The 118,580-nt window shown below is 47.0% G+C and overlaps 7 protein-coding genes across 11 annotated transcripts; 4 read left to right on the top strand and 3 right to left on the bottom strand.

Annotated features, from left to right (window-relative positions):
- The first annotated feature begins 6,845 nt into the window (after nt 1-6,845).
- On the top strand, nt 6,846-31,572 carry Rad51 (RAD51 recombinase). 2 transcript variants are annotated; one of them, XM_060371845.1, is made up of 11 exons: nt 6,846-7,660; nt 8,890-8,951; nt 10,781-10,869; nt 15,065-15,202; nt 19,755-19,872; nt 22,423-22,514; nt 25,827-25,921; nt 27,908-28,021; nt 29,387-29,516; nt 29,698-29,819; nt 30,627-31,572. In XM_060371845.1, exons 3-11 carry the CDS (start codon nt 10,783-10,785, stop codon nt 30,748-30,750), a joined length of 1,020 nt encoding a protein of 339 aa, XP_060227828.1. In that variant the 5' UTR covers nt 6,846-7,660; nt 8,890-8,951; nt 10,781-10,782; the 3' UTR covers nt 30,751-31,572. The 2 variants fall into 2 exon arrangements, with proteins under 2 accessions (XP_060227828.1, XP_021496266.1); XM_021640591.2 differs by lacking the exon at nt 8,890-8,951 and having other exon boundaries at nt 6,847-7,660.
- On the bottom strand, nt 22,063-50,074 carry Rmdn3 (regulator of microtubule dynamics 3). Of its 2 annotated transcripts, none has more exons than XM_060371844.1 (13): nt 49,950-50,074; nt 49,551-49,744; nt 47,325-47,517; nt 46,823-46,966; nt 40,813-41,098; nt 39,829-39,931; nt 37,588-37,648; nt 35,588-35,663; nt 35,362-35,439; nt 34,665-34,763; nt 34,391-34,444; nt 34,028-34,108; nt 22,063-22,262 (listed from the first exon to the last, which is right to left on the bottom strand). In XM_060371844.1, the coding sequence occupies exons 2-13, from the start codon at nt 49,735-49,737 to the stop codon at nt 22,254-22,256; spliced, it is 1,371 nt and encodes a 456-aa protein (XP_060227827.1). In that variant the 5' UTR covers nt 49,738-49,744; nt 49,950-50,074; the 3' UTR covers nt 22,063-22,253. The 2 variants fall into 2 exon arrangements, with proteins under 2 accessions (XP_060227827.1, XP_021496257.1); XM_021640582.2 differs by lacking the exon at nt 22,063-22,262 and adding an exon at nt 32,680-33,418.
- Nucleotides 50,075-59,317: 9,243 nt separating this feature from the next.
- Gchfr (GTP cyclohydrolase I feedback regulator) lies at nt 59,318-63,294 on the top strand. The gene is made up of 3 exons (XM_021640566.2): nt 59,318-59,447; nt 60,899-60,993; nt 62,860-63,294. Exons 1-3 carry the CDS (start codon nt 59,412-59,414, stop codon nt 62,981-62,983), a joined length of 255 nt encoding a protein of 84 aa, XP_021496241.1. The 5' UTR covers nt 59,318-59,411; the 3' UTR covers nt 62,984-63,294.
- A 131-nt stretch (nt 63,295-63,425) lies between these two features.
- Nucleotides 63,426-93,529, bottom strand: Dnajc17 (DnaJ heat shock protein family (Hsp40) member C17). 2 transcript variants are annotated; one of them, XM_021640569.2, is made up of 11 exons: nt 93,317-93,529; nt 75,191-75,260; nt 74,884-74,942; nt 74,536-74,623; nt 72,993-73,078; nt 72,663-72,759; nt 72,114-72,157; nt 71,160-71,237; nt 70,588-70,668; nt 69,725-69,835; nt 63,426-63,611 (listed from the first exon to the last, which is right to left on the bottom strand). In XM_021640569.2, exons 1-11 carry the CDS (start codon nt 93,392-93,394, stop codon nt 63,492-63,494), a joined length of 912 nt encoding a protein of 303 aa, XP_021496244.2. In that variant the 5' UTR covers nt 93,395-93,529; the 3' UTR covers nt 63,426-63,491. The 2 variants fall into 2 exon arrangements, with proteins under 2 accessions (XP_021496244.2, XP_060227490.1); XM_060371507.1 differs by lacking the exons at nt 63,426-63,611; nt 69,725-69,835 and adding an exon at nt 69,836-69,973.
- C18H15orf62 (chromosome 18 C15orf62 homolog) lies at nt 63,609-68,393 on the top strand. Its single transcript, XM_021640570.2, has 2 exons — nt 63,609-65,621; nt 65,690-68,393. Exon 2 carries the CDS (start codon nt 65,915-65,917, stop codon nt 66,440-66,442), a length of 528 nt encoding a protein of 175 aa, XP_021496245.1. The 5' UTR covers nt 63,609-65,621; nt 65,690-65,914; the 3' UTR covers nt 66,443-68,393.
- A 99-nt stretch (nt 93,530-93,628) lies between the features above and the next one.
- Zfyve19 (zinc finger FYVE-type containing 19) lies at nt 93,629-100,386 on the top strand. 2 transcript variants are annotated; one of them, XM_021640568.2, is made up of 11 exons: nt 93,629-93,826; nt 95,351-95,472; nt 95,635-95,685; nt 95,975-96,093; nt 96,193-96,338; nt 96,704-96,812; nt 98,552-98,761; nt 99,181-99,260; nt 99,557-99,655; nt 99,793-99,893; nt 99,978-100,386. In XM_021640568.2, the coding sequence occupies exons 1-11, from the start codon at nt 93,773-93,775 to the stop codon at nt 100,054-100,056; spliced, it is 1,170 nt and encodes a 389-aa protein (XP_021496243.1). In that variant the 5' UTR covers nt 93,629-93,772; the 3' UTR covers nt 100,057-100,386. The 2 variants fall into 2 exon arrangements, with proteins under 2 accessions (XP_021496243.1, XP_021496242.1); XM_021640567.2 differs by having other exon boundaries at nt 99,787-99,893.
- Nucleotides 100,387-101,797: 1,411 nt separating this feature from the next.
- Ppp1r14d (protein phosphatase 1 regulatory inhibitor subunit 14D) lies at nt 101,798-111,013 on the bottom strand. The gene is made up of 4 exons (XM_021640602.2): nt 110,436-111,013; nt 102,767-102,850; nt 102,528-102,560; nt 101,798-102,158 (listed from the first exon to the last, which is right to left on the bottom strand). The coding sequence occupies exons 1-4, from the start codon at nt 110,691-110,693 to the stop codon at nt 102,093-102,095; spliced, it is 441 nt and encodes a 146-aa protein (XP_021496277.1). The 5' UTR covers nt 110,694-111,013; the 3' UTR covers nt 101,798-102,092.
- Nucleotides 111,014-118,580: the final 7,567 nt, after the last annotated feature.

Below are 118,580 nucleotides of genomic sequence, written 5' to 3'. Positions count from 1 at the left end.
ATACTTGTACACGTGAGATCGAAATACATCTTTTTTTTTAAAGGTATTTTTTTTCTGGTGTAGTGGTGCATGCCGTTAACCCTAGCACTCAGAAGGCAGAGGCAGGTGTGGATCTCTGTGCAGAGGAATTTTAATATGACTGCTCTGGCAAGGGATCATATTCAGAGACCCTCTACGTCTTTACAATCTGTCCAGGATGCGGAGACATGCCCTGTGTCACAGTATGATCTGACTGGAATACAGATACACCCTTGGTGCACACCTTTAATTCCTAACAATGAAGGTAAGGGTAGTTTGTAAAAGGACACAGCTATGTTTGAAAGTGACATCTAATTGAGGGGCAGACAATGTAACATATAAGAGAATGATTTGACAGAATGAGTCAGAGATAGGATATGCCCAACTCTTCTGAGAACAGATAGGAAAGAAAGGCTATATAAGAGCAGCGAGAGAGCAGGAGAGTTTGTGGAGACAGTACAGCAGAGTTCAGGAGTACAGTTCAGCTGAGTGGTTTTTGTGCAGTTCAGTTCCTGGAGTTCAGAGGCAATTTTTCCATGTAGAGCAATGCAGTGAGAAGCCAACAGAAGCCAATTTGGATCAGTCAGCTTGGAGAAGAATTTGAGCCAGACAGCTGAGTTGAACCCAGTCAGAGTTCAGAAAGAACTAGAAAGGGTCAACTGCTAGCTTCCATACAATCTAACCTACACCTAGGACATTTTTCAGTCTCTAAGATTTAATGCTTAATAAACTCACCCTTTCTTGCCCTTTCTATGGTTCAACTCAACTGTTCTGGCTCAGAGTCTTCTCCAAGCTAACTTACTCAATCTGACTTTTTTCTCAGCCTCTGAATTTCTCTGTTTAGCATCAAACTAACTCCAGTAATCTTTTCTAATGTTCTGGCATTCGCTCCCAAGTCTGATGACTTAAGTTTGGTCTCTGAAATCAAGAGTGAAATCGAAATTAAGAGTAACAGAACCTCTGTAAGAGCAGGCTTATCTGTTGAAAGCCGCGTGATCGTCTCGCCAACAAGAACGCACGCGGACACAAGGATCCTGCAACAGGCTTTTTATTACAGTCAAGCGATGACAGGAGAGAGCCGAGGGCCCGGCCCCACGATGCTCGGGGCGGCAGCGCGGCCACGGCACGGGCCCGGCCACCTCGCAGGCGCGGGCGGCGCTCGCATCGGCCGACGGATGCCGCGGCGTCCTGCGGGCCGGGGCCGGGGCGGGCAGCCCCTGGGCGGGGAGAGACGGAGGAGAGCGTGAGGGCCCCCGAAGTGGTGCTTTTTATATAAGCCCTGGTCGCACCTAAGTGACGTGTCATACCCTGATTGGCTGCTCACTCTTTACCCCTGGGCAGTGGCTTGGCGTGCTTACGCAACCCGCACATGTGCTCTGGAGGTTCTTTACAGTTTTGAGGGCGGATGTCAGCGCCAGTAGATGGCGTCTGAGTCTCAGCTCTCCACACTTACCCACTGAGCCTTCTCTCCAGCAAACCCCTCTCCTCCCCCCTTCCCTCCCCATTCCCATTTTTCTTTAGAGACAGGATTTCACTGTGTCACTTTGGCTAGCCCAGAACACACAGATATTTTCTATTTCTGCCTCCAGGAGTGCTGAGATTAAAGGTGTGTACCACTACACCCAGCTTTTTTCATGAATCTTCGTTTTCATTAAATCTGTTTTGTTCATTTTGTTTTGTATGTTTTGTTCATTTGTGTGTGTGTGTGATTGAGAGAGATGCACACAAGTGCCATGTATGCACCATGGCATACATATGGATATCAAAAAGCAACCTCAGGTGTTGGTGGTCCTTGCCTTCTACCTTTTTTATGACAGAGAGTTTCTTTTTGTTTGTTTGTTTGTTTGTTTTGTTTTTTTTCTGCTGAGTATGACCTGAGAGGTTCTAGGAGTGGTGTCTCTGCCTCTCATCTACTTCTAGGAATGCTTACAACCTCTGTTTAGTATTAATGTGGGTTCTGCGGGTAACTTTATAACCCACTGAGTCAAATTTCTAGCTTATGCTGATTTGCTCTTTGTTTGTTAGGTGGTTTTGAGATAGGTTTTTACTTTGTATTCCTTGCTTCCTGAAACTTTATATGTAGACCAAGCTGGCCTCAAACTCAGAGAAACACCTGCCTCTGCATTCTGAATGCTTCCTGCCTATAATCCCAGTACTTGAAATGTGGAGAGGTGGTTAGGAGTTCAAGATCAATATCCATTACCTACCAAGTTGGAGGCCAGCCTGGGCTACTTGAGAGCCTATCTCAAAAATAGAGGCTAGGGATTTAGTTTAGTTGGAGAGTGCTCATCTAGCATGCACAAAACCCTGGGTTTGATTCCAAGCATTTGCCTAAATTGTGGTGGTAGACACCTGTAATCCCAGAACTCATGAAGTAGAGGTGAGACTATCAAAAGTTCAGGTTCTTTTTTGGCAATATAGTGAGTTGGGCTACATGAGACTAAAAACAAAAACAATACCCTTAAACCTGTAACCACAGTGGTCGTAGTTTTTATTGTATTCATCTGCCATGTCAAGTTCTTCTGGGACATAGACAGATGTGATATGTGATATTGCTATGTGATATGTGAGCAATACATGGATGTTGCCAACCAAATTAGAGAAAAATGTGGCAAGCTTTCTGTTGACCGAACATTCCTGTGAAAAAATTGAAAGGCCAAGCATAATGATGCACATCTTTAATCCCAACACTCTAGACCCAGAGGGTCTCAAACCCTTTGGGGGTGTCAGATGACTCTTTCACAGGATCGTTTATCAGGGTCACATATCAGATATTCTGCATATCAGGTATTTACAATTAATAGCAGTAACAAAATTATAATTATGAAGTAGCAATGAAATAGCTTTATGGTTGGGAGTCATCACACTATGAGGGACTGTATTAAAGGGTCACAGCATTAGGAAGATTGAGAACCACTGCTTTTGAGGCCACTGAATGCGAGGCCAGCCTGGTATACACAGTGCGTTCCAGGCATTTGAGGCTGTATAGTGAGAGCCTAACTAAAAAAAAAAAATCAAATACTACAGTTTTGGGATGCAGCTCAGTGGTAGTGCCTAACATGTACAAGGCTCTGGGCTCTATCCCCAGTACCACAAGAAAACTAGTGTTTTAAAACTAGTGATATAAAATTTTCCTCTTAAAATATATTTTTGCTGGGCATAGTGGTACATACTAATTCCAGCATTCAGGAGGCAGAAACAGGAGGAACTCTGAGTTTTAGGTCAGCCTCGTTTACATACCAAGTTATAGACCAGCCAGGGCTACATAATGAGACCCTGCCTTAAAAAAAAAGAAAGAAAGAAAACCAATACTGTGCTTCTGAGCATCTTTTGGAAGTTTGAGAGCTGGAATGGCAATTTACTAAAAGGAAGGGTAACAGGGATAAATTATAATTCCCACTGTCCTAGTTCCTGAGGAGGATGGAGATCTTGTGAAATGGGAACATCAGCAGTTGCTTCTCTGCTGGCAGAAGTTATGACATCTGGTCACTATCCGTGGTCCTCATTGGACTGCAGATTTATTTGCCCCCTACTTACATATACTTGGGCTTTGGTAGATGATGGGGCCAGTTGTAGTTGATTCTTGGCTGCCCAAGGAGCATCAGGGACAATAGGCATCCAAGGATGGAAATGGCAGTTTAGTGATACAGGTATAAAGATTGCTCTAAATAATATGGAGTGCACATTTCTCCCCTAGGAGTTAATTGTCTCTCCAGCCGTTACAGTGACCAGATGTAGCATGTGAAGATACAGTAGCTGCAAGCCTGGCCTGAGTAGCTGGCTAGAACCCAGCAGATAGACAAACGAGCACAAACATGGCCACTCTCCCCAACCCCAGGGGAGACCTAGCAGTGTCAGTCCTGGAGAGGGTGCCACTGCTGCCTTAGCACAACTGATAGAAAATGATTGTGATTTACCAAGAGCTCAATGAAGGTCTGCCTCCCATCAATTTCTTTGAACCTGGCATCCCCCTTGTAAGGAAACTGGCTAGAAGCAATGGAATCTTTCCATGCTGTATTGGGCCTTGCTAATATTTCTTTCATACTACCTCAGTTGCTATGTAGCTGAGGTTACCCTCAAATTCAAGCTCTTCCTAATCAGTATTGGGACAGCAAGCAGAAGCAAGCACATCCCATTCAATATTTCATCCAACTTTTGTTATCTATTTAGATATTCTGTGCTTTAAGATCTATATTTTCTCTTAGAGCATTGATTTTTTAATGTTTTATATCTTTGTTACATTTGGAATTTTTTTAACCATAAAATATAAGCTAGATCCCAAAATTATTTTTCCATGTTATAACTGTATTGACAGAAATGAAGTGATCTGTGCCCCTTCTATTGGGTATCAGACTATTGAGTCAATGAGCCCATCAAAATTGAAATTTCCCTAAGAGTCTCATGCTGGTAAAAGGAAAGGCCAACTAGAGAGGCTGGTTGGGTTTTGGGGTGGGATGTAAGGAGTTTTTACTCAATTTTGACAGCTTGTCAGACCACCTTACCAGGAAGAATACTGGATTCTAGACAAGCATGACTCAGTGATGGGTGGGACCACACCCTGATCAAGGCTTCTTAGTTATGCATCTCTTTTGCCTTCTAATTAAATAAAAACTTTATGTCAGCACCCCAAAGTTGGATTTGGGAGCTCACTGGATGTCTTTGTTCGTGTTTCTTATGTGATCACATTAAATAAATCTCCCTTTTCTGCTTTTCACAGTTACATCTTTAATTGGCCCACGGAGGTCATAGCCAAGCCTAGACCTGAAAAGCCACGTCTAGACTCTGACTTTCATAACACCAATAACAAACTGGCCAGCTATTCAAGCCAGCAAGATGGCTGAGCAGGTCAAGGTGCTTGCCCCCAAGCCTGTTGACCTGAGTTCAGTCTCTGGGACCCACATGATAAAAGGAGGGAACCAACTTTGATACCGTTTTAACCTGTCCTGCACAGTTGCACCACAATGTGCACACTGGAGGGAGAATACTGAGAGTCAAGCCCGAAGAAAGTAAGCCAGCTGGCAACTACAATTGGAGCTCAGGACAAACTTTCTCTCACCTGAAGTATTTTAAAGAGTTTCATTGAGGAGATGGCACCTGCCACCAATCCTGATAACATGAGTTTAATCTTGAACACACATGGTGGAAGGAGAAAACAGACTTTCAAGTTGTCTTCTGCTCTTCTCTCTGTTACAGTCTATCGACACTCAAACCACTCAAGACTCCAATCTCGGTAAGATAATGATTGTTGCACTTGTTTTTAACTTTGAGGTATTTAAGCCTCTACCTCTCTTCTACCAACCCTTTAACCCTGGGTAAGAGAGAGAAGGTTATTGGGGATAGGGGCACAGACTCCTTTACTTCTCCCAGTTGTTTAGGGTCAATGGGTTCTTTTGGGGCTATACCAATCTTCATCAAATGCAGCAAGCAGTTTCCTCCAAGCCACCACACTGTCCATCTCTGGTCTCTCCAAACTGCCCCACTTTCCCTTTCTGGGCCCTTGTATTTATATCCTCGGAAGTCCTAGACCACGACACTCTCCATGGTGCAAAGACCAACTAGCAAAGACCATGTCCTGCAGGAGTCAACTATCAGCTGTGGACAAACACTTTGGGATTAAAACAAGAACATATTTACATAATTTAACTTTTTTTTTTTAAAGAAACCAAAATTCCATCATTACAATGATTTATTGAACACACACCCAAAGACTTATAATCAGGGACATAGAATGAACTTGGGAGCCAAACTGTGACTTTGTGAGTCGTTCTCAGAGTGTGCTTTTAAAGGGAAAAAACAAAACACAGAAAGAATCAATTCTATTCCAGGTACATTGTGCCTAGGTAGCCAGACAAAGTAGCTATCCTTTAAGCTGATTGGCTGGGATACTGGGCAGGGGAATTTAAGGACTTTCCAGTTCCCTTTCATTCTTGCATGAAAGGAATATAGCAGAATGCTGTGATTTTAACTAAAGCAGAACATACATTATTATCTGTGTTGTTATTCTAAAGTACTGAATTGTGCACTAGGGAAGACAAATAGCAAATGGCTACAGTCAAGCTAAAGGCTAAAGTAGGTAGGTCTTCAATAAAATGCCTATAGTTACGTTAGGCAGTGAGGCCTGGACATGTCTGGACATCTCAATGTTGGTGGGCCTCTACACTCTGCAAATGAGTGTACATTCAAACACTATTACCTACACAAATGCTTTTGTTGTTGCCATCTCCTGAAATCTACCCTTTGATGCAACACTACTGTAAGGATTAAGTAAACTTTTGTCAACTTTAAAGCACCCACAACCAGCCCTGGCGGCACATGCCTGTTTACATGCCTGTAGCTGTGTGTGGAGGCAGGAAGATTCAAAGTTCAAGGTCACAGTGGGAAATTTATCCAGAGCGTCTCTCAAAAAGTAAATAGACATCAAGCATGATGGCTTATTCCTGTAACCCCAGACCTTGGGAAGCTGAGTCCAGAGGCTACAGAGAACCTGTTTCCAAAAAATTAACTAGCTGGGCATGCAGGTAAATTGTTGAAGTTCTCATCTAGCCTGTATGCAGTCCTGCGTTCAGTCTCCAACACAACGTAGCGATGGAGCATTCCTACAATCTCAGCACAGAAAACCTAAGGATTAAGGTCATTCTTGGCTACAAAGAGTTTGAGGAGTATGAGATCCTGTCTAGAAACACACATAGATATGTGTATATATACGCGCACACTTTTTTTTTTTAAAGCTGAAGTTACCGGTCAAAGTTCCTGGCAAACTACGCAAACGTTTATTCAATTACGAGCCTTCTTTTCTGGAGTCCAATAAACAATACAAAGAGAAAAAAAACTAGAGTGAGTAATTTAACTTTAATTTTTGGTAGTTTTATAAATGTCTGTAATGTATTTGGGTTATATTAACCCGTCTCGACGAGGCCCCCGCCTCCGCCCAACAAAAAGTCCTTTTTTTTTTTTTTCTTTGTTTCACACCTCGCTGAGTCCCACACTGATTTGCTAGCCTCTGGCTCCGTTCTCAGGCTTTATCTTTACTCCAGCTCCTTCACCTCTTCGTCCTACAGAGACCCGAAGAGGCCCGGGCTCCGGAAACAGCCCAACTGCCAAACCGTAGGCAGAGGCGACCTTTCGGACCCGAACCCACACCCACCGCTCAAAGAAAAGTACAGAGCGGCTTCCGCAGCAGTGCATTCTGGGTGACGTAGTCCCGGCCGGCCACACCGCCTCTGGAGACTTGCAGTCATCAGCCTGGCATCAGGAAAGGCCTGGTCAGGACAGTTATCGAAGGCGGGAAGCCTGACCTACGGAAGCCGTCGGCTCCCAGTCGTCCGGTTTGTCCGCCAGGCTCTCGGCAGAAGCGGAAGTAGCCGGGAGGCGGGTCGGAGCAAGGCGTGATGACGTAGCGGGGCGCGGGCGTGCCTGGCCGCGAGGCTTTGGCGGGATTTCTGAAAGTGGCGGTAACAGTTCGCAGTCGGTGCCCGGGCAAAGCCGAGGCGACCCCCGAGTCGCCGCTGCGAGGACCGAAACTCGCTCCCGTTCTTCCTACACTGCCTAACGGAGGAGCTGCGAAGAGGGTTCGAGTCCGGGTGACGGGGCGAGCGTGGTGTTTGCTGCCGGACGGGGCGCGCGGCCCGCGGCTGCGGGACCGGTGAGTGCGAGGCCGCTCGGGCTTCTCCTGCCGACGCTAACCCACTGAGTTCGTTGTGGAGGAAAACCGAACCCTACTTCAGGCTTTGGTTTTGGGTCCCGGGCAGGGTACGAACTCCCGCCCTTAGTCTCCCAAATGCTAGGTTTGCAGACTTTCATGTTCGTTTCTGTGGCCCCAACGCAGGAAGCCGAGAGCCAGAGAGACGCGCTCACAGCTGCTAAATGTTAGGGCCAGGGCCAGCAGAGTCGTGGTTAAAGCGGAGCGTGCTGGCTGGTGTCTCCGGAAAGTGAAGTCGGAGTTCACCTCCTGAGTTCAAGGACTGCATAAGCAGAGTAAAGACTGGGAAATGCAACACGGATTTCTGAAGGGAAGCCTGGCTAGATTTGCCACATCTATCCTGTAATCCTAGCACTCGGGCGAGGTAGGAGGATGGCAGTTTCAAGGCCAACCTGAGCTACGTATGGAGGAGCATGTCTCAGAAAAAAAAAGTGAAGTAGAGGGCCTGGACAGATAGATGGCTCAAATTCCGTTCCCAACAGCCACAGGATGGGTTACTACCATCCGTAACTCCAGTTCCCGGGGATCCAGTGCTGCCTTCTGACCATAGAAGCCAGGCGGGTCTGTGATACACACATGTATGCCGGCAAAACACTCACGCAACAAAAACCATCTAAGAGGAACTTTCAAAACTTAGTAATAAAGTGAAGTATTAAAAAGCCACAAGCTGTATACATAAATTATTATAAAATGAATCAATCTGTGTAATCACCACCTTAAAGAGAGGTGGCTCGGTGGTTAAGAGCATTGATTACTTTTCCGAAGGACCTGGGTTCAATTCCCAGCACCCATGTGCTGTAACTCCAGAGGAGCTGACACCCTCACACAGACGTACAGGCAGGAAAACCACAAAGGCACATGAGATAAAAATGTTGAAAATGTTGCCCCTCTTTAAAAAAACAAAAAACCCTCCATTATCCTTCTTGTCTTAATATTTCCCCCTCACCTTGATGGCTAAAGAGTGATATCAAATACTCTTCACTCACTTGGCCCACTTTTACAAAATGTTTAGGCAGGGTCTGTCTATAACCCAGAAGCTGGTCCGGAACTCCAGGTTCTACTATCTCTGCTTCCTAGGTGCTAGGACTACAGGAAAGTGTCACCATGCAGACCATTTTTTTGTTGTTGTTTTTATTTATTGTTTTGATTGAGGGTTTTGCTGTTTGGCCTAGGCTGGCATTGAACTCACTCTCCTGATTTCTCCAGTGCATCGTTGCCTGTTTTTAAATTTCAGGTAAATGTACTAGTAGTATTGAATGTTTAATTGTTTCACGTGCTTGCCAACACTTGATTATTTTTTTAAATAATTTACTTTATATGTAATGTTATTTTGTCTGCATGTACGTCTGTGTGAGGGTGTCAGTTATGGACAGTTGGGAGCTGCCATACGCATGCTGGGAATTGAACCCAGGTCCTCTGGAAGATCAGTGCTCAACCACTGAGCCATCTCTCCAACCCCAACAATTGATGTGTATATAGTAATATGAACTTTGGAGTGGGTGTGGGGACTGCTTTTAGAAATAGTATTACTATACAGTTCAGCCTGTCCTTGAACTTGTGATAGTCATTTGTTCATGTTTTGGGTTATAGAGATACCTTCCTCTTAAATGTGATTTCTGTTCTTTTTTTTTCTTCTTTCTGATTTGAATGACTTCTATATGTTTGTATTCTGATTATCCACCTCTAATTGTATATGTGGCAGATATTTTCTCTACTGTTACGATTTGACTTCCCATGTTTTTGTTTTTCGAGACAGGGGTTCTTTTTGTGGCCATGGCTGTAGACCAGGCTGGCCTCAAATTCACAAAGATTCACCTGACTCTGCCTCGCTGAGTGCTGGGATTATAGGTGTATGCCACTGCACCCAGTTGACTTTTCATGTTCTTCATGTCTTTAATGGATAGAAGTTTTTCTTTTTTTGTTGTTGTTTTCTTTTTTTGTTTTGAGATAGCATCTTAGGTGATCCAGGCTAGTCTCAAACTTGCTACATAACAGAGGATGGCCTTGAATTTCTAATCTCCTTACAAACCTCCTAACTGCTGAGATTACAGACATGAATACCATGCCTGGCTTTATGCAGTGCATAGCATCAGACCAGGGCTTCATGCTTGGTAGGCAAACACTGTATCAATTAATTTACAATACCAGAGCCCTAAGTTATAACTTCAAATGTAGTCAGAGCTACAGGTTTATTTTAATTATTATTTAACCTGTTCTGGGATCTGAATTCCATCTTTGGTGCTGAAAGTCAACTAAATATAGTCAGTTTCTTGTTTGTTTTGCCGTGCTGAGGATTCAACCCAGTGCCTCGTTTTTGTGTGCTAGACAGGGCCTGTACCATAGGCTGCTATGTTTCCAGCCCATGTTTTCCTATTAGACTGTTGCTGCTTTGTGTATCTACCTCAAGAATTCCCTTATTCCAAAACCATGAAATTATTCTGTATTTTGAAATTTTACTCACTATGTACTATAGGAAGGCTTGGAACTTGATGTCTTATAAAAGTATGTCTTAGCTGGGCATGGAGGTGCACACCTGTAATCCCAGCACTCAGCAGAGGCAGGTGGATCTCTGTGAGCTCAAGACTAGCCTGGTCTACAAAGTGAGTCAGGACAGCCACGGATACACAGAGAAATTCTATCTCAAAAGAAGAAAGTAAAAAAATATTTTTTAAAAAATCTCTTTTGAATAAGCTATCCTTGGCTGCATACAACCTACAGCTCTAGGTTAGACACATCTGTTTTGTTTATTCTTTAAGCTTATTTTTATTTTATGTGGACGATTGTTTTCTCTGTAAGCATGGCATTCATGTCCGGTGCCTGCGTGGTCAGAGGAGGGTGCTGGATCTCTTAGAACTGGAGTTATAGGCAGGAAGTTCCATGACTGTGCTGAGAACGGAGCCTGGATCCTATTCAAGAGCAGCAGTTGCGCTTAAACAGTGGCTAGGTGGGGCCAGCTGCAATTCTTCAGTGGTGTGTCCGAAAACTAATCTTGCCATTTTTGTTGCCCCAGACAGAGTATTTTTATAGTGTTCACTCATACTGATGCCTCTTTGTATCTTTTAGAAATGGCCATGCAGATGCAGCTTGAAGCAAACGCAGACACTTCCGTTGAAGAAGAAAGCTTCGGGCCACAACCTGTTTCACGGTTAGAGGTATGTTCGCAGTTGCTAAGTCTTTGCTTACAATGCTCTAGTACATTTATCTGCCTAATGGAACAAATGAACCTTTACAGAAATTAAATTGGGGTTCCAGGAGGTTGTCCGTTTCTACAGAACAGCACAGGATTGTTGCTAAACATGTCTGGTCAAGTCTCTCTTGTCAGTTCTCTTTCTACTCTTATTTTCTCCCTCAGAACTGAACTTTAGACACTAAGATCCCATGATGGAATCTTCTGCACTACACTAACTATGAAAATGCTGATCGGTGGCACACACCTGTAATCCCAGTGCAGTGGCAGGCAGATCTCATGAGTTCAAGGCCAGTCTGGTTTACAAAGTGAGTCTAGGACAGCCATGACTACACGGAGAAACCCTGTCTTGGAAAAAAAAAAAAAAAAAAACAGAATGCTGATGGGAGAATTAGTGATATAACTCAGCAATGCATGTAGGACACTCTCTGGCTGTTGTTAAGCAGGCTGAAAGGTATGGGGTTGTTGAGACAAAAGACCCCGTTCTATTTTAGGAGTTAACATTAAGAATACTGAACATTAGCTGGTATGGTGACTCGTAGCTGTAATTATAGCAGTTGGAAGGCTGAGGCTGGAGAATTCTGTTGGAGGCCAGCCTGGTCTGCAATAGCAAGGTCCAGGATCTATCTAAAAAACTAAACAAACTGCAAAAAAAAGCAGTAGTGGCAGAACAAACAAGAGGGTTGGAAATACGGCTCTGTATAACAAGAGGGTTGGAAATACGGCTCTGTGGGTAAAGTTCACACTGTGCAAACAATGAAGACCTAGCACCCATAAAAGCCAGGCAGAGTGGTATATGCCTGTATTCTTAGCACGGAGGAGGTAGAGATAGGACACTGGGGCTTTTTGGCCAGCCAGTCTAGGCAATCAGAGTCAGGTATAATAAGAGACTCTGTCCCCCAAAATAATGTTAAAAATGACTGAGGCAGACGTCTGGCCTCTATACGTGTACATACAAACTAACACACACATGAGTACATGCACATATACCACACACAAAGGGAAACAATAGCAGGTACTAATTTTGTACAATATTTCTGCCTGTTACACAAAGGGCCTTGTGGGAGGGAACACCTTGATTTTCTGCGTCAATTTGTATAATTTTCCAATCTACCCAAACTTCAAGACTCTGGAAACTACTTAAATGAGCTGAGCTTGGTGACACTTGCTTCCGAGATGGAGCAAAAATCATCAGGAGTTCCAGGTTATCCTTTTACAGGTTTGGGCTGCATGAGACCCTCTCTCAAACTCTGTGACACTGCTTTTCTTCTTCCACCTTCATGGAAAGTTCACGGCCATAACTTTTTTAAAGATTATTTCTATGTATTTGTATAAGCCCATGTGGGTGGGTGCTCATACCCAAGGAGGCCCAAGAGGATGTCAGATCTATTGTAACCAGGAATTAGAGGGGTCTGGGAACTGAATTCCAGTTCACTACAAAAGCAACAAGCATTCTTAACCACTGAGTCATCTCTCCAGCTCCCATAATGATAAGACTTTTAAAGACAATGGGGCTACTTCTATACAGCCAAAGTTTAATAGATTTGTTTAAATATATTGAAATGAAAGATTCTTGGAGGAAATGGTGCTAGGTAAATAATTTTAGTTTCCAGCTCTTCATTTTAAATGTGCAAAAATGATTATTATCTCTAACAGGTTGTATTGTCTTTAGATTATTTGATTCATCTGTTGGTTTTTTTGTTTGTTCTTTTATTTTTTATTTTTCCTTTTTCTTTTTAGACAGGGCCCTGACTGTCCTGGAACTCACTATAAAGGGCAGGGTTGTCTAGTCCTCCTTTTTTTTTTTCTTTGAGACAGATTCTCACTATGTGCTCCTGGCTAGCCTGGAACTTACTATGTAGAGCAGGCTAGTCTCATACAGATCCACTGCCTCTCTGCCAAAAGTTTAACGTGTATGCTGGCTAGTTTTATGTCATCTTGATACAAGCTATAATCATAGAGAAGAGAGAACCTTAACTGAGATAATACCTCCATTAGGTCAGGCTTCAGGCAAACCTGTAGGGCATGTTCTTAACTAGTGATTGATGGGAGGGCCCAGACCACTGTGTGTGGGGCCACCCCTTTTAGCTGGTGACCCTGAGTCTTACAGGAAAGCAGGCTGAGCAAGTCATAGAGAAATAGGTATTCCTCCATGGCCTATGCATCAGCGCCTGTCCCCAAGTTCTTGTCCCTGTGTGAGTTCCTGTCCTGATTTTCTTCCGTGATCAACAGTGATGTGGAAATGTAAGCCAAATAAACCTTTCCCTCCCCAAATCGCTTTGGTCATAGTGTTTATCATAGTAATAACCCTAAGACTATGAGTGTTTTGCCTGCATCTGTGTATATCCACCATGTGAATGCCCGGTAGTTGTGGAGGTCAGAGAGGACGTGGGAATCCCCTGGAACTGGAGTTAACAGGTGGTTGTGAGCTGCAGTTCGTGTTCTGGATACTAAACTTGGGTCCTCCTCAAGAACAACAAATTCTCTTAACTGCTGAACTACCTCTATATGCTGAACATCCCCCATAGTGTTTTAATGCTTTTGGTTTTGCTTTTTAGTAGTGCTAGGCTTTGAACCTGGGGCCTTCCTGTATTCACAGCAAGTGTGCTGGTTTTTAATCAGCATGACACAGCCTAGAGTCAGCAGAGAAAATGCCTTCATCAGATTCACCTGTAGTCAAGTCTGTAGGGACAGTTTCTTAATGACTGATGTGGAGGGCCCAGCACTGTGGGTAGTACCTCCCCTAGTGGTGTTGTCCTGGGTTGCATACAAAAGCAAACGGAGGACGCCATTAGGCACAGCCATTAAGCAGTGTTCCTCCATGGTCTTTACTTCTTCCCTTCAGGACAGACTGCTGTCTAGTGAGAAGAACGCTTTCTCCTCAAGTTACTTCTGTTGCTATTATCACAGCAGTTGAAAGCAAGCTGGTACAGCAATTGTACCAATGAGCTTCACTCTTTGGCCTAGTTATCTGTTTATTTTAGGACAAGGTCTCATGTAGCCTAGCATGGCCTTGAATTTTTGTGTAGCTGAGGATAACCTTGATTCCTAATCCTAGTTTCACCTCCCAAGTGTTGGGATTATAGGCATATACCAGCATTCCTGTTTTTTGTGTTGTGTTTTTTTTTTTAATGTTTTGATATATATGTGTGTGTGTGTGTGTGTGTGTGTGTGTGTGTGTGTGTGTGCTTAGATTTCATGAATGTGCACCACCTTTGTATGTGCCTAGTGCCCACAGAGGTCAGAAGTGAGCTTCGGATCCCCCTGGAACTGGAGTTACAGGCAGTTCTGAGAACCCAGCTGGCCTGAAAGACATTGTGTAGCTGAAATATATGCTGCTATGCCTATTTCCCATATACCCCTTTTGGGGTGACTTTTTTTTTTATAATTAGCATTAAGTGTGTATAATAATGTGTTATGTTTTCTACATGTATATAATGCATTTTTGGTCATAATCACCCCTGTTACTTTCTCTTGTCCTCCTCCTACTGATCCCCTTTCTCTTCCCAGCCAGTTCCCCATCTTCCATGTTTTTGCTTGTTTGTTGGCCCCGTGAATTTAGTTAGGGTTGCTTACATGAGCTTAGGTGTATGTGTGTGGGGGGAGGTATTTACAGTAATAATGGCAATTATCAGTGGTTATATTGCTGAAGAAAATGCTCCCCCTTTCTCTAGGAACTGTTACCTATGAACAGCTCCAGGGAGTTGGGGGCAGAGGCCAATGAGCTCCTATCTACCATTTTCCCATCTAAAAAATTTATTTATTGTTTTGAAGAAATGATTGAAAAACACTGGGTTAAAGCTGTTCAAGGTCACAAAGGTCATTTCTGAGTCATAGTACAAAAGGTTAGGATTTACTCATTTTTTAAATTTTACTTATATTTTTCAAGACAGGGTTTTTGTGTGAATCCTGGCTGTTGTAGAGCTCAGTCTGCATACCAGGCTGGCCTTGACCTCAGAGATCTGCCTGCCTCTGTCTCTCCCTAGAGCTAGGGTTAAAGGCCTGTGCCGCCACTGCCCAGTTGATGGTTTGTTATTTAGTAATTTATGTGTAATGAAACTTTACGGGGGTTTTACAGATCTAAGTTATCTTCAAATATCTCTGAAGTGTGATATACATGTCAGACAGGAGGCCTGAGTTTATTTGTTGTTTTCTTACAGCAATGTGGCATAAATGCCAATGACGTGAAGAAATTAGAAGAAGCTGGTTACCATACAGTGGAGGCTGTTGCTTATGCACCAAAGAAGGAACTAATAAATATTAAGGGAATTAGTGAAGCCAAAGCCGACAAGATTCTGGTAAGTGAATAATTAGTATGAAATGATATATCCTTAAAGGTTGTTAGCCTTCTTTCATTCTCTTGTCATCTTGCTTCAGTTTTTATCTTAACTCCCAATTTCCTGTAGGAAACTGCAGTCTTGTAGGGTTTGAAATAAATACTGCCAAAAACACATTCCCAGCAGTGGTTGTTGTGCGCCTTATCGTCTTGAATGTGATTCCACCTCAGAGATATTTTTAAAATTATTTTGTTTTATGTTTATTAGATGTTTTGTTTGCATGCGTACCTGTACACCACATGCTTCTTCAGACGGTAGAAGAAGGTATTCGGTCCCCTGGAACTGGACTTACAGATGTGTGTGAGCCACCATGTGGGTGCTGGGTATTAAACCTTAGTCCTCTGGTAGAGCAAGTACTCTTGAGCCATTTCTCCAGCCCAAAAAATATGTTTACTATATATGCAGCCAATAAAACAATTTTGAAGAATATTGATGTCACACTAAGGTGCAAGCCTGTAGTTCAAGTGACTATGAGGTCGGTGACAGGAAGTTGGAGGCTAGTCTCTGCTTTAGAGTCTAGCCAACTTGAGCACCATAGGCCAATATGGGTAACTTAATTGAGACCCTGCCTCAGAAATAAAAAGTAAAGAGAGGCTATATACATGGCTCAGTGGAAAGTACTTGCCTACCATGTGTTAGGCCCTGATTAATTATCAGTACCACCAGAAAGTGAGAGAATGATATTGGTAAAATGATATTAAAAGGCAGATGAGAATTGGGATTGTAGCTAATAGCCTATAATAATATGTAATATTTCATCATTACATTTTCATAATGCGTATATAATGCATCTTAATCATACTTCATCACCCTCAGTTTTCTCCTTACTCTGATCTCATTCCTCCCCACTAGACAAGCTTCTACTTCTAATGGCCTTTAGGGCTTGGGGTGGTGCGTGAATTTCACAAAGGTTGCTTTCAGGGATGCAGTACAGGTTTGTTCATAGTAGCTTCACTATAAAGAAAACTTTTCTTTCCCCGTTAACCATTAACTTCATACATCTAGGAGTGGAGCTGGGGCCACATTAAAATGTGTGTATTTTGTATGTGTGTATAGAGCACGCACTAGGGATAGATACACTAAAATATTAATGTCGTTATTTCTGGATGGTAGGAATATGAGCTGGATATTGTTTTATTTTTGTTTTGGGGCTGGGAATTGAACCCAGGACTTCATATATGCTTCAGTGTGTGCTCTGCTATTGATCTGTGCTTCGGCCTTTATTTTCTTTCATTTTAAAATGTTATTTATTTTATGTTTATGAGTGTTTTCGCCTGCATATGTATATATGCACCACATGTGTGTTTGCTGTTCATAGCAGCCTGAATAAATTGGCTCCCCAGACTGGAATTACAGACATTTGTGAGCCAACTTGTAGGTACTGGGAGCCAAACCCAGTCCTCTGCAAGAACAGCAAGTACTCTTAACCACTTCGCCATCGCTCCAGTTCCTGTCATTTTCCCCCCCTTACAGTATTCTAACATGTCTACATTTTGCATAATAAACATCTTTTGCTTTCAAAGCACAAAACTATTTTATTTTTTAATTATTAAAGTCCCATAATCAAATTCCAGTATGCATACTCAATCACTTAATTTATCACTTAATTCCTATCATGTGCTTAGATTTTTTTTTTTTTTTTTTTTTTTTACTACAACAAATGACATGATTTTACTGATCTGGGAATAGTGGAACATACCAACACTTAGAAGGCTGAGGCAGGAGGATTGCCTGGTTCAAGTTCATCCTAGGCAAGCCTGGGCTACAGATCTTAACTTTAAAAAACAATAGAAAATTACAACTAGGTGTGGTGATACGCATCTAAAACCTCAGCCCAGGACAACAGAGTTTTATATTGAAGAAAGTTTAGGATGTATAAGGTCCTGTTTCAGAAATACATGAAAACAAATTACTGGTATAACCGTCTCAGTTGTATATGGGACAGTAATCCAATAGCCCTTTTTAAGGATTTGGTGCTGCTACAATTGTTTAGACAGGGTTTTATGTACTTCAGTGGCCTCAAAGAAGCTATAAACAGCTTTAAACTGGTCATCTTCCTGTTTTTACCTCCCTGCTTCTGAGAGTACAGGGGTATACCATCAGACCTGTTTTATGTAATGCTAAAAGTGAGCTCAGGGCCTTAGGAATGCTAGGTGTGAGCCACAACCACATCCCATCTCTCATATATCCTTATTTTGCCTCTTAAGGCACCATGAAATAATACAGAGTCAGTATTTTTTGTCTTACATATAAGGAAATCAGTCAAATGATAATACAAAAAGTGATTTGAAATATGCAAAATACTGTAGGCTTAGATGCTATTTTCTGTCACCTTTGCTTTTAGACATACTATGAGTTGAAGTCTGGTAATGACCATGGTTTCACTTGATATTGGCAATAGAAACCCTTGAGGATGTCTGATTGACTATATTTGAGCCTGAGAGAAGCATAGCATTTAGTTTTACAGTAACTTATGTTTATAAAATAGAACGTACACAGTGTAGGAAATTTTTGACTGAAGTATTAATCATATCTATATGTTTAGAAAATAATATAAATTAAATGGGAGTGCGTGAGAGAAGTTTTAAATTTACAAGTTCAGTTTTAGGGAGATACCTTTATTTTTAAAATGCTGTCACGCAAGCATGAGAGCCTGAGTTCAATCTTTAATACATAAAAAGCTATGAAGGGTGGTATGAATTTATAATCCCAGTCGCACTGGAGAAGAGACAAGTAACCCCAAAGCTCAAATGGTCAGCCAACATATCCTACTTGGTAAATTCCAGGCCCCAGTCAGAGACCCTCTCTTAAAAAAACAATGTGGATAGCTGGGTGTTGGGGGAGCGAGCCTTTAATCCCAGTACTCAGGAGGCAGAGGCAAGTGGAACTCTGTGTTCCAGGACAGCCAGAGCTACATAGTGAGATCCTGTCCCAAAAATTAAAAAAAAAAGGAATTGAAGGCAAGCATGGTGATGCATACCTGAAATTTCAGTGGTCTAGATTTTTGTGGATTATGGTATTAGTAGGGGCCTTTTCCAGCAGGTGTCTTAGCCAAATAATTGACACAGAGACCTATTAGATTTATTCAATAAGTTTAAAGCTCTATACCTGGGCAGATATTCATACATTCTAACCCAAATCTGCTAGTCTGGTTACCTCTCAGCCACATGCCCTTTTACTTGCCATCTGAGTCTTACCTTAGCCTTCCGCTGTCACTCTCTCCTCATGGAGAACTTTTCCTTCCTCATGGTGATTTCTCCTCCCCTCTCTGGTCTCTACCTGAGACCTCCTGACTGGCCACAGTCCGGTCTTCTGACTCCTCTGCACAGTTATTGGCTAATCCTCTTCTTTATTAACCCATCAGAGATAATTAGGGAGCAATTTTTACATAACATTGAGACAGGAGATTCTTCATAGAAATGACAATGCCCACGTCCAGACTGCAGTCAGGGCACAGGAATCAGCACCTGAATACACAGCACACAAGACCATCCCTCAACAGGGTTTCTGTAAGTTAATGTGTTTGATTGTTTTGTTTTTAAGTTTTGAAAGATTTTTTTAATATTATGTGTGTTTTGCTTGCCTGTATGTATGTGCACCATGTCCAAGCCTGGTGCCTGCAGAGGTCAGAAGGCGGCTGTGGGTCCCCTGGCACTGGAGTTTTTGGGTGATTGTGAGTTACATGTGGGTGCTGGGGACTGAATCTGGGTTTTCTGCAAGAACAAGTGCTCTTAACCGTTGTGCCAGCTCTCTAGCCTCTGGATGTATGGTTAGTTGTTGTAAAGATTTATTCATTTTTAAATGTATGAGTGTTTTGCCTGCATGTATTTAAGTGCACTTTGTGTATGCCTGGTGCCCATGGAAGCCAGAAAATGGTGCTGGGTCTCCTAAAACTGAAGTTATGGACAGTTAAAAGCCGCCATGTGGGTCCTCTGCAAGAACAGCAAGTACTTTTTACCACTGAGCCATCTCTCTAGACTCCTTAGTTTTATTGTCCTATTATATTAATGATTTTTTTCAACCTAAAGTATAGATTTTGTTGCTAAGGTAAGGTATAATGTTATTTGGATGTACTTGGAAAATAAGTAATAAAGAAAAAGATCTGGACTGGCATCCCTGTTTTACAAGGCAGGATGTCAAGGGATGACAGAACAGGAAATAAGGTATAAAGACATGCATGGTACACGTCCTCTTTAGGCTCCTGTGGTGTTGCAGCCCTGTCATCTCAGCACAAAAAATGTTTTCCTGTGGTGTTCCTGGGCCTGTCTTACAATACATGTAGGTTGAGCATCTCCAATGCAAGAATAAGAGATGAAATGTGCAGAATTTTTTAACAGAAATCTGATACTCAAGGTTCATATTTTGGTATATTTAATGAAGGATGTTCAGTTGGTAGTCTAACCAAGTACTCCAAAATCTACAAAAATCATAGTCTGAAGCATTTTGGGTCCAAAATTTTCCAGATTCTTTACCTGTGTTACCTTACTAGTTTAACTTTTTTTATTTTTTCTAGACTGAGGCAGCTAAATTAGTTCCAATGGGTTTCACCACTGCAACTGAATTTCACCAACGGCGGTCAGAAATCATACAGATTACTACTGGCTCCAAAGAGCTTGACAAACTGCTTCAAGGTAGAGTAATCCCTTGTGCGCCTATTTAAATCCTAATGAACACATCTTGTAGGTCAGAAAAGAACCGGAATATTAGTGTAAAAGTCATGGTAGGTGAATATGGTGAATTGGCATAAAAAGTGAGAATAGTAGGTTTCTTCAGAGCTTGACTGGCTGATTCTGTGAGTTTGCTTTTATAACGTTTTTTTTTCGGTGTTTTGGTTTGGTTTGGTTTTGGTTTTGATTTTTTTTCTTGTGTTGGCAGATCTCACATTCAGGCTCATTTGCATGTATTTGGATTATAGGAATGCCAGCTTTCTCATTCTCATAGATACTGTATTACAGTTGGGAAAGGTGATAACATTGGAGAAGGTTAGGTAAAGAGTTCCTAGAACTTTCCTGTATTTTTCTTTGTAACATCTACAAATCTAACATTTTAAAAAATAAATAATTTTTATTTTTTAATAATTTTTTTGGTGGTTTTAGGAAATGAATCAGGAGCTGAAGGTATCATTAAATTCCTGATCTTCCTGCTCCTATCTCCCAAGCATTTTTAGATTATAGGCATTAGTTAGTCATGCTGGCTCTGTTGTTTTGGTTTTGTTTGTTTGTTTTCAAGACAGGATTTCTCTGTGTAATAGCCCTAGCTGTCCTGAACTCAATTAGTAGACCTGCCTGGCCTCCAACACACAGAGATTTGCCTGCTTCTGCCTCCCCAAGTGCTGGAATTACAGGCATGCACCACCGCACCAGGCTTCTGATTTATAAAATACAAAAATTACCTGTAAATTAGATCAATTTTGGTTTGGTTTGGTTGAAACAGTGTCTTGCTTTGTAGCTCTGAGTATAAATTAAATAGTTTAATCTTTATTGTATTTAAAGAATAAGTTTCCTGTGTTTAAGGAATAAGTGTGATTATATATAATATAAATATGTATGCAAGTACAAAATATATATTTGTTTTAGTCTTAACACAAGATTGAAAATTTGACCGGTTGGATACAGTGGAGGAAGGCAGAGAGATAGCTCAGCAAGTGGTTGCCTTACAACCCTGATGACCTGAGTTCGATCCCTGGAACCCACAGTACATGGAGATTACCCATTTTTCAGAGTTATCCTCTGGCCTCCATGTGTGAGCTGTGACACATGCCTGCCCACACTCAGACATCATAGATACAGTGCTAATAGTAACAATTTAAAAACCAAAGACATATGGGAAAGGATTGTGCTGAGAGACTCATGTCCTTTACCACTGAGCTATACTTCCTGCTACAAAGCACTCTTTGTTAAATACTACTCAGTATAGCATATACTAGCATGCATTCATTCATTCATTCATTTGCTGTATGACGTCAACTAGCCTGGAACTGACTATAGACTGGGGTGGCCTGGAACTCACAGAGATACTCCTGCCTCTGTTTCTTGAGTGCTGAGATTAAAGGCATGTACCACCTTCTCTGACTGGTTTTGAACTTTTGAAAACCTAGTTGTCCTCATTGTTGAAAAGTGAAAGTTTGAACTGGATGGTGGTGTCACACACTTTTAATCCTAGAACTCAGGAGGCAGAGACAGGTGGATCTCTGAGTTCTACAGGGCAAGCTCCTGGCCAGCCAAGGCTAAATAGAGAAACCCTGTCTCAAAAAAAAAAAAAACAAAAAGGAAAGAAGAGAGGCTAGAGAGATGGCTCAGCAGTTAAAAGCACTGGTTACTCTTTGAGAAGACTGGAGTTTGATTCCCAGCATCCACATGGTTGCTCGAAACCACCTATAACTCCAGTTCCAGAAGATCTGACAAACGCATAGTAGACTAAATGCCCAAACACTCAAAGCGAGGCTGTGGTGGTTCACGCCTTTGATCCCAGCACTCTGGAGGCAGACGCAGGTGGATCTCTTGAGTTCAAGGACAGCCTGTTCTACAAAGTCCAGTACAGCCAAGCCTACACAGAGAAACCCTGCCTAAGGGGGGGGGGGCGAACGGGACGGGACTGCAGAAGCTGCTTGTCAGCTTTTCATGGTTGAGTTCTATAATTTGATTATGATAGCAATTACGTGAAGCTATACATGGAGTAAAATTGCCGACAAATGAACATATAAAACTGGAGAGATGTGAACATACTGAGGATTGAATGTCAGATTTTATTGTAAAATTAACACTGGGGAGACCAGAAGATGAGAACCTCTTATGTACAAAACAAATTTATTATTCTTATTGTTTGTGATATTGGGAATTTAATCTAGGGCTTTTTCTTTTAAGCAAGCATTCTACCATTGAGCTACATGTCCAGACCCAGGGTCTTAATATATTGTGAGGGCTGGTCTTGATCTTTCAATGTTGTCCAGACAGGCCTTGAACTTTTTATCCTCCTGCGTCATCTTCCCACAAAGCTGGCTTAGAGCTGTATACTAGTGGGGCTAGCCAAAAAAGAGAGAAAGAAAGAATAGAAATTAACAAATTGCTGATTACTGAAAATGATAGTTTTAAATTATGGAAACATTTATGTGCTCCAAGAACATTTCTGTGATTAGAGTTTTTAAACAGTTATTTTATGTGAGATATTGTTTGCTTTCATAGGTGGAATTGAGACTGGATCTATCACAGAGATGTTTGGAGAATTCCGAACTGGGAAGACACAGATCTGTCATACATTGGCTGTAACATGCCAGGTGAGTTGTTGGGTTCAGTCTAATCAGATCAGAAAGTGTTGTTTGACTCATGATATCTTCAAAGATCTGTTAGGATGGGCACAAAAGGTACTTTCTCTAGAATTCCAGAGCTAGTTAGAAGATATTTCCTACTGAAAATCATTTCACATCATAAAAACTTTCAAATGACTGATTAAAAATATTTTCTACCATTTCTTCTTCTAGATTTACCTGCTCTTTTTCATTCTCTAATTTATATTTATTTATATATGGATGAGTGTTCTGCTTGCATGCGTTTGTGTGCGCCATGTTCATTCCTGCTGTCCCACCACTATTACCCTGAGCAGTAGTTGTGAGCTGACATGTGGGTGCTGGGAATCAAACCCCAGTTCTCTAGAAGAGCAGCCTATGGTCCTTAACTGATAAGCCATTTCTCCAGCCCTGCAGTCTACACTTTATGTCTCAAAAAGTATATATAACAATAATAACCTGACATGATTCATTAAACCCTGTATCTGGTCTTTTTAAATAGAAATGTTTTTTGGTTTTTTGTTTGTTTATTTGTTTTTCTAAATTATTTGTTTGTTTCTGAGACAGGCTTTCTCTGTGAAGCCTTGGCTGTCCTGGTTTCACTTTGTAGACCAGGCTGGCCTCAAACTCACAGAGATTCTCCTGCCTCTGAGTCCTGGACTTACAGGCGTGTGCCACCTCTCCCTGCTTTCTCTATAATTTTTTACTTTGTGTGTGTGGTGCACATACGTATGTCTGGAGGGGCATATGCATATGCACTCTCAGATACCAGAAAGTACCCGATATCTTCCTCTGTTACTCTCCACCTCATTCCTTTAAGGCAGGGTCTCTCCCTGGACTTAAAGCTTTTGGTTTTTGGCTAGACTGGCAGTCAGCAAGCCTGGATTATAATTCATCTTTGTTTTTTATAGCACTGGGATTACAGGTTTCTTTGAGACCACACCTCAGTTGTAAAATTGGTTCTGAAATCCAAGTTCAGGTCTTCAAGATTGTAAATAAGCACTCTTGACCATTTCTCTAGTCCCCTTCCTCTTGTTTTGATAAGACATTCATGAAGACCATCTATTGTTGCTATGGAAACCCTGTATGCCATACTAATTCTTTAAAATACAAACAGGCTGGGCAGTAGTGGTGCACACTTTAATCCCAGTAGAGGGAAGGGAAAGGCAGTCTAGATCTCTGAGTTCCAGGACAGCCTGGTCTACAGAGCAAGTTCTAGAACAGCCCTGGCTACACAGAAAAACCATGTCTCAAAAAAAAACTAATTAGATTGATAAACAGACAGACAGATAGATTACAAACAGAATCCTAGCCTGGGAATGTTTATTAAGTAGTAAGATTAACACTGAAAAGTCCTAAATAACATTCTGAGTGCTCAACAGCTATAGATCTTTGTTATTTTTTTTTCCAGAGAATGCTAATTCATTAATAGAACAGTTTCATGTTCGTCTGTTGTAGTAAATAAAAGTGTGTTGGGCTATATATTGTTTATTATTCTCCTAAGATTATTACAGTGGTATTATCTAACCCACTATCACAAATAATAAGACACAGACATCTGTTAGATTTTATAATTGCCTTATGTATCTTGGCCCAGACATATTTCTGCCTACTGTGCCATAGTAACTTCACCATTCATTCACCTCCCAGCTCCTATCCAATACCATCTGCCTTAAACATCTTCATCTGGTCTACCTTCCACCCATAATTCCAAGGTATTTGCTTATATTTTTCATCTTGGTGTTTTCTTCATCCATGCCATCCTTGGAGTCCTTCGTCTTAGCCCACATGGTTCCTTCTCCATGCTAACTAATCATGGCATTGCTCCTACCTCCTCTTTTCCTGTCTCCTTCCTGAGATTCTTCTGTCCTCCAAAAGCCCAGTAACCTTAGCCATGCTTACTCCATTCTGACCTGCCCAGGTATAGGCCATTTAATCAACCAATCAGATATGTCTTAGGCAGGTTTACACAACAAAGATAGGTATATCCCAGGGAGTAACCACATGTTGAGGGTCAGCATCAAAATAACTCCTAACATTAATCTAAGAGCTGGGACCAGAAATATGAGAGAACATTAAGAGTATTACTTAAATTCCAACATTATCTGTTATCATTGTTAAGATTTTCTCAACCTAATGAAATGAAACTTCACTGTATTATCTATAACTTAAATTCTAGAACATTTCACATCTGTCCAAGAATAAATAAATGTGTGAAGAATTTATATCACAGCATTATAAAAATAGCAAAAGTGAAAACCAACATGTATCTCTATAATATAGAGAGGAATTACAGTACTAAATATTCATGGAAAACTTTTAACTTAGCTAAGCGTGAGGATGCTAATCCTAGCGCTCAGGAGATCATTTGAGGCCAGCATAGGCTACTCGGGGGAACTCTGAGCATCAACCACTGAAACAACAACCGCCTACTAACTTAATAATGTCTGCATCTCTACCTTCTTCCTTTGAGACAGAGTCTCTCCTTAAACCTGGAACTCACTGGGTTTGTTGTTGTTGCTAAACTGGTAGTCAGCAAGCTCACGTGATAGCTTCTCTCTCTGCTTCTTGCCACACTGCATTACAAGTGCCTTAGCCACCATACTCAGGATGGATGGGTTTATTTTGAGGCAGGGTCTCATGCTGCCAGAGCTGGCCTCAAAGTTCCTAGGTAGCTGACCTTGAACTCCTGATACTCTTCATGTGTGACATTAGAGATAGGGGCCATCATAGCTGACCTTTGATCAGTCTTAACACTCAGTTTTATCTTGTACTTTGGACTGTTTCAAAGCAGTCCAACGCAGACAAAACACTGACTTTATGTGCTTTATGTCTGTTTTAACTGCTATTTCTATCAAAAGAGTACACCTTGTTACCTCTGGTTGTCATCTTTTTTTGTTTTAATGTGCATGTATGTTTGCCTGTGCATGAAAGCCAGAATATCATGCTGGACCCTGGGATTAGAGTTACAGGGTTTTGAGTCACCAGATAGGTTCTGGGAATGAAACACGTGTTCTCTGGAAGTACAGGCAGTGCTCTCAACCACTGAGCCATCATTACAGGCCCTGCGCTGTTTTCTCTTCTCTTTTAAATTGCTTGTTTGTTTGTTGTTGTTTTATGTGTTTTGCATGCACGTATATCTGTATGAAGATCTCAGATCCCCTGGAATTTTATAATACAGCATCTGTGTATGTTTTAACCCTTATTTGGCGTGATGGAAATTAGATTTATCATAGGGAGCTTAGCAACTGTGTCAGAAGAGTAGTTGTTTCCACTGTTCCTTTTTTTTTTTTCCCCCTCTAGCTTCCCATTGATCGTGGTGGAGGTGAAGGAAAGGCCATGTACATTGACACTGAGGGTACCTTTCGCCCAGAAAGGCTGCTAGCAGTGGCTGAGAGGTAGGTCACTAAATTAAAATATGTTTAACCTTTTAGCAGATCATTTTAGCAAGGTTAATTTTCCTGGAAAGTATCTCATTACTCTACACCCCAGCTGTGTGATTTGAAAGAAAACCTCAATAACGGAAAATATTCTTCCCTCAGCGGTCTGAAGTTCTTAGGCTTAATAAAAAGCAAGATCCAGCTGTGTTGCAGGATACGTGAAACCAGAGATTGTGTTGTTATTGGAAAAACCTGTCTTCAGTTGTGTTGTGGGTCAGCCCTAGCACACACCTTTAATCCAAAAACAGGATTAAATGAAGTCAACCCTAGGCCAAGGGCAGCGCAAGCAAACAGTTGACAGGGAGTGAACATGGGGGGGGGGACAGTAACAGGAAGTCAGGAAGATAGACGCATAGGAAGTGGGAGGGAGGGACATTTAGTTTGAGGGTTTTTGAGGTGTGGGGAAGGAGTGTGCTTTCTTTTGGGACCTTGGATGAGGAGGAACGTCAGCTGGGTGCTTTCTCTGCTTCTCTGAGCTAGCAGGCTTTCACCCCAGCATCTGGTTCCTGAGTTTATTGGTAACATTGAATATTTGAGATTTTGTTAGAAACAACACAACTATATATTGTCTTCCAGAGAAACACTTTAAAGACAGGTTGAAAACAAAAGGCTTGAAAAGATAACATGATCAGGAACCTTAAGAGAAATTAAAAGACTACAGCAGCTCCCCCCAAAAAATACTACCAAAGATGAGAAAACACTTGTTCTATAGACCAGGCTGTTGTCAGATTCACAGAGATCTGCCTACCAAATGCTGGGATTAAAGGCTGTGCTACTGTGCCACCTGGCTACCAGTATCTTTTAATATCCAAGAGTACATCACTAAATTGATATTATTTGGACTCTATAAATCATATCAAAATTCTAGCAAGCTGTTTTGCAAATTGACAAATTTATGTGTAAAAATCTAGAGATTTATTTATTTATTTAGCTTATTTTATTGTTGGTGTGCATGTTGTGGGGTGTTGCCTGCATGTGTCTGTGTACCATCAGGGGCCAGAAGAGAGTACTGGATATCTGAAACTAGAATTTTGATGAATATTAATAATTGTGAGTTGCCATATGAGTGCTGAGAATTGAGCATAGGCGCTCTACAAGAGTAGCCACTCTTCTTAAACCCCTGAGCTATCTCTTTAGCACAAGTCCTCAACTTAAAATTCATAAAACTACAGTAGACATTCAGATGATTATGACTCAAAAAAAAGTTGTGCAGTTAAGGATATAGTGGTAAAGTATTTTATCTATCATGCATGAGACCCTAAGTTCGATTTTTCTGTACTGAATAAAAAAGGTATGTGTGGGGAGATTCACTCAGTAGGCATACTAACAACAGACAGGCAGACATACCTCTGTGAGCTGAAGGCTACCTTAGTGTGAAGGCTATAAAATGAGACCCTGTCTCAAAAAAAACAACAAATAAGTCAATAACTAAGAGCGTTTATATATAGTTATTTATATATTTATATTTAGGTAGTGGTAACAAAGTTGAAAAATACAGATCATTCTATAAAAATGGAAGATATATGATTTGCTCTTTTTAAGTGCAAAAGAAAATAATCATTGAGGCATAAGAAGTATTAGGTGTCATTCTTTTAACATAATGAATCTTTAAGTGGTTTGTTATCTTTGTTTATCCTAATTCTGACTGTAATTCTTGGCTTTTCAGGGTGAATGTTGTTACCTCAGACTTGGAAATTTCTTGTAGTTAGGAGGCCTCAGAGAGTAAATTTGATTTATCCTTAGGTTTCACTTCTAGCTTAAAATAATTGGTGCTATCATCTCTGTATATGGCTTGCCTTATTATACTGTAATAGAAAGGGAATTATATTTATGGGTCTTAAAGCCACTAGGGATGCTACTTACGTATTTGGGTCATAGAAATATTAGGTATTAATTTTTCTCCTGCCTGAGTTCTGTCTGCAGCCTAAAAATCTCTTTTTCTAGATATGGTCTCTCTGGCAGTGATGTCCTAGATAATGTAGCATATGCTCGAGGGTTCAACACAGACCACCAGACCCAACTCCTTTATCAAGCGTCAGCCATGATGGTAGAATCCAGGTATGTGTTCATGAAGACATTAACTTTGTCCCCACAGCCCTTTCCCTGAACCTAGGTAGTCGTTTGAATAGAAATAGAGAGATTTAAATTTTAGGGTTTGTTTTCTGTTTGTTTTTTACATAGGCTCTCTCTGTGTAGTCTTGGCTGTCTTGGAACTCATATAGACAAAGCTGGCCTCGAACACACAGAGATCCTCCTGCCTGTCTCCCCAAGTGCTAGGATTAAAGGCATGCACTACCATGGGAGGGGCATTGTTGTTGTTTTGTTGGGGTTTTTTTGTTTGTTTGTTTTTTAACAAATAGTGGTAATTTGTTTTTGTCTTTGTTTTAATTAAAGATTTGTTTTTACTCATGAGTGTGTTTCTGTGAATGTATGTTGGGATAACTATATAGGTCAGAAGAGGGTATCAGATCTCCTGAGCTGTGGTTACAGCTACCCAATAAGGATGCTGGGAAACAAACTTGGATCTTCTGAAAGAGCAGAGAGTACTCTTAGCAGCTGAGCCATCTCTCCGGCCCCAAGTTCTTTTCTTTAAAAAATACTTTTTATGTGTATTTTGTGTGTTATACGTGTTCATGTTATGCGTACAGACACATTTATATGTGAGTGCACATTATGGAGTGGCTCACATGTGCAGGTAGAAGACCACTTTGATCATCAGTTAATCACTTTCCACTTTTGTTGGCACAGCATCTCTTCATCGTTCACTGCTGTGAATGTCAGGCTAGCTGGTCCACAGGCTTCTAGACACCCTTCCCATCTCGCTGTGGAAGCACTGAGGTTGCAACCATATTCTACCTCGGCTGGTTTTACATGGCTCTAGGATTCACACTCAGATCCTCCCACTTACATAAGTACTTTACCCACTGTATCACCTCCTCTGCCTTTAGTTCTCATTTTGACACTTATGCTTTATGATTTCAGTCACATGGCTAATAAAAAAAAAATGAAGCTATGGCTGGAGACCCTGTGTTTAGTCTCAATATTGTAAAAAATAAACAAACAAACAAAAAAAAAACACCAGAGCTTCTTTTGGTCAAATCTGCCAAAACCAAAACAGACGATACTCACCAAAAGGGTAGCTTGGATTAGACATTTTATAAACATTTAGTGTGTGTGTGTGTGTGTGTGTGTGTGTGTGTGTGTGTGTGTGTGTTTGTGTTTGAATTAGGAGGTCGGTGTCTGTGACTCATGCTTTATCTTAGGGGGACTAAGGCAGGAGGATCATAAAGGTCAGGACAACTTGAGCTGCATAAGCAACAAGTCCCAGTCTCAGAAAGAAGAAAAGTGGAAAACACAATACATGTAACATTTCAGGTGGGGAGTAAGGGAGAAGAATTTGACGGAGATTTGTGTTTCTTGTAGGTATGCACTGCTTATTGTGGATAGCGCTACTGCCCTCTACAGAACCGACTACTCAGGTCGAGGGGAGCTTTCAGCCAGGCAAATGCATTTGGCCAGATTTCTGAGGATGCTGCTGAGACTTGCCGATGAGGTAAGCAATAGAAAAGAAACCAAGAAGGCTTACTTTCATCGGCTGTAAATTCCAGGAGTCTTTTGACAGTATCGGTGCCTTATATTATCCAAGATGAACATTAGTTAGCCATGGCTTTGTTGTGTGCATTAAGGTTTTTGGATGTTTGTGGTCACAAAACTGACATTCTTTCCCTCATCAGTTTGGTGTAGCAGTGGTAATCACCAACCAGGTAGTAGCCCAGGTGGATGGAGCAGCCATGTTCGCTGCAGATCCTAAAAAACCCATTGGAGGAAACATCATCGCCCATGCATCAACAACAAGGTGAGGTGACAACAAGGTTTGTTTCCTGAAGTGGATGTCAGTACACTGTGATCCAGACATAAAGAGAACACAGTTCCACTTAAACCCTATTAAAACTCTGCAGTATTGACACTTGGGAAGCCTCACTAACTTTGTCCTCCTTTGGTTGATACAAGTGTTTGCTTGCTGCTGGAGAGATGGCGTCGTGGTTACGAGCATGTACCGCCACTCCTGTAGAGAACCTGAGTTCAGTTCCCAGCAACCCCATCATGTAGCTCACAACCTCTCCAGCTCCAAGAGATCCAACAAGTCTGGGTTCATGTGCACAGACCCTCCTACAGACACAAATACCTACATGTAATTAAAAATCTCTCAGTTATGAAAAAGGATACATGAATAGTTGATATGGCTCCCTAATTATAAAATGTTTCATTTGTAGAGCTTTTTTTTTTTTTTTTTTTTTTTTGGCGGGTAGGGGGGAATGATATTTTGTTGTGTTTTGTTTCCAGACAGGGTTTCTCTGTGAAGCCTTGGCTGTCCTGTATTCACTTTGTAGACCAAGCTGACCTTGAACTCACAGATCTGCCTGCCTCTGCCTCCCAGAGTGCTGGGATTACAGTAGTGCACCACCATGCCTGCTCATAGAACTTTTCAATAAGAAAGTCATGGCAGAAATAGATTCCTCCAAGTTGGAGGCAGACTAAAGACACTAAAATGTAAAGATTCTAAAAATCCTTTTAGGAAAATATCTTATGTCTGAAATAATTAGTTCTGTCATAGGAGTAGAATTGCTTATAACTTCATGTTTTGTCTGTGTCTTTGGGTCAGGCTATACCTGAGGAAAGGAAGAGGGGAAACCAGAATCTGCAAAATCTACGACTCTCCCTGTCTTCCTGAAGCTGAAGCTATGTTTGCCATTAATGCAGATGGAGTGGGAGATGCCAAAGACTGAATCATTAGGGCTTCTTTCCTGGGATAAGGTTTTAAATGCTGTCTAGCCTAATGAACAGGACTGCTCCCTGGGCTTCTTCATCCTGTTGCGACTGCCAGGACATGGCTTCTGGGAAAACAACTATTGTATCAGCTTTCTGGTGTCAAACAGGTCAGTATTCAAACTGATCTGAAATGTTTATTTCTTCTATAGTATATTAATAACTGATTTTTTTTTTTTTTTTTTTTTTTTTTTTTTTTTTTTTTTTTTTTTTTTTTTTTTGGTGTTTGGAGTAGAGTCTTGTGTCTCCAAGGGAAGTAAAGCTGGAAAGATCTAAGACTTTTGTAACAGTGAGAATGGGTGCTTTTACACATTCTTTTTCTCTAAGTAAGATGCAAACTTTAAAATTATATGCCTGAACTGTCATGTAATTTTTTTTTTAAATTATTTTTTGGTTAAGCAGTCTTCTTGCATGTGGCATGCTAGTCTCTATCAGCCCTTCAGGACATGCTTGTTATTCAATTACTAAGACTTCACTTAAGCCAGTTCGTTCCACAGCTGCTAATAAAGTAGTTGTGTGCAGTGACTGTGTTATTTATTGGAGATATCCTAGTGAAGACTGAATATTGCAAAATAGGGTTTCTGTAACATCTTTTGGTACTGAGTAGTTATGATCAGATGCTATAATTTAAAGATGTGAACACTAAAGAAAGCCCTACTACATAAGTCTTGTGATTCAGAGGTCTAACATTGCCGAAATGATTCTACTTTAAGAGTATTTCCAAAAACCGTGGTCTCCTTTTTTAGTTCTTAAGCCTTATTAATAAAAGAATTTCAAAAACAGATTTAGAAGGAAGCTCAAAATCAATTTTATACAAGTTTGAGACAAAAGCAATGGACTAGGTAAGCTGAAAATGCTGGCAGCTGTCGGGAGCTGAAGAGATGGAGAAGTCATCATATATTTTAAGTTAGTTATGGGGATAACAGAAACAGGAGGCCCTGAAGGCATTGGGAGCTCCATGGATATGGCTTAGCAGGTAAGAGTTGCTTGCTTTGTCAGAGGTCTGAAAATCAATTCCCTGCACCTCTATCAGGTAACTCACAAACAACTTCAACTTGAGCTCTAGGAATCTAACATTTTCTGGCCTCTGGGAGCATACCCATAATTTTTTTTTTTTAAATGTGTATAAGCATTTTCTTGCATGTTTGTATGTACACACCACGTGTGCCTGCCTGCTACATGAAGAAGTCATCAAATGTCCTGGGACTGGAGTTACAGATGATTATGAGTCACTGTTTGGGTGCTGAGAACTGGGCCTGGGTCCCCTGTGAGAGAGCAAGTGCCTATAGCCACTGAGCCATTTCTCCAGCCTCTGAGAAATAATAAATGTTTTTGGAGGGGGCCTGTGTATGCTGGGACTTGTTTTTAACTTAGCACTCAGATGGCAGGTAGATTCTTGAGTTTAGGGCAGCTTAGTCTACAAAGCAAGGAAAAGGGGTTGCTGCTCTAACTATCCTGTAACAAAGTGGGGGGCCTTTGTGTAAACAAAGGTTTTACTGGGTGGAGGGATAAAACATTTGCATAGAAAACTTACAAAGTGGTAAGTTTGACACAGATTAGAATTTTTTTTGTCCTAAACCCAAGTTTTATAGTGTTTGGTAGGAAAAAAAAACCCTCCTATTTCTTACTCCTGAAGAAATAGCTCAGCTGTTAAGAACACTTGCTGCTCTTCCAGAGAACCTGAGTCTGATTCCCAATACCCATGTCTTGATTTCCTCTTCTAGCCTCCCTCATGCACACACACGTGACACACACAAATAAGCCTAATTTTTTTTCTGAAAAGATTATAAACAAAGAACTCAAAGTATTTATACTGTTTTTGTCTTTAATTTCTCCTGTGGAAGGGAAGAACTCTGAAGTCAAAAATAATAGAAACAGACAACATATCCTTCTAATCAAATTTAGTTTAGTTTATTTCAAATTTGTACCAAAAAAATATTCCAGGCACCTCTTCAGATCACTTTCAAAATACTTTTATAAACCCTTTGCCAGTGCTGTCATCCCCAAAAGCTGCCAGAACTCTGGAAGTCATGTGGTCCAGCCTCTCACCCCAGGAATACAGGCAGCGTTTACATGATGGGTGGTATGAGGGCTGTACTGGCAGCTCCTTTTGTCCTCATAGGTAGGGCATGACTTTATAGGACGATAAATAGGTGTTGAATATTAGCAAAGAATATTCTGAGTCCTATGCTTTGTTGCTGGGGCTCTTTGACGTTCATCTCCCTCACTGGCAGTTGGAAGACAGTTCTACTCCTTTGTTCTCTCAGCTCTTAGCCTTCTGTGCTGTGTCCATCCTAAATCCTATGGCTATACTGTCTTGATTGTTCAAGGATTCACTTAAGAGGAAGAAAGCAGAAACCTTAGCTGCAAGTACATCCCCAATTTTAGATTAAGTAGGAGATTAGAATAAATTAACTGATAACATAGAAAGTTGAGGATGATGGTAGTAGCAGTCAGACATCCCCTAAGCCAATCTTGGTTGGATTCCTGAACACAGTAGGATCACAGGGGGGAAAAGCAACTTGATTTTCTTTTCCACATTTAAGTAGTAGCCCCCAAGTAACTGAAATGTGGTTATTTTCCTAAAATTACTTCCAATTCTTCCAGGTCTTTTTGGAAAGCTGAATCCTGGGAGGCAAAGAAAACAAATCAAGTATAGAATCAGAATTGAGCTTTTCCCAAGTCACAAGAACCTGACAAGGGACTGGGACCCTTTGCTTCTCTACTGAGCTGTTACCATTCTTCCTCTGAACTTTCCCCAAGATAGCTTAGAGCCCATGCAGTCTGTCTTTTCCGTTAGGTGAGGTGTACGTGGGAGACTCTGGGGCGGAATCAGTATGTAAAGGCTCTTTTAAAAATTTTATTAGAGCCTGGGGAGCATTTGCCATCTTAGTATTAGGGTGTGAGTGCACAGACCTCAGAACCCTCATCAAACCAAGTACAGTAACACAGTGCTCCTAAGGGACATAGGAAAAGATGGAGAGTCCCCTGAAGCTCTCTGGCCTGCTAGCTCAGTATGCACAGTGTCAAATAACAAAAGAAACTGTGTCTCAAATAAGGGGGAAGGGGAGGATAGACACTGAGGCCATCCTGACCATATGATTCAGAGCATACACATGACTTCCCCATATAACTTAGTACCAAGGTAGGATGTAGTATAATATAATTCTACTTGGGAGGCTCAGACAAAATGATCACATGGAGGCCAGCCTAAACTACATTTTGAAGTGCTCTTACCTCATTGGTGACATCTGGCAGCTCCTGGGCCAATTTCATCCACTTTCTAGCTTCAGAGTTTTTTCCTAATTCTCTATAGCACTGAGAAGAAAGAACAGTGAAACATAAAGATCAGAAAGATCCATGTGTTTGTGTGCCCAGAAGGTCAGAATGGTGGTGCACACCTTTAATTCTAGCACTCAAGAAGCATAAACAGGTGGGTCTCTTAGATTTCAAGACCTTGTCTCAAAAAAAGCATCTCAGTAAAGCTTTCAACTTGACAGATAGCTCAGTGGCAGAGCATAGACTGTTTAATCCCCAGCACTAAAAGATCCCAGAAATACAACATAAGTATTCACTTTCTTTGTTAAAAGGTGAATTTACCTTAGAAATATATACCCGTCCAGCTTTTGAAAATCCTGGCTGTAGTTCTTCAACCTGGAGAAAGAAGAAAGTAATTTTATTAACAGGTTCATAAATTCATGCTGAAGTTTAGGTATGAGAAAGCTCTATATAATAATCACAAGACTGATAAGACTCCAAGTATTCTTGATTTTCCCTCAAAATAAGGCAAATGCAAAATTGTCCCCAACCAGGAAACACATCTATCCCAGGAGCAAGCCATTGTGGCTTCCACCCACCCCTCCCTTCTTGATACCTTTAGGAAACTCTGGAGTGCATCCTGCACAGTGGCACTCACAGGGCTTTCAAACAAGGCTGTAGCCGTTTTTTTTTCCAGCCAGCTCAAGTGAGAGACCTGCCATCAAAAATGCAAATTGTTATGTGCCTGTATTCCCACTCTAGATACAAGAGAATCAGTTCAAGTGGGCTACATGAAATCCCATCTCCAAAAAACCAGTTTCAGGCTACCAGGATGGTTCAGCAATGTAAGGCCATTGGCTGCCAACCCTAGACCTGAGCAGTGCTCACATGGTTGAAGGAGAGAACCAAGTTCCTCAGGTGGTTCCCTGACCTCCACACACTACCATGGCATGTGTACAGCCACATGCACACAAGCACATACATAAAGTTTCCTGGGTCGGGACACAGAGCTTTAGAGTGTATAGTTCATGGGACTCCCTAGACTCAGTCGGCAGCACTGTCCAAGGTTTCTTTGGGAATGGTACCCATTAAAAGCAGTATCTAGACATGATGTCCTATACCTGTAATCCCAGCACTTGGGCTAAGGCAGAAAGATCATGAGTTGAAGGCCGGACTGGGCTACATACAACAGGGTCATCTACCAATACCATGAACAATTCAGAGGAATAAGAGCCAGACCAGGAAGCATGTGAGGACCTTGCTGGAGATGGCGTGGCAGGAACATGTCAGGCCTCGCCTGGTGTGTAGCTCACCTGGTAGCACCACCTGCCAAGAAGGAAGTGACCCCTGGGGTCAGCAGGCTGAAGTGCAATAGCTTTGTCCACGTGTTCCTGAGGAGAAAATACAAATCAACATCGAGCTTGGAGCTGCTCAGAAGAGAGCAACAAAGCACTGATGCTGTGAGAAAGCCAGTCTAAGGGAGCAGGGAGCAGGGAGCTTGGACTGGCCAGCACAAGGGAAAGAGAAGCCTGTCCTCACCTTGAAGCTAAAGCCACTCTGGATACGCTTCGAGATGCCCTCATGCTCAGCCAGCTGACCACAAAGCACTGCATACCTAAGGGGGGAAGCAGCAAGCTCAGGGACAAGGACTGGACTGTCTGCAGGGAATGTGTGTCTCACCCACAATGTAGTTAGTATACTTCTCTGCTTACATATAACTGAAAATGGATTTTTTTTTGTAAGTAATTCTTAGACTTATGATCCCAGTTAATAATTAGTGGTAGGCTTACAAGTCTCCTAAATAATTCTAGGTTGTTTTTTCTTTTTAAGGCCCTTTCTATTCCTGCCTGGGCACTCTACACACCCACACAGAGTAAATCTCTCCTTTATGCTTTAGAACACTTAGCCAGGTGTGATGGCACATTTCAGTAATCACTTCACTCAGAACACTGAGGCAGAAGGAGTTTGAAGCCAGCCTAAGCTATATTTAAGTACCAGAGTAGCAAGGGCTACTATAGCAAACCCCTGTGTTGAACAAAAACACAGACAAGGTCTCAACCTGGATCTTTACATTACCTTATTTTCATACAGTATGGTCACAAGTATCAGAAAAACATGAAAAAAGTAGTTAGATTACAAGCTTAGTGGTTTTAATATGTGTCTCTGTGTAGCTATACGCATATAAACACAGAGTCCACGAAGTCCAGGAAGGGCATCAGACTGAACTGGAGTTAGTTGCAAGCCATCTAACCTGGGAACTGAGCTTGAATCTTCTGGATGAGCAGTATGTGCTTCTAACCACTGAACTATATCTCTCCAGCCCTTTAAAAATTTTTTAATTTAATGTGTTTTTATAGACACATTCAATGATACACAATGTGGAGGTCAGAATACAACTTTATAGACTCAGTTCTCTCCTTATAACTTTCAGGCTTGCCCTAACAGTGCCTTTATCTACTTGAGCCACCTCTCCACCCTCACCCCCAATCTAAACTGTTAAGGACAGTTCAGTGGTAAAATACATAGTACAAGACCCTGACTTCAATCCCCAGCACCACACACCATAGAAACCAGAAGACATTACTACCTGAACTTTGCCCCGAAACACCCAGTACTAGAAGCAAAGTTGACAACAGATATCTTCCCATGCCCAAGTTTCTTTTTCATATATTCCCCAAATATTGGGGGCATGGGCGATTTGTATCAGACACCTGAAAAGGATTTCCATGTATAATCCAAAGGACTGGGTTTTCATCCTTGAGAGCTGAGAGCCCAAGGAAAAGTAATGGCACCTAGATACAGCTACCTGGCTTTTGTGCAAAATCTTTGCATGGAAAGTTTCAGCCTTAGATGGCAAAACACAGTCTCTAATCTTATAATCTGAGGGTAGAGATTTTAAAAGCAGAGGACAGTGAAAGAACAAACCTCTTTTTAAAAACTAAAACACATGTTGGAATCAGGGCCCAGGACATGAATTGGCCTTGGCATGTGTCAGTTGGCAGAACTTGTCTCCCAAGAGATTACAAAAGGACTCACTGGGGGAGTCTTGGGTTTATTTTTGTGTGGTGCTGAGTTTGGAACTCAGGGCCTATGCGTGCTAGACAGGAACTGTCTATACTGTCAGCCCAATAAGGTAATAAGTTAATCACTGAACTTCCTGGGTGTAAGCTCACATCTTTTTCTCATGCAAACCAAGCAAAAGAAGCCAATGTGTACCACCAGCCAGGGATCACAGCTGGGGAAAGAGCTCTTGCAGGACAGGAATTGCAAGTTGTTCCAGCTTCCCTGAAGAGCTAAGAAGGAAGTTTGTGGCCAGAGTGACTCTTGGAAAGATACCTAGTTCTCCTGGCCCAGCAGAATAAAGCTTGTATGTTCCCTTGCCTTACTCTCCAAAGCAAAAGTTACCTCCCTGATCCCTGAAATTCTGCAGAAATTCATGCTAGTGGTCCCCCTCCTGGTTCTTGAAGTAAACACCTCTGACCAGGGTAAAGCCTAGGGTCTCCTCTGGCTCTCCCTAAAAGTCTGTGGGACAGCATTACCACTGGTGACTTTCAGCACTCTCATCTCCTTTCTTCAGAGCAGCCTCTGCCTCTTCTTTTCCTACAAGACAGATAGACCCAGAGTTAACACAGGCTCCTGTCCACCAGCAGCAGTGCAGGAAGAACAGCCACTTCAGCTGCATGCTCCCCATCCCTACCAGTGTGAGCCTGAGCTATCTCTGTGTTTTTATTTTGAGGTATGTGTTCCCTGTGCAGCTCAGACTGGCCCTGAACCTGAGATTCTGCTCCCACCTCCCAAGTACTGAGATAACAGCTTGTGTTGTGCCTGGCTCCAACCTACCATCTTTTTATACCTACTTAATGTTCTTGAAGTCAATTTTAACATTTCAGATGTGAAAGAAAAACCAACAGAAACTGTCTTCAACAAACCTTATTCTGGAAAGTGTACACAGGCTTAGGATGTTTATGTATCACTAAGATTGCATAGAAAGTTAGGTATGTTTATATTTTATTCAGAAAAGTGTTCGTGATTTGATAATCTTCAGTTTTGTCGTTTTGTTTTGTTTCAAGACAGGGTTTCTCTGTTGACCAGGTTGGTCTTGAGCTCAGATCTACTTGCCTCTGCCTCCCAAGTTCTAGGATTAAAGAGCTGTGCCACTACCACAAAGCCAATAAAATTCTTAAAAAGAAAGCCAGTTGTTCCAAAAAAGGAGTGGGGCTTGTAATCCATCCTCTTACCACTATCTTCATGGAAGACTAAAGGATTAGGGGCGGGGGTGGAGGGAAACCACTATCTCACTAAATGGCTAGCTGGCCTGAAACTCACTATGCCTATCAAGCCACAGGCCTCTCCAGTGCTGAGATTATGGCCATGTGTTACTATATCCCCCTCAGACTTTTAAGAAGAATAGAGTTCTATGGGGAAATGGAGAAATGGTCAGAGAAAATCCTTTTGGTACCAAGAGATCAAAGGAGCACAGATGCTGATCAGAGTGATCACCTGTCTTGGTTAAGAAGTAAACAAACTTTAATATCTAGGCGTGTTTTGCCTACAGATATGTCTTTGCAACACATGTATATCAAAGAGGCAAAAAGAGGGCATCTGATCCCCTACCTAGAACTGGAGTTACAATTGTGAGCCACCATGTGGGTGCTGGGAACTAATCCCACGTCCTCTGGAGGAGCAGCCAGTGATCTTAACTGCTGAACCATCTGTTTAACACCCACAAACCTTTGTTTTCCCTGAGTGTAGTGGTGCAACCCTAGGGGCTAAAGACAGAGGTGAAGGATTGCTGGAATTTAGAGGCCAGCCCAGTCTATGTAGCCAGTTCCAGAAGAGATAAACCTGCCTCCAAAAATTTATTTTTAAGGCAGGGTCTCATTATAGAGCTCAAGCTAGTCTCAAATTCATGATCCTCCTAAATGTTGGGTCCTCGTATATGCCACTAACACCTAGCTGAAATCAGAAACCTTTGAAGAGAAAAAGTAACTGAACCTGAACTCACAGCAGCCTTCTTGCCCCAACCCCCATGGACTGAGATAGCAGGTGTGAGTTGCCACACCCAGGTCATTCTTCTTTTAATTCTGGGTTTCTCTCACTTGATAATTGACAGGTCAAGTCCTAAGACAGGCGCAGTTCAGCTGGCATTCTTCCTTTCAAAGTAGGGACTCAGGAAACAGACTTACTGAATGGCTCTTAGAGACTTACATAAGCCAGCAATAGTCTCCCAAACTGCTTCTCTTAGGTGCACAAATACATACTACACTCAGTTTCAGAATCTCTTTTCCAATGACTCCAGATTCCTAAGCAGTAGGCATAAACTTCCTCTAGTTAAGATAGAGCACGCCTGTAATCCCAGCACTCAGGGAGGAAGGGGTGGGTGCATCTCTTGAGTTCGAGGCCAGCCTCATCTACAAAGTGAGTCCAGGGCAGTCAAGGCTACACAGAGAAAGCCTGTCTTGAACTGCCCCCCTCCTCCCCACCAAGAAAAGGGTACCCCTTCTTTCTGGTTGGGAAGTCAAAGCAGAGAATAGTGTGACCATGGCATAGACATTTAAAACAAGAACCTATGCTACTCGGTCACTGTGAAGAGCAGAAAAGCAGACTATGCTATCTTCAGAGGAAGTAAGGGGCCTTGGAAGCCAGTCTGTCCCTGCTGAATAACTATACTATTCCTGTCCTGGCAGCGTCTGGGTGGTTCCCCGGGACCTCGAGCAAATGGGCTTAGCTGGGCCTACATCAGCTCATTGCATTCCCGTCAGACACCTGTCGGCATTTACCATTTAGGGCATATGACTTCTTCTCACTCTCCTCCTCAGCAAGCTCTGACATGTCACTGTAGGCCCGGGCCAGGCGCCACAAAAAGTCTTGTCGGCTTCCATACTACAGATCAAAAAGGAATAAATGAGTTTTCTCAGCCATAAAGAACAGGGTCCCTGGTTTTCTCCCCATGCCGTAGGTTTGTTTCCAATTCAGTGGTACAATCACTGACATCTGGCACCCTCTGTGCATAGCCTTCCCCCTACACAACTGGCCACGCAGTTCACTGACAATACCATCTCTGGTTGATAGCTTGCACAATCGCAGAATAAGAACATTTTGGTCTCCTAATATTGCCAGGAAGAAAGGTCAGCTCCAACACAGCAAAAGAAGTCTTGGGCTGAAATACGAAACTGCTCATAAGAAGACAGAATTCTGCTGGGCATGATGGCGTGCACCTTTAATCACAGCACTCAGGAGGCAGAGAAAGGTGGATCTGTAGGAGTTTGAGGCCAGCCAGCGCTGCTTAGTGAGACGTGCCTCAAGGGGTGGAGGGTGGTATCTAATTTCAGGGAGGAATTTACAGAATAAATTTGGTTTGTGAACCTGTGGGAATTGTTGATTGACCTACACAATGTCATTTGTAATAGAAATTTCAAGTAGGGCAGGCAGATTCAACTCTGTCTCAAGAAAAACTGATGAAATTATGTAGGCAGAGTGGGGGTAGGTATTCTGGTTGTTTGCACATTTTACCCCTGCAGAAAGGTAGTGTTCCTTAGAGTTCTACAGGAGCCCCCTCCTCTAAAAGCCCTTTTCTCAGGGGCAGGAAGCAGTGGCTAGGCAGTATGCTAGCTTCAGGGCCTCTGGGAAAGGATAAGCAACCTGGGAGATATGTAGAAGCAGCTGTCTCACCCTGTCTGCTTTCCCATATTGTTTTGTTGGGATAGAAACCACATGGGTCTTCTCAGTCCCTGGGAGTGCCAGATTCAAGGGAGGAGTCTCACCGCCAGCTTATTGTTCAGCAGCAGCTGGAAGCCTTCCCGCTTGTTCTGCTCGCTGCCCTGGTGCAGCTCATCTGCCTGTTGCAGGAGCGGCAGCACATCCTCAAGGCCTGAAGAGCCATCATCCTCCAAGGTACCAGACACTGGACTTGAAGCTACTTCCATGTCAAGGTCCAGAGAATCCTTTCTCCCCATCTTCACAGTCTCGCAGCTCACTTCATCTTCACCATCCTCGCTCTCCTTGTCAGAGTCCCGCTCATAGTCAGATTCAGCATTGGCTGTTGTGTAACTGGCAGAGAATTAAGTGACAGGGTTAAACTGGCAGAGAATTAAGTGACAGGGTTAAAGACGGGGATTGTTCAGCTCACTACTAGGGCTTATTCTCCAACCACAGAAGAGGGGCTGTTCAGCATTGTCCACTGAGCCAGGCCATTTCTTATGGAAGGGCAGAAACTAGTCTTCAAGAGAAAGCATGAATTATAAGCTAGGGAAATGATCTGGGAAGAAAGCAGTATCGAGCCAACTGTGGACTGGTGGTCAGGGTCGAATATAAGATCCCTCTGTTTAGCTACTACTCAAACTGCAGAAAACAAGAATGGGAAGAAAAAGTTTAAAAAGTAGGCTGCAGTTTGGGTATGTTGACAGCATCTATAATCCCAGCACTTGGGAAATAGAGGCAAGAAGATGAATTCAAGGTAACCTTTGGCTGCATGGCACATTCGAAGCCAGCCTGGGCACTTGGGAGGCAGGGGCAGGTGAATCTCTGAGTTTGAGGCCATCTGGTCTACACTGTCTTGGAAAAACACAAACACACCACCAACAACAGAAATATTGGGGAGGTGGGTTAGAAATGGCCTTAAAAATACAGGTAGAGCTGATGAGCTAAGAATTTGTTAATCATCCTTATCAGCCAAAGACATCTGCCAGAAGCTATGACCTGTGTGAGTGCCAGCCTGGGTCATGAGTAGCAGCCTCACACCGCTCCAGTCTTTCTCACACGTGTACCTGTGACCAAGTCAACAACCAAACCTCAATGACTGGAGAGGGGCCTTGGGAATGTGGAGTGAAGAATAAAGGCAGATTTCCTGTGGCCAACAGAAATCAACCAAACAAGAAAGTGTGCCCATATGAGACAGCCTGCCATCTGACTGAATGTTGAAAGCAAAAGCATTATCATCTAGAAAGCCTCATGGGTGAGGCTTCAGAAGGTACCAAGTGAGTACACAGAGTTGGAGCTCCAGTCTATAAACAGTTGACTGCTGCTGGTTAAGAGTATCAACTATAAGAACCTGCATGAGCCAGGCAGTGGTACACGCCTTTAATCCCAGTTTAAGGCCAACCTGGTATACAGAGGGAATTACAGGACAGCCAGTGCTACACAAAGAAACCCTGTCTCAAAACAAAACAACAAAAAAAAAACCCTGCATGATATTTAAAGATCATTCTAGTATCTTTTAGCAGTTTGCAGTAAGAGCTTAGAGATTAAAGAACCAAGGAAAAGTACCAGACCTCATCTCCAATCTGAGTACTGATGAACAAGACTGTACAAGGGCAAGATAGAGACATTCCAACTGAGCCTGGACAATAACCTCCCCAGATGAGAAAATCAAACCAGGGCCTACTCTGCCCAGCCAGGGCCAAAGTAAAATAGGTAGTGAGTAGTTTAACTGGTGTGGAGAGCTTGATATCCTAGTGGGTCTTTGCTAGAAAAAGAGCACATGCTGAGAAAGTTCAAGTGGGAGATTGTACCTCCAGCACTCCCAGGGTGTACTGCTCTGGCTCTGTTGCCTTTTCTCTGGGCTTAAAGGCCAGAACTTACATAGTCAGGGAGCTGTAGAGGTAAGAAGGGGCCTTGATGCCATCAGCACGAAAGCTAATAGAGCTCCATGAAACAGGGAATGCTCTGCATTCAGCTCCACCTCAAGTTCTGTCTCACCAAGCTGAAGCCCCCACATGGCAACAATCCATAGGCTTCTAAGGTCTTGAAAAGAGATTTGCTATGTGCCAGAGTTACTCCATTTGCAACATTCCCTTACCTTCTATCTCCAACCCTTGTGGAAGTCTACCAGAGAGGATTTCACTTGGTTGTCATGCCCCAAGGCTGTTAATTGCAGCACTCAAGAGAAACAAAATTCCCACAGTGGACAGGAGACTGAGCTACCTTGCTGTGTTCCTCACAGAGATGATGAGTTAGAAGTTAAAGACTCAGTTTCCCATATGTCTGTTCATGCTGCTGACTACTTTCTTTGACCTAATTCTCATTAGAGAGCCAAGCCTGGAACATTCAGACATGACCAGGCATAGGTCCTAAGCAAAAAGGCTGTCAGTAATGGAGATAAGTGTTCAAGGAGTGAAGATGCAAATGCTTAGCTGGGATGCCTGGGAAGCTGGTACAATTCCCAGGGAGTAAGTTCATAAGCCTGCACGGTGATTCTCTGCCACTGACAGTCAACATCTGGAAGCTCAGATTTGTTATTTAGAAGAATGAATACAGGGTAAGTGAGAGAGTTTGGCAAGTAGAGGCACATGGTACTAAGCACGATGACCTGAGTCTGAGTCCCAGGACCCACATGATGAAAGTGTAAAATAATATGTAAATAATTTTTAAAGAGACTGCAGCTGCCAGCAGCACAGCACAGCACAGCACACCTTTAATCTCAGTACTTGGGAGGCAGAGGCAGGCAGATCCCTGAGTCTGAGGACAGCCAGGGCTACACAGAGAAAAATCTGTCCCAGAAGAGAGAACAGAAGATTGTAGCTCTCAATAGAATACCCTCAAAGAAACTCTCTCCTTCCCTAAAAGTACACCTGCTTAAAGTCATTTCAGAGTCTGTGACCTCCTCTCAGAATTTCCCTTGACCTGTATGGCACCTACCATGACAAAAACTTATTCACTATGGCCGCTGCCCCAGACAGCTAAGCCACAGAGTCTTGCACCAGCTTTCACATGCCACAGGGTCAGTCACGGGGCCAAGCGCAGTGATGCTGTAATTAAGAAAGCTGTCTATTCCTTAGCTGACCTACTCTGCTCCTTGTGGCCATGGGTGCTCCAGTAAGCACCCCACTCAGTAAGGCACCCACTCTGGCCCACTGATCCTTGGAGATTAACCTGTTTATGTCACTTGTTTAAGTCTTACTAAGTAGTCTGAGCTAGCCTCAAGCTTACTATTGAAATTCTAGACTGGCCTTGAACTTCTGATCCTCCTGCCTCAGATTCCTGCATGCTGAATTACTAGTCTGTACTACCATACTTGACTGACCCCACAAGTCTACATAGTTTCTTTAAATCATCAGTTAAGAGGACTGTTGGTGGTGTTCTTGTTACTGCCCAGCCTTTCTTCTGTACTAAAATTTTCTTTAATAAAAATAAAAGCAAACAAAAAATCATGAATGGTTTGAGTTTTACATTTTGAGTTGAGAAAAGCTCTCCTTCAGTTCTTCCCTCTTAAAAAGGTCAATCAGGGGCTGGAGAGATGGCTCAGTGGTTAAGAGCACTTGTTGTTCTTGCAGAAAACCTAGGTTTGGTTCCCAGCACCCACAAGATGGCTCACAACCAACAACCATCAGTTAACTCCAGTTAATTGGTGCACAATCATGAGGACCTCAGTTCAAATCCCCAGAACCCAGATGATGTTTTGTGTTCCTATAACTTGTGCTATGGGAGGCAGAGACAGGAAGGGCTAGGGCTTGGCCGCCAGCTAACCCCAGTTCAGGGAGAGACCCTGTCTGGAGGAAATAAGGCAAAGAGTGATAAACAGAATACCCTTAGTCCTCTAACCTCCAGGCGCACACATACACAGATCATACAAATGAAAAATGAGGCTCAGCCACCGGTCTGCATCCAGGTGACCTGGTTTGTCAGGCTTCAGAAGGCTGATTCTTAGTCCCAGGGTATCAGTTCTTTCTTTGCAACCCAAATGTGTCATTTTTGCTCCTTCTCTAACATGGTCTAAGGAAGCACCTCTTGGCAGAGCACTGTGGGGTAAACGAAAAGACTAGTTCTATCTCAGGAGGCAGAGGCAAGAGGATCTCTGAGTTTGAGGCCAGCCTGTTCTAGAGTAAGTTCCAGGACAGCCAAGGCTACACGGAGAAACCCTGTCTCAAACACACAAAAAAGACTAGCTCTACCAGCCCTTTAGAGCACAATTAGAAATCAGACACCCAGACGGCAAAAACAGTGAACAAAGGCTAGGCAGAGTTCTGCAGCAAGACTGCGCTTGTTCGGGCGGGGCAGTCAGGGTGCTGTGCAGTAGCCCACATGAAGCCCTGAGTTCAATCCTTGGCACCAAAAAAATGCTTCACTTGTTTCAAGAAGCATCGGAGCAGATGTCACATCTGAGACTAAACCACGCAGACACCTTTAATCCCAGCACATGGGAGGCAGAGGCAATTGGATCTCTGAATTCAAGGCCAGTCTGGTGTACAGATCCAGTTCCAGGATAGCCAGGGCTACACAGAGAAACCCTGGCTGAGGGGTGGGGATGGGGATCTGCCATTAAAGACTAATAGCAGGAACATGAAAATTTATCTTATTTTTTTTAGGAAAAGCAAATGAGGGGGTGGGCACATGGGAGGTCCTGGGGTTGATCCCCAGTATGAAAAGAGAAATAAAAGACGCAGGAGAAAATAACAACCCCAAAACAAGACAAAGTAAGAGAAAATGCTACTGCACCTCAGGCCTTTCCAGGGCAGTGAGCTGTGGCATCTGAGTCAATGGCAAGAACTCCCAAGGGCTACGTGCCAAATATGTGCCTGTGGAAGTCCTATGTGCCCTGAAGACCAAGCCACTCCTCAGATCATAGCCTCAAACATGGCTGCAGACCAATCAGCTCTTTAGGATGAATTAGCAGCAGACAGGCTAAATCGAAGCTTGGGAGTTGTATAATCCTGGTCTGAGTGTCAAATCTGAATAAGCTCAAGTTTTCCCTTTGGAAAACAGAAGAGCAGAACCTGGGCCATAGGATTATCTTGAGGATTAAGTAAGAAAATACTGCTAAAGTGCTTAACAGAGTATGTGAGGAAGTAAAAAACAAATGGTAGCTAGTGTTACAAGGTGTGCCCGATAAAGAGATGAATCTGCTCACGAGAATTCTGAGTGGCTGATTTTAACTTGTAGTTGCCATGGGCAGGTTCTAGTTAACTCAGCCACTCTGACGTAACAGAAGCTTGGCTGTTCTCTGACCTGGGCCACCTAGTATTCAAATCAGCCTGTAACTCTCAGACCAGCTGGATGACTGGCACTATCTGCATATATGGGTAGATGCTGCTACCAACAGCATCAGACTGTCCTTATGACCAAAGTTTCACAATGGAGCTGTGGTTCAAACTTAAAAAGCCCTTCCCCTGAGCAAGCTTGACAAAGCTTGTCCTGCCTGCTACTGTCCTACTTCATGGCGCATCCCACCATCAGATCTGCTGAGCACTTAAGACGGTCACCTCCCCACTGTCCAAACGCAAGGGAATGTGGGCCATGCACCCGGAGAGGAGAGTGACACCTAGGGAAAGGAAGCACATAACAGGCTCACAGGTTGGGCACACACTGCTCAACCACCCAAGGAAAGACATGAAGTTATAAAACAACACAAGTCCTTGTGATGACACCAAAAATGCCCATAAAAATGATGTAAAAAGAAAAGAAAAATAAAAAGCCCTAGGCTGAGGAGGTGGTTTACAAAGGATTCAAGTTCACTTCCCAGAACCCACATGGCTGCTTATAACCATTTGTAACTCTGGTTCTAGGGGGATCTGCTACTCTTCTGGGCTATGCAGGCAAAATATATACATAAAATGTGTTTTTAAAAAAATCAATTAAAAAAAAACGGATATACAGCATAACCCGCACTGACACTCCCATTTGTCTGAACAGCGTAACCTGGGAAGTTGTTTCCATCCAGTCATACTCCTACTCTTCTTCAAAATTATTTACAGGGCCTTGGTCTGGACTGCGATAAACAGTATTTTGACAAGTACAATGGAGCTGCAGCCATAACTGCCTCCAGGAGAGACCACTCACCCTCCTTCGCTCTCCGCATCTGTGAGCGCAGCCCCCGAGGAGGCAGTAAAGTAGACAGAGCTGGAGCCAGTAGAGTCACTCCTCTCCCTGGCAAAAGGGAACCGGCGCCGCCGAGCCACTCTCTGGTTCTCCTCTATATGAGATCTGAAAAGCAGGTACCATCCCAGAGGGCACATTAGGACCCAAGCCTGTCTTTCCCTCACTCCTCCCTCATTAAAGGACCACGACAGGAGAAAATTCTGGGACTTTACTTTTACTTTTAAGGCAGGTCCTCAGGCCACCTTTTGGCAGACTGAACTGGGAAGAGCAGAGGCTGAGCTGCTGTGACAGATACAGGGGCAGCAGCATACTGGGAAAGGGGAGGGACCAGATGTGCAGCCTCCCCCACATCAGGTTAACAACCATAAAGCGGGCTTGTTCCTTAGAGACCACACAGAGCAGAAAACACTCTGGCTGAAAAAGCTATAGGAGCCAGGAAAAGTTGAAGGACCAGGTCACTCACCGGACCTCCCCAGCAATCTCCCCAGCCAGCCCTTGCAGGCTGCTCCGAAGCTCCTCCACCTCCCGACGCAGTGCCACAAGACTGCTCAGCACGAAGTCCAGGCGGTCCAGCACCTTCTCCTGCCCTTCCTGTGGGAGGCTGGGCAGCATTGAAGCATCTCCAGCTTCACCTGGGATAGGCCGCAGCTGTGTCACTGAAGCAAGGGGAACAGGAGACAGACACCCATGGGATATAGCAAGAAAACAAAACAAACAACCAGAATTCTAGAGCATTTGCTTCTCTTGTTCTGTTTTTTGAGACAGCGTCTATGTAGCTCCAGCTGTCCTGGAACTAAGTAGGGTTTAAAGACATGAGACACTACACTGGGCCATTTACTTCTCTTAGAGTTCAGTTTACAGAGAAGAATTTGAGCCTCTGGGAGCCTGCATTTCACAGCAAAGTCATAATACAAGTTCCAAGTCACTATCCAGAGAAAAAGTCTGGACCGACGAAATGACTCACTCAATGTAGAAGTACATGCTCCTAAGGCTGATGACCTAAGTTCATGCCCAAAATCCACATGGTGGAGGGAGGGAACCAAGCTGTCCTCTGACCTCCACACAGAAGTGCTGTGGCATGTGCCTCCCGCAACCTACACACATACACATACACACACACACCCTAAAGGTCTGAAGAACCTTTAGAACGCAGCCGATAATGGAAAGTACCTATAAGAGTGTGGTTCTTAAAAGGCAGGGCAGCTGCTATGCTAGAGTCAAAGAACCTTTGGTCAGGAGTGGTAGCACCTCAGATGTGGAGGCAGGAGGATCAAGAGTTTAAGACCAGCTTCAGCTACACAGTGTCTGAGGCCAGCCTGACCTGTCTTAAAAATACAAAAAGAAAAGTCTCTGGCCTTATAGTGCCAAATACCAGGCAGTCAATAATACCAACTATACAGTACAACAAAAACTGGATTTGTTCAAATCCTGACCTCTCAATGAATAGTAACTGCCTCTCTTGAGGCCCTAATTAGTATTATCAGAGAAGAGCAGAAAGAAGATGGGCAGTCCCCAAGAAACGGTCCATAGAAAAAACTGGCCAAACTCCATGAAGAAAAACGAAAACCAACAAAAACTGTTACCACGATCAATCTGCTCACCCTGAACGGAGTTCAGTGAAATATTAGGGGCCTGGTAGCTGTGAAAGCAACTGAACATGCAGGAGGGAAGAACTCAAGAAGGGGCCACAGAGCAGGCATGCACATGTCTATCCCCCGTTAAAGGAAATCTAGGAGCAGTCTAGGCCAGCAGTGTTCAAGGTACTGCAAGGAAGATCCTAGAGTATGTAGGCCTTCTCCCAACCTCGGGGGACAAACTATTACTAAGAAATTACAAATGAACTAAGCACTGGGGAAGGGGAAAAAGACAGGACCTTGGACATTGGCCATGCCACGTTACCACCATGTTATCAAACTCTGACAGCTGCAATCCGGGGTTTGATAAGCGTGAAAAAACACTCTTGCAGAACTAACATTCCCAGTTAACACGGAATAAGAGGATTTCTGACTACAATGGTCAGAGAAAACATTTCCAGTCAGCATGGAATGTGAGTATCTAAACGATCTTCTGTTACCCAAATAACGGGAATGATTCGAGGCCTCAGATACTTTGCTTAAACAAGTTAACCCGAAGGTTTTTTTACAAAACGGTACCCATTTCATCTGTTAGAGTTGGCTTTCAACCAGTTGGCTTCCGGCGCATGACTGCTCACAGCCCATGTTATGGAAAGTACACTGGCCCAGATGACCAGGTCCAGCTTTGCCACTTGCTCTGTTAACGACCTTGAGGAAGTTACATCATCCCTCTGAAATCTCCTTCATAAAAAGGATTTTAAAAACTTGGGTTACTTTCCAAAAGCCCTTCAGAACTGGATACATAATATATTCAAGGCTCCAGCGCTTTTAATTCCTACAAGATTGCTCCTTTTCCTTCTCTCAGGTTCTCCCTCTGTCTCTCGTACCCCTCAACCAACAACTTCTCAAATGCCCTCAGTACACACTCGTGAACGTGACCAGAACTAAAAGTGAAAGCTACACAGTCTTCTTCCGGCGCTGTTTTTCTGGAATCAGAGAAAAAGAGTGCAGCTTTCCTTCTCGATACATTTTCCTAAAAGAATGAAACTGAACCCTTCCACCACCCCGGAGCCAGCCCGAGCCCCAGGGCTATCAGTAATGATCTGTGCTCCTACCCTGGCGTCCGCGCTCCGAAGGCTGCACGTAGTCCAGGGAGTTGGGCAGACTGTGGCTCCGGCCGTGGCGCTGGGTTCGCTTCCATCGCTGGCTGTAAAGGACGCACAGGAATCCAAGGCCGGCGGCAGTACCAAGTAACAGTCCCAGCCCGGCGCGGCTGCCGCCCAGGGGCCCCAGTCTAGACATAGTGCACCTGCAGGCAGCGTAAGAAACGGGAGCGAACCGAGAGGGAGGGAGAGAGAGTCATGAGCCCCCACGGTTTACCCACAGCCTCCCCCAATCGGGCCCCTCGGGTGCCGCAGCCCCCGGAGCAGACGGACGCCCCCGCGGTCCGGCTTCGCGCCTCCCGGCTCCCCCGAAGTCACTCCAGCCCGCAGGAGAGCAGCTCAGACCCTTACCCAGCCGCCAGCCACCATGGCAGCAGCAGCCACCACAACCTCACGCTGTCAATGATCGTGACGTCCTCAGTCCGCGCCGCCTACTCAGAGCGCGGGGAGAGGCGCGGGGAAGTGACGCACAGGGCCCCGCCTCCCAGCCGGACTCTGGAGGCGGGGCCACAGCTGCGGCTACCGGCCCGGGGCTGGCGGAGACGCATCGGGCACCCCACCAGGGGTGTCCCCCGGTGCTGCGCCCAGATCTCCCTCAGCCCGTACCTGCAGGACGCCACCCCCACCCCTTCCTGACGCTGTATTCCCTTACGGATCTTTCCCTTCAAACTGCTTACTGCACCCTAAACGACAGCGCCGTCGCCAGATGAAATTACAGCGGGTCAGTTGTCGGTTCCCCACAAGTTGTCCCTCCATCTCTGGGACCCGACGTCTGCCAGCTGACGAAAACCCGCGTCCAGCCCGGGAGGCTGGAGCGGGAGGATTGACCTCCAAAACCTCCTTCCCCACCTCTGGCTTTAGAGACGGAATCGCAGCTCTCACAGATGCTAGGCGAATGCTGTACCGCGAAACCACATCACCAATCTTTTTTTTTCTTTCTTTCTTTTTCTTCTTTTCTCTTTTCTTTCTTTTTCTGCTGTGGGTTATTTTTTAATCTTGAGAGCAGATTTTTTTTTTCCCCAAGTTAGTTTTGAACTCACTCTGTAGCACAGGCAGGCCTCGAACTTGTGCTGGTTCTGAATCGCTACTCTGCCAGCAGCTGACATTATGGGTCTTTGCCATAAAGCCAACCTCTGGCCTCCCCAAATTCTTAAGTTACATGATTCGTCTGGCTCCGAATGTATTTGGATATGTGGAAAGTATCTCACAATTTAAAGATAGACACAGAGTTAAGGATCGATAGATAACTAGAGTTAAGGGGTTTTGGAGGGCTGACTTAGATACTTCCACTGTCTTCTTTTTTGTTTGTTTGTTTGTATTTTGTTTTTATTTGTTTGTTGAGATGGGGTTTTGCAATGTAGCCTTGGCTGTCCTGGAACTCTCTCTGTAGATCAGGAGAAACTCACAAAGATCCACCTACCTCTGCCTCTCACCTTTAAAATGTCACTAAACTTTTTTGAGTTAGGGGAGTGGCATCACACACCTTTAATCCAGGCCTTAGGAGACAAAGGCAGGAAGCTCTCTGAGTTTGCAGCCAGCCTGGTCTACAGAGTTCCAGGACAGCCAGGGAGGGCTACACAGAGAAATCTTGTGTCAATGTCTCCCCACACACCCCCCCCAAAAAAAACCAACACTGTAGCCGCATGGACAGTAGACAGACATGGCAAAGTTGGTAAAGTGCTTGCTATACAAGCATAACAATGCATGTTAAACACCAGAAGCCATGCAAACACCGGACACAGTAGCTTGTGCTTGTAATCCCAGCTCTCCTACAGGCAGAAGGGCGGTGATGACAGGACGATCTCCAGAGAAGCCTGCCTCCAACAAAACAGAAGACAAGGACATACACTCGTGTCCTTGGACCTCCACATTCAAAAGAAGTTTTGGGCACAGAAAAGAACTAGTATTTTAGCATAGCCGCTTTCATTTTGTTTTGTTTTGGTTTTGGTTTTCAAGACAGGATTATCTCTGTGTATCCTTGGCTGTCCTGCACTTACTTTGTAGACCAGGCTGGCCTTGAACTCAAAGATCCACCTGCCTCCGCCTCCCCGAGTGCTGGGATCCCTGGCGTGCACCCCCGAGCCAGGCTTTCATTATGACATTTTTGTACATGTGTACAATGTATTTTATTTGTATTCTACCCTTTATTGTCCTCTTGCAGTCACTTTCTCCTAACTTGGGGATCCTTAAACATGGAGACCTATCAGTTTTGTTTGGTAATGTAATCACCCAGGTGTGGAGTGAACCATTCTGGTCTCCAGGTCACCCAAAGAGCTGCTTTCCTGAGCTTGGAGCAGCTCCAAGGAGTTCTGGGCTAACAGAGCTGATCCGGTGGGAGCCTGCCAGTCGCCCTGGTCTCCTGGTCTCCCATATTCCCTTAGGTCAAAAGAGCCAGTGCTGTAATCTGGCCCCAGTCTCCTGTCAAAGATTTGACCTCGGTAACTGACCTCGGATGTTGCTGAAGAGTGGAGATAAGGAGCCTGGAGCTGTGGAGCTGAATCTCATATTCTGTGGGCCATAGCTTCCCTCTTCATTTGCTCTCTGCTGGACTTACAGACATCTCCCACAGGGTGCCGAGATGGACCGTGGGAACACCGTCTTGGGTGGATTTTTCCTGGGAGGAGCGATGACTGTTGAACCTAGCATAGGATGGCTGTATAGAGAATGGTGATGGAGAAGACTCCCTTCCTGTGGCCCTCGGATAGATCAACACGTTAATCCGATAGCATCCTCAAGCCAGAACAAGCACAAGTGTGGATGTTGCAAACCCAACAGGGCCTTTCAGATAAAGTGTGGGAAACTGATGATCCAGTGAAATAGCCTCAGAAAACCAAAGCAAACTGAAAACGGGGCAAAAAGCGGCGCTGTGCACTGTTTGGAAAACAGTGTCTTAGAACTAACTGTGCTCAAGACAAAATCTTCCTAACTGTGGTATAAGTGGGAGAGATTTCACAAGTAATTTTGATGGAAGAAATCCTAGTGGTTTTTATGTGATGGGCCATCATTCCTTCCTTCTAAATATAAGAAACTTATTGGAATAGGATACTGTGAAAGCAATGAATCTGGAAGAAAAATTACCATGCATTAAAGAATAAAAAGAAAACAGGAAACAGGACAGGAGCCTCTTACAGAGGGCCTCTGAAAGACTCTACCCAGCAGTATATCAAAGCAGCTGCTAAGGCTCATAGCAAATTTTGGGCAGAGTGCAGGGAATCTTAGGAAAAAAGGGAGCGATAGTAAGACCTGGACAGGAGCTCCACAAGGAGGGCAACAGAACCAAAAAATCTGGGCACAAGGATCTTTTCTGAGAATGATACTCCAACGAAGGAACATGCATGGAGATAACTTAGAACCCCTGCTCAGATGTCACCTCTGGCAGTTCAGTATCCAATGGGTTCTCTAGTGGGGAACTGGGGTTGTCTCTGACAAGAACTCAGTGGCTGGCTCTTTGATCACCTCCCCCTGAGGGGGGAGCAGCCTGACCAGGCCACAGGGAAAGACAATGCAGCCAGTACTGGTGAGACCTGGTAAGCTAGGGTCAGATGGAATTTAGAGAGGGGTATGGGGGAAGATGAGGAAGGAAGGGTGGGATTGGGAGGGAATGTGGGAGGGGGCTACAGCTGGGATACAAAAATGAATAAACTAATTGTTAGTATTTAGGAACCTGCTTCTGGGTTGCCTAGCAACCTATGATGTCACATGTGTCACCGGCCAGGTGGCCACACCTGGAAGGCATGGTTACCTTGCCTCTTAAAGAGAGCATCTCTTGCCCTCTTGCTCTCTTGTCTGTCTTGCTCTTGGCCTCTTGCCCCTCTCCCCTTTCTCTGTCAGGGCTCCCCTCTCTCTTTCCCCCATCATGTCCTGCTCTCCCTTCTCCCTCTCTTCATCTACATCTAATAAACCTCTTTCATATAAAATCTGTTGTGCCCCTCATCATTCATTAATTGTCTCCATCACTAATATAAAAAAATAAAAATTTAATAAGAAAAAGAAAAGAAAATGAACAAAAATTGACACATAGTAATTATGCATATTTGTGGAACTTAATGTACCATAAGACCCTATTTTTAAAAAGGGGGGGCAGTGAGATGGTTCAGTAGGTAAGTGTGCTTGCTGCCGAGGACGACCCCCTCAGTTCACCCGAGTCTGATTCCTGGAAACCACCAGTGGAAAGAAAGGACTGAAAGCAGCTGTCTCAAAACTCAGAGAGCCCTAGCTTTGGGCCAGGGCTGTGGGGATGGTGGCACTCTAATCCCAGGCAAAGGCAGGAAAACCAACCCAAGTTCAAGGCCAGACTGGCCTACAGAACAAGACTGTCTCAAAAAGACAAAGGAAGGGAACAGGGAGGAGAGGGGGAGGAGAGTGGGTTCATATGCTATGTTCAGCTCCAGCACCCCTGTGCCCTGCTGCAGAAGCAATCTATAAAAGCTGACAGGAAGAAGGGGACATGGTAGGGGGCAGGCAGGCAGCTCAGGCAGGGAATTAATTTCCTCCTGGATATTAAAGATGTTATCTGGCAGGAGTAAGACTGCCTGGGAAGCTGGCACTGTGGGCACTGTGGTGGGCCATTCAGACGGTGCATCCACGGGAGGCCAGTTTTGTGCATGCTGTAAAACAAGCCCTGGCATCCTCCTCGGTCTCCTTCCCGCCCCGACACAGCCCAGCTGGGAGAGGTAAACAGACCCCAGACTCCTGCACAGGACACCAGCCTCATCCAGCTGGCTCTGCCCAGAGAGGTTACACTATAGTGCCCTGCGATCTCTCTATCTCTTTCTTTCACACACACACAGGGAAAAAAAAATCCTTGGGGCTGGGGAGGTGATTTAGTTAAGTGTCTTTCATGCAAGCATGAGGACCTGAGTTTGGGTCCTCTGCAGCAGAGTAAAACCTGGCCATGGTGACCTAGAGCTGGTGGGGAGGATGGGCCTGAAGGCCCATCCCTGGATTCGCTGGCCAGTCGGCCTGCTTGAATGGATGAGCTGCAGGTTCGGGTAGAGACTGAGTCTCACCAAATAAGGCAGGGGAGGGACTGGTAAAGAACACTGGCAGTGCGATCAATTGTCAGGGGAGGTTGGATGCCAGACATCTCCCCGGACAAACCAGATCCCCAACACACCTATAACCGAATCTCCGCGTGGATAGCTGAGAAATCAAGAGGAGGTTCCGGAAGAGACCCTGACTCAATGCGATAAACAGAGAGCGACAGAGGAGACCAGTCCTTTCTGGCCTCCGCACATGCACACAGCTCACACATCAGCACACGTATGTGCACACACACGCGCACACACACACACACACACACACATTCGTATTTTTAGCGCTCAGCTGTCACTCCTTGATGGAGGGATTGCCTAGAAGGCATAAAGCCCCAAGTTTGATCCCGGGCATTACATAAGCCATCTGCGGTGACTCGCTCAGGTTGTCCCAGGATTTGGAAGCCTGAGGCAGAGGGATTGCTCAGAATTCAAAGCCAGCCCCCGACTACATAATGAGCTCCGGGCCACCATGCGCTATATGAAGAGACCGTGCTTAAAAAAAAAAAAATTAGCATTCATAAGCCGCCCCTCCCCCCCCGCCGTACACCCTTCTACCCTGCCCATTTCCTGTCTGTCTCAGAGGTAATGGCTCCTTGGATAGTATATTATCCATCCATTTTTTTTAACTTGACCACACAGTTTGTGAAGATAAAAGGAACACCACTATGGGAACAGTGAAGGATCCTTTCCAGCCAGACTATACAGACATGTAACTATAATCTTCTGTACTAGGGACTGAGGCAGGAGGATAGCAAACTCTAGGGTATCTTGGGCTACCAAGGGGACCTCCAGTATGGAGAAACAGAAGGGAGGAGAGGGGGAAGAAGAGGGATGGAGGGGGGAGGACTGGAGAGGGGAAGGAAGGGGGAAAGGAGGAAGGGGGGAAAGATGAGAAAAGAAGGGTAAAGGCAGGGGAGAGGCTTTTAAAATGAAGTCAGGATGCCATAAGGGGCTCAGGCTTCTGCTGGGAGCTTGAGCCCCGCCCTCCATCTGCGCCTCTGGAACAGCAGATAATTACAGTGCCCAGAGATTCAAGATGCCTATCAGGCTGCTACTGGACTCTCAGAGACATTTCCGCTGGTCCACACAGTCGGCATTTCTGTGGGTCACACGGACCAAGTCAAACAACTTCTACATTCTTATTGTTTCACAAGCAGCTTCTCTTTAAATAATTGTTTATTTACCCGTTTATTTATCTTGTTGCTGGTTTTTTTTCGAGACAAAGTTTCTTGGCTGTTCTGGATTCTCTTTGTAGACCAGGCTGGCTTCCAACTCAGAGATCCGCCTGCCTCTGCCTCCCTGAGTGCTGGGGTTAAAAGCATGTGCCACTGCGCCCGACTTTGTTTTTAAAATATTTTTAATTACTATTTGTTTACACGAACATGTGTATGTCTGTAGAAGGGCATGTGCCTGAGGTTAGGGAATCTCTTGGAGGCTGGAGTTACAAGCAGTTTTTAGCTGCTTGGCATGGGCGTTGGAAGTTGAACTCAGGTCCTCTTCGAGAACAGTACCACAGAGCCATTTCTCCAGCCCTTCTGTTCTTATTTTAACAGGACTCCACTTTGTAGACGAGGCTGGCCTTGAACTCAAGCTGCTCTTGCCGCCGCCTCCTAAGTGCTTAGCCGAACAATTTTAGTTATGGCTACAGTTTGGTCGCGCATCCCTCAAATGTCTAGGCATCAGTGACTAGATCTGGAGGGTGGCATTCCTGGGAAATGGTGAAGCTCTAGGATGTGGGGCCTAGGGAAGGTCTTCGTCACAGCGGCAAGCCCCTGTGGAGAGCTGGAGGCCCCAGCCTCAGTCTAGACCCCACTGCCTGGATTCTGAGCGCCTCATCCCACCCTCACGTCCCACCGCGGCGCACAGTCCTCCCCGGAAGCTCATATTGATGGGGATACCTGCTCTTGAGATGGGACTCTACCACGCCAGTCAAAGTGATCTCTCTCTCTCTAGTTAGCAGTGGGTGTGTCTGTGGGCGCGTGTGCGGCACGATGGGGGCAGAGGAGGGCATTGAGCGTCCTCTGGTGTGCGTTACCTGTTTCTTTGAAGCAGTCTCTCCCTGAACCTGGGAGAGCTTACACTGCCTCATCTAGGCTGGAAGCCAGAGGTCCCCCTGCCTGTGCCTTCCTTGAAGGTGGGCTGCAGGCTTTTGTGGAGACATCTATCTTGTCACATAGACTCTGGTTTCCAAACTAGAGTTCTCACCATTGTACAACAATCAGTCACGCCCTTCACTTGTTTTGGGTTTTTTTGTTGTTGTTTTGTTTTGTTTGAGACAATCTTTCTATGTAGCCCAAGTCGGCCTAAATTCCCAGTCCTTCATCCTTCCACCTTTCAGATGCGGGACCTTTTTCCCTTTATAGGTTAAGTGTCCCAGGTGTTTCATTACAGTAACATGAAGCTGACTAATATAAGGATCTTGTAATGAGTTCAGAGGTTTTCCTCACTATGAGCTTCACCCTCCCTACCTGCTTTGCCACACTGGCTCAGAGCCTACCCAAACCTATCTCTCCCAAGCTGCAGTTCCCAAGACCCCAAAATAAGGCTCCTTTACGTTTCTAAGCTTAAACTGACACTTTTGTTTTCAAGCCACACAACAAAACATTTGGCTTTACCCATCTCGGAACTTTGTGTAACGTTTGTTTGGTTTTCATTTTTGGATAAGTCCTCACTGTGTAGCCCAGACTGTCCTCCGGGGCGATCATCCAAGCTTGGAGCAGAGCTGCTTAGCTTCTGAGATGAGACGGAGCGTGTTCAAGGTGAAGGGACCTAGACTGCCCTCAGACTCCATGTTCCTGACTCAGCCCGCTGGGCCGCTGGGGTTACAGGTGTCCATCACCCCCGGCCTGGTTTATCTGGGAGAGGTTTGGTTTTGTCAGGAGGGGGGTGAAATTTGACTGGGTCAGTCACAGTCTGTGATCTCAGCAGAAGTGTTCTCAGCTGGCAGGCAGTCCTAACCCCCAGCGCCTCACCTACACCTGGGTTTTACAGTCTTTTCTTCCCTTTTTTTTTGTGAGAAGGAAATATTTTCTTTTAAGACTTATTTTTATTTATGTGTATGTGAGTGAGCAGGTGCCTGTGGAGGCAGAAGAGGGCAATGGCTCCCTCAGAATTACAGGCAGTTGTGAAGCACCTAACGTGGGTGCTGGGAACTGAAAGAGCAGGGGTCCCTCCTAAAGACAGATTTCACACTGCAACACAGCCTGGCCTTGAACTTGAAGCATCCGTGTCTCCTGATTTACTGGGATCAGCGCTGTGAAGATGTGACCCACCATGACCCCCACCATGGAATCTTGGTCTTTAACTTCCAAGTTCACGTGATCCTCCTGCCTCAGTCTCCGAAGCAGCTGGAACCACAGCTGTGCACCACACACCTGACAAGCTTAACACATCTTAAGTTTCTTCCTTTCTCTCTTAACTGTAAGGCAGTGGTTTACAGATGAAGTTCATGGAGAAGGCTCAGTGGGTAAGACGCTTGCTGCCAATCCTGACAACCTTCTTGTGGCTGAGATTAAATACTCTGACCAAAGCCACTTAAAGGAGAAAGGGTTTCTTTTATTCTAGCTCCCACTTCCGGCTTACCTTTCACCTTACCTGCCTTGTGTGGTGCTGAAGATGAAACTCACTGTACCACTGAGCTGACTGAGCTACATCTCAGGCCGTGTAGGAGTTCTTTACAGGTCCTTTGACGAGGATGGATCTGTTGATTGATTGATTGATTGATTTTATATCCCAATCGCAGCCCCTGCCTCCCCTCCTCCCAGTCCCACCCTTCCTCTCTCTTCCCCCTCTCCTCCCTTCCCTACTCCTCAGAAAAGGGGAGCCCCATCCCCCACCCCCCACTCTCCCCAGCACATCAAGTCGCATCAAGACCGAGCGCATCCTTTTCTCTCCTGTGGCCTGGCGAGGCGCCAGGGAGAAGTGATCAAAGAGCAGGCAACAGAGTCCGTGTCAGACCACGATGAGGTTTTTATTCCCCCTTCTCAGCACTGGGAGTTCAACCTCGAGCCTCAGCCTCTGCCTTCCCGGTTAAAGAGCTTTTTGTTCAACAGTATTGTGCTTTACCCCTCTAGCCAAACTGTGGGGGTGCCAGAGCTGTCCCGGGCCGGAAGGGGACGATATAAATAAATCAGACCAGTTGGGTGAGAAGCGCAGGTTTCCAGGACGGGCGTGGGGGGGTGTTCCACGACGTTCTGGCCCTCTCTGCTTTTCAGGGAGCCAATCACACAGCGTGTGCGTTGAGGAATGCCGAACCGGCAGCTTCTAGACGAGGGCGTGGACCGGCTGCCCGTGACCTCGCCGCCCTCCCTCGGGGAGCAGGTTCAGCGAGAGGACGAGTCTGCGCCCCGGGTGTCACCCCGTGATCTACGCGCGGGGCAGGAGGAGCGGCTCCCGCGTGTTTACAGCCAGCGGGCTGGCACCCCGCCGGGCGCGCAGGTGCTGGGCCCCAGGCTCGCAGGGAGCCGCAGCCGAGGGACCGCAGAGGAGCCCGACGCGTCCAGGCGCACGGAAGTTCTCGGCCGGGGCCGGGCGCCCCGCGCCGTCGGAGGAACGGGCGGGAACCGGACTTTGGAGCCTGAGCGCGGAGGTGCTGCAGGGAGAGGGCGGAGGGGCGACCCCGCGCCGGGACACGCCCGCCTCCCGGTCTCCGGGGCGGCGGGGCCGCGGCGCGAGCTCCCGATTGGCCCGCGCGGGGTCCGCCCCGCCGCCGAGCGCCGCCCGCGGGCCGAGCGCGGGGTAACGGGACCGCGGCCGCGGGCAGCCCGAGCCACGCAGCATGCCCTATCTGCTCATCAGCACCCAGATCCGTATGGTGAGTACCGGGCGCGGGGCCCGGGGAGCTCCGGGAGGACCCCCCCCCCTCCGAGGGCTGGAGCCCGGGGTCCAGGCCACGCTGAGCCGCGAGCACTGACGCCCCGAACACCTGTCGCCCCTTCCAGGAAGGGCTGGGTCTGCTGCACCGAACTCGGGGCTAGAGGCGAGGGACGGGGCTGCGGGCGGCCCGGGGAGAGGTTCAGCTTCCTCGGCTGCGGGTGGGGGAAGGTCCCGGCTGCCCCCCGAAGCCCCCTTGTAACTTCCAAAGGCTGCGTGACGCCTCTTCCCCGGGCTGGACAGCAGGGCGCGCCATGGTCCTCTTCCAACGCCCAGCGGAGGGCACACCCCTCGCTCCCGGCAACGGGAGAGGTTTCGGCTAGTGCCACAGAGGGCAGTGGTTTGAAAACGGGTGCGGTCGAGCCGGGCGTGGTGGCCCACACCTGGAATTCCAGCACTCTAGGAGGCAGGGGCAGGCGGGTCTCTGTGAGTTCGAGGCGAGCCTGGTCTGCAAAGTCAGTCGAGGACAGTCAAGGCTACACGGAGAAACTCCCGTCTCAAAACAAAACAAAACAAAATAAAAGGGGGCGGGGAGAAAAACGTGTGCAGCTGTTAAGATCTGGATTGTTGGGCGCTTTCCCAAGACCTTCAGAAACTCTGGAGAGCTTGGAAATATCCTCCTCATATAATAATTAAGCTTTTTTGCTTTTTTTTTTTTTTTTCTGAGACAGGGTCTCATGTAGCACAGGCTGGCCTCAAATTTGTTATATATTGGAGGCTGGTCTTGCTTCCCAAGTGCTGGGATTACAGGCGTGTTCCACCAGGGTTGGCTCTTAAATAATAGGGTTGTTTGGTGTTTGGTTGGCTTTGTGTTTTTTGTTTTTTTTTAAGACAGGGTTTCTCTGTGTAGCCCTGGCTGTCCTGGAACACAGTCTGTAGACCAGGCTGGCCTCAAACTCACAGAGATCCACCTGTATCAACCTTCTCAGTCCTGGGAATCAAAGACATGGGCCCCCACCGCCTGACTAAGGCTGGCCACGTTTTACTTCTCATCAAGGACGAGCCCCGGGCTGCTCCTGCCTTTAGCTTGTTGTGAGCAGTCCTGCTAGGAAGGTGCGATGGGGCTTTCTGTTGTTTTCCGTTTTGGTGTCAGCGCACCTGCTCGTGCACACATTTTTGTGTGGACGCATGTGTGCGTGGCTTTCCTTCTCCAGGTGATGCCAATCTACATGAAACATAGCTGGTGACACCTGGCCTGCAGGGGCCAATAGGCGGGCGCTGTTTGGAGGCAGCTGTGTAGGAAGTCGGGAGGGCTCCCCCCTGCTCCCCTCTTACCTCGCACTCCGCCTCAGGGGACCCTCAGTACTGCTTCCCCTTCACCTATAGCTTCCTCAGGGCGGGGGGGAGGGAGCCTGGCAGCCGGCTGAGCCCCTGCTGTGCCTTACCTTGCAGGAGGTGGGCCCCACCATGGTGGGTGATGAGGATTCGGATCCGGAGCTGATGAGGTACCTCGGGGCCTCAAAGAGAAGCGTCCTGGGGAACAACTTGTAAGTAGAGGCGACCTTCGGGTCCCTTTCTCCCCCGCAGCGCCTCGTCCTGCCTCTCCCTTTACACAACCGCCAAGCCCTGAGGCAAAAGCCACTGTAGGGCCCAGAGTTTCCCACAAACCCCCAGCCTTCTATCACACAGCAGCTCATCCTTGGTGGAAGTCTGGAACAGCCTGTTCTGAGTTTGGAAATGAACTGTCTTGCCTCGTCCTCTCCGCTGCAGCCCATCAGTGAAGACCAGCTTCACCTTGGAAGGGCTGCCTGAGTGACGGCAGGACACCTGCGGCCTCTTCCCAGGCTGCCCGGCAATTGGCGCAGCCCTCAGAATCCTTCAGATCGTCCCTGTGTCTGAACACCACTTCCCTTTCTACTTCCTCACCCACTGTCCTAGTGTTTTGTGGTTGTGAAGGGGACACCATGACCAAGGAGTTAATTGGGAGTTTGCTTGCAGTTTTGGCCGATTAGTCCATGATGAGCATGGTGGGGAGAATGGCGGCAACAGGCAGGTGATGGAGCAGGAGCTGAGAGCTTTACATCCTGATCTGCAGGCCGCAGGCAGAGAGAGACCCTGGGCTTGGCTTGTGCTTTTGAAACCTCAGCACCCACACCCAGTGACTTCCTTCTGACAAGGCCACACACCCCAATCCTTCTAATCCGGTGGTTCTCGACCTTCCTACTCTGACCTTGTGATACAGTTCCTCATGTTGTGGTGACCCCCCAACCATAAAATTGTTCTGTTGCTACTTCGAAATTGTGTAATTTTACTACTGTTATGAATGTCATAATGTAAACATCTGATATGCAGGATATCTGATATGTGACCCTGTGAAAGGGTCATTTGACAACCCCAAAGGGGTCATGATCTACAGTTTGAGGACCACAGCTCTAATCCTTCTCAAACAGTTTCTAGTAACTGAGCATTAAAATATATCAGTCTTTGGGGGCTATTTTCATTTGAGCCACCAAAGCAACGTGTAAAAGAAAGCATTTAGTTGGGGGCTTGCATTGAGCAAGCCCATAACCAAAATGGCAGAGAGCATGGCAGCAGCAGGCAGGCATAGTGCCAGGGCAGCAGCTGAGAGGCTTACATCTTATCCACTGGGCCTGGAGCAGCCTTTTAGAAAGCTGAAAGCCCAGTGACGCCTCCTCCAGTAAGGCCACACCTTCTAATCCTTCCCAAAACAGTTCCACCATCTGGGGACCAAGCATTCAAATCCATGAGCCTGTGGGGGCCGTTCTCACTAAAACCATCCCACCTACTGGGATGGGGAGAAGCACCAAGCGAGTTCAGAGATCCTGAGAAGAACTGAGGAGAGCCCCAAGTGCAGGAAGGGAAGAGAAGACAAACAGATCGCAGCACCTTGGTCAAGGCAGGGAGAAGCCAACCCCGTGTCTTGCCATGAGACATTTGTTTCAAAATGCCAAGCTTGGCGTTTGGACCCCTTATCTGCTTCGTGGGCTTTACAACTCAAGGGAAAATTTTTTTCTCCGTGCCAGCCAATGGCACATGGATCCAGGTGCTATCAGGTGCCAACTTGCTGCTCCAGGCTTGCAGGGCAGCCAGAGAGGGGCCAAGACTACTCAGTGGGTACTTGGACTTACACACGGCAGTGGCAAGGCCACCATGGGCCTGCTACTCACGGCAGGCAGGGCCTGCTTTCTCATGTATGGGCAGGGATAGCAACGGTACTTCATCGCAGTGTTGAGGGTAAAACAGGTCTGTAGCAAAGAGCAGAGCAGGGGGTGTGCGCTGCCCCTGTCCCCGGGCAGGTGCCCAGCAGACAAGCCTGGCACCGACCGAGCGGACACCAGCTTTGTACGGGTACCTGACCGCTGCCTCACGCCGCTCTCCTGCTCTCTTCACAGTTACGAATACTACGTCAATGACCCCCCTCGCATAGTCCTGGACAAGCTGGAACTAGTGGGCTTCCGTGTGTTGAGCATGACAGGGGTGGGCCAGACGCTGGTGTGGTGTCTGCACAAGGGCTGACCTGCCTGCGCTGACTCGCGGACGGAGTGTAGATTGTCTGGAGACCGCCATGTGCCCCGACCGTGTCCTTGCATCACCGTCTGCCATGCCCATCTCTGCGTATTGTCAACTTCCTTGCCCACACCGACGGACCGCGAGCAGCCTCGGCAGCCTCGCTCCAGTTGGGTGGGTACAGCAGGCCCTTGCCCCGGTGCTTTCAGCTGCCCCCGGTTGAGGCCTTGCCCTGGGCCATGAGCTGAGGGCAGGCTAGCCAGAGGACAGTCCCTGGCTCCTACACAGCCGGTCCAAGCCAATAAAGGGCTCTCACAGTTGGTCGTTCTCCGTTTCGCTGTGCCGTGACTTGAGATGCAGCATTCTCTACTGGTCTGTCCCCATCCGCGAATAAAGCCCTTGGCCTGAGTAGAGCCCTCTCAGAGCCCAGCCCGAGATGAGAAAAGTAGACTGTTTTTTTAAAAAAGTTTATTGGTTATGTTATGATTCAGAAGGGGGGGGGAGGCCAGAGCCGGGGCTACGTGGGCTGACTGTCATCTTCCTGCTGCATCTGGGCGATCAGCTGCTGGCGTTCAGCTGCCTGGCGCATGCGCATCATGACGAGACTCTCATAGTCCCTTTCTGACAGCACTGAGCCCTGGAGACAGAAGGGACAGAGAGGAGTCAGGACATTAGTTTAGGCACAGCCCCACAGATTATAGTCAGTATAGTGCCTAGACAGCCAAGTCTAAAGGCCAAGGAGGAAGAAGGGCAGGACCCAGACCACTTCAATTCCAGCTCCTCCAGGACCTCAGAGAAAGCAGGCCTAGGCTCTAGGGCTGCTGCTTCCCTTCAGCTCATCTCTAAGCTCCCCCCAATCTCCCTTTACGGGACGTCACAGTGTTCTGCATCCTGCTCTGGCTCAGTCCTTCCTCGTGACTCACTTTCCTATGTGCTGGCCTGGCCCTCCCGCTTCATTTCCTCTGGGTTCTTTATCTGACACTTTTCCTCCACCCATGGCTTCTGCCTGGCAGGATCCCCACCCTCTCTTGGACACAGACCAGAGCACTTCCCCCTGAGGTCTGGCTCCTCCTGGGGACCTTGCCCCCATAGCCTCAAAGTGCCTTTTCTACATCAGAAAAGCAAGAGCCCAGCTTGCCTCATAAAGACCCAGACCCACACCACCATAGGGCAGGGGGCTGAGGAAGGCTACACTTTAATAACCTAGCACTAGACGGCCACCGATGTGCCAAGGTTGTGGACAGGGAAGCAGCCCTATGGCAGAGCACTGTGCTGCTGAGCCCACAGTCTGTCAAGACAACACTGAGTCCCGTTGTTTCCCCTTAGCACAGCTGGGGCTGCGATACCATTCATGATCACACAGCTGATCAGAGGTGGGAAACCCACTAGAGTTGGCTCAACAGCCAGGACAGGGGTTGCAAGTATGGTGGCCCATCTGTGACAAAAGGGGTGAGTCCGCTGGGGGCGCCCCACATTGGAGCCTCCCACAGGAGGAGGGAATAAGATGGGAGTGGCTGACGCTGGGCTGCCAGGCCCTGGCTAACTTGTTTGTAGTCAGGGGTGCAGATAAACGGAAAGTGATACCCAGTCTGGTCCCCCTGACCTTAGACCTCCCTCACCCCAATAATGCCCCTACCAACCACCCCCCCAACTGCCCCCAGTGGGGGGCAATTCACAGCAAGCTCACACGTCCTGACCCCGCCCACAGAGGGTCCCCAAAGGAGGCCAGAAGGGAAGGACAGGAGCATCATGGGAGCAGCAGGGCACTGGCCTGCTGGAGTGAGGGATAGAGTAAGGAGCTCAGCAGCCACACTGAGGTTCCAGCTGTGAGGAGGGCAGTGCTCCTTCCCCAAGTTTGTATTGCTCTTCCAAGAAAACTTCAAGTCACCCCTGGCATGCCCCCAGCGCCTTGGGAGGAGCAGCCCTGTACAGGCATGGGGCTGCTCCCCGTTAACACACCCTCCACATCCTTCCCCACCATTCCTGTGGCCTGGCTAATGACGGCCTGTCATCCGGCAGGCAGAGGGGGAGGGGAGGCTGAGTCACCCACCCCAGCAGGTCTCTCTCTCTTCCCCAGCAGTTGTTCCAAAAGTCGCCTTTCAATTAGCACTACCTGCCTGGGCTCCTCCCAGAGACATCTGAGGCTCTGGGGCCGGGCAGGCCTGCTGGGGTCAAGGTGGCAGAGCCTTGACCAGAAAGGAAGTAACCTGATGACACATCGAGCCGGCCTGGCCCCAGAGGAATCTGAAGCGTCCTACTGCCCTGGGGTGTTGGTCACAGCTGCCCCAATCCCAGCCTGCGGATGCTGCAATTACCTCAGAGCATGAAACCGGCTTCCCACCTGACTGAGTCAGCTGAAAACAAAACACAGCTCTACCACACGCTGGCACAAACAGCCAAGCCACTAATCAGAGTCCCCAGATGCTGGCAGAGAGAGCACAGCCCTACACTGGCCAGGAGATCGGCACACGCCAGGAACCACCGGAGCACAGCCCTACACTGGCCAGGAGATCGGCACACGCCAGGAACCACCGGAGAGAAGGTAGACAGGGGCCCAGCTGCTGCCTGCTGTGGAAGGAGAGCTGCTCCTGAGGGAAGGCCAGCCCTGCACACCAGCCCTCGGCCCTGTATTGTCCTGCTTTGCTCAGTAAGTGCTGCTGCTTCCTTTGGGTTTTTTCCACGTGCAGATCAAGTAACCAGGCCACTCTTATCCAGGTAGGAACTCCCAACGCTCTGATCTCCTGGACAAATCTTCCTCCTGTTAGTCTCGCTTCCAAGGCGGAAAACCAAGGCCCACCCTGAGAAACCCACAGCCTCTGCTGGTAGCCTTTGAAGGGTGTGTTCCTGGCATTTGGCGCTCGAGCAAATGGTCACTTGCTGAGCCCCTCTGTGGGGCTTCTCAGATGCCAGACCCACTGGATAACTGACTCTCGGAGCTCCATGGAGACTTGGCGAAAAGGCTCTTTCCGCAATGCCTCCTTTTTCAAGCGAATGACCCTGGGGCGGCCAAGGCGACTTCGGCGACAGGGCAGCATACTTAGCCAGGCCAGCACTGCTGGCGGTGACCACGAGGAGTACAGCAACCGAGAAGTTATCCGGGAACTGCAGGGGAGGCCAGATGGCCGGCGGCTGCCGCTGTGGGGAGATGAGCAGCCCCGGGCCACCCTGCTGGCCCCACCCAAGCCCCCACGCCTCTACCGAGAGAGCTCCAGCTGCCCCAACATTCTGGAGCCCCCGGCGACCTACACTGCTTCCTACTCGGCCACCTTGCCCTCAGCCATCTCCCTGACAGGACCCCTCCACCAGTGCTCAGAGGAGGGCCTTTTGGACACTCCCCATTTCCCGAGGACACCTACTCCGGACCTCAGTGACCCTTTCTTCTCCTTCAAAGTGGACCTGGGGATTTCACTTCTGGAGGAAGTTCTACAGATGCTGAAGGAGCAATTCCCCAGTGAGCCCCACTTCTGACCCTGGTGAGGGAAGAGAGAACTGGGGAGACGGGAGGAGTGGAGCCTGTGGGGTGGAAGGTACAGTGTGGATTAAAGAACAGGCGGGGACAGGAAGCCACAGTCCTGCCTGTCCTCTGGCTGCTGACCAATCCTCCAAGTCACCCAGAGTGAAGGCACAGAAGCCAGCTGGGAATGTATGGGGCCACTTTGTGACAGGAGCCCTGAAGGAAGCTGGAGAGGCCAGGAAAAGGAAGCCCCAACCTGCAACCACAGGAACCAGTCAGAGGTCAGTGGAGATGGGGTGGCAGAGGGGCGAGTCAGGGAGTAGGACTCAGACTGGGCAGGACAGTGCCTGCACCAGCCTCCAATCCACTGTCATCAGGGAAGTCACAGGCCACATCTAGGAAGAAGCAGTCTGAGAGTAAAGGAGAGGTGGGAGGCCAGAGAGGGACAGGAATAGACAAGTCACCACTGACTTCATGACTGGTAAAGTTAATGTAGTAAAAGCAAACTGAAGATGCGGTTCCAGAGGCTGGGGAATGGCTCAGAGGACAAAGTGCTTGCTGTGCAAGCAGGAGGACCAGGGCTCAGACCTTCAGTACCCACACTGAAAAGCTGGGCAGGTGTGCCAGCCACCTGGAATTTTAGGGTTAGGATGGGGAAAGGAGGGGTCCCAGGAGCTGGCTGACTGGTGAGACTAGCCAAATCTTCAGACTCCAGGTCCAGAGACCCTGCCTCAGTAAATAAAAAGTGACGATCAAGAAAGACACCTGAGATCAACCTCTGTCCTATAAGCGAGCGCGCACGCACACACACATCATACAGATACAGACACAAAAGAAAGAAAAATTCAGTTACTTTTCACCCTAGGCAATTTTTGTTTGTTTTTGAGACAAGGTCTCACATGTAGTGAGTGCCCTTAAACTCGTCCTCCAACCTCCGCCTCTGGAGTCACACCTAGGTTGTTTTATGTGGTACTGGGGATGGAATCCAGGACTTCATGCATGCTAAACAAGTACTCTACCAAAAACGAGCCACATGCCAGCCCTCTACCCACATTTTAAAGATGTTTTTAAAAATTATTTTTGATTGTTAATTGTGTGTGTGTGCACACATGCAAGTGTCTGCAGGTGCCTGCAGAGACCAAAGGTGTTCAATGCCCCTGGAGCTAGAGCTACAGGAAATTGTGAGCCACCTGATGAGGGGGCTAGGGATGGAACTCAGGGCCTCTGGAAAAGCTGTATGTTCTTAATTGCTGAGCCAGCTCTCCAGCCCCCTTAGTCACATTTTAAATCAGCAACCACATCTGACTGATGGCTACCATACTGGACAACAGAACGTAAACACTGGCATTGACAGACCAACATTTACTGGACTGTGCTGGCCAGACGCTAGTGCGTAAGGAAAGGAAGAGGCCAGCTCTGGGCTGCAAGTGCAGAAGTAGGCAGAGGAAAATGGAGGGGAAAGGTCCAGCATCATTAGCAAAACAGAGAGCATGAGACTCAAGCTGCCCACAGATCTGTGAGCAATCAATCCCTGTGTGTGGGGAAGCAGCTCTGGGAAGCACTGGGTATGGGAGGTTCTGGCAATGGCTGCAAGAAAAGCAGCCTTCCTTCCAGCAGAGTGGGTGGATACCCTGGCCAGGGAAAGAATGATGCACCAAAGAGGCACCAGAGTCCTCCCACAGGCCGGGGGTGGGGGGGAGCTCTGCCTTGCCTCAAACAGACCAAGGCTACCATCTGTGCTACTATCCTGCCCTGTGGCTTGGTCAGATCTGAATCCAGAGCCCAGAAGCACTGGACCTGGCCTCCAGGCCACTCAAAGCGTGAAACAGGGTAGAAGGAAGCTGTGACACGCTGCCTCCACAAATCCACATCTATGACATCTCTTTCCTGCTCCTGTGCAGAGGGGCCCAGCTGCAAGGCTCCTCTGGACACAGGAGGCAATGAATAAAGGTTTTTCTAATGTAACCCACACAGTCTGCCTGGGATTTGAAATGCTGACACTTAATGGTGGGGAACAGGCTTCTCTTAAGCCAGGATCCTGAGCTGGTTCACACCACTCCGTGTTCCTCCTCTCTCCAGGGTCTGGGACACTCCGGTGGTCTGAATGAGAATGGTTCTCATTATGTTTGACTACTTGGCCCCCAGTTGGTGGAACTGTTTGGAAAGGATGAGCAGGTGTAGCTTTGTTAGAAGAGGAATTTAACTGAAGCCAGGCTTTAAGAGTTCAGAAGCCTATGCCTTCCCTGTTAGCGTGCGCGCACACACACACACTCTCTCTCTCCCCTCCCCCTGTGATTGCTATCTCAGCTGTAAGCTCCCAGGTGCCTACCTGCCTGCTGCCATGCTCCCCACATGATGGTCATGGACTCCACAACATTCTGGAGCCCCAAATTATATGCTTTCTTTTATAAGTTGCCTTGGTCCTGGTGACAAAACTGTCATGGCAATAGAAATTTAACTAGGACAGACACACTCCCCCCCCCCCCGTGCTTCCAATCTCCCAGGCAGGCGCAGGGACAGGGAGCCTGACGACAGGTAGGCAAGCTGTTTCAGAGAAGGAAAGAGCCAGGAGCGCTTCCCAAAGCAAACATGACTGGAAGGAGTCCTAAGCCCCAACCTCTGCAGTCAGGCTGAAAAACTGAGCCAAGAAGGACAGAGGAGCACAAGCCATGGCGGGGTTAGGAGGGGTAAGAGGCAGCTCTGGGCCCACAGTAGCTAGGAAGTAAACACTTCACGAGTGGGGCACCAGATGTAGCACACCAGGTTCAAGGTGAGACCTGACGTTCCTCTTCAGAGTTGGTTTGGGAGTGGGAAGCCAGAGACACACCTGGAAAACTCAAGTGCCGGGAAAACACCATCACTCTAGCCAGTTGCTTCTGGCCTCTTCACCCAATGCTAGGTTTCCTACAAATCCTTTACACCATGACCAAGAGCAAACAGAAGCCCTCTGGGTAGGGATGGTGCTCTAACAGCAGACAGGCAAGTAGGGCAAGCAAAGGACAACGTCTGTGGAGCTGTAGGGGTGCACTTCCCCTCCAGTGGGGTGTGAGCAGGACAATGGGTTTGATCCCAGTGCCAGAAAACAAATGAATGAGAACAGAAAGGAAAAAAACCTAGGACAGGGTGCTCTGGAGAGAAAAGGGCCGAGCAGGGAGTCGGCCCTCCTACCTGGGCTGGCGAGCCCTCCCAACCCATCCTACTCTTATGTGGCCTTGGGAAGAACAGGCATGACCGTGGAGGCAGAAGAGGGCCCCAAGCCCCAAGCAGAGCCAGCTGAGTGACTCCTGGCCTTTTACCTTTGACAGTCCGGGTTGGCTGGGGTCCACCATGCCCTGGGGCTGTCCCTCCAACCAGGAAATCTTCAGAGGGTTGTCCACCAGGCCCACTTCATTTCTGACGGCCAGCTCCTGCCAACAGAGTCATGTCCCATCCAGTCCAGCTCTAGGGGCTCATTCTAGCCCACAGAGACTAACACCAACATTCTCATCCTCTGAGTGAATCTGGGCAACCTCAGCAACCGAAGTTGCTATGCCGAAGTTCCGCTCCTGTGGGAGAGTGCAGGAGATGCACCCTCTGATTTGGAGAAACTAAAAGGAACATTCAGGGTGGGAGGCCATGCTGCACAGACTGTAGGCCATGCTGTGTGGACTGTAGACCATGCTGTGTGGACTGTAGACCATGCTGTGTGGAGTGGAGACCATGCTGTGTGGACTGTAGACCATGCTGTGTGGACTGTAGACCATGCTGTGTGGAGTGGAGACCATGCTGTGTGGACTGTAGACCATGCTGTGTGGACTGTAGACCATGCTGTGTGGAGTGGAGACCATGCTGTGTGGACTGTAGACCATGCTGTGTGGACTGTAGGCCATGCTGTGTGGAGTGGAGACCATGCTGTGTGGACTGTAGGCCACGCTGTGTGGAGTGGAGGCCATGCTGGTGCAGGCTGGAGGGTGTGATGTGAAGGCAGCTGGGGTGAAGTAAGTCAGAGCGTTTCCCATCCCATCTTGAAGCCAGAAGACCGTTTGGAGACGCTCAACTCTTAAGCTGACCTAAAGATCCACTGGCAGCGTGGGCCACCTAATTAGGAGGACCCATGAAACTGGGCTACTGCCCAGAATGACAGGACGGCCAGTGGCCCCCAAGCCCATCTAGTACTCACCGCAGCCCTGACAGTCGCAAACTCCACAATGGCGTTGCCTGCCTTTTTTCTGGACAGTACCAGGTTGAGCACCTCCCCGTACTATGGGGACGAGAGAGCCACAGTGAGTATGACTGGAAGGACAGAGCACGGCCCATTATGCTACAGTCCAGCCTTGGAATAAGCTCTTTCTAGGGACCCCAGGGAGAAGACTGGAGAGTAAATTAGGTGTTTCCATTTTCTGAGGTACGGAGGACAGCAAAGGTGAGGTGGGCAGAGCCCTGGGACTAGGCTAGTACACAGCACAGCTGTCTCCACTTCCGGAAGCGGGGAAGCAGAGGGGCTTCCATGTCAGACAGCCACCTCCTCTCCCCCAGCACATCCAGCTAAACGCTGTGCTTCAAGGCAAGGGTTGGGCTTAGGCAGGGAGGGAAAGGAGGCCAGAGGGGCACAAAACTCAGATGATGTGAGAACTAGCCTCGTGGAGTCTCGAGACTGATCCACGGTTATGAGACAGACAAGAAAGGATGAAGCTCAGGGCATTTGGGCTCTCTGGGCTAAGACAGGAAGTGGCAGCTGTCAGTGGAGCATACCTTTTGCAAGAGCCTCAGGAGGACTTCTCTGGAGTAGCCACCTTGGGACTCATCCTCCTTCTTGCACTGCCACTTTAGCTAAAAGATAGCATCGATCACACCAGGGTGCACAGTGAGCCTGCTACTGAGCGGACCCCCTGCTGCTCTCCAAGCTTGGGCAATTTCGACCACCCAAACCATGCTTCCTGTGGGGCACGTACACTGGGTGACCAGGGAAAACAGACATGGAGCTAGTCTAAGGTCAGAGACAACCCAAACTCCAAACTTGAGACCAAAAATCTCATCCTGAGACCGGAAGGAGTAGGACTGCTCCCTCCCTGCTTCCGCGCCTGCACGACCCACGTGCAGGTAGCCTGGTAACCCCAACCCCGCAATTCTCAAAGTGGTCACAGATAGTCACATAACCTGGCACCTGGATGCAAACAGAGCACCATCAGCACCCCAACCCCAACCAACAATATGCTCCCACCCTGGAAATCCCTTCCCACTCCCCAAGGTTATAAACGGACATAAGCTGTTTCACTAAATATCGTCTAAGAGCTGCTGTTTCATTGGGCTAAAGTCCTGGGAGGGAGAAGGCCTTCCCCCCAACTGGCTAGACCTGGGTGTTGGAGACCCCTCCCATTCCTGACTCTGCTTCATCCTACTCAGCTCGGTGTCTGGCAGCGCCTAGACACCCAGGGGGATGGAGCAGAACTCGAAACCACAGAAACAGGGGGAAGCAGCCTGATCAGTCTTAGTGACACTCTGTGCGCTGTAAGAACACGTCTCAAAGGGCTTTTGAGGATGCCTGGCTCACCCTGCCCATGTTACAGCCACTTGCCGTGGCAGGCACTGAGAGGCAGTCCTAGTGTCCAGGCCCAGGACGACAGAAGGATGTGACAGTTCCCCACGGCAAAGCGCCTGTTCTTGCTGAGGGCTGCTGTGCTGTGATCTCAGATCCTACAGACTCACCTTTAGTTTGGGGGTTCCTTTGCCTTCAATATTTTCTGTTCTTCCTAAAAATATTAGGGAAAAAAAAGGTAAAATTTCAGAGTCCAAGGTCTTCCAAAGGCGAGATGGCATCAGGCCAGAGGACTGATGTATAAAGGCTACTCATGCCTGCTCTGTCCTTATGAAGGGTCTTGTCGGAAAGCTAGATGCAATCCTACCCCATCCCTGGATAGCCTGCTCAGCCACTTCCTGCAGGTCACCTGTTAGCTTTCACAAATGAAATGCTGGGAACCACCCTAGGGGCCAGGGACAGACACAGACCTCGCGGTTCCGCTGAGGCCGGGTACCCCAAGGTCTTTCCCCTCCAGATCTGCTCTGGGACTGAGACCTGTGGAAAGCACAAAGGTCCTTCCTCCAAACTGGTGTGTCTCAGCAGGATGCCATGGAACACCACGGAGGTATTCTAGGCGTGCTGGTAGGCGGGACCTCCACAGCCGCTCCAGGAAGCAGCCTGCATGGCAACTCAGCACGATGAGGCACTCTCAGCCTGGAGGAAAAAGTGTATCTCACCTCTCAGCCTCTGCTCTCGGTCCTGGCGGATCTGCTCCTGGACCAGCCGTTGCTGCTCCTCCAACTGACGGGAACCCTCTTCTCGAAGGCGTGCAATCTGCAGAGCGGGAGGCGGAGGGGTGACAACTCTGCGCAGCTCCAGCTCCAGGTTGGCTCACCTTGCAAAGGTCCCTGGGAGGCTCCACCTGCAAGCTAGCGCTCAGCCTGTGGGTGGGACAGATCACCCAGCTCCCACAGAAGACAGAAAGAGCAAGCTCTCCCCCCTCAGCAGCAACTCAGGACCCTCCACCTCCAGCGGCGAGGACCCTCAGGCGTGGTCTGGGTACTCACCTCCTGCTCTAGTGTTGTGGTGCTCCGGCTCTCCTCTTCTTCCTCACTCCCCTGGGCCTGGGCCTGCCGCTCCCGGGCCTCCAGGTCTAGGCACAAGGGTTAAGTGGTCCAATTTCTAGCCTGCATATCTATTTTAGCCTCAGCCCACCCCAGCTCCGGCTGTTTCCCCCACACCTTGAACAGGATGGCACCATACAGCAACCCCACCCACCTCTTGCTGTGCCCACACATCCCGGTTACTTTATATTGCAAAGGGATATATGCGGAAGAGCTATGGGCTCCAGCCAAGCAGCCATTAAAACAGCTCACACTGCCCAGGCAGGTTCTCTCCATGAAGTAAACAGAGTACAGGTGGGAGCTGAGCCAGCCGCCCAGGGCCGTGTGGCAAAGATGCCCGTGGGTGGAGCTGCTTGCCTCTGTTACTGTGGCGTGGCACCACAGACTGACCTGACCTCGGCTTTGATTAATTTCTCAGCACAGAACTCAAGTTCTCACTGTCTCTCTTCCTCACTCTCCTCTGCCAAGCCTCACTGCGGCCTGAGTTCCAGCGGCCTCTCCTCCGACAGGCTGTCTGCCGCTGGTATACTCCCACGTCCTGAGGCTTGGGCCAAGACAACTGTTTAAGAAAGCCTTCTCTCGGGCCTAGGACTCGCTTTCTTCTTGGCCTACCTGGCTTACCCGGAAATCCCCGCCCTCTGCCTCCCGCCCCAGTTTAGACCTTGTACATGCCAAGCAAGTGTTCGGCCACTAAGCTAGGCCCTAGCCCATGTGCTGCTTTGGTAAATTTATAAATGACTGAACTGGGGCTGGTGAGATGCCTCAGCAGGGAAATGCACTGGCTGCCATGCACGAAGACTTGAGTTCAGCTCCTGAACCCACGTTGGGGAAGGAGCGAGCTGGTTCTTGCAAATTGTCTTCTAACACCCACAGGTGCCCCGTGGCACGCAGGTGCACACTCAGACACTAAATGAATAAACGTAAAATGTATCTTTACAAGTTGAGCTGTGTTTTGCTCCCTGGGAACTGCTCCCCAAAGCACAGGCTCAGTAGGAAGGGGCCGGAGTGAACGGAAAGAGCCAGCCTCCACAGGTAAGAACACAGGCCTTACTGGAACTTGGTGTAATCCCCACTCCCTCCCGCCAGCTTCCGGGCTTCATAAAGGCATATTCCTTATTACTTTTCTGTGTTTTGTCTGCATGCACTACCTGCATGCCTGGTGCCTGGAGACATCAGAAGAGAGCATCAAATCCCTGGAACTGGAGTTACAGATGCCTGTGAGCTATCATGTGGGTGCTAGGAGTTGAACTCGGGTCTTCTGCCTGAGCAAAAAGTGCTTTTAACCACTGAGCCACATCTCCAGCCCTAAGTGTCTTAACTCGAATAGGAAATCTAGTAACTGATAGCATTCCTGAAAGTGCCTTTAGGACCTAGCTTCTCCGAACAGTTTTGCCAGGACCTGGGCAAAGGCTCTAAGAAGAAAGGTGAGGCAGACTAGTGGGGCCAAGGGAAGCCCGAGGCGGGCCAGCCTGGCACGGTCACCTACCAAGCTTCACTTTCTTCCTTTTCTCGTCTAGTCTCTGGGTCCTCTCTGCTGCCTGCTTCTTGGCTTTCCTCACCTTGTCATAAGCAGCCTGGCAAAAAAAACCCAAAAGAGCAGAATCAGCTGGAGAATAAGCAAGAGTCCAGGTATCTTCTTGGCCCCTGTCCCCATCAGTCATTAGCATCTCTGGGGCGTGGCCAACAAGTTGGAACCGCAGGGCAGAGGGTCAAGGTCCCTCACATGCATAGTCAAGCCTTCCCCAGCTTAGCTTCTGAGATGGGTTAGATTAGGTAGTTGGAGACAGCAGTCTCTGGTCATGGGGACAGTTCAGGTAAAGGGGGTGGTACCTACCCTGGCGGCAGCGTCAGTCAGTACCTCCAAGGCCTGGGAAAGCTGGTGGAAGAGTTCAGCTACACATAAGGAAAAAAAAAGAGAGAGAGAGAGAGAAGAGAAAAAAATGAAGCTGGATGCGATGATCTTGGGCTTCCTCGGGAGAATACTTCAAAGAAGCCAGTATCGGCACACCACAGAGCAACAATGGACGGTCAGTATGTTCTCAACTGACGGGACGCCCCTACCTTGTGAGGCTGAGCCCTACACTGCTCAAGGCAGGCCGTGTGCCCACACCCACAGCACAGACACGCAGAGAGAGTCTCACCTGCTCTGGGGTTATCTGGATTTTTGTCCGGGTGGCAGGACAGCGCTTTTTGCCTGTATGCCTTCTTCACCTAGAAGAGTCAGAAAACATAATCAGTCTCCTTTCCCGAGGGACGACAGGAAAGCCTCCTAAGAGATGTGGTGATCTAGCCCATGCCACCAAAAGAGGTTCACAGCCACCATGACTCCTGTAATAAAGAAGGTGAAGGCCATGGAGGGAGCTGGCCGCCGACACCCAGCAGGAGGGCAGGGCCTGCTTCTAGCAGAGCTGGGCCTCATCCCTTGGTCCTGGTGTCAGTACAGCCACTAGGAAGCAGCTACCAGACGCATTCCTGGTGGGCACGGAAGGAACTTCAGCTGATAACCTTGGGCATTACACACGGGCATTACACACTGATTTTTAAGTCATCTCCTGTTTTTGTGTGTGCTCAATGACACAGTGTGCGTGTGGAAGCAGAGGACAGCATGCGGAGCTCGTTCTTCATTCCACCAAGTGGGTTCCAGAGATGACACTCAGATGCTCTGCTGAGGTGCCGTGATGCACTGAGCCATCTTGGTGACCTCATCAACTACATTTTAAAACCTACTTTCCCTTTGAAATTAGGGATTTGAACCTGAGAGAAATAACAAAATAACCATATAAAGATGTTCAATACAACAACAATTAGTGGAACTAGCAGAACCTCTATCACCAGGTACCCATTAAAAACATGACAATGGCCTGGTGTGGTTGTACATGAAGGAGAGTCAGAGTTCAAGGCTGTCCTGTGCTATATAACAAGTTACAAGCCGGCCTGGGCTACAAAATAACCACTACCTGGGCTGGAGAGATGGCTCAGTGGGTAAGGACACTTGCTGTCAAGTCTGACAACCTGATCAATCCCTGGAACTCTAAAGTGGAAGGAGAGAACCAACTCCCACAGGTTGTCCTCCGACTGCAGCAAGCATAGCATGGCACATATGTGTAAATACTCCTACATACATATATACACAGACACACACACTCAAAATAAATATCATTTTAGATTCATTTTTATTTGGGGGAACAAGGTCTCTCTACATAGCCCTGGCTTTCCTGGAACTCACTCTGTAGACCAGGCTGTCCTGGAACCCATAGAGATCTGCCTGCCTCCGTCTCCTGAGTCCTGGGATTAAAGCTAAGTGCCATTGCATCCATCTTAAAAAATTTTAAGAGAGAAACATCAGTACTCAAAACTATGTACACAGTAACCACTCTGGAGTTTTCTTTTCCTTTCCTCTTTCTGGTTTTGCAAGACAGTGTTTCTCTGTGCAGCCCTAGCTGGCCTGGAAGTGCTGAGGCTACAGAAGACGGTCTCTCCAGGATTATTTCAAAGGCCTGCTGAGTCTCTGAAGCTTGAGTTGACTGAGCAGCTCAGAGATAAAAGGCTGAAGGAGGAAGAGCAGTGGCATCAAGACAGGAAATCACAGTCACTGTGCTGCCCTCCTTCATCTGTCTTCAAACTATCTCCTCTCTTCCTATTTTTATTTTTATTTTTCCTTTCCTGAGACAGAGTTTCTCTGCGTAGCTTTAGCTGTTCTAGACTCACTTTGTAGACCAGGCTGGCCCTGAACTCAGAGATCCAGCTCCACCTGCCTCTGCCTCCCTGAGTGCTGGGACTACAGGCATGTACCACCACTCCTGGCAGATTTAAAATTTAAAAACAAATAAATCAAACAGTTACAGACACCTGGTCAGGCACATCATTGCTTTTTTTCTCAGAGCATCAGCAGCACTCTGAGAAAGTGATGAGGAGTGATGGCTCAGGCTGTAATCCAAGCAGCTGGGAGGCTAAGGCAGACGGGTTGTTTATAGTGGGGTACATGGTGAGTTCCAGAGACTCTGTCTCAAATACTTCTAGATAGATGGATGGGTGGATGGGTGGGGGGGTAGATGGAGATAGATAGATAGATAGATAGATAAGAAAGAAAAGAAAGAAAAAGAAAGAAAGAAAGAAAGAAAGAAAGAAAGAAAGAAAGAAAGAAAGAAAGCGAGCAAGAATCCTAGGCATGCACAAAAGGGGGAGGTGCTTTTTTTCCAACAGGGTCTTGATCTGACGTAGAACCAAGCTAACTGAATTTACTATGCAGTCTAGGCTGACCTTAAATGCACCTGTTCTTGTCTCCGCCTCCCAAGTACTACAATTACATACATCTACCACTAGGTCAAACTCTGGCATTTCTTATATCAGCAAAAATTTAAAAGCAGGGCCTGAAGAGATGGCTCAGTGGTTAAGAGCAGTTGTTCTTGCAAAGCACTGGGTTCACTTCCCAGCACCAAAACCCTAACTCCAGGGGATCTGGGGCCCTCTTCTGGCCTCTACAGGCACTGCATGCGTGCTGTGCACACACATAAAATAAAAAGTAAATAAACAATAGGTAAAAGCAATGGCTACCAAGAGGTTCTTGGACACGAGCGTCTGCCTCTGCCTCTGCGGTACTGCATCTCACTTGGGTTCTTGGGTACAGTTGCCTGCTGCTTAAACTCCTGGGAGGGGCAACTCAACATTGGCTTCTTGGTTTCACTTCTTTACTAAAGTGAGCTAAATAAAGACCTTCAGCCAACTTCTCCCAGGGGAGTCCAACAGGCAGGAACCTGACTCAAACTACCTCCAGTCACGGAGCCCAGGATCTCTGGGGTTGTGCCGCCACCTGCTGGGCTGAGCTGGTCTGGCTTTCCAGATGGGGCTGGAAGAGATGGAGGGCCTTGGGGAGTGGGGAGCATTCCATCTTCCCAGCTGCCTACTTACGCATTCCCCAGACCGCACTCTCATTGCCCCAGCTCTCTTATTAAAAGACTGCAGTGAGCTGGGCATGAAGGCTTCACATCTGTAACCCCCACCATCAGGGCACCGAGGCAAGAAAACGGGAAGCTCTGGACTAGGCTAGGCTACAGAAGGAAGCCACGTTTCAATCCTCCTCCCCTCCAAAAACCCAATACAACGGGAAGGAAGGAAACAGCTTGCTAGGTGGCTTCCTAGCACATGTGTGATCGCCATCTTGAACTGCATGTCCTTTGCCTTTCCCCTCCACTGACCCACAGCTGCATCTCTCTTACTTTTATTTCCTTGGTATCTTGAGACAGGGTCGCCCTGTGTTCGCTAGTATTAAGGAGATCCACTACCAGACCCGGGCCCCGTCCCTTTTATTTTTATGTCACTCTACCAACCTTTTTTTTTTTCACAAATATGCATATACACACACATATAAACTCTTTCTTTTTTTCCAAGACAGGGTCTCACTATGTAGTTCTGTCTGTCCTAGAACTCACTATGCAGTCCAGACCAGGCTGACCTTGAACTCACAGAGATCCACCTGCCTCTGCCTCCCAAGTGCTGGGATCACTGGGTTTAGTGTGCTCCTAAACCCAGCTTTTCTTTTAGATATAGATTAGATAGATAGATAGATAGATAGATAGATAGACAGATAAGATTGATAGATAAGATAGATATAAATATATATTGTTGTTGTTTAGAGACAGAGTTTCTCTGTGTAGCTTTGGTTGTGCTGGACTTACTTTGTAGACCAGGCTTGCCTTCAACTCACAGAGATCCGCCTGCCTCTGCCTCCCTGAGTGCTGGGATTACAGGCGGACACTACTGTACCTGGCTTCTTTTATATTTTAAGGTTCTGTACCTGCTTCTTTTTTTTTTAAAGTAAGGGAAATGGCACAAAAATATAGAGAGAAGCAGAACCTGGGTGTGGTTGCATACACCTATAATTTTAGCACGAGAGAGGCAGATAAGATTGCCAAGAACTCAAGGACTCCAGGGCTTACCTGGTCTATATGAAGATGTTCCAAACCATGTAGGCTACGATTGAGACTAACAGGAGAGGGGAAAAAAAACCCAAAAAACTATATAGGTGGAGGCAGGAGGATCAAGAGTTCAAGGTCATCCTCAGTTATATAGTGAGTTTTAGGCCATCTGGGGTCCCATCGAAAGAAAAAGGAGTGAGGGAAGTGAGGAAGAGAGGAAGAACATGAAGAAACAATTCATAAAACAATCTAAAGGGCTGGGTATAGAGGCACACTCCTTTAATCCCAGCACTCAGCAGGCACAAAAGGCAGATCTCTGAGTTTCAGGCTAGCCAGGACTACATAGTGAGACCCTGTCCCACCCCCCAAAAAAAATATGATTAATAAACAAGAAAAAATGTTTCGACCTCACACACAAAATCTAAGAGCTATTTTTCACCTATTAATTAACAAGTAAAAAAGGATGGTAGGTGGCTAAGATGGTTCAGGAGTTGAGAGCATTTGTTCTTGTAGAGGATTCAGGCTCAGTGCCCAGCACTTACATTTGTGTGGCTTACAACTGCCTGGAACTCCAGCGTTAGGGGATCCAACAGCCTCTTCTGGCCTCTGCACTCATTTGGTACACATTCATATACTCAGATATACACTTAATATAAAATACATAAATCTTTTAAAAAGAAAGAAGGGTGATATTTCATGTGTACCATAGAACTGGACCCTCAGACCTAAGCCAGGGTCTTTTCCTCCCTACCCTCAGCCCCCTTTTTTGAGACAGGGTTTCATATATACCATATCCACCCAGTTTTGACAACTTGCTGAATCTTAATCTCGCTTGGACTCGGGCTCTAAAGCACCCACTTCTTAGGGCTGCTGGAGGGGTTAAAGGAAACAGTATGCCACTCCCTACAAGTTCCTAAACTAAAGAGGGTGTGCTGGCTCATCCCTGGGATCATGGGGATGTGTTCATGCATAGGGACCAAAAGTTCAACGTCACACTATGCCTTGAGCAAGTTCAAGGCCAGCCTGAGCTAAATGAGATCCTGTCTCAATAACAAGTCAAAAGCTGGGCATGGTAACGCACACCTTTGATTGACGTACTGGAGCAGGACAACAGGGTGTTGAAAACCCAAACCTCTCCCTCACCCATTCCTCACAGGGGTAAGTAAGCCATACAGCAGTCTAGGAGCATGACACCCCTGCAGGAACTCCAGGAATGGGCCCTAGCACCCAAGTGAGCCAATCTGAATCGTCTGTGTGGACAGCAATGGTTTTAACTCTGCTGGAGATAGCCCTAATGTTCAATTCATGGCTGCCATGGGAGCTCTGAAATACTCACTGAAAAAGTGGAAGGCTTAGGGACACAGCCTGAGGTCCACCAGGGTGGCCATGAACCAATTCTCACTGGCCTAAGTATGTATGCCTGGATTAACTCGATATTACTTTATTTAACTGCTAAGCCTGCCCTGAGCAGAGCCTGTCCCTGGGATTGAGGCTGAAGGCTAACTCAGACTATGAACCAGTTGGCCTAGACTTTGGTGCTTTCTTACAAACTGGATCCCAGCTCTGTCCAACTCTTCTGATACTCTGGCAGCTGAAGAATTTCTCACCAGGTAAAAACTCTCCTAAAGCCATCTGTCCTCAGTTCTCAATGCTGTTTATTCAGGCTGGGCCTAGTAGCTGTTATTCTCAGCTACTTTAAGAGGCTGAGGTGGGAGTGTTAAATATTCAAGGCCTAGTTGGTTGTGGTGGCTCATGCCTCAAATCCTAGCACTCAGAATGCAGCAAAAGCTACATAGTGAAACCATGACTCAAAAAGACAAAAGGAAACAAAAACAAAACAAAATCCAAAGCCTGAATGCACAATTTTGTGAAACCTCTCAAAATAATAAAAAATATTAAGGACTGTAGATACAGTTCAGTGGTAGAACATCTGTCTGGCATGCAAAGGCCCTTGATTCAATTTTCAGCAGCAAATAAATAAACAAAGAAAAACAAGGTTATATTTGAGATTAAAATGTCCCACAGAAACCAGCAAGATGGCTTAGTGGATAAAAGCACTTGCTGAGCAGTTCACCCAACCTGAGTTTGATCCCGGAACCCACAGTGGAAGGGAAACCAACTCCCAAAAACAGTCTTCTGAGTGGCACCAGCTCTCCATCTTTTCCTATAGTTTTCCTGTCTCTCCAACTCTCAGAAACACTGGCATTCCGGCATTCCTGAGACTTCACAGAAAGGAGAAGCTGGTGACAGGCAGTTCAGGTGCTTTCCACCCTCCCACCCCTGTGCAGACCACAATTCAGAGGATCAGGCTGTCTCCAAGGCACAGCTCCAGAATGACAAGGAACTCAGGTGACCAAAAGCCCCAGAGGACTTTAAACTTTTCTTTTTGCTTTGTTTTTGAGACACAGTCTCATTATGCAGCCCTGGCTGGCCAGAAACTTGCTATGTAGACCAAGCTGGCCTAGAACTCACAAACATCCACCTGCGTCTACTTCCCATGTACACTACCATACCCGTTATAAACTGTAATTTGCACAAGGTTTTGGGTTTGTTTGGGTTTTTTTTTGTTTGTTTGTTTTGACACAGGAATCTCAGACTGGCAACAAATTCAACTACATAGCTAAAAAAATGACCTTGAACTTCTGATTCTCCTGCTTCCACCTCCTAAAGGCCTTTTTGGTTTGTTTGTTTTTTTTAATCCCTAATTTATTTGTGTATGTGTGTGTGTATGTATGTGTGTGTGTGTGTGTGTGTATCTGCACTGCATGTGGAGTGTAGTACCTCCACTTTTGGAGGCCAGGAGGCATCAGATCCTCTGGAGCAGAAGGTACAGGCAGCTGTGGGTGCTGAGAACTGGCGCCCTCTTGAATAGCAGAAAGAGCCCTTAACCACTGCGCCACCTCTCCAGCCCCCCAGGAAGGAACTCTAAGTTTTTTTAATTGGTGGTGGTAGTGGCAGTTGAATTTGTTTTTTTGAGAGGGTGCTCTCAGGGCCCAGACCAGGGAAACGAATAGCATCTAGTAGGCATCAATGCCAGTCACGAGAATAGGGCAAACATTCGTTTGCTTTTAACCAAAACCAATTAGAAAGCCTCAAAGAAGTCAACTAGTTCAGGCCCAAGGAAGAGTAGAAGGAGGTGGGTGCTCTCCTGACTGCCCCGCCCAGGCCAGCCTCACCACCATTTCATCACTTCCCACTCTACCTGCTAACACCTGCTCTCTGAGCCAGGCCACGCCTTTAATTACAGCACGCAGGAGGCAGAGGCAGGTGGATCTTTGCGGTTTCTAGGCTAGCCTGGTCTACAAAGTGAATTCCAGGACAGCCAAAGCTACACAGTGAGACCTATCTCAAAAATACAAAACAAAACAAAACAAAACAAAACAAAACAAAAAGTCTAGAAAAGACAGCTTACTGAGGCAGAGTACAAGAACAGCCAGTGGGAACCAGCCCGTGCCACAGAGCTGAGAAGTAAGGCGGCGGCAGCTCTCAGCCCCTTCTGGAGCTCCGTAACTGGTTCCACAATCACAGCAGGCCAGCCTAGCGGGGTGGCCCCAGCAGGGCTCCTGCCACATTCAGGGTGCTTTCCTCAGGTGTCCAGCAGGGTCTTGGACAATCCTCCTGTCCACAGTTTCACCTCTTGAAGCGAAGGGACTCCTGACTCACCCAGAAAAGCAAGGGCTGAGGGATCCAATAAATAGAAACAGCCATCATTAACTTAAAAGAAAGCTGCCCGACAAAGAACAGGTCATTATTTTTTAAAGGCAGCTGTCATTTCTTGTAGTAAAACTTGGAGCCAGGTAAATAAGAGGTCCAAGTAATTAGACCCCGTTCTCAAAGGCCAGGCCAATCAGTAGCACTCAGACAAGGAGACATGGGGAGGCAGTGACTACAGGGGCAGAATGAAAAACACCATCTGGATGAACCAGCTGGAAAGCCATGAGCAGCCCCAGTTCAGAAGTGGGAACATTCTGCCATCACAGCCTGGGCACTCACCTCTCCCCAAGCCCAAGGAGGCAGACATCGCATCCCCTTGCTCCCAGGAACACCAGGGGTTATGTGACTGCCTGACGTCACAGGCAGAAAGGGAACACGGGACTCTGGGCACAAGATCTAAGACTCCTCTCTGTAACAGTTCAAGGCCAATCTGAACAACATCACGAGACCCTGTCTCATAAAATAGAACAAGGACTGGAGGGATGGTTCATCAGTTAAAAGCACTAGATGATCTTCCAGAGGACACAGGTTCAAATCCCAGCACCCACAAGTCACCTTACAAGTCTGTTACTCTAGTTCCCGGGAATATGACTTCCCCTTCTGACCTCTGTGGGCACCAGGCATGCACATGACACACACACAAATATCCCGGAACCAGTTGTGGAGCTCCAGGAGGGGCTGAGAGCTGCTGCCACATTATCCCTTCTACCCTGCTCTGTGGCAAGGGCTGTGGAGAAGTAACATTTAGTTCCCACTGGCTGTTCTTGTACTCTGCCTCAGTAAGCTGTCTTTTTTAGACTTATTTGTTTTGTTTTGTTTCGTTTTGTCTTTTTGAGACAGGTTCTCACTGTATAGTTCTGACTGTCCTGGAACTCTGGCTGTGCAGACAGGCTGTCCTCAAACTCAACAGCTCCGTTTGTATCTGCCTCTGGAGTACTAGGATTAAAGGCATGTGCCACTATACTTGACACAGAATAAAACAAACTGCTGGGTGGTGGTGGTGCACATCTTTAACTCCAGCACTTAGGAGACAGAGGCAGGTAGATCGCTGAGTTTGAGGCCAACCAGGTCTACAGAGTGACTCTGAGGCCAGCCAAGGCTGCACAGAGAAACCCTGTCCCGAAAAACCAAAATGAATGAATGAATGAATGAATGAATGCCCAACTAGGTATGTTGGCACACCTTTGTGATGCCAGCATTTAGAATGCTGAAGCAAAAGGATCAAAGGTTTAAGGCCAGCCTTGGCTACATATGGAGGCCACCATGGGCTATATAAGACCTGGTCTCAGAAAACAAACAGCAAAAAAACCAACAACAACAAAGGAAACAAATGAGCAACAGTCCCCTCTGTCTGAAAGATTGGTCACTATTATTCCTTTTACCCACACAGAAACAATATTGAAACCCTCAACTGTCTGGACACTCAAGAGACTGTGGGCCACTCCCATTGGACACAAGCAGAGAGGCAGCCATCCCACACCATCCTCCTCAGCTCAAGGTCTCCAAAATATAAGCCGGTGGGCTTGAGATGATTCTGGGGGTGCCCGAGCCCCACACCGAGGTCTCTCTCATGCTAGCCATGGCCAGTGACGCAATCTCAGGACAGGGCCTATTCCACCAGGAACAGCTAAAGCATGCGCTCAGCCTGGCTAGCTTTTCCTAGAGCCTGGCCTCTACGGCACTCAGGATTGGGGGGCCTCAGTGCATCCTCTTTGGTCTTCCCTTCCCTTTGCTCTCACTTCTAAGTCCTCCCTTCCTTTAGCCCTCCCAACACTCCTCAACTTCCAGCTAATCACCTGGAACACAAACGAGCCCTCCTTTTCTCCCTCACATACCAACCTTCCCTCCAGCCTCGTTTCTCTTCCTACCTCTTTTAAACATCTCAAACCCAGGCTCAGATTCCAAAACCTTTCTCACCTTCTTGTCTCAGTCTGCTGATCCCAACCCCCAGATCCACGAGACATCCTGGCCCTGCTGCCCCATTCTTCCCAAAGCCTGCTCTCACCCTCGATCAACCGCCAGAGCTCTGGGGACCCGGACCAAGAGACATTCTGCCTCTCCTAGGGGTAGAACTTCTCTCTCTCAGCTTGCGCCTTCCCACAGAGAGTTCATCATATCCCCTTTCATAAACATGACAAGTTTCCTTCAAAAACACAAACATACATCCACACGCGCACGCGAACACACAATTACAAATGGAAACTATTTTGAAAGCTGCCTTAGCTGAAATGGAAACTGTGGTGTCTAACATTTCCTAAAGCCTCCCAGCTCAGTTCACACTGCTGGGCTCACCATGTCAGGTGGCTCTAGTCACATGGATGAAGTCTTTGTCACTCCTAAAGAGCTGGGGGTGGACCTCCGGGACCCACAGATCATTTCTGGTTGCCCTAATTGCTCCTGGAGTGTAGAGAGTAGTGTTCAGGTCTGGGCAGGGACTCTGCATTTACTACTTGCCTTGTGCCAGGCAAATCAATTAACCCCTTTGAGACTTGGTTTTCTCATCTATAAACTGGAGTTAATGGTCCTTGCCTGCCTTCTAGCCTTGTTTTGAAGATCGCATCAAATGAACTAGACATGGGAAAGCTCTCTGGTATCATATAAGTGTGAGGCATTACTCTGAGCGCTAATGAGCAGCTTCCCAACGCAAACGAATCATGGCTTTTTACTCAGCAAGCAGGTGCTTAACTTCAAAACTCCAGAGCTTCGGCCAGTGGCGAGTAAAACACAGGCCCACGGGACTGCTTACCAGCACCACGCACCACCCCTGGACCTTGCTGAGGAGAACCAGTGTCCTCCACTGGAGTCCTCAGTACCTAGCCAAAAAGGGTCTAGACATGGTCTATCACACACACCCCGAGTCCACAAATGACCCCTAGTTACCCAAAGAATCCAACAGGTCAAAGCCCACATCTTCCAGGTTCATTTCCTGTACCACCCTCAACAAGCAGCTATGTCTTCTTAAGGAAGAGCTATCCCCTGGTACACCTTCATCTCCCCTTGCTCCTTCCTTCAAGCTCTTTTCTGGCGTCTAGCCTCAAAACTGATAGTTTTTTGTTTTGTTTTAAGATTTATTTATTTAGCTGGGCAGTAGAGGTGCAGACCTCTGATCCCAGCACTCGGGAGGCAGACGCAAGCAGTTCTCTGACCAGGCCAGCCTGGTCTACAGAGTGAATTCCAGAACAGCCAGGGTTATACAGGGAAACCCTGTCTCAACCTGCTCACCCCCCAAAAAAAATTTTTTTAAATGTATTTTATGTATATCCTTTGCTGCATGTATGTCTACACACCAGAAGAGGGGAGTAGATCCTATTACAGATAGATGTAAGCCGCCACGTGAGTGCTGGGAATTGAACTCAGGATGCCTGGGAGAACAGCCAGGGTTCCTAATGGCTGAGCCATCTCTCCAACCTCTGATGGTTTTTAAAGAAACAGTGTTGAGCTGGGCCTGGTGGCACATGCCTTTAATCCTAGCACTAGGTAGGCAGGGACAGGAGGATCTTTCTGAGTTCCATGCCAGCCTAATCTATATAGCAAGTTCCAGGACTACCTAGGAAATGTGTCTCAAAAAAATTAACAATAAAAAAGAAATAAGCTGGGCATAGTGGTGTATGCCTTTAATCCCAGCACTCAGGGAGGCAGAGGTAGGCAGACCCCTGTGGGTTGGAGGCCAGCCTGGTCTAAAAAAGGTCCAAGAGAGCCAAGGCTACACAGAGAAACCCTGTCTCAACAAAAACAAAAAATACTGACAAGCGGTAATTCTCACTGAAGATTAGTTAGAAAAACTCTTACTTAATGCATACCATGTATCTGTAGGAGGTCATCATTTGATTAGAAAAGGTAAGCTTTGGGGCTAGAGATGGTCAGCAGTTACAAGCATTACTGATCTTTCAGAGGACCTGAGTTCAATTCCTAGCACCCACATCAGATGGCTCACAACCACCTGTGATCCAGAGCATCAAATGCCTCCTGCCTTGACAGGCACTTGTATTCATGTACCCATGCCCAATAAATAGACACATACACATGATTTTTAAAAAATAAAAAATAAAGCTTTGAGACTGGAGAGATGGCTTAGTGGTTCAGAAGACTGACTAGTTTTTTTTAGAGGACCCGGGGTCAATTCCATGCATCCACACGGCAGCTCACAACTGTATGTTAACTCCACGATCTGACACTCTCACACAGACATACATGCAGGCAAAACACCACTGCACCTAAAATAAAAATATTTTTTTATAATAAAAATGAGTAAAACCTTAAAGAAAAAAGGCACACTTCTAGGAAAATCATGATTAGCCTCCAGATTTCAAAATGATGAGCCCCAGGAGCAAGAAACAAGAGCTAGAAACAAAACAGAAGCGGGAACAACTTCCATTCACATCTGTATCAGCACCAAGCACAGCCTGACACCCAGGAGGCACCTAACAGAAGGTTCTCAGGCTATGACACAGCTTAGCTCAGTGGAAGAGCGCAGGCTGACTATGGATAAGGCCCTGGATTTGATTCCCAAAAGAAACATCTACAGGAAATGTTTCTTGCCTCTTCACACAAGCCTGTTTCTGTCTAAGCACATAAAGAGGAAGGACAGGCAGCTTGACTTTGTGAAGGTTCAGGGTGTGCCTGCCTGGGCAAGGCGATGGGTACCTGGTATGCTGCGTCAAATGTCGAGGATTCAAGCGCAGATGGGTGACCTTACACCTACTTGGTGGGAAAGTAAATTCGTACAACCTTTCTGCAAGGCGGTTTGCATTATGAATCATAATCTTGTAAATACATTAACTTTTGGTCTACTCCACTCTGCCTGAAAACAACACTGTATGCTATTCAATCATTCACCAAGTGTTTACCGAGTGTCTGTCCAGGGCTAGGCATTGTTCTAGGAGCTAGAAACTGCAGCAAACAAAACAGGAAGTCCTTGCCAGGATTTTTTACACCCTCATGGGTGAGGCCAAAAACGAGCAACTGTCATTTACATAAAATGCAGCTGCCAGGACTCACAGCTGGAGGACCAGGCCCAGTGAAGGTGTGGGACAACTGATTGGACCAGCTCATCAGGGAGAGCCTCTCCCAGAGGTCAGTTAGACGGCCAAATGTCCAAAGCAAAGAATGTAACTATCAGAAGTATTAAGTGTAGAAGTCCCTGAAACAGGTCTGTTTGGTGAGTTTAAAAAAAGAAAACACAACACACACACACACACACACAGCTGCTCTTGTGGAGGACCCAGGCTTGATTCCCAGCACGAAAAGGTGATCTTGACAACCATCTGTAACTCCAGCTGCAGGGAATTTGACATCTTCTTCTGACTTCCTCAAGCACTGTATACATTCAGTAAAACACGTACACATGATATAAAAATAAATAAAAATTAAAAACAAAACCCTCACAGATGGTCCAATTTATTGTTACCCCAAAAACGGAAAATAGAAAGTAATAAGGCAATGAGGAAGAGGAAAGTTCTGGCACAGCTGCTGTGGATGGCAATACCACAGGTCCTAAGAGACCACACGCAGAATCACCGCATGGCCCAGTATCTCTGTACTGGAGTTATATCCAAAGACGGTTTTCTGATTTTTGGTAGTGCTGGAGATCAAACCCCAGGGCACGCCACTGAGCTACAGAGAAAAACAGATCTGTACAGCCATGTCCACACAAGCCTTCTACACAGTACTGAAAAGGCAAAACAACCCAAATCTTCACCAACAGATTAGTGAATACACATACATACAATGGAATTCAGCTTTAAAAGGGAAAAAAATCCTGACACAAGCTATAGCATGGTTAATTCCTGAAAACACTGTACTAAATTCACAGAAGACGAGTAGCTACCACCTCACGGGGCTGGGGAGGGGGAAATGGGGGTTGTATTTGTTATTTGGGACAATGGAGAAGTTCTACAGATGGAATGGTAGTGGCGGTGGCACAGCAATGTGACTGTCCTTAATAAGGAAATAAAATGCTTGATGTTATGTATGTATGTTTACCACAATTCGAAACATAAAAAGAACCTAGAACACCTAGAACCCCAGAACCTGGGAGGTAGAAGGAAAATCAGGAGTTCAAGGACAGCCTTGGCTCCATGAGAACCTGGTAAAACCACAACTAAGGCAGCTTACAGAAGGAAGGGTTTATTTGGGCTTATGGTTCCGGAGGGATAAGAGTCCCACGCCATCATGGATGGAAGCATGGCAGCAGGCACCCACGGCAACTGGGTGCCCAGCAAGCTGGAAAGCTCACACTTTGTACTACGAGCAGGAAGCAGAGAAAACACATTAGAAATAACCAAAGGTTTTGGTTGGTTGGTTGGTTTTTCGAGACAAGATTTCTCCACGATTTCTCTGTGTAGTGCTGGCTGTCTGGAACTTGCTCTTTAGAATAGTAGACCAGGCTAGCCTTTAACTCAAGAGGTTTTGACTGCCTCTGCCTCCCAGGAGCTGGGATTAAAGGCACCTGGCTGATGATCAAAGTATTTTGACTCTCAAATCCTGCCTCCAGTGACATAATTTCCTCCAACAGGGCCACACCCCCCCCTTTTTTTTTTCCAGAGCTGAGGACAGAACCCAGGGCCTTGCTCTACCACTGAGCTAAATCCCCAACCCCTGGGCCACACCTCTTAAACCTCCCAAAAAGTGCCATAAATTGGGAACCAAGTGTTCAAATGCCGGAGACTATGAGGACATCTTATTCAAAACCTGACAATTACCATATGGCAACCCTATACTTAATAGTTAACAGCCTGAGAAATCCCCATAATATTTAACAATAGTCATACCACAGGCAATGCACAAGGATTCCAATTTCTCTACATTCTTATATATGTACATATGTATTTATTTTGGCTCTGGAATTTTATTTTTCTGTAACAGCCACCCTAGCTAATAGTAATCGGTATCTTATTCTAATTTGCTTTTTTCTTTTTCTTTCTTTCTTTTTTTTTTTTTTTTTTTTTGAGACATGTAGACCATTTAAACCAGACTGGGCTGGTACTCAGAGAGATCCACCTGTCTCAGCCCCCTAGGATTAAAGACTTTCTCCATCACACCTATTTTTTGAGAGAAGGTCTCATTAAATCCTGAGCTCACTGATTTGGCTCTACTGGCTAGCCAGCAAAGCTCCCAGGATCCTCCTGTCTCTGCCCCTCTCAGCACTAGGATTACAGGTGTGTACTGACACACATGGGTTTTTATTTATGTGCTGGGGACTGAACTCAGGCCCTCCTGCTTATGTGGTAAATAAACACTTTACCAATCAGGTCTTTGTGTATCTAAGTGTGGCTATCCACACAAAGGCATGAGTACCCAAGGAGGCCAGGGGCATCAGGTCCCCCTGGAACTAGACTGACACATGGTTGTCAGCCACCAGTGTGGGTAATGGGAACCAAATTCAGGTCCTCTGTACCTTTAACCACTGAACTATCTCTTCAGCCAGATTTTGACCTAAATTTTCCTTTCTTGGTTTTTTTGAGACAGGGTTCCTCTGTGTAATAGCCTTGGCTGTCCTGGACTCACTTTGTAGACCAGGCTTTCCTTAAACTCATGACAATCTGCCTGCCTCTGCCTCCCAAGTGCTGGGATTAAAGGCGTGCACCATCACCTAGCTTAAAAGCTGAAGAAAAAAAAATTAATCAAAAACATTTAGGGGGGCTGGAGAGGTGGCTCAGAGGTTAATAACACTGGCTGTTCTCCCAAAGGTCCCGAGTTCAACTCCCAGCAACTACATGGTGGCTCAGCAGCTGGAAGCACTGACTATTCTTCCAGAGGTCCCAGGTTCAGTTCTCAGCACCCACAGATTGTCTGCAACTCCAGTTCCAGGAAACCAGACACCTCCACACAGGCAAAACACCAATAAAAAAAATTAATTTAAAATGTTGTGGATAGAAACATGTTTTTGTTTTATTCCCAGGTGTGGGATTTGGGACTAATTCAGAGAGTCCATAGCAGCAAACTATTTGCCTCGTGCAGGGTCTGAGGGGAGCTCTTTTGCCAATTGGGGAGTCTGGAGCCAGAGCCCAGAGAACGTGGAGGAGCTCTGAAAAAGAACAGGCTGCTGCTGCTGCTTACCCACTGTAGCTCCTGGTTGCTGTTGATGCAGTGAGAAGCTGGAGATCTGAAAGGAGGATTGGACTGGCTCCAAGGAACCTGATGACCCTAACCAGCAGGAAGCAGCTAAGAGAACTGTGCCCCTTTCCCACTAATCCTTTCTCTCTCCTACCTTGTGTTGGGATATTGGAAGGGATTGGGGTAAAGTAAGGAGAAATATATAAGAAACGTAAATAAAAGAGTTTTTAAAAAGTACGACAAAAAAAATTAAAATTAAATTAAATTAAAATTTAATGTGGTGGCACATGCCTTTAGAAAGAAGAAGAACTAGAAGAAGAGGAAAAACAAAACCAAAGAGAGAATTCCAATGAGGAAACAGGTTTGGGCAGAAAAGTTCAATTTTGGATCCTTTAAGACTAAAGATCCCTGTGAAATATCCAACTGGAGAGCTCAAACAGGCAAGCAGACTCCTATTTTTGGGATTCAGAGAAAGAACTAAATGAAGGTTCAATGTGGGCTACTGTTCTTCAGTGTTACTGAACTCTACAGAAAAACACGATGGAAAGGGCATAGACCTGAGGGACCCGACTTTCGTCCTCCCAATTCTGTCACCAAGCACCCTCTTTCTACTGTCTGCTGTTTAAACAGGATCTCTGGAGTCCAGGTTGGTTTAAAACTTCTTAAACATTGCAGTCTAAAATGACCTTGAACTCCTGATCTTCCAGCCTCTACCTCCTAGGTGCTGGGATTACAGATTTGTGCCATCACAAGCAATTTTATAAGGGTAACCCAGGGCTTCGTGAATGCACCTTACAAACCGAGCTATATTCCCAGGCTCCAGCTGTTCCATGGAAGCCAAATTAGAAACATGCATGTAAAATCGCCATCTCCCATCCACACATGCTCACTGCAGCTTTCTTCACAACAGTCAAGACAAAGAATCAAGCAAGGTGTCCATTGACGCTTTGGAGAAAGAAACTGTGGTACACAGTGTTCATGGCCATATGCGCGCATGCGCGTGAACACGAACGAACACACACACACACACACACACACACACACACGATGAAATATTCTGCTTTCAGGAAAAAAGCAGCTGTTGGTGAGAGTATCTGCCTTCAGGCCTGCTGAGCTGAGTTCAATCCCTTGCAACCACACAGTGGAAGGAGAGAATTCCCATAAACTGTCCCTTGTCCTTCACATGTGTGCTATGGCATACACACACACACAAACAAACACACAAAAACAAAATAATAGGAGGAGGAGGAGAAGAAGGAGGGGATGATGATGATTTGGGGCTGGGAAGATGGCCCAGTCTGTAAAGAGCCTTGTCCTGTAAGCAAGAGGATCTGAATTTAGACCCCAAGCATTCAAGTTAAAAGCCTGGACCTCGAGATGGAGCATGGGGCACATGCTTTAATCCTAACATTTGGGAGGCAGAGGCAGATTATCTCTGTGAGTTTGAGGCTAGCCTGGTCTACAGAGAAAGTTCCAAGACAGCCAGGGCTACATAGACCCTGCCTCAAAAAAAAAAAAAAAAAAAGTGTAATAGAGGCTTTAGGTGCTTTGCGGGTATTTCTACACCCACTTTGACTTCAGCCACATCTTCAGGGAGCTTTCTGAGCAGGGTGACCACAACTTTCCTAAAGACTCCTGAGTGGCCCTGGTTTTCTGCCCCAGAGCACTGTTTCTACAACACTCAGCCCTTGGGCAAGGCAGTCCAGAAGTATAAAGAGCGTTGATAGTGCCTTTTTCTTTCCTTTGTTTTCCCCTTAATACAGGACCTCAGGTAACGCCAACTGACCTTGAACTCCACAAGAAGCTGAAGTTGGCCTTAACCTCCTGACTCTCCTCCTCCCATCTCCCAAGTGCCAGCACTACAGGTCTGCACCACCATGCCCAGCTGGTGGGCCTTAAAATTTTCATCCAGTGAACCCCCCCAGCATATACTGTCACAACTGCCACAGTCCAGGAGTAGATAACAGAAACCTTAAGCACATCTGTCTCACCCCCCACACACACACACCTTGACCAGCACTTGAGATAAGTGAACTCCACAGCGCCTGCTTTAACCTTCTGATCCTCTAGGTGTTTAACCCGCTAAGGAGCAACACTGGGGCATCTGATACTTAAAAGGAGGAAAAGAAAATCGAGCTCTCTGGGTCCTAGGCCTCAATGCCAAGTCCAGGGAAGGAGGGGGTGGCTGAGGAGAGAGTGAAGAGCCTGGAGAGCTGACATGAACCCCTAGGCTCTACCTGAAGTTAAAACAGCTAGTTCAGAGACTGAAACGAAACACCTCCAGGCAAAGGTAAGAGGCTCAGCGTGTAACTAATGCTGCGCAGGCGCAAGAAAGCAAGCCTGGCTCGGAGGTTCGAACCGGCCTCCACACACTGTGGCAGCAGGGACAGCGCGGACACACAGCCCTCAATGCCTCTTCCCGAACGAGGTCCACAGCCTTTCAGGAAATGCCCCAGAGGCCCCCTTTTTAGTCATTGGCCTCTCTTCTTTCCCGGTCCAGGACAGGGCGGAGCCTAGAAAGCCGGAGGCAGGAGCGGGCCAGGCGCGTGGACCGAAGGGACGCCATGCCTGTCAGGTTCTCACCTCTTTGTCCGCCGCCTTCTCCTCAACGCCTAGAAGCGCGTACAGGTCCATTTGTAAGAGCTCTTTGGCCACCGCCATGGTTGCCGGCCTAAACCGAGTTGGCACTACAACTCCCAGGAGTCTGAGCGAGCGCGCGGCATCGAGAGGGTGGGTGTGGGCGGTTCTAACTCCGAGCCGGCTCAACAGCGCGCTAAGACCCCTGGGAATCGGTGTGTTCCGGTTCGGGTCTGACTGACTGTGAAGGAGCGCGCCTCGGAGGATGAACTACGACTCCCAGCATTCCCCACTCCGCTGCCGCCGGGCGTATTGCTGAGTGGGGAGAGTCAGAATTCCCCGCGCTGGGACGCAGTTGGACGGCATAGGTGGGCGTGTAGGGCCTGGGCTGCACAGCCTGAGGGTCTGAGAGGCCTGCTCCGGGCTGGTGAGAGGCTATCTCACCGATCCTGCGGCGCCGGGATGGAAAGCAGGTGCTACGGCTGCGCTGTCAAGTTCACCCTCTTCAAGAAGGAGGCGAGTGTTCTCCCAGAGAACTGGAGGGCCACGGGAGGACGCGGGGCGAAGGGAAGAGCACTGGACTTGTAGGCCAAATACCCAGTTTGACGGATTCTTTCCAATAGTGTGGTTTTGATCAAGTAACCCAGTTAATATTTCTGTAAAGCGGGCCTGATGCCCATTCAGTGAGATGGCCCTACGGGTAAAAGCACTTGCTGCCAACCCTGATGACCTCAGTTCGAATGCCAGGACCCACATGGTGGAAGGAGAGAACTCCCACAAGTTAGTCTCTGATCTCCGCACAGATGCCATGACATGCACTTGTCTACACACATACACTCCCAAAGAAATAATGTAGTTAAAATATTTTTTGAGTGGCTTTGATGAGGGGCTGGAGCTGAAAGTACCTTGTAATTTATAAAGAAATTATAAAGTGTACTACTGTCAGTTTCCAAACTTTTGTTTTTTCATCTCCAAGTGGAGCATCTGCCGCCTGCATCCCTGCCCCTCCACTTCTCTCTTCTCTGTCTCTGTAATACCCCGTGAAGGCTGTGCCCGTTACTATCTGCTCTGAAACCTGTCTCATCCACAGCCTGCCCTGAGCCAGGTTCGATCACTATACTTCCCCTTTCCCAGGGCACAATGGAAAAATCCTTCTCAATGCAGACTTACCAGGTCCTCCTTGTAAGCTGCTGAGGAGTTAATGGAAGATAGACGGGATGAATTCAGGGTGTGTAGCACTGGAGTACTTAAGAACCATGGATCTGGGAGTCGGAGTTCAAATTTCAGCTGCCCTGTCTTATTCAAAGAAGGACCCAAATTGCGCTGCTCATGTAATTTCTCCGACCTCTGTTAAAATGGTGGGCAAAAGGATATGATAACCTGTGTAAATTATGCTGCTTAGATCAGAGGATGAATTTTAAGGTCCGAGCTTAGTGCCTGGCACACACAGTGCTTAACACTTGAAGCTATTGTTACCACCCTATCCTGAGCCAAACCTCCCACCATCTCTGCCAGAACAGAGAAGGCATGGGTTCTGCACTCCGTCTGACTCTTCTTTTGTTGACTAGCCAGTACCCTGACACACGGGCCCTTGTTTGTCTTTGTACTACACCCCCAAGGTAAGACGGTGAAAAACGTAGAAAGTGGGGCTGGAGAAATGGCTCAGTGGTTAAGATAACTGTCTGCTCTTCCAGAGGTCCTGAGTTCAATTCCCAGCAACCACATGGTGGCTCACAACCATCTACACCCTCTACTGCCCTCTTAGAGCACTAATATGCATAAAATAAATAAATGAATAAAAAAAAAGGTAGAAAGCATGTGAAGTTTGCCTGAAACTTTTATCCGATTTGAGCAAGATTCTGGAAACCAAGGAATTGCTGTACCCCGTGCACCTCTCTCTGCCTGGACCCTAGGGATCCCACTCCTCTTCCTCCAAAATCTAGTCACAACTTCTTCTTCCTGTGAGTGTTTGGAGAGTCTCATAAAAGAGCCAACGGGGCTGGGTGAGAAATGGATCCTCCTGTTTCATGTCTCTTACAGTACGGCTGTAAGAATTGTGGCCGGGCCTTCTGTAATGGCTGTCTTAGCTTCACTGCTCTGGTTCCTCGGGCCGGCAACACTCAACAGAAAGTCTGCAAGCAGTGCCACACAGGCCTGACCAGGTGAGAGATGGACATGGGCAAGGGTTCAGACAGGCATGACAGCCTCTGGTCAGGCCTGCGGCCTTCTGCTCCCTGGCCAGGGATCAGCCTGGGAAGTATTGGCGGTTGAAAGCATTGATGGGTGGAAGGGCAGGACTGCTGACACCAATGTCCTTTCTTTAGAGGGTCTTCTGACAATGCCTCCAAGTGGTCGCCACCTCAGAACTATAAGAAGTAAGTACTGAAAAGAAGACAGGTCTTTCTTCCTGTTCTCCAGATCAAATGGGTGCAGATTAAAGAGAATGCCCACCTCCAGGCTCCGGGCTTCCCTCTTGGATCCTGAAAGCAGCTCATTAATCTGTTCTCAGAAAAGGCATTTGGGAGCTCTTTCCCTATCAGGCATACCCTACAGCTGCTCAGCTGGGTTGGGCCACAGAATATGGTCTCTAGAGGCCCAGATTGATTTGAATGGGTGCCATCAGTCTTCCCTTTTGCCTTAAGAGTCTCTACCTCATCCTACCAGGCGTGTGGCAGCCTTGGAGGCCAAGAAAAAGCCCAGTACTTCTCAGAGCCAGGGCCTGACCCACCAAGACCAAGCCATCGCTGAGCGCCTAGCACGGCTCCGTCAGGAAAACAAACCCAGTGAGTGTGAAGGGTCAGGGGACCTAAAAGACTCAGAGCCAGGCTGAGGACTACCTGAGCTTCCTCTGCCCTTACAAACCCTCTCCCTGCCAAATGCAGAGTCAATACCCTCCCAAGCAGAGATAGAGGCACGGCTAGCTGCACTGAAGGATGAAGTCCAGGGCCCCATCCCTTCCACACAGGAGATGGAGGATCGGCTTGCAGCCTTACAGGGCAGAGTCCCACCTTCTCACACCGCGAGGCCGGTGAGTGTGATGGCTCGGGAGAGAAGGGTTTCCTAGGGCAAGCACCCTACAGAAGCCCAGATACATGTCTGATCGTGTGCTTTGCAGGAGTTGGTAAAGCCTCCCACCCCTACCTCCTGAGCCTTAGGCCTGCTCCCAAGCCAAAGACCAAGTACCAAGCAGCAGGCCTGAGTGTATCAGCAAAGAGTGGATACTCAGCCCTGTGGGGAGCTTCCAGACCTACTCACCTATGTGGACTTGAATTCACCCCTTCCCCTGGGCTTTGAACAGTCTTCAGCATCCACCCCTGACTCAGACCTCTCCTGGACTCCTGGTGTGCCCTTCCACACACCCCTGTTCCCCACTGAGTTCCCTCCTCTGCACAGGCACACCAGGCACCCGATGCCAGGACCCAGGCCCAGCAGACACAGGATCTGCTGACACAGCTGGAAGCTGAGGTGGCTATTGATGAAAGCTGGGAACGAAGGGGCCCAGGTAACCTGTCCACTTGGCTTCTCCCAAGTCATGCCCTGCCTCTTCTGCCTATCCTGGGGGAGGTGACACAAGTCACAGGATTGGTCAACACTAAAGAGCTTCTGTTTATGAGTGCTTGTACTGGCTCTAGAATCAAAGGGTGAATTCCAGTTCTCCCACCTACATGAGTTTCTTCACCTATCTAAATCTTTCTCCTCTGTAAACTCAAGCTCTGTGTGCTGGAATCCTGTCTCCCGGGAGAAGTCATGAGGAGTAAATGAATAATACAGTTAGTGCTTAGGACTCTAACCCTGGCTCATAATAAGTACTTAGTAGCTATGTCTGCAGCGATGACACTGATAATAAGGAAGAGGCTTAAATTAAAGGAGTTAGGGTTCAGTCACCTCCTCGTACCAGCCACATTTAACCATTTGCTACCCACACAAGCTGGTGGAATACATCACGGACAGCCTAAGTCTAGGGCATGCTAGGCAGCGCTCCTGATGACATCATAGAGGATCCTTGGATAGTGATATATGAAGGCTCCAGAGCAGTAGCTCCAATTAGAGATGATTTTTCCCCTTAGGGCACTTTTGGAATTGTTTAAAGACATTTTCGTCTTACGGTTCACAGGTACTACTGGCATCTGCTAGGTGAAGGACAGGGATGCTGCTAAGCGTGATACCCTGCAGCTGCCAGCTCCCCACCCTAAAAACAATCATCCCCTCAAATGTGTCAGTAGAACCAGGTTAATAAACTGCCGTATAAACACAGTCTCCATGAATAGCTTCAATGATCTGCCCTACGAACTACTGTTCTATATATATATCTGAAGTATAGACTTGGTAAGCTTAGGGAAGGTGGCCACGGTCACACTGGCAAGGATGAACCTTCAGCATAAAGCTATTTCTGTTTTTGTTTGTTATTTTATGAGACAGGGCCTCATGTAGCCCAGGCTGGCCTCAAATTTTCCATGACCACAAACTCCTGATTTTCCTGTTCTCATCTTCCAAATGCTGTCATTGCAGGAGTATAAGGTCGTGCCTGACTTGTGTCATAACCACAACCACTCTAATAAAATTTCTTCCTTCCCGCTATCGAGACTGCTCCTTCCTTCATGACCTCTCCCTAAAGAAAATACTAATTCCAGCCCTGGAAGACAGGATTGGCCAAATCTTAACCTCCCATATCTTGATCCTTTAAAGCAGTGATTCTCAAGCTTTGGGATCCACCCTATATTAAATAAGTGGATGAAGGGTATTGAAAAAGACACAACTAAAATTACTAGTTTTACCATGTATGATGGTACACACACATAATTCTAGAAATTGTGAGGCAGAGGCAGGAGGATCAAGAGTTCTAAGCCAGCCTAAATTCTATAGCAAACCCCCATCTTTAAAACAAAATTAAAAAAAAAAAAAACAAATTATTTTTTATTTGGAAAATGGAAGAAATAGTAATTTTGGTTATTTTATTTTTTTCCAAACAGGATCTCTCTATGTAGCCCTGGCTGTCTTGGAACTCGCTCTGTAGACTAGGATGGCCTCAAACTCAGAGACCAGCCTGCCTCTGGCTCCCGAGTGATGGCATTAAAGGCGTGTGCCACCACCACCTGGTGTAGTTCTGTTTATAACATAAGCCTAGTAATGAGCAAAAAGTAATAATGTATAATGAAAAAAATAGTTGAGCAATGGTTTTAGTGGCTTCTGGAATGAGATCTTGGGATTCTTCTGCCTCCCTAACTGCATTACCCCTTCCAGTGGCCCCCCTCCAGAATGACCTCAACAAGGGAGGTGCAAAGGACCAGCACACAAATTCCCAGGGGCAGGCCTGCCAGTCCCTGCAGGAAAAGAAGAGCAAGCTGCTGGCTGAGGCAGCAGTTGAGCTACGGGAGGAGAACAGCAGGCAGGAACGGATCCTGGCTCTGGCCAAAAGGTTGGCTGTGCTGCAGGGACAGGACCCCAACAGAGGTAAAGGCTCTAGCCACCCTCCTTAGTCAGCCCCTGTGGCCAAGGCCCGCTTCCACCACAGAATACACTTTTCCTGACAGTGCTAAAGTAGATACTAAGGGTCCCTGTGCCAAAGGCTATGCTATGTACGCAGAGCCATGAGACATGATGGGGCAGAGCAGAGAATGAGAACTCTGAGGCAGCCATAATGGGGCAGTGGAATGGCAGTCTCTTCAGGTGCTAATGGGTCTAATGCTGCCTTCCACTCCCAGGGCTGATGGCCCAGCCTTGCAGGGTTGGGCTAGGGAGGCACATCAGCCCACTTCTCAACTCTGAAATAAGTGTCCCCGGGGAAGCAACAGTTCAAAAAGGCAAGAGGAAAGCCATTTGGTGAAATCTCTCACCTCACTCCTTCCTCTGTTCCTGCCCCCTCATTCAAGTAACCCTCCAGGACTATTGCCTCCCAGACAGCGATGAGGAGGAGGATGAAGAGACAGCCATCCAGAGAGTCATACAGCAGGTAGCCTCGCCGCCCACCCCGTCACCCTTGGCCTCCCTCTGCCTCACTGCTCACTGTTGCAGCAGCTGCAACAATGGTCTAATTCACAGGCCTCTGCTCCACATGAGGCTGTATAAGCTCTCATTCCACAGCTCCCCTTCTGGCTGGGGCCCTTTTTCCTGCTGATAGGAATTGTTCAGTCATGGGCAGGAGGTGAAGTGTGAAGAGCCGAGGAGCTAAGGCCACAAAACACAGAATTGCTGGGAGGGAAGCCTGGACCTTGAGCAGGAAGTAGTGTTCTTCCTTCCTGTTCACAGCTCACTGAGGAAGCTGCTCTGGATGAGGCAAGCGGCTTTAACATCCCTGTGGAACCAGCTCCCAGACCCAGGGCCCAACCCTGCAGCACGGAGACTGAGGTGAGAAAGGCCTCACACAGGCCTCATCCCCACACCTCCCACACCCGGCCTGCCATCTAGCCTGCTGCTCCATCTGTACTCTACTTCCCCCATTCCTTCCTTTCTCTAAACCCCCTCCTCTGCTCCCTGAGCCCCAGGTTGAGGAAGAAGAGCTCCCCTGGTGCTGTATCTGCAATGAGGATGCTACCCTGCGCTGTGCTGGCTGTGATGGGGACCTGTACTGCGCCCGCTGCTTCCGGTAGGTACTGGGAGAATGTTCTGAGAATATGATCCTGGCGTGAGTGTTGCCAAGATCTCTGCCATTCACCCCTTTGCTCCACAGGGAGGGCCACGATAACTTTGATCTTAAAGAACATCAGACATCTGCCTACCACCCCCGACCTCCTGGCCGAGAACACTGAGGAACACCCTGATGATCCCCGGAGGTGGCAGTGCCACAGGCAGCCAGCAGCCTGGGATGGCCAGCTGGGCCCAGTCTTGGGGCATCAGTGGGATAGCAGATCCCACTCTTCTGATGGAAAGCACACCCTTTTGGGAGCTTCATGGTCCCTGGAAGGAAGAAGGAGTCCACTGAAGATAATAACTCTTAGCGAAGCCAGATGAAAGGAGTCAGAGCCCTTCTCTGAGAGGCTGGCTCACACTAATATTATGGAGAAGACCAGACTGTACCTAGAATGAGGCCCATCCCTGGCCTATACTGGATCTAATAAATTATGTTGTTGAGTCATTAACCTCAGATGTTTCTTTTCCAATGCTGGAGACTGACTAAACCTAGGGCCTTGAACATGCCAGAAAAGGACTCTACCACTGAGCTACGTCCCTAGCTCCAAAACCCTTTTGTTTGTGTGTTTGTTTCTTGCATTACAGTGGCTTGAACCCATGTCCTCTTACATGCCAAGCATGTGCTCTGCCACTGACCTATGCCTCCAGGAGCTCAACACCATCTATACCTAGACCCTGTGGCCCCTGAGCCCGAGGCATGAGAGAGGTGCTAATAAGAGTAGGTTAGAAACAGTCTCCTGTGGTATTCATGAAAATCTTGAGTTATCCTGTAAGCTCCTAGCAAGGAAAGTCCCACATCCTGGTGACCTCTGTGAACTGTGCCTTCTACTCTGCACAGCTCAGCTTGGCCATAAGGGCCTTCCATGTTGGATTTCTGTCTCTAGTACTTAAGCAAGAATGCAGGAACAATGTAGACAAACCCTGCTTCCAGCCTCACTCACAAAGGACTGACCTGGCAGTCTACCTCAAAGGTCCAATGTCTGTCTTCCTACAACTTGCTTTAACCTCTGGCACTCCCTTTCACCCCTCTGCACATCCTCTGCTTCTTTCCTTCCTGCCCTGGACAGGAGCCAATCCAAGAAGAGAGTACCATCTCTGCTGCCCTGAGAGGAGGAGGGTCAACCTCAGTGGATGTGTCAGATTCAGTGAGGGGTTTCCTATTGCTTCCTCTGCAGGAATCAACCTTGATCAGTTAGGCTCCTCTTGTTGATGCCAGGATGTGGTATGCTTTCACCACATGGCCTCTAGGCCTCCCTATTCCAGTGTCTTCAAAGCCGAGCTGTGATCTCCATCTTTGGCTTCGCAACACCCGTTGGCATGAGGGTTGGGATGATGGTGATGAATGGATGACTAGATGATGTGGTATAGCCAAGAGACATAGAATGTTGGTCTTCCAGATATCACTTCCCCTCACTCATCCCCCAGCACACATGCGCACCACACTGTGGCAGGATATTTGATCCCATGGTGAACTGTAAAAACCTGTTTCTAGTTGTGGTGTGGCTCAGCCCTAGCACACCCCTTTAATCCAAGAATTTTCTGTTTATTGTAAACAGGTGGTTATGTTGTGGCTCAGCCCTAGCACTTACTGTTAATCCAAAAGCTTTCTGAAAACAAATAAAGTTAACCCAAAGTCAAGAGGCAGAGCAAGTAACCAGCTGACAGGGATTAAACAGAAAGGAGGAACTTCATGGAGAAGAAGAGCAGGCTCTGGGCTTTTTCCTTCTGGGACTTGAGCTGAGTAGAAAGGCTTTTTCCTCCTGGGACGTCGGCTGACTAGGAAGGTCAGCTGGGTATTTCCTCTGCCTCTCTGAGATAGTAGGTTTTCACCCCAGCTTCTGGCTCCTGAGTCTTTACTGGTAAAATTGAATCATAGGGATTTTACTGTTTTAAAAACAACACCACACTCCATTTAGCCGGGCTCCTAAAGGTTTTATCCTGGCCAACAAGGAAAGTTCTAGGCAATAGCCACAACTGACTCCCAGAGAGCCCAGCTGTAGCTGCACACACTCTTGGGCTATAGTGTCTCTGTCTTCTGCATCCCTTGTCTGTACTGAAGACCTTAAAGCCGGTATCCAGGTCAGGGCTGTATATCCTGGTCAGTATCCTGTGTATCCTGGAAGTGCTGAGGCTACAGAAGACGGTCTCTCCAGGATTATTTCAAAGGCCTGCTGAGTCTCCGAAGCTTCTTAAGTTGACTGAGCAGCTCAGAGATAAAAGGCTGAAGGAGGAAGAGCAGTGGCATCAAGACAGGAAATCACAGTCACTGTGCTGCCCTCCTTCATCTGTCTTCAAACTATCTCCCAGGTCCAGAAAAGAATGATCAAGGGCCAAGCTTTCCTCTCTTCGTATTTTTTTTTTCTTTCATGAGACAGGGTTTCTCTGTGTAGCTTTAGCTGTCCTGGACTCACTTTGTAGACCAGGCCAGCTTCAAACTCACAGAGATCCAGCTCCCTCTGCCTCCCAGAGTGCTGGGATTGCAGGCGTGCACCACCATGCCTGCCTAAGCTTTCCTCTTGAATGCTGCTCTTTATTCATCATAGGCACCCCGTTAGGCCTCCTCCTAAAGCAGTAGCAGAATATACTTTACCTCTGTGTCACGGGGGCAGTCTTGGAGAATGGCCTGGGTAAAAGAGAACAAGATGAACTGAGCCATGCTACTTTCCCATCGGTCCCCCAAGAACCCTCTCCCATAAACCGGCTCTTTGCAGCTGGCAGTTATGTTGGTTGGGTAGAGTGTGGCACTAATAGTTGGTACTTTTCATGTTTCCCAAGGAAGCAGGCCCTAGGCTCCGAGCCAAACCTCCAGTCCCCGGCTTCCCATCCTACCTCCAACTGAGTCCTCTGCTCTTCTGTGGACAGATCCATGAGAGCTTCCAGATCAATCTCGGGTTCAGAAGGATCTTCTTGACCCTAGTTGAGAGTAAGAGAGGGATGTGACTGCCTGGTGCTAGAATGGCAGTCACTGTCAGGGACTCACCCGTCTCTACCGCCATCTCCTGCTGATCTCCATAGGGATCCCCCTGCTCAGCTTACCCAGAATGACCACTGATTTTCCTATCCAATAAATATTTCCTAGACACCTCCCATGTTCTACACAAAAGTGTCAAGAGTTATTCCCAAAGAGTGGCTTCACACGTGCCTGCAATCTCAGTACTTAAGCTGAGGAAAGAGGATCATGTGTTCCAGACCAACCTAGACTTCATAGTGAGACCCTGTCTCTAAAAAGGAGGAGGACTGATTTGGGGAGGTGGCTCAGCAGGTGGCTGCTCTTCCAGAGAACCTGAATTAGGTTCCCAGCACCACATGGAGGCTCACAGCTGTCAGCCTCTCCAGTTCTCGGGTTTCCTGCACCTTTTTCTGGCCTCCCTGAGTACCTGCATTTGGAGAACAGATATAAATGCAGGTGAAACACCTGTACATACAAAATAATGAGCTATATGATAGCATGGGGTTGAACATTTTTAATCCCAACACCAAGGAGGCAGAGGCAGGTGGGTGTCTGTGAGTTCAAGAATGGCTGGCCTGATGGACATAGTGAGTTCTAGGCCGGCCAGATCTATGTAGAGAGACCAGTCTCAAAAAAAAAAAAAAAAAAAAAAAAAGTTGTCAATGAGTCAATGCACGCGGAATGTTCAGCATAAGCTGATCTACAGAGAAAGTAGATCTGTTTGTCCTGAGGCTGAAATGGTCACGGTAGGAATGTGATGTGACCGCTACTGCATTAGGGCCTGGAGGGGGATGAAATCACCTAACGTTAGTTTGTGGAAACAGCTGCACACGCCCAGGAGTACAGAGCACCACTGCATGGCACACTTTAAAACGTGAGTCAACTAGCTGGGCACGGTGGCGTGTGACTTTAATCCCAGCACGCGGAGGCAGAGGTAGGCAGATCTCTGTGTGCTTGAAACCAGCCTGATCTACATGGCAAGTACCAGGCCAGACAGGGCTACATAATGAGACCCTGCCCCCAAAACAAACGGGTAAATTGTGCAGTATGTAAATCATAGTAAAAACCATGAGAAAGCTCCGTCCAGAAGTTACAGTCATGAGCCACTGAGATGGGCCAGTGGCTAATGGTGCTTCACATGAAGCGTGATGATATCGGCGTCTCACAGGAGAGAATAAGCTGAAGCTGTCCTCTGAGCGCCGCGTGGGCACTGTAGCCCACACGCCAACGATAAAGGGTAAGTTAAACTTCAGAAAACTGAAAATGTCCCAATCAGCCCCATGTGTCTCTGTGAGCTGGAGGCCATCCTGGTCTAAGAGCAAGCTGCAGGACAGCCAGGACTGCATAGAAGCCAGGACTGCATTCAAAACAAAACGAGAACAGTTACAGTCCCCGGGAGATGGCTGGGAGACGGCTCAGCAGGACAGCGTCTTCCAGAGGAGCTGAGTTTGGTTGCCAGCACGCATGTCCTCACACCCATAACTGCAGCTCCAGGGGAATCTGACCCTCAGCTCCTTGGGCCTCTCCACTCACATGCCCATGTCCACACACCCACAGTCAGTGGTGTGACGTTTTATGAAGGGCAAAATATACCCACTGTATTTATATGGTCATTGTAAAAGGGCAAAGTGTATTCTGTGTCAATTTCAATAAAGTTGACTTTGTAAATTATAAATAAATAAGTCAGATCAAATAAAGTAGCAAAAAGGAAAGGAACCCTCATCTACCTTCGTACTCTTTCTACTAACTGTTAACACTTGGGGGCTTTTGCACTTTTGTTTATTTATTTGTTTGTTTGCTGTTTTTTGAGACAGGGTTTCTCTGTATAGCTTGGCTGTCCTGGACTTGCTTTGTAGACCAGGCTGGCCTTGAACTCACAGTGATCAACCTGCCTCTGCCTCCCTGAGTGCTGGAATTAAAGTTTGTCTCTTACCCCTAAACTCTAGACTTTCCTCCTTTAGTTCTTTCATCTATAACTCATCTCATTCAACACTCGAGCACTTCATGCCTGTTTATGAAAGGCCTGGTACCCTGGCAGTGGTGGGCCACGCCTTTGATCTTAGCACTGAAGAGGTACACACAGGCAAATCTCTGTGAGTCTGAAACCTCCCTGGTCTACAACACTAGTTCCAGGATAACTGGGGCTACACAGAGAAACCCTGTTTTGAAAGATAGATAGATAGATAGATAGATAGATAGATAGATAGATAGATAGATAGATACAAATAAATATAGGCATTCTGTATATCAAAGATGATGATGAGTCTTGGAATCATAGCAGCAAGACAGACAGACAACATGATCCTGCCACTGAAAAACCTAAAGACAAGTGGAAAAGCAGACACATGAATAGATGAGGGACCTCAGGAGTATATGGGAAAGAAAGGTCACCAAGCCAGAGTTCCGGAAGATCCTGGAAGAAGCACTCTAAAACCTGGAGCATAAGAAGTAGCCAGGTACTGGGTGATTTGCCTGGAAGAGTACTTGCCTAGCATTCGGAAAGCCCTGAGTTCAGTCCCCAGGAACAGCATAAACCCAGCAAACACTTGTAATCCCAACACAGGGGAGGCAGAGACATGGGATCACCCTTGGCTACTAAACCTGAGGTGAGACTTTCCTAAACAAACAGACTTCATCAGATCTGATACTTAGGGTCAGGAGCGAGTGGCAAGCGCTAGATTATTGTCATAATTTGGTTCACTAGAAAAATCGAAAAAAAAAAATACAGTCAGATGGGATGGCACACACATATGGTCTCAGCACCGGGGAATGGGAGGCAGAAGAATTGGTAAAAGCTTTAGGCTAGCCCCGGCCACATGTCAAGTAACAAGACAGCCAGGGTTACACAGCAAAATCCTCGTCAAACAAACAAACAAGCAAAAGCCCACACACGCCAGTCCTGGTAGCACACACTTTTGATCCCAGCACTCAAAAGGCAGAGCCAGGCTGAACTTTCTGGGTTCAAGGCCAGCTTGGTCGACGTATTGAACTCTAGGTTAGCCAATGCTACACAGTGAGATCCTGTCTTGAGGGAGTGGGGAGAGGCTCAGCAGAGAAAGGCGTTTGCCACAGAACGCTGATTTATTTCAGTTTGATCCCCTGATCCCACAGTGGGAGGAGAAACCCAATTCTCTGAAAGCTGTCCTCTGATCTCACGTGCGCATGATGACACAAGTGTGCACACACTCAGACACAAATCACACATACACAGGCACACACAATAATAAATAAAATAATTTGGGAAAAATAAAAACAGCAAGTGTGGGGGAACATGCCTGTAATCCCAGCACTCAAGAGTCAAGGCAAGAAGATGAGGGGGAAAAAAAAAAGACAAATAACAAAAACAAACAAACAAGAGGTGAGCTTAAACTCAGCCATCTCTCCAGTCTCATAAAAATTAATTTATAAAAGAGTAGCAATCTCCTGAGGAATGACACCTGAAGCTGACCTACAGCCTGCCCATGAGCAGACACACAAACACACACATACACAACAGCACCAATAATAATAAATTAACACTAGAAAAAATGTCAAGCAAGGTGGTACATACCTGTCATCCCAGCACTTGGTCTAAAACAAGAAGCCAGCCTGAGCTACATCATGAATTTCAGGCTAGTCTGGGCTACAGAAGGAGACACTGTCTCAAACAAACAAACAAAACAACTACAACAACACAAAACCAGAGCAGTCTGGAGAATTTAGCAAGACCCTATCTCAAAAACAGAAGTAAAAGACTGGACAGAGGAGTGGCCAGGAATGTGCGCAGGCTCTGGGTATTCACCCCAAATACCTCATAAACCAGGCAAGGGGACCCAGGCCTGTAATCCAGCACCCAGGAGCTACATAAGAATGAAAGGAGAGAGCCAACTCCACAAAGTTCTCTCCTGCACACTGTGCCACAACTCATCTATCATGTATGTACACACATTTACACAAGTTTTAAAAATGTTTGTAAGTTTATAAAAAAGACTCCTGACCCTCAAACCATTATACACATTTATGTGTTCAGTACATGTCAAACATGATTGACGCTACAGGAAAATGTTGATAATAAAGGTTATATCATAGTCCCAACTTTTTTTGTTCCCAAACCTCTCATGCCTAGTGCCAGCCTCTTGCACGTGTTAAGTACATGGTTCTACCCCTGAGCTCCTCCGCCCCTCACAGATGCGGACCCCAGAGAATGCCAACCCCACTGAAGATGAGCAGGCATGGTAAGCTATGACATAGTTACAAGTGGTGGCTTTCTGCCAGCTGTTGCTTGATTTGAACCCTTGTCGAATCTTCATTTGACGCCCAGACCTTGAAGACTAGCAATGGAGAACAGCCCAGATGAAGGAAGGATGTGTGCTTCGTTGACAATACCTGTTTTGCTTTTTGAGACAGGATCTCACTCTACAGAAAATACTGGTCTCAAACTCAGAAATCTGTCTGTCTGCCTCTGCTTGAGTGCTGGGATTAAAGGCATGCACCGCCATGCTCAGCTGACAATACTTTTTAAAAATTATTATCGTTGTATGAGGGGGCCGGGTGAGTGTGCCATGGTCAGAGGACAACTTTGTAGAGTTGGTGTTCTCCTTCCACCTTTACACGGGTGCAAGGGATCAAACTCATGTTTATCAGGCTTGTTGCAATCTCCTTTACCTGCTGAGTCATCTCAGTGGCCCCAACAACACTTTCAATTTACTTGTGTATTTGGTGGTACTCAGAATTGAACCCAAGGTCTCACACAAGCTGGGTGAGTGCCCTACAATGAGCTATATTCCCAGCTCTTTGGTGTCTTTTTTTATTTCAAGATTAGGGTCTCGCTAAATTGCCCAAGCTAGCCTTGAACCTGCAGTACTCAGCCTCCTCAGTAGCTGAGTTTACAGGCCTGTGCCACTAGCTCTGGCAACCGCCCTTTTTGAAGAGTTAAAAATATAAGAGACCGTTGCTTTAAAATGTCACTATCTCAACAGGAATGTGTTCCAGCTGTTACCAGGAAAATCCAGTATCATGAAATTACAAGACAGAAACAGTTCAGTCTTGATCAACGGCGTCCCTTGCTGGTATGTACATTAGATTTAACCCTCATGCAGTGGTTAGCAGGTTGATTTCAGGGGACTGAGTGGTATGTGGAATGGGAAAGGCCTCTAAGAATCTAGTGTGGGCAAACCCTTTAAGGGGCCTGACGTGAAGAGGTTAAAAAGAAAAAATAGAGGATAAAAATAGTGTAGGTAGCCAGTTGTAAAACAGGGGTCTCCTGATTCAGTCCCAGCCTGGAAGCCAAATCCTCAGGCTACTTCTGGAGAGCAGAGGCTTCAGGGACCCCCAGACTTTATGAATCCCCAGATTTAGTTCCCCACAGACCCCAGGCCAAGCTACACACCCAGGGGAACACTGGTCCTCTGAGGAAGGAAGGTTGCGTGTCATTAAACTAGACAAGGGGCATATCCCTGGAAGCACTCCCAGTGACGCAGCAGGGCAAGGTGAGCAGGAGCCATGGAGGCTGAGGGGCGCTAGGAAGGCCGAACTGGAGCTGGGTGAGCTCAGAGTGACCTTGACCTCTGTCTGGATGCCCAGCCACCTGCAGCTTCCCAGGCACTTCGCTGCTTCCTGTTGGCACCTTTGGACAACTGCCACGGAAATTGCAGGCCAGTTTATGTCAGTCATTGCCTGGGAGCAGTCCTCCCAGTGTCACGGGCACCTTACGGCCTCCCCTCCTCCACCTTCGCCTTGTAAAATAAAGTTCCTTGGCTGCTGCCTTCCTCTGTTGCTTGGCAGGACTCGCTCTGAGGTGTCTGAAATGTGAGGCTTTCCATCCGAGTGTGCAGGGAACGCTTTGCCACATGGGAACTTTGCCACAGTGGGGAGGCGCTGAAAGTGGTAGGGTAGGGCAGCTGGTGGCGCCCTGCAAAGCCAGAACAGACAGGGACCACGGAAGTTTGCCTCTCCAGCTCCTACCCCTGAGGCGTCCTCTACCCAATACAAGCAAGCTGAGGACGACAAGAACAATGTGTGCACTACCCAGTCAGGAGATACAGTGGCCTGCACGGCTGACCAGGCCCCCTCCATCATCCTTCCCCACTCCCACAGGGTGCAGGGCAGCGGACAAGCCTCACAGACCCTGACACGGGGGGCCGGGAGGAAGGAAGGAAGACGGGATGGAGGAAGAAGACAGGTAGGTGACAAACACTCTTAGGAACAATGAGAACCCCTGGTCCTGTGGGTTCGTCTCTGGAAACCAACCACGGGGCTTGTAACTGCCCAGGGCTTGAACCCGCTTTGGTAGATTTAAATTCTCATTGGCTGTTCAAATATAAGTATCCAGACTCTCCATCCAGGGTCCAACCACAGCTGCATTGCATGGCTTTGAACAAGTCACTTGCGTGTCCCAGCTGGCCTTGACTTCCCCAGGTGGCTGAGGATGACTGAACCTTTTGATGCCCCAGCTTCTGCCTCCCGTAGGAATGTGCCACCACGAACCACGTATGCAGTGCCAGTGTTAGGGATCAAAGCAAGGGCTTCGTGTAAACATGCTACCAACTGAGCCCCATCTCCAGCCCTAGATTTCCATTCTCTCAGCTGTAAGACAGCACCTACCCCACGGATTAGTGGGGTTAGGGTTAAATAAAATATCACATGCCCAGGCTTGCATTGTGCCTAAGACACTGTGAAGAGTCAGAATCTATTGCCGGAGCAGTTGCTGCTGCTCTGGGATGAGAGCTGACGGAATCGCCCTAAGAGATTGCTCCTTCCTGTGACCAGAGCCAAGAACCATCCTTTCCCAGACTGAGGCTGAAGAAAGGCAGGCTACACAGTCAGAGCCAGTCTGAGGTCACGGTGTCAGTGCTCTCCCTTGGCTGTTCTGTCTAGTTCTGCATTGCCCATTCTGAGACAGTAGAGCTGGTCCACGTCTGTGCTGGCAATGTGGTCCACAAGACAGTAGGCACTTTAACCATACCTATGGGACTTGGGACCTAATTTTTGTTTGTTTCTAGTTTTTTTGAGATGGGGTTTCTCTGTGTAGCCTTGGCTGTCCTGGAACTCACTCTTTCGACCAGGCTGGCCTTGAACTTACACAGATCAGCCTTTCTCTGCTTCCCAAGTGCTGGGATTAAAAGGCGTGCACCACCACCGCCAGCTAGGAACTAACTTTTAAATTTCATTTCTTCTTACTTCCTTTAAAGCTAATAAACAGCCACAGTACTGACAGGGACAGCACTGGACAATGTGGCTTTATGAATGGATGTGCACTGAAGAGACACAAAACAAAGCAACACAGTCAGGCCAAGCACCGACTCTTCAACTGTCATTTAAATCTCAGAAAGTCTTGGCAAAGAGCTCTATCAGGCATGGATGTAGCTCAGAAACTGGGCCGAGGCAATTTGGCTTTTCCGTAGCACAAAGGGGTTAAGGCATAGCGGAGACTTTTCTTCCATCTGAAGGAGGCGTTTGCCCCAGGAGAGCATCTCACATCAGCCCTCCAGCAACGCTAAGCAAGCTCTCTGTATCTCCGGACCGAACCGCAGGCCCACAGTCTCCAGCAGCCTCCCTCCAGCGACCCACCTGGAAGAGTTCCTGAAGCTGAGCATCTACCCACTGCTCCATCTCCAGCCAGCGCTGCAGATGACCCCGGTCGTACTTCACCGTCAGCCGGCTGGGTCTCCGGGACCGGGGCAACTTAGAAACGTCCACGTGAGCCTTTGACTCTGAGTCCGTGGATGATGTCCTTCTTCTCTTCTCAGAAGCCCAGCGGACCTTCTTGTCTGGGGTGTCTGCGTCAGGGTTGGGAGATGGACAGGAGGCAGGGCTCGGAGACAGCATGGGAAGCTCGGACTGGACAAGGAGCTGAGGGGGAAACTGCCAGTCGGGGCAGGAGCACTGAGGTAAGTGAGGGGACAGAGTGGAGGGAGAGGCCCACAAGGAAGAAAGGAGTGGGAAGAGGGCCAAGGCTCTTGGGAGGGGCAGGGGTCAAAGATCAATAGGCCTTTGTTTAGAGCTGGGAATGAGTCTCCTGGCTTCTCCCTGCCAGCCAGTGACATTCAGAGCTATATCCCAGCCTTTCTGCAGCTGCTGGGGCCCGCATTAGCAGAAACCTCAGGCAAGCAAAGGTCAAGAGGCTGCCAGGCCCTAGAAGAGGAAGGAAGGAATCTTTGAGTCCTGGGGGTGGGGAGGTGCAGGAGCTGCCCACCTGTATTCCATGATAGCTCTAGAACATGACTAGAGTCACTCCCCTGAAGTCTCCCAGCATCTTGGAACCAGATGGTCCATCCCAGGCCTGAGAAGATAGGGACAAACAGCTCTGGTTCCTGCAAGGAGTAGGATTCCTACTCAGAGAGAGGTACCACGGAGGGCAATCTCAGCCAGCGGATAGGGTTGGCAGATGGCTACCTCTGACCCTGTGGGCTCTGTGCCCTGTGTCTGGGTGTGTCTGGATTCGCTCTGCTATCAGCTCTGCTGCTGTGATTGTTGTTAAAGGCAAATTTATGCAGCCGGGCCTACACGGCCCGTGCTCGTTCTCGGAAGACATGTGTACTGTCATGTGACCCTCCTCTGATTCAGCTTCTTCCTGATGGAAGAAACCTACAGACACCTGCAGACCTAACTTCACACAGGTATCAAGACTCAGATTTGTAAAGAGGCTTGCCATCTGAAAGCAGAGTACTTTCATTTATTCAGGATTTTACACAAAATTTTAAAATAACTTAAAGTTACTGAAGACTGGGTTTTTGTTCTTTTTAATGAACAGCTCTGAAAGACAAACAAATGGAAAAACAAAAATAAATTTTCTTGTTTCTCCAGATGTAACTCCCAACTCCTACCATCATTTTTGGCTATAGTTCTCTTGACATAATGATTGTCCACTTTTGTGGTGTCATTGGTTGTGCCTCCCTAAGTGCTGGGGGGGGGGGGCTCAAGCGCTCAAGCACTGATCAACAATTGATTGAACCTGGGGTCTTGTTCATACTAATTTTAAAAATATTTCTTCTACACCGGGGAGGCAGAAGCAGGCAGATCTCTGTGAGTTCGAGGTCAGCCTGCTCTACAAAGTACTGGTCCAGGACAGCCAGGGCTACACAGGGAAACCCTGTTTCAAAAAACCAAAACCAAAACAAAACAAAAATCGAATCCCTTTAGAGAACCAGGTGCAGGGGCGCATGCCTGTAATCCCAGCACTCTGGGAGGCAGAGGCGGGTGGATCTCTGTCACTTCTACAAATTGAGTCCAGGACAGCCAAGACTATACAAGGTTGGAGGACATCTCTCTCTTCCCTCCCTGTTACTGAAGCAGCCTTTCCCCCAACCCCCCCCACCTCTTTCTGCTGTTTCTGTGGCACTATGTACTCCTAGCCAGCTGGACTGTGATCTAGGTAATTCTCCTGTCTCTATCTCCAAGTCACTGATAAGAGTTCTGGGGTTACAGATGCTGGGGACAGCTTTTTCAGGGGACCCGAGGACTGAGCTCAGGTCATCAGGCTTCCATAGGAAGCACTTTTATACACCGAACCATCTTGCCAGCCCTATTTTTTTCTTTTCTTTGCCTGCCTTCCTTTCTTCTTCTCCTCCTCTTCCTCCTCCTCCTCCTCCTTCTTCTTCTTCTTCTTCTCTCTCTCTCTCTCCAGGTCTCATGTATCCCAGGTTGGCTTCAAACTTGCTGCATATGAAAGAATCAGACTAACTTTGTAACCTATGTTTCTTTTAACTGCCTTATAACTTATATTTGCAAGTTTTAGGCCCATGTTAATTAAAGCCTCTTAGTGCTTCTCCAGAGAACTGAGGAATGTAAAAGTTCCTGACATTAGCCATCTGTGAGGGCAGAGATAAGAAAGAGAACAAGCAGAGATCTCTACTAAATGGAGAAAAAATCACCGGCTGGTGCCGGTGAGATGGGCTTTGTTTGGAAACTGGGCCAAATGGCCCCAATCCTTCTCTTGACCTTTGATGCAAAGCCTGTAACCTCCACTCCTCAGAACAGACATGGGATGAGTTAATCACCCTCCCACATTTAACTGTGGATGGCAGGAAATTCCAAACTGACTTGAAGATCAGATATTTACGACAGGGCTGACTGGACCTAAGGGTGACCAGAACTAACCAATTATTTTAAAAGTTAGACACTTCATCCAATCCTAACTTGCCAAGAAGTCAACCACAGGAGATTCCTGCCTTGTGTCTTTTAAAAACCTAAGCTCTTTGTCTCCCGGGGCCACTCCTAGCTGGTCAGCAGGGGTGACCCCATTGCAATGGTTAAGAAGAGTGAGTCTCTTGCGTTTTTGCATCGATGGATGATTAGTTTCCTGAGTTCTCTTCATACCTTCTTATATTTAGGCTCATGCTGGGCCCAACACATAGCACCAGTGGCACACACCTGTAATCCCAGCACTTGGGAAGACAGAGGCAGGCCAATCTCTGTGAGTTTGAGGCCAGCCAGGTCTACAAAGTGAGTCCAGGACACCCAAGGCTATATAGAGAAACCGTTTTGAAAAAATATTTATTTTTACATAGATGTATGTTTGTGAATATATGCACATGAATACAGGTGACGGCAGAGTCTAGGAAAGGGATCAGGTCCCCTGGAGTGGTCATTCTAGGCAGTTGTGAGCTGCCTTTTTGTTGTTTTTTTGCTTTGTTTTATTATTGTTGTTGTTTCAAGACAGGGTTTCTCTTTGTAGCCCTGGCTGTCCTGGAACTCACTCTGTAGACCAGACTGACCTCAAACTCACAGAGATCCTCCTACCTCTGCCTCCCGAATACTGGGACTAAAGGCAAGTGCCACCACCGCCCAGCTGAGTTGTTAGTCTTAATCTCATTTCTTATTTTTTCTTTTCTTTCTCTCTCTCTCTTTTTAAATAACAACAAAAATTATATTTAATTCGCTTTTTTCTTTTTTTAATTTATATATTTTTATTTATTATGTATACAATGTTCTGTCTGCATGCACACCTGCACACCACAGGAGGGCACTAGGTTTCATTATAGATGTTGGTGTGAGCCACCATGTGGTTGCTGGGAATTGAACTCAGGACCTTTAGAAGAACAGCCATTGCTCTTAACCTCTGAGCCATCTCTCCTTAACTGGCTTTTTATTTTCTGTGATAAACACCAGGACCAAAAGCAACTTGGGGAGGAAAGGGTTTGTTTCACCTACAGCTACATTGGGAAGAGAAGTCAGGCTAGAAACACAGAGGCAGAAGCTGATGCAGAATCCATGAAGGAGTACTGCTTGTCGGCCTGCTCAGCCTGTTTCTATACAGAACCTGGGGTGGCGCCACCCACAGTGAGCTGGCCACTCCCCCACAAACCATCAGTCAAAAAACAAAACAAAACAAAAACAAACAAACAAACAAAAAACCGCCCCACAAGCTTGCCTCAGGCCAATCTCATGGAAGCATTTGCTTAATGGGGTTGCCCTCTTTCCAAATGACCCTAGTTAGTGTTGACAAAAAAACTAACCAGCACCCAAGCCCACATGAGTGTGGGAAAGTGAACTCTGGTCCTCTGCAAGAGTGGTAGGTGTTCTCAACACTGAGCCATCTCTCCAGCCCCATCTTGAACTTCTAGTCCGCCTGCCTTCCCAGCTTAAATGTTAGGATCTCATGACTTAATGCAGCCCAGATCTTCTTGTGCACTAGGCACTCCACCAACTGAGCTACATCCCTAGTCCCTGAATTTTTTATAAACTTCCTTTTAGGTCTTATAATGGTTGCCTTAATAATGTTCAGTTTCTCTGCTCAGTGTATGGACTTCCACTATTTTATGTTGACTTGTGAGAAACAGCTTTAGAAAAAAAGCCAGTGCTGGGTACAGTAGCACAGGTAGGTAGTCCCAGGACCCAGGAAGTGAGGGCAGGAGGGCAGTGAATTCAAATGCAACTTGTGCAACATGGCAAGATCTTGGTTTTTGGTTTTTCTTTGTTTGTTTTAAAGCCAGGTATGGTGGCTAACACCTATAATCTCAGCACTTGGGAAAATGAGGCAGGAGGATTGCTATGTGCTTAAGGCTAGCCTGAGCGCATAGTGAGCTCTGGACCAGCTTGGACTACAAGTGTGAAAGACTAGTGGGTGGTCATGGCACACACCTTTGATCCAAGCACTTGGGAGGCAGAGGCAGGTGGATCTTTGTGAGTTTGAGGCCATCCTTGTCTACAGCCTGAGTTCCAGGATAGACAAGGCTTAAAAATCCTGTCTCAGAAAACAAAACAAACAAACAAACAAACAAACAAAAAAACAACAAGAGCAAGAAAAGCCTATTTTAAAAAGAAATGAACATACTGAAGAATTAGTTAGGTGCTAATATTTAACAGAATTTGGTAATGGATTAGAACACAGCAATGTGCAAACGTCATGGTTGCCTGCACAGGGCATCCTGACTCATGCCTGGGGCTTCTCTGAGTCTGTCTCTTTGTTTTTAAGATGGGGGTTGGTGAGATTCTATATGAACATGGAGCATGGGCACCGTCAAGCCCAATGGCGAAGGCAGACAAAGAAGACACAAGGCTGGCAGTGAGAAGGTGTCTGTCGTGATTTCCTGGCTTGGCATAAGTTCAGTCAAAATGGGCAGCAACCAGAGCCCAGCAGAGCCAGGCTGCCTGTAATCTCTCCTCCCCTGACCAGTCCTGAGGCCTGAACCTTGGCTGCCTCACACATGCTGGGGAAACACCACTGGGTCAGAATCCATGATGGCGGAGCTCACGCATGACAGACAGAACAACTGAGCGCTCGCACTGATTCGGAAGTAGGACGACATACTAAGGATGGCATAAGTCTCAACGCCTGCTGCCTGCGACACACCTCCTCAACAAGGTCACACCTCCCAGTCCTTCCCAAACAGTTCTACCAACTGGGACCATAGGGGCCATTCTCATTCAAACCATCACCTGGGTGTTGTGGTTGTGGCACACATCTGTAATCTCCAGCACTGAGAAGGCTGAGGCAGAAGGACCCATGTGATTTCTGGACCAGCCTGGGCTATACAATGAGAACAAAATGACAGCAATAGAACACGTTTCCTTATGCTGCAAATAATATTCTAGTTACTGCCCAGCCCACTGACCTCTGGCCCTGTAATCAAACTGCTCTTAAAAAAAAAAAAAAAAAGACTGAAAATGGGGTAAACTAAAGAGACGGCTCAGAAGTTGAGATCACTGGCTATTCTCACAGACACCAAGGTTTGAGTCCCAGCACCCACACGGTGGCTCACAACCATCTGCAGCTGAAATTCCAAGGGATTGGGTACCTTCTTTGGACTTCTGGGCACCAGGCACAAATGTACATGTACATACATGCAGATAAAACATTCACACACATGAAATGAGTACATCTTTCCAAGTGCTATAGATAGGTATTTGGGATATTTTATTTGGTTTTTGTTTTGTTTGTTTTTTTGGCAGGGAGGGGGTTGAAAAAAAGGTCTCACTATGTAACCCTGGCTGTCCTGGAGCTCATTGTATAAAACAGGCTGGCCTTGAATTCAAGAGAGCTGCCTGCTGGGTGGGATTCAAGGGATTCATATTCCACCATGCCTGGCTGGAATAACTTAGACATATTATTAAAGAGGGTCTCCTGTGCCCCAGACAGGCTTCAGACTCTCTAGGTCTAGGATGACCTTGAGATTCTGATCTTCCTGCCTCCACCTCCCACTCTTGGGATTATAGGTGTTCACAGCCAAGCCTGGTTTCCGCGGTACTGCGAATGAAGCCCAGGCTTCAGGCATGTTTGGGAAGCAGTTCATTTTACTTATTAGGGTTTCTCTGTGTAGGCCTGGCTGTCCTGGAACTTGCTCTGTAGACCAGGCTGGCCTCGAACTCTACCTGCTTCTGCCTCTGAGTGTTGGGACTACAGGTGTGTGCCACCCCTATCAACAGGGAAGCATTTTATTAACTGAGCGACATCCCAGCCCTCTTTTGGCGGTGGTCTTGTGTGTGTGTGTACATCTTTGTACAGGAGGCTGGAGGATCATCTCAGACATCCTCCTCAGGAACACCATCACCTCCTTTAAGACGAGGTCTCTGATTAGCTTGAAGCTCATCAACCAGGCTGGCCTAGCAGCCCGGTAGGTCCCAAGCATGCTGCTTAGCACAAGGTGGCCCTGAACTTGCAATCCTCCTCCTGCCTTAGCCTCCACTGGATTTTGAAAAATATACTATTTTTAATTATGTCTATGTGTGTGGGGGTATGTATACACAAATACAAGGACCACCAGAGGCCAGATCTTTCTGGAGCTGGAGTTACAGTGGGTTGTAAGCCACTCAATGTAGGTGCTGGGAGCTGGTTTTGGTATATAACCTGAACTGCTCAACCATCTCTCAAGCTCCTTGAATTGTTTTTTTTTTTTTTTTTTTTTAAGTACCAGTGGAAGACTTTTTATTGGCCTGTCAAAGGGTTTTTATTTTTTATTGGAGTGTGTTCATCGCACATAATGATGGGTTTATAATGACAGTTTCATTTAAATATATCATGTACTTTGACACATTCATTCCTCCATACCCTCCCCTTTCTCTTGCCTTTCCTGTAGTTCCCCCCTGGACAGTAACCTACTAATTCACTTTCTACTTCCATAGGAATATATAGTGTATGCGTGTGTTTGTATGGGGGGGGTATGGTATGGTGCATGTTATTTTTGGAGGCTGGCCTGAAACTCACTATGTAGCCCAAGCTAGCCTAGAACGTGTAGCAATCCTGTTTGTTGCCTTGCTTGTGACATGCTGCGATTTCTGGCACGACCCTCCGCACTCAGCTCCCTTTTCCCTTTGCAGCAAAGTCCATGATAGTGGCCTGTGGTGGTTTGAGCAAGAACTGTCCCTCACAGGTTTAGGTGTATGAACTCGTGGTTGTCAGGTGGAAGCGCTTTTGGGAGAGGTTTAGGAGGTGTGGCCTTGCTTGAGGAAGTTTGTCCCTGGGGCCTCTGAGAGCACCTAGCTTCACCTGCTCCCAGTTGCCTCTACTTCCCGTACTTCTGTGCCTGTTGCTTGGTGCTATGCCTCCTCGTCATGGTGGACTCTTATTCCTCTAGATCCGTATGTTCAAATAAACGCTTCCTGCTAGAAGCTGCTTCTGTATGGTGTTTTATCATAGTGACAGAAAAGCACTGGTCTAATCTTGAAGAATATTGCATTATTTTCCCCATAAATCATCAAAAATCCTCAGTTGGACCTGGTGGCACATGCCTATAATCCCAGCTCTTGGGAGGTGGAGGCCGAAGGCCCAGCAGTTCAAAGCTAGTCTTTCTAAGTTATTCAGCGCATTCAAAACTGCAGGGCTAGCCTGAGCTACATGAGCTTCTATCTACAAACGACTAAAACACACACACAAACTAAACCAAAGGCGGGGCCTTTATGGCTGGTCTAGCCTACTCAGTGAGTCCCAGACCTATGAGAGACCATGTCTCAGAATAAAAAGTGGACGATGTCTAAGGAACAGCTGAGGTTGTCCTCTGGCTTCCTCGTGTGAATGTGCACTTCATCCACACATGTGAACACACACACACACATAAACACCTTATTTCTACACTAATCACAAAAATTAGTAGGCTTTTAGTTGGACCATTAAAAGAAAGAAAATAGAAGACAGGTTTCAAAATCACTACGCAGCAGAGTGCTGGGATTACTGGTGTGCAAAACTACACCTAGCTCATTAAGAAAACTTTGAGCAAGTCTCTGCTTCTAAAAGGTTTTTAAAAGGGAGTTGGATAGGGAGATGAAGTGGGTAAAAGC

The sequence above is a fragment of the Meriones unguiculatus genome, chromosome 18 (assembly GCF_030254825.1).
Source record: "Meriones unguiculatus strain TT.TT164.6M chromosome 18, Bangor_MerUng_6.1, whole genome shotgun sequence".
Lineage (NCBI taxonomy): Eukaryota > Metazoa > Chordata > Mammalia > Rodentia > Muridae > Meriones > Meriones unguiculatus.
The sequence above is the reverse complement of the archived record's forward strand: the minus strand, read 5'-3'. Positions and strand labels throughout refer to the sequence as shown.

Bases quoted from the DNA above. Each gene is read 5' to 3' on its own strand.
- Ppp1r14d (XM_021640602.2), bottom strand. From the start codon at position 110,693: ATGCTGTCTCCGAGCCCTGCCTCCTGTCCATCTCCCAACCCTGACGCA. The intron at 102,561-102,766 runs GTAGGATGGGAA...TCTTTTACCCAG, and splicing joins AGCAGAGGACTCAGTTGGAG to GCCATTCTCCAAGACTGCCC. The intron at 102,159-102,527 runs GTAAAGTATATT...TTCCTCCTTCAG, and splicing joins ACTGCCCCCGTGACACAGAG to CCTTTTATCTCTGAGCTGCT.
- Dnajc17 (XM_021640569.2), bottom strand. From the start codon at position 93,394: ATGGCGGTGGCCAAAGAGCTCTTACAAATGGACCTGTACGCGCTTCTA. The intron at 74,624-74,883 runs GTAGGTACCACC...TTTTTTTGCCAG, and splicing joins TGACTGACGCTGCCGCCAGG to GCTGCTTATGACAAGGTGAG. The intron at 63,612-69,724 runs GTAAAAGGCCAG...TTCTGTCTCCAG, and splicing joins GCCAACCCGGACTGTCAAAG to GGCTCAGTGCTGTCAGAAAG.
- Zfyve19 (XM_021640567.2), top strand. From the start codon at position 93,773: ATGGAAAGCAGGTGCTACGGCTGCGCTGTCAAGTTCACCCTCTTCAAG. The intron at 96,813-98,551 runs GTAACCTGTCCA...TACCCCTTCCAG, and splicing joins CTGGGAACGAAGGGGCCCAG to TGGCCCCCCTCCAGAATGAC. The intron at 99,894-99,977 runs GTAGGTACTGGG...TTTGCTCCACAG, and splicing joins TACTGCGCCCGCTGCTTCCG to GGAGGGCCACGATAACTTTG.
- C18H15orf62 (XM_021640570.2), top strand. From the start codon at position 65,915: ATGGAGACTTGGCGAAAAGGCTCTTTCCGCAATGCCTCCTTTTTCAAG.
- Gchfr (XM_021640566.2), top strand. From the start codon at position 59,412: ATGCCCTATCTGCTCATCAGCACCCAGATCCGTATG. The intron at 59,448-60,898 runs GTGAGTACCGGG...CTTACCTTGCAG, and splicing joins TCAGCACCCAGATCCGTATG to GAGGTGGGCCCCACCATGGT. The intron at 60,994-62,859 runs GTAAGTAGAGGC...CTCTCTTCACAG, and splicing joins AGCGTCCTGGGGAACAACTT to TTACGAATACTACGTCAATG.
- Rad51 (XM_060371845.1), top strand. From the start codon at position 10,783: ATGGCCATGCAGATGCAGCTTGAAGCAAACGCAGACACTTCCGTTGAA. The intron at 10,870-15,064 runs GTATGTTCGCAG...GTTTTCTTACAG, and splicing joins AACCTGTTTCACGGTTAGAG to CAATGTGGCATAAATGCCAA. The intron at 15,203-19,754 runs GTAAGTGAATAA...TATTTTTTCTAG, and splicing joins CCAAAGCCGACAAGATTCTG to ACTGAGGCAGCTAAATTAGT.
- Rmdn3 (XM_021640582.2), bottom strand. From the start codon at position 49,737: ATGTCTAGACTGGGGCCCCTGGGCGGCAGCCGCGCCGGGCTGGGACTG. The intron at 47,518-49,550 runs GTAGGAGCACAG...CCCTTGCTTCAG, and splicing joins TTCGGAGCGCGGACGCCAGG to TGACACAGCTGCGGCCTATC. The intron at 35,664-37,587 runs GTAATGCTGTCC...TTCCCCCCTTAG, and splicing joins AGTGCTGAAAGTCACCAGTG to GTATGCAGTGCTTTGTGGTC.